Genomic DNA, 121,896 nt, shown 5'->3' with positions numbered 1-121,896 from the left:
TATGCCCACAAGTGGGCCCACAAATGTTGATTTTCAACCAAGGTAATTGAGGCTTTCACAAAACACTTTTATTAAGCTTGACTAAGTACTAGCCTTAATGTACCAGAATCACATTTATCATTTCCTGCTATCAGTCAGGGCCCTGTTCTTGTCAGTTTGGGCACACTTTATCCATGATGTCAAAAACACAAACAAAGCCTAAGCACTCCCATACTATTTGATGCAATCTAGAACCTCCAAACCAACTGCTTTGTAGATCAATGAATTATTGCCCATGTAAAACTAAGGGTAAATATGCAGCATACTGATACTATAGCTATTATATCTCTAAATATAATACTCTGATGAAAGGTAAAAAGTACGTGTAAATGAACACTATTTAGAACTGAAAGAAATTAAAAATGGAATTCTTAAGTGATCAGGCTCTTTCACATGTTACTTTCTCCCAAAGTGCCAAAATTCATCTTTTATTATTCAGTCATTAACCCCTAGAATTATTAATTTTAAATTTGTATCCCACTTTTCCTTTTAACAGTTCAATTGCCAATGACATTTTTGGGATCACAAAACTGCAGTATGCAACCCCATGGATTGCCCAAATAAACCAAACAGATAAAACAGGTCCTCCCCTCCCCCCCAACATAAAACACCTTTAATTTAAAAATGTATTGTGGACATGCAAGGACCTGAAATTGCTAACTCCTTGGAACAAATGAGGCTATGACTCCAGCTGATTAACTCTCGAGTGTCTTTTTCTCTACCTAAAGTTACAAAACAGCAGATCAATTTTGCCTGTTGTGCACTGTTGTGCAGGGCCGCTTGTTGACTTTCAACAAAACCATTTAAGAAAATTAGGCATGAGTCATCCATTATTGCCTTTTAAAAGTTAAAAGTCCAATTAGTCAGTACACTATAGAATTAAGCTTATTTTATCAACTCCCGAAGAAAACTCTGATTAATACAACTGGTTTTTATACTTTATTGGAAAAGATATAAAAACAGAAATCCATAAAAAATTTAAAACAGCAAAATTATGCCATGAAGCTCCCATTATGACAATTCATTCCTAGGGTGCAGCCTGAATAAACATTATTTGCTAAGTTTCTTTTTAAGCTTAAAGGAAAATGACTAGCAATTATTACAAGAACACAGTGATGGATTTGCATTTGAATGCTGAGGGAAAACAGGCAACATTTACAGCACCCACTGGTAACAAGAATTTTTTATTAGTCTTGTGGCAAAAAATATCAGTAATCTGTAACCAAGCATTGACATTGTCACATCCCAAAAATAAGTAATTTTTTTTGTGTTCTAATACATTGCACAATGAGCATCAAGTTGCTTTTATAATGACTTCTTCGGTTCCCAAGAGCCAAGGAAAACTACCTTGGAAATGCTGGTTTGGCTACAACTTGTCATTCACTATTATCTATATCCCTAATGTGTGTTCCCCTCAAGAATTACTTAGAATAAATGCATCAATGTGTTCAGGCTGGAAAAAAGTCAATACCTACTTAAATTAGAAAGAATGCTATAGTATATTACTTCTTCAATTTCCTTTTCTATTGTTGTCTTAGTGTTCTAAGTAGCAATTAGAGCTTCTACTTTCCCAATTATTAAGCATAGCAAAGTTTATCTTTATCCACCCAGCATATATATACTTAATAAAAAAACCACGTTTAATTCCCATTCACATTGAGAGGGCTCTATTTTCCCCCGATAGAATGACATGATCCAGCTATGCAAAGGATGATTGTTACTGTGAATTTATCTTTGGTTATAAAACAGATTTAAAGCAGGGCTTATTTTATGCAAAACAGGAGCTAGAAATATCATAGAAGCGTTTCTAGACAGCATTTTCATACTAACATTACCGTGCTTGCAGATTGAAAGTTGAACTGTCGTGCTTCCTAACTCTGTTGATTTCTTTTTAGTCTAAATGATTTTATCATAATATTAAGTAAATAAACTTTAACATAATCCAGAAGGCATAAATTCTGAAAGGAAGGAAGGAAGGAAGGAAGGAAAACTGAAATGACGAATTAAATGTTCTCCATGGCTTTGAATTCACTGAGTGCTTGCACTGGGTTGACATGTTTCTTCTGGGAAGCTCGCTTGATTTTGGTCTGGGTCTCGTCTTGTTTCTCTCGCTTGACTAGAGGCTTCTTCTCGGGAGCTTTCATTTTCCAAGACACAGCAGGAAGGTTCAGAGAAGCCATCCCTTGAGACTTCTGGTATTTAGTGGAGGCCACGTAGGAGGCCTTCACAGTTTGTACCACAGCATTCATCAGGTTCTTAGCAGCCTGGATCAGTGACATGGCACTATCCACCTTAACAAACAAATCCACAAAAGAGAATAGCTTTAGTTTGAGACAGTGCCTGAAACACAGTTTGCTATATGAAGTTTAAGGATAGGGTTCAAATATATCAGAGATGCAAGAATTCCAGGTTTATGAATCTCAGAATAAATCCCAAGAGGAATCTGAGGTTCAGGTTCCTTTACCAAGAAGATTCTTTTTGAATCCAAGGGTGCCTTTATCCTTGAGTACAAACTAGGAAGGGAATGGAGAAAAACATCCAGATACTTAGGAAAGAAAAAGAATTACCAGTGGCTAAGATTTAAATGATGGTAAAATTGGAATTTGTTATTGTTTGTTAGTCACAAATTGCATTTTGATGGGCCCTTGCTTTCAAAAGCTAAGCCATGGAAAAATACAATATATTTTATGGAATTGCTGGCACAAAAGGGAACAAGGGCATTATTATGTCAAATGGTTTAGCTTCAATAGCCATTATTATGTCTGCTGTGCTTATTTTAGACAAAGGCTTTCGGCATCAATATATAAATCCACAAAAACATCAACAAAGAAATTTTGCAACAGGTTCATCGTCAAAAACACACACAAATTCCTACAAATGTCAATTTATAGGTTGAACAATTAGTTGAGAATGTAAAAAGACTGAAACAATTAAAACATAATCCTATGGCAAAAAAATTACAGAAGTGCAATTGTCTATCAACTGTTGGGTCTTTTAACTGGCTTAAGGTTCTTTCAAAATGAACAATCTGGAAATTAACTGATTAAAAACTGCCCTTTATCTTTTGCAATATATATAACTAAAAACAGTAAATTATCTATTTTATAAAAAAGAATTTTTTCTTTTTATAAACCAGATGTTTGAATCCATTATGACTAATTGTTTTCAGCCAGCCCAGCCCAGCCCAATATTAGTTGTATTTTTATTTCTCAATTAAGAGAAGAATTTACTGAAATAAATTATATAATGTGTATGACTTCTTTTTGGTAAGATTTAATTCTTTTGGTTTTCTAAATAGTTTGAAAATGATTTAATGGGAAGGCAACAATAGCACATCCCATCACCGTTTAACTATCCACTGTGTGAAAGGGGGTACCTACATTGCTTTTTCAGTATTTAAAAAATTATATATTACTGGTTCTAGCTTCAAGAAAAATGTCTGCAGCAGAAGTGCTCAAAGTTAAACAGGCATTTTATAGTCATTATTAAACCTCAGACTTTTTGTAAAGCTTTTTTTCCTCCCCTTCTGTTCAATCGTGCCCCATTCTCAAGGACTGCTTAGACAAGTCCTTGCAGTTTTCTTGCCAAGTTTTGTTTTCCAGAATGGTTTGCCATTGCTTCTTTCCTAAAGTTGAAATAAAGTGAATGGCCCAAGGTCACCCAGCTGGCTTTGTGCTTAAGGCAGGACTAGAACTCACGGTCTCCTGGTTTCCGGCCTGAGGCCTTAACCATTACACCAAATTGGCTCTCTACTGTAAAGGTAGCAAGTCTCTATTCAGTGCCAATATTCTTGCCAAAGATGGCCCAGATCTTTGGTAGTATTAATTTGGTACACAGTATATTTGGTTGTATTGGCATTCTCCCATCCATCCATCCATCCATCATTTCAGTTTGCCATTATTCAACAAAGCCATTTTCACCATAATTAATTGTATGCACTGGATTGTTTAAACCACAGTTTGGACCATACAATCTTTCTGAAGAAAAAAGATAGTATAAATTATCCAATCCTGGGAGAAAAATCTTGAGGGGTCTTGAAGATGCTGAAAGAACAGTTTTACATTCTACATTTAGTGTTTCATAACTGAAGCAAAATAAAGTTTAAGAACTGACTCTAGAAAAGACACAAAGTGAACATTAGCACATGTACATACCCCAGACACCACAAGTTCTCCTCCAAGGTTCTGAACTTCTGCTTTCACTTTGCTACAAATGTTCAGCTGGTGACAGTATAAAGCAATACGCTGCAGATAGGCTAGCAGGTCTTGTTTGCAAGCAGAATCTGGGCACTGGGCACAGAAAAAGAATAGATACTTCATTCTTTGGAGAGTTTTCCACACTCCAAATGCATTGAAATACAAGTCACTATTTCGGTCATTGTTATTTATTGTTAAGCCTTGTTCTGAATAGAACTGCATTAGAGATATGGAGTAAGGGATGCTTACTACTATAAAATTCTAAATAAAATTCTGGAAGGGCTCAAGCTTGCCTGACCCCCTGGACGGGTTTTCAGTGATTTTTTAAAAACATCATTGGGGGAGCCATATGGATCTCTGTGGGGATGCTGATCCAGAGACAGGCATCACAACAGAGAAGACATAATCCCCAGGTCCCAACAGATGGCATGTTTGCTTGAGGGGACTGGAAGTATACCCTCTGTGCCCTATCTTACAGGAAAGACAGAAATTACTGGGGGATAGGCTGTCTCTAGATAACCAGCCCCTATGGCATGAACCTACAAACCAATTAGAAATAAATGAAGCGTGAAGAGGAGGAGTGATGTGTAAGTATATCAAGGCACACCCACTTTGCCCAATTGCATTTCATTTGCATTTCATTCTGGACCAGTTGTAGTTTCCAAGTAATCTTCAAAGGCAACCCCAAATAGGACATATTACAATAAATGGAATTTAATTTTCACCAATCTTTATCCTTAAAAGATTCAGGTAACAATAGTCCATTTTGTGTATCTAATGAAACTGTCAGATATTTAAGAAGAAATGTTCTAGAATGCAGGGAAAAATCCCAGATAAATATTGAAAAGCCAAGGCAAGGTTAATATCTTTTTATCTACTATATTGCCAAAAATGTAGACAACACCATGTTTGATCTCCTGGCAAAGACAATATACATGCATTATCTTTTTCCTACAGAGTGGTAGTTAAATGAAGTGGACTGAGAATCTCTGTCCTTTTCTCAGCATGAACACTAGATTTTTCTATAATAAAATAGTCTTGTGTTCTGAAATAAAAAATAAAATACCTGTTTTCAAAGGAAAACAAGATTAATTTTTTATCAGGTATATGCTAGTGCCTTGAATTAAGTGGGTATAAATGCAAAACTGTGTATATGACAGAGTATTCTTTTTTCCATTCATGCTTTTTGTATTCATTCCACACATCTGGAAGTTTTAAGTAAGTTTTTATTTGCAGTAATTATTTGAAAAATAAGGTATCAGAATGCAAGTTCATTAATATTGGGAGCAAGCAATGAAGAAAGCTTCTTAGTAGAGAAGGCTACAGAATTAAGATTCTTAGGAAGACTCCATAAAATAAAATAGTGACTCCTGAGTTCATAAATCTATTGTAAAATTAAAGGTGAGTAGAAGGCTCATAAAAAAAAAACAATTATGGCTTACATGATCAGCAATTGTCCGCCCTAGTTTATCCATTCTTGACCCAGCTTCTGCAATTTTCTTTGCTGCACTGATTACATCAGATGTATTTTTTAGAGGTCCTTTACCTCTGCAAAGGAGAACAGAATATTTGCACATATTTGCTTGCAAATTATTTCCCATGATATAGGGTTCACTACTAGACTTGTATGGTAGTCCTTGCTTAATGATTGTTTGAAGTTATGACCAACTCCCCCCATAAAGTGACTTACGACCCACCCACAAAGTTATGACTGCTGTATTCCCGGCTCACATGATTAAATTAGTAGACCAGCAAAATGCTGTGGACATAGTATATTTAGATTTCAGCAAGGCATTTGACAAAGTAGACCACAACCTACTTCTTGGTAAGCTAGAAAAATGTGGGATAGACAGCCTTACCACCAGATGGATTTGTAACTGGCTGACAAACCATACTCAGTGAGTAGTACTTAACATTTACATGTAGGGAAGAAAGAAGTGGGGTACCACAAGGGGAACTCGTCAAATTTGCAATGACTCTAAATTGGCAGGAATAGCCAACACCCCAGAAGACACACTCAGGATCCAAAAAAGATCTTGATAGACTTGAACAATGGGCCATAATGGGCTCAAGTAACTGTGAGAGCAACCTTGGAGTCCTAATGGATGATCACTTAAATATGAATCAGGAGTGTGTGGCAGCAGCCAAAAAAGCTAATATAATCCTTAGTTGTATAAATAGAGACACAAATCAAAATCGCGTGAAGCAGGGATGAAATGCTCCCGGTTCAGACCGGATCGCCTGATCCGGTAGCGATGGCAGCGGGTGTTTCGAGAACCAGTAGCAAAAATCCCCCCCCCACGCCCAGCTGAGCTGTGTGATCATCAAAGGCTTTTTTTTACTTTTAAAAGCATTTTTTCTACAATCTCTTCTGCCGAAAAAATGCTTTTAAAAGTTAAAAAAAAAGCCTCTGATGATCGCATGGCTCAGCTGGGATCACCAGAGGCTTTTAAAAGCATTTTTTTCTGCAACCTCTTCGGCCGAAAAGGTTGTAGAAAAAAAAATGCTTTTAAAAGCCTCTGACGATCCCAGCTGAGTTGCCTGATCGTCAGAGGCTTTTAAAAGTAAAAAAAAAAGAAAGAAAAAAAGTTGGCCACGCCCACCCAGTCACATTACCCACCCACCCCCAAGCCATGCCCACAGAACTGGTAATAACAAATTTTACATTTCACCACTGACGTGAAGTATTAGTACCACTTCATAAAACCTTAATAAGGCCACACCTGGAATACTGCATCCAGTTTTGGTCACATTATAAAAAAGATATTGAGACTTTGGAAAAAGTGCAAAGAAGAGCAACTAAGATGATTAAAGGCCCTGAGACTAAAACATATGAAGGACGGTTGCAGGATTTGGGTTTGGCTAGTCTAGAGAAAAGAAGGACTAGGGGGAACATGATAACAGTATTCCAATATTTGAGAGGCTGCCACAAAGAGGAGGGGGTCAATTTATTTTCCAAAGCACCAGAAGGCAAGACAAGAAACAATGGATGGAAACTAATCAAGGAAAGAAGCAACCTGGAATTAAAGAGAAACTTCCTAACAGTGACAGCAATCAACCAATGGAACAGCTTCCATTCAGATGTTGTGGGTGCTTCATCACTGGTGCTTCTTCTCTTTAAGAAGAGACTGGACAGCTACTTGTCTGAAAAAGTAGAGAGTCTCCTGCTTGAGCGGGGGCTGGACTAAAAGACCTCCAAGTCCCTTCCAGCTCTACTCTGATTGATTGATTGATTGATTGATTGCATTTTGGGCACTTACAACTGGTTGCTGTATCCTGTGGTCATGTAACCATGATTTGTGACTCCCACTCCCCCAATTTCTGGCAAAAAAAAATGTTCATTTGTGAGAATGGGTTTGCTTAATGACCACATAGTATGCTTAATGACATGGTGATTCATTTTACAACCATTGTAAAAGCAGTTGTAAAATTGAGTCTGTTCATGTGGTGACATGATTAAGAACTATAATGACTTATGACCAAATTCCCAGGCTCAATTATGGTCGTTAAGTGAGGATATCTTATGAAACAAATAATTAAACTTGGCCATTGTTTATTTGATCATGGGGCACTTAACAAGCCAAATTAGTATTACAGAGCAAAGTAATCATAGCTTGTTCTTGAGGTTTTTTTTTTTGAGATGCTCTTACGTTGCCCCTTGAGATTAGAGACTTGGATAGGACATCCTTTAGCATTGCCTCATCAAAATTTCTCTTATCAAAGCTTTCCTAAATTATTTGATTCTGTGGCAGGTTCTGTATGGAGTTCAGTCACAATCATAGGAAAGAGGACCAAATCCAAGGACATCCCTAGAATATACCTGAGGTCTATCCATTAATCTATAACAAAAGACAAAAGTTATATAAAAAAATACCATTAAATATAGGCAGTGCAGTCTTATTAAACAAACTTTACCACTCCTCCTTTAAGGGGAACCTACCCCACGGGTAGGTCAACTAACTCGATTGCATCACATGACGTATTGTGATGTATCACAATGTTTTTTTGCCCTTCTGGAGCCGGGGTGGGCATGGCCTACATGTGAAGCATCCAGCCCGTGGGCCGTCAGTTTGACAGACCTGAATTACCCAATCTTAGGGTCTCTACCTTGCCTAGATTGACTTGTAGCTTTAACTGGTGCTCCTTCAGTCTATGACCCAACACTAGAACAGTTAAGATTAAATGAAAAAGAGGAGGCTTGGTATCGTATTCATATTAATGACCCTGCTCTCATTTAGAAATCTCTTCAGAATGAGAGATAAGAGAGAATAAATAAGATCATTTCACAAGATGTCTGAGACTGTTTCAAGTATATGCCCAACTTTAGTGGATACTGTCAAAGCAAACTAGCTGAGATACAAGGAAAATGAAAGAAGGTTGCCCTTGAAAAGTCTACTTATACAGAATGCTTACCTGGTGAAGTCCGTCATCTCCATCATAATCATGCACATTTGTTTTGCCAGAACAATAATATCATTACTGCTGTCATCCCATTTGGATACTTCAGCATCCAATTTACTCTTTTCTTCTTGGAAGCTGGCAACTTGTTCAGCAATTTTGGCTTTTTGTTCTTGAGGGAGTTGAGCCATGATGGCCTGGAATGAAGAATTATTCTATATATAAAATGCTTTTTCAATAACTGGCTATTCAGATATTTTCACTAGCCAGCCTAATTAAGAGTTAAAGTACTATATATCCAAAGGATGGCCAGGAACATTATTTTTTAATCTCCACTATATGGAAAGATGTACTGGCGAAAGATGACTTTTTAAGCACCCCATAGAAAAAAATTGGTAACATAGGAAATTTATGTTTTCTTCTCCATTTTTACATTGTATGGATGCATAAAACAGGGGATGAAAAATAAAGAGTTTTCAGACAGAAAACTGACATATTTTTGAAAGCCAGATTGTAAATGCTGATCAAGGATAAAATCTTATTCAAATCTTCCAAATATATGCAGAATTGGAGGGAAAGACAAAAACCCAGGCTAAAGTATAATTATCAGATCATGATTATTTGATTCAGCTCTTTAAATTACCCGAGATATATTTGGAGGCAGCCAAGTTCATGTTGCCTACACACTAAATTGTAAGGCTATTGCAGTAAGTGAGAGCAAATTTATAACAGGAAAATTAAAAAAGCGTTTAGCTTTGTGAAATAACAAAGAGGACAGCCTTGGACACTTGCTTGGAAGACCATCTCGTCATAAATGTATCTGTTGGCAAGCAACCACACCAGCTGAACTTTCAAGTAGTGGGAACACTTGAAAAAGTGAACTACCGGTATTACTTTGAGGTTCCTTCTGAATTCTCTTTTCTATAGTATTTATCGATGCTTAACATAGCAAATGCAACACGAGTTTCTCTTTCACTGTTAAGCACACAAGAAACTTGATAGGATTCAGAAGGGTTTTTTTTTTAAAGAAAACATTCAAGAAATTCCACGCAATTTTATCTATTTGTAACTATAATATACAAGTGTAATATTGTAATATACTATACACTATATTACAATATTGTAATATAATATACACTTTCATGCAAGTGGAGAACAAAGCTGCTATCATAAGGACTAAAATAGCCATTTATGTGTGCATAGAAGATAGAAATATAATGGTATCGAATGGCCACGTTATATTGGAGATAATTTTTCCCAATAGAATTGTTTTAAATAAAAATAATTCCAGTTTGAAGGAACATTCCTTTTTCCATGGCTAGGCTTAAGTTTAAATCAAGGATTGGGAATGCAGAAATCAGATCAGATGATGCTGCAGTTATGTGTTTTTTATCTAGACCAAGGCAACACAAATAGAGAATAATCCCAAGCAATAAGATAAACAATCAAATAATGCTATACAGATAAACAGATATACTGGGAATGACAGAAATCATGGTATCTTGATTTTAATGTGGCCTGGTATTCAGACTATATCCAAAGAGTTTAAAGCAGATAATTAAATATGTGTCCCTTACTCTTGCACTATGACCGTGAATAAGTTGATCATCTTCAGTCTGAACACTTGTTCGGCTTCTGACATCAAAATCTTCTGTCTCAAAGTCAGAATCGTCCAGTTCTTCAGGTGTCTGCAAACACAGTTTAAGCCCAAATCAAACTTAAAGAGTAATTTAGGGGAGCAAATTTTTCCATGGTTTTGGAATACACTGAATTTAAAACCTGTCAAACTGCGTATTTTAAGACAGATGAATAATTAACAATACCCACAATCATGTACGTTTTACACATGTTTTTCTAGTACAACTGAGAGACAGTTTGATAAAAAAGTTAGATAAACACTTTAAAAAAGTAATTGTCATTTTATACTGCCTACTTACACATTTCCTATATTACAATTTTTCTTGAGCTTGAGCAAACAGACATAAAAATACTGTTAGTAGCTTCCTATATTGCTGTATTTGTAACATTTTATTTAATGCAATTTTTGTAGACACTCTGTAAAATAACTCGATCCTGTGCTAGATTAAATCACAACAATCCGTTTAAAAGGATATATTACTTTTTTGTAGCTTCAGAAATCTGCAATTTGTATTTCTTTTATAGTAGGTGTTTTTGCTGATTTCTTTCTCCTAGAAAATCTGTTTCCTGGTTTACCATAATTAGAATGTGTACTAGCTCCTGATAGTGGGAATGTTGATAGTATTACAGTGTAGAAACTATCTACAGATGGCAATGGGAAATAAGGTGGGGGAAATCAATTCTCTTTTAGCTTCACCTCATTTGAATAAATTGCTTTGTGCATATCTCTATTCTTTATTTTCAAAGTGACTAATCCCTAATGACATTATACAAGTATTTATGATACTTCATTTGGGGGCTTGCTTTGAAAATACATCCAATTTGTATTTTAGAAAAAATGCAGAGCTGCCACTAATTAGGTCTCTTAACAAACACCTAAGAAAAAAGGCATTTGCCTCTCATAATTTATTCATTTTTAAAATTTTTGCTGCCTCATCTCCATCAAAAGCAGATAATTTTGAATATGATTTCTGAATCATAAGAGAATCCTAGCCTTAGTCCTTATAAATTCTTCTTTGCTGAGATTTTTTTCCCAATGCAAGGGAGAAAACTTTGCAATGAATCTACTATCTCATCCTTTGACACTTCTAATTTGTTATGTCAGCCATTTATGCAGTCTTAAACCATCAAAAGAGCATTATAATAGCATTATAAAACAGAACCATTAAGATACAGACAAAGCTTCATAAATAGATGAAAATCTAAATGTAGTTAAATAGGTGCAACTTTTTCAAACATCACTGAACACTCAAAACAAGGGCAAGTACAATTTGGATTCATGAATCACATCATGTAACGTATAAAACATGTGTTACAAACCTGCAATAGCTTGGTTGATCAATCACATAAAAAGAAGTTTGTCTATGGTCTGGTATAATGCAGAAACATTGAACTTTTTCAGTCTGGGATATTCTTGGGCTTTGAGTGACATATTGCCTGCTACATTCTAAAAGTGGATAGACTCGGGAACCAAAGTAATCCCAATTTTGGGATACGGATAGAGTTTTTAAGAGATAAAATGGCAACTGTTTTGCTCTTTGAAATCCTCCCAAACTTCAAACAATGAAACACCTTTAGTTATTGGCTTTCCCAGTCTGAAATATGACATCTGCCTAACGTAAATACTACACAATGGAAGCCTTGTTCTAAATACAACCCAAATGCATGTTTTAAAATGTGTTGGTTTACATTGGAAAAGGGAACAGCTGAGATAGCAACAAATAAAAGATTTGGTCAGAACGTATGCCAAGCAGTAAATTAAACTAATAGGTCCAGAAAACTGAAGTAATTTAGCTTTATACCATCCTCCTCTTCTATGTGGGGGAGAGGTGCTTGGACCCATTTCCTGTCCAAGTGGGACACCAGGCACCAAAAGTCATTTGAAATATCCTGACTTTTGTAGTCTCCATCACTTCTCTCAACTGCATACAATTTAATTTGAAATTATTGTATTTATTACTGAGATTAGAAGAATGGAAAGTGATAAAAGTTATATAGGTAATGAGTAAAATACAGAGAGCAATTGTTCAAAATCTAAAATGTTTAGCTGCAGACACAGTAGTTTCTGGAGCTGCTCAAGTTATTAAGCTGCTATGATATGCACTATATGTGCACATGAATTTACAGAGAATTTAATGTATGTCTTAAATTATTAATAAAACTTATTTTGAAAAGTGAATGCTATTTCAAGAAAGCTGAAGTTCACTCACTCTGATCATCAGTACTGCTTTTCTGATGTCACGAATTCCATCATATACTAGTCGTGAAGCATCAATAAATTCATTTTCATCCATTGGCTGAGCAGGGTCAGAACTTAATGCTTCTACTGCAGCTTCGACTTGTTCTGTAAAACGTGGCATAACTACAGAACACATAGAAAAAATGAATTAGGGAGACAGAAAAATTATACAACACTATCGTTGTATAATTTTTAATTCAGTTTTAATTCATATTTAATTCATAATTCATTGGAAGAGTACTGTGAGCAGAGAAATATTTATGTTTATACTGGTAGTAAAAAATAAGACATATACATGAGAGTGTATACACACACACACACACACACACACACACTTTCAGAGTGTAGATGGCAGTCCGTTGTGCATTATATAAACATGGGAACTGCAAAAAGAATGGTCAAGAGCTGTATGATTCAAAATGATGCCTATTTCCTGCTTTACACTGTATAAGTAACTTTTTCATGGCTGACGCCCACATGTAACATTTAAGGGGCCAGGATGAAAATGCAAATACTAAAAGCCAATATTTTGGTAGGATTTTTCTTTTTCATTTTTAAGAGGGGCTTCTTTTAAAGTATGTACACCTATTTTAGGACATACACACTATCAAGTCTAGCTCTAAGGAATGTTTTTCAACCTCAGCAACTTTAAGCTATGTGGATTTCAGTTCCTAAGAATTCCCCAGCCAGCATGTAAGAACCATGCTTGAGAAACACCGCCCAATAGCAATAGCACTTATGACTTACATACCGCTCCATAGTGCTTTACAGCACACTTGGAGCAGTTTACAATGTCAGCATATTGTCCCCAACAATCTGGGTCCTCATTTTACCCACCTGGGAAGGATGGAAGGCTGAGTCAACCTTGAGTCGGTTAGGATCGAACTCCAGCCTGCAGTACTGCATTCTAACTACAGCAGCACCAGGGCTTCATGGCAGTAGTCTGCCTATTTCTGCCTCTATCTTAAAACAAGTGTTTGGTATTTTATAACTATCCTTAACTATTAGACAATACTTATACACCTACAAAAAAGCTGCAGAAAGAAGTGAGGAACATGTTGTCCTGGCTGACTGTTTCATCAAGACTATCAAATTAAAATCATGATTATGTTGTTTACTTTACCTGTGTTTGACAGCAGTTTTGTTGCATCTAAAACCTTTTCTGTATACACCCCGGGTTCATAATTATCCATTTCAGAAGTGACAACATGAATTACTCTTGCTGCACGACCACGGATTGCACCAGCAGTGCGATCTAAACCATCAACATCTTTTTCTTGAAGAGCAATGACACATTTATTTACATCTTCTAGAATATGATTTTCTGGTGGTTAAAAAAAAAGGAATGGGAAAATTGCATTTGCTACTGATAATGTGTAAATAAGCACCAGTAAGTTAAGAAGAAATTGCTATGTATATTTGAAATACAAAGTTAACATGAAGCACACAAGTTAAAATATTCCCTCTGATAAAAGAAATCTCTCTCATTTCTTTTATTGAAAATTAGCATAATGTAGATTTAGGATGGCATAAATATATTCCAATCTTAAAAAAAAAAATCCACAAGCTGAATCTAGTCTTATAATGCCACAGATTCCAGCTACTGACCAACAAGTAGAGGAAGCCATTAGATTACCTAATAGTGACCTCTCTCTGGTCCCTTAGAAGCTTGCAGAGTTACAAGGTGTAAATACCAGATCCAAAATTCAGCCCCATCTTTTTTCTTTGGGGAAGGGGAGGCTCATCTTCAAGAATCCTGATTCTTATAAAGCTTCTCTAATATCTTCGTAAAATAAAACTCTTTGCATATCAAGCTGCTTAAAAGGGAAGCTTTTTTTTAAACCTACACATGGCTAATGAAAGGCTAGATGATGACGTCAAATATAACACTGGGCAATGCAGGGGAAAAAAAAGGAAAATCAATACAGCAGGAACTACTACTAGCTCAGCTCCAGGTTGATCAATATGTAAAAATATTTATTATGGTAGAAGAGGAAAAGAGGAGAAAGGCTGGTGAATGAGTCAACAATTATAAACTAGCACAGGACATAAGCACAATATTTCTTTAGAGTACAAGATTTGGAAGATGTTTTTATTAGGATTATTGAGACTTTTCTCCCCATTCCTTCATCAGGATATCTTGCTTTAGATGACAAGAAAAAAGCAATCTGTTACTGTTATTTTAATGGCTACTTTCTGGCATGAATAGAGAAAAAGAATTGTAAGAATAGGCCATCATTTTATCAATATTCTATCCATATTCACTCTATCCCAAAGAAGAGCAGTTCCTAACAATATAGTTCCCTCCTCCTCTTTAAGGCTGAGAGCTTACCAAAGCTTTCAAGAAGTAATTTAAGATTCTGTACACTATTTCTCAGATGTAGGTGAAATTTGATGCTTAAATTTATGTGGTTAAAATTTTTTTTTGCATTTATTACTTTCATCTTTGAATAACAAAATAAAATAGCCCCTGCTACAGGCTATTTAACTAATGAAATAATAGGCAAGATATTCCCGAATGCTAAAAATGGGTTTTTTGATAGATTGTAAAAAAGCATTTCCATGGTAAAATAGTATCAATTCTAAACAAAATGGTAGTAGCAACCAACTATAACTATTTATGTTCAATATCTATGTGAATCTGTTAAGTGAGGTCACCCACAGGTTGTGGGGGTTGGTGACATCGGTATGCTCTATTTTGGGGCTGCCTGTGAAGACCACCTGGAAGCTTTAAATCTTTTGGAATGCCGCAACAAAGGCAGTGATAAGCACTTCCTGGTATGTCCTCCTTGCGCCTTCTGAGTGCAATTAAAGTGCTGGTTATAATTCACCAAGCCCTAATTGGTCTACAATCTGGCTAACTGAGGGATCGTCTATCTTCATGTCATTGCCTGGCCAGTAAGAGGAGACAGGGTCTCTTCAATTAAACAATGTCGACTACTGGGATTTAAGAAGTGTCCCACCACCTGCCTTCTTAAGTGAGATTCCCCCAGAGAGCTGTATGTTCCCTCCCTGATGGCATCCTGTAAAGCCTTAAAAACCTGGCTGTTTTCCCAGACCTGTTTGTTTTTATTGTCAACTACCCATAATAGTCTGTAGTTGGGCATGGCCTACATTGAAGCTCATTTATCAGAAGAGTTTATCGTAGTACTAGCATTGTGAAATTCTCTCTCTCCTTCCCCACTTACCCAATTCTAAAGCCTTTTATTACTACCCCCTTTCCTGGAGGAAGTACCCAGGCATTCCGGGTGTAAAAATTAGCTGAACAGTCGTACGTCTTCTTTTCCATCCTATCGTGTTAACCTCTCTATATTTTACAGTATTTTTATTTTAATAATTTGTATAGAAAACTACTGAAATTGCGCGGAAGCGGTATAGAAACATAGAATAGAAAGTAGTAATAATTATCATTATAAATAAAACATTTCACATTCAAAATGTTCTATGAGAAACAGTCCCTTCACATATGAACTGGACTGCTTAAATCATGTATTGTTAAGTTCTTAACTAATTAAAATAATAGCAGTAGAAATTAAATATATGCATAGGTCTAGAAACTATTTTACCCAGTTAAAAAATCCAAACAACTTTATGTAAATCATGCAATACAATGAACAAAATCTGTAAGGTGCCCAGCAGAATTACTAGAATTATAGAGATCAAGCAATTGAAAACAACTTAGTTGTGACATGGGCATAATGATATATCTGGCAGAATGCAAAGTTCCTATTCAGTCTTAAAGAACGTAGTGATGCTGTATTTATAAGCTTCTGGTATTTATCTATGCTGTGTATACAAAACACAGATGTAAAAACTTTGGCGTAATTTATGTACTAAATCACACTACAGAAGCTGCAGAACCTGCTTTTAGCAATACAATTTTGTAAAAACAAAGCTAACATAATAGATGTGAACCAAAACCTATGAAGGACACTGAGTGAAGAATACAAATTACAGTCCGTGTACGAAAGGACAGTTAATTAGAGCAACTCTTTCCTTTCTTTCGTAAGTCTGCTGAAAAGAACTTAAATTTTTTAACTTAATTATAGAAGGAATTATATGAAGGAAAATAAAATGATAATGCTGTAGCTGCTGGTCGATAAGGTCTAATGCTGTTGTTGCTTGCAAAGGGACAAGGGCAGATAAGTAACATACGAACTGTAAGCATATTCTTATTATATAAATGCATACTATACATGAGAGGCCCCAGTCAGATCAGGAAACAGGCATGCGCATGTTGAATTTGAACTACAGAAAAATCTTCAAATGTCTTTTATCAGTTGCTGTTCTTTATTCATTTAAGAGAGTGTCCTTGGAGCCAGTAGATTGTTGTGGGTCCTGCTGAATAGCAGATGAGATGTTTTATACTGGTTTTCTCCATGCTTCCAATTGAGGCGGTGTTATTTAGGTTGACATTTATGTTTTTCAGATTATCTTTAACTTGCTTTGCCCATATTATCTTTGGTGCTGATGCAAGCCACTTTCTGATGATATCATTCTTAAGATGCCTGTTCAAAAACATTCCCAGTATATACCATAGACACATTCAAAAACCTCCCACCTTATTTAATTTTGATTTTAATAGCGTCCATGGCCCAAATCTATATAGCAAGACTGGCAGGACTAGTGCCAAGAAGATTTGCATCCTGGTTTTCAGAGGAATGTTTCATTTCCTCTACAGGTACTACAATGCATTAACAATCTAAAGAGAGGTGTGGCTGACAATCTAAAGTGCTGTTTTCTGTTCTTCCCCCGGTGATTCACGATATTTCTAGTGGTTCTCTTACTCTATGTGGGCTTTACTGGGACAAACCAGTGACTGAGTGAAAAGATTGGACATGCGCAGAAGGTGTGGGCGTGACCAAGCTGTGGAGGAAGTTTGACTGGCACTCAGTCAATCCAATGAGAGTGAAGATTACCCAATCAGTGGAATGTCGGAGCAGCGAGGTAGGAAAATGAACAGTGCTTATAATGTCGTGCCAGATGTCAATGGCTTCTGTGTTGCTGCCTGCAAAGATGGCATTATGATCAGCAAATATGAAGTTGATAAAATACAGGAAGTCCTTGACAGACTTAGTGATCATCCGAAGTTATAACGGCAAAAAGTGACATTGTCATTTTTCACACTTATGACCGTTGCAGCATCCCCATGGTCACATGATTCGGATGCTTGACAAGTGGTTCATATTTATGACGGTTGCAGTGTCGGATTCGGATGCTTGACAAGTGGTTCATATTTATGACGGTTGCAGTGTCCCAAGATCACATGGTCCCCTTTGGCGACCTTCTGACAAGTAAAGTCAATGGGGAAGCCAGCTTTACTTAACAACCATGTTACTAACATAACAACTGCAGTGATTCACTTAACAAACACAACAAGAAAAATCATAAAACGGGGCAAAACTCACTTAACAAATTTCTCACTTAGCAACATAAATCTTGGGCTCAATTGTGGTTTAAGTCCAGGACTACCTGTAGTGGTTTAGCTATACTCTATAGTTGCCAATCAAAATCTTTCCTCATTACAGTATCAACTATGACGTTGAATGGCAGGGTTAATATCACAGAACTTTGCCTGATGCCAGTTAAATTAAGAATTCCACTGAAAGCTATACAGGTTGCTGGAACTACTATAAGTTTTCTTGTCCAGATTCCAGAAAAAATGTATCTGATCCAACCCCAAAATAAGCAGGTTTTGATCCCACTCACCAGTACTGGAAAACTCTGTTCAGGATTCGCACCTTGCATGGTATCTGTTAATCTTCTCTGTTTAAATGTGGCAGAGTTTCTTCCACTGAATGTGACTGTGGTGCTCCTCGTCAGATCATTTAGTGACTGGCTGCCATTTGAGAGCTTATACAGGAGGAAAAGCAGATTTTCTCCAACTAACAAACATTGCTCTTAATTAGATAAATGGTCTAGACCAGGTTCTCCAACCTGTGGACCACAGCCCACTACTGGGCTGTGGCCCACTGGCCATCAGGTTGCATGAATAGATGACTGGCGCATGTGTATGTGCGCATATAGCATCACTAGTGTGAGCGTTGTGGGTACTCGCTCACTTACAGCCCAATGGCGTGAGCGTAATGGATGCTCATGACCCCACTTGTGCGAGCTTTGTCACAGGTGCTTGTGGCCCCATTCGCACGACTGAGTGTTTGCGCATGTACATGAGTGTGTATGCTTGCCCCTTCCACAAACCATCCCTTCTTTCCCCACTCCAGGCTGCCAACTGGGAAAGGTTGGGGAACTCTGGTCTAGAGATTTAATATATAGAACACTTATTCCACTCTTATGAACCAATGTATTTCAAAATGTAATCTGTGATTTACATATAATTTTTTGAATTACTCATACTTTACAAACTTGACTACATATTTCCATCTTATGTGTACCATAGTATTGTGCTTCTTTTATATATTTTTTGCTATGTTATTCATGTACTCTGCCATATGCTAAATAAACAAACAAGCAAATAAAATAAATAAATATTGCAGCAGGCTTTTATGGACGTGTGTTTACTTTTCAAGGTTTTTCTTTAAAGTTGGCCAGTATACACTGCTGAAGGTTGCTTGAAAGTCAAGAAATGCAGTGACAGTTTGTCACATCAAATTCTCTCTTCCATTAGTTGTCTGATGATGAAAATTTGGTCACAGCATCCTTGGGTTGGGTGGAAATGGGGTGCTGTTCTTTAGTTATCTGTTGCTGCTGTTTCGGGAAGTAAATTGAATCATCCTCATGAAGACCTTTCCAATAATTGATAGAAGGCTTATATACCAGTAGCTTTGGTACTAGAGCTGTCATCTTTCTTCAAACTAGTGATGTACATGCTCCTTTCCATGCAGTGGAGAGTTTTTCTGAGTGCCAAATGAATTGTAACAGTCAATGCAGTCACTGAGTCAGATAGTTTCCACCAATTCTGAGTGCCTCAGTCATGACTTCATCCATTCCAACTGTTTTACCATTTCTCAGTAGTCTTATTGCTACTTTTATTTCATCTATTGTGGGCTCTGCATTCAAGGTCTAATTTTTCTGGTGTTGGAATGAGTACTAGATTTTACTGGTGGTCTCAGTAGTTCTTTACAATTGCAGAGTTATTGAAAAAAAAATCACATCTTGGAAATTAGTCATCTGAAGATCTTTTAATATCCCATCTGCCTAGTTGATTTAGTCTTTCCCTGTTGATATCTGAGAGGGGTAACAAACACATAGTACTTGTGTTTTTGTGAAGTCACTTCCAGTTCTAGGGTCATGGAGTTCCAGTCTGCTTTATGCCTTGCCATTAGCTGGTGGCAAATTTTACGTTTTTTATATTAAGCTCTTAAAAAATGTTTTATTGATGAATGTTTACAAAGTTAAAAATATAAACATCAAACAATATAAAGAGAAAAGATAAAGAAAAAAGTGTTAAAGGAATAAAGAGAAAAAAATAGACAACTGCTTTTAATAGATTTTTAGATAAAGATATAAAACAAAAGACTGAGAAAAAAAACAACTGTAAATAAAAACATTATATAAATATGTTTTAATGATGTTTTCTCCTTTCCTTTCCACTTGGAAATGTTTCTCCAACTGCTAACTAAAATATTAACATGGAGAGTTATTTGTTAATACCTGTTTTAAGTTATTTTGTCAGTTTTATTGATTTTGGTTTCTAATTCAGTGTAATTCAGATATTACCACATATTTTGAAACATATATCTCAAAATGTTGTAATGTGATGATCTCAAGCAATGAATTCCTTCTTGCCAACATGGTGTTCAGTGTGTCCATTCCAAGTGGCTGTGCAGATGTCCAATTTTGGTATAATAAAGTAATAGTTTGTTATGTAACCAGCTCGTTGGCCAGCTGCAAACTTTCACTAGCATTCTAGCTAAGTTATCTGCTAGGGTTGGCACTCCAAATTTGGCAGTATTTCTATGTATGATTAGTCTGCTGTCCATGGAATAATGTCTGCAGCTGGTATCAACTATGGAATGATGTATAACAAGGAAATCTTGTTAATGCAAAATACAGCTTCAATATTAAACGAAACAGATAATTTTGATAGTCTTAAAACTCTAATACTGTGATGGCGAACCTATGGCACAGGTGCCACAGGTGGCACGCGGAGCCATATCTGAGGGCACACGAGTTCAACTCCAGCACACATGTGCCCGCCGTCCAGCTGATTTTCGGGCCTTCCGGGCCCACCGGAAGTTGAGAAATGGGCTGTTTCCGGCCTCCGGAGGGCCTCCTGGGAGTGTTGAGGAAGGCTGTTTTTGCCCTCCCCAGGCTCCTAGAAAGCCTCTGGAGCCTGGGGAGAGTGAAAAATGGTCCCACTAAATGGGGCCATTGCATGCCAAAAATGGGGGGAGTGCAGGAGGAGCACGCACATGTGCGCAGGAGGGTGGGGCACGGGTGGGCATTGACTTATGGGTGTGGGCATGCACACGCACGATCCCCCCGCTCTCCCCCCGCTTTTGGCACGCGACGGCAGAAAGGTTAGCCATCACTGCTCTAATAGAATAATTTGGGATTTGAACACTAGGAACCACACAAAAATTCTTTGTGCCAGAGTTATCTTTAAATCTGTTTCAGCAATTCACCAAAAATTGATCATGAGATAATCCACAAGTGGCTCTACATTGCACTAAAATTATACCATATAAACAGTACCATTTGTAGATGATGTGGGTGGAACTGCCAGCAAATGGGTACATATCATTATGTTAGATGGCCATGCCTAATCTGTCAGTTCTTTTAGTTGAAATTTCTTATAAAACTGGGGAAAAACATCCCAAAATCCTTTTTAATGAATGCCGTTGTCAGTTTATCATCTATTTTCCTAACCACCTAAGGTTTGTTATTGTAAAATGCTCAAAAGTTGTTGTCACTGTCTCAGAAGTACTTAAAAATGTGGCATCTAACAAATACAAAAATGTGGTAATTTCACAAAAGGGAGTTTTTAAAAATTCTACAATACAGCACAAGTAATTGGTCATTGCTAATGCTTTATGCCTTAGAAGTCTCATTCTGGACAGAAATATTGAATATTTATTAAAACAAATTATATAGTCACCCATCTCACTATAGCAACTCTGGCCATCTAACAGTAATAATAAAAAAAAAATTTCAAACAATTACAATAACAATTAATATTCAATATGCCAGTTGTTAAAAAAATCCACATTAAACACTAACCAACAGGGCTCCCTTGACCCCAATACTTGAGGGAAAAGTTAGGCCTTTAATGTCTTACTAAAGGCCAACAAAGCCAGTACTATTAGAATCTTGGGGGGGGGAGTGGGGGGGAGATATGCTATTCCAAAGGGCAGGCCCCATAATAGAGAAGGCACGTCTTCTTGGTCTTGTGAGGGGCATTGTTTAATAAAAGAAACCAGGAGTATGGCTACCCTCTTAGATCTGGTGGTGAGAAGAAATAATTGGAGGCAAAGAGTCCTGAAAATAATTTGGCCCTGGATGAGAATGAAAGGTGTCCCGTTTGATCCAGCATTGATTTCTTCTGGACAGGACAGACTACTGCTAGTTTCAGAACAGATGAAAAAACCCCTCTCTGAAGAAAGTGTTAACTTTACTTAATTTTGCCTCATTTGAAAGACTCTTTTTTAATAGTCCCTTGTAAGAGGCTTTGTTTCAGTGGGATCAAGGTGGAGGTATCTATAGCTATTATTTATATTCAAGAAACTTCTAACCTTCTCTTTTATGTTTTTCATTTATATGAAACAATAGGCTCTTTCGCACAAAACATTAACCTGTCAAAAATATCTTTTCCAAGCAGATAAATCAACGAAACTTCCGGGATACACAATAAACACAATTACAAAGTAATTAACTAAAAACAATAACTTGAAACATACTATGCCTTAACTCTCCTTTTCTAAAGACAAAAAGAATAGAAACTACCCATAATTCCTGAAGGAATGCATTCCACAGTTTAAGAGTCACACAAAATAAATTTCTCCGATATTGTACCACAAGAATGATTCTGAAAATAAGGTGAATAGATTTGCTCATAAAAAAGAAGGATAAAGACAACACTTTTATGGCTTTAAAGTCCAAATACTACTAGCTTGAATTCTGCCCAGAAATCAACTGGGCATTGCTTCAAATATTTAAGTGCAGGCACAATGTAATACGAACACTGTATACCCATTAGCAGTCTCACATTCTGCACTATTTTCATTTTTGGGACTCCCTTCACAAGTACTATATTAATAGGAATATTTACAGGATTCTTTGAGGCAATCTTCAACATTCATAAAATTTAATCAACTTCAAAAAAATAAATTTAAGCTAATGTATAACTATTACCTGATACTGCCAAAAAATCATCAATGGAAGTGATGTCATCCACAGCATCTGTTAACACACGTACTTGCTTTTCCCACTGTTCTTTAAACAACTCCATGTTTTCTTGAGCCAGTTTACTTTGGGGCTTAGCAGCCAAAGCCAATGCTGCATTAATTACCTGCAAAGCAAAATGTCCACAGTTGTTGATTTACCAATTTTCACACTATGCCTAGTTTTCTATGAAACTGACAAGTCAACCAACAAAAGCCATTCTCCTGTGGTAGAGGTGTCAAACTGATGTTGTCATGGTGCTGTCATGTGACGTATTGGGACTTTCCCACCTTCGCTAAACTGGGCATGGGAATGGCCAGCGCATCACGCATCTGGCCACCGCCCCACGAATTTGACAGCCCTGTCCTTAGAGATGGGAGTGCTGAGAAAGCCAAGTGATTTTGTTAAGCTAACTAGAGGTAGATTTGGATTTGATTATTTCCCAATTGCTAACGCCTATCTTATGCTACCTTACACTTATTTTTTTTATTTTAAATCTATAGCCCACCTTTTCAACAGGGCAACTAACAAATCAAAGCTTTAGTTGCCTTATGTCAGGCGCAACCAGCAGAACCACTCACAAATAAGCCCAAGTAGGTATTTTATTGTTGATCCCTTATATTACATGACTCTCACCAGACTGACTGCCTTCCCCTTGGGGAGGGGCAGATGTAGATCTAAACAGTTTGTCCTCACAAATTTTCTCCCTGACTCTAAACTATTATGTCTCTTTATTCTCCCTGGAGGGCATTGATTCCACCATAATTTGTGTGCTGTGTTTGTAGTAATCTATTGGTTGTTTTTGAGATGTTTTTGATGTACAGTACGGTTATCTTTTTCACAGCTTGTGTTGGTAATGCTGTACTGGGTAGACTGGTGAAGATTTTTACCCACAGGTGTTAGGATTTGGTCCTTGAATAGAATGCAGTCAAGTGATAGAAGTTCAAGTTATAGAAGCTGTAACTGGCTATCAGTGTAAGTGATTTGTGCTTGGCAGGGAATGAAATTGGCTTGCCATGACTGTATATTTCCTACTATAAATCCCATTAATTGGGGAACTACAATACCTTAACTAGCTGAAGCTTCTGAAAGCCCTTCAAAGGCCACCTCAAGTAGTATACATTACATTATTGTTCAAAAATCATTCCTTCAAGTAAGACAGTGTTTTCTGCCATGGGCTTCATTTACATAGGGATGAACTCTTAGGAATAAAACAAGTTTTGGGCAGGGCCAAAACCAAAGACCTGTACACATTTGTTTTCCATGATACATTTCTTATTTTAATAATATCCTTTTCTCTTTCTTTAGTAGTAAGCTTCAAGAAAAGCAAAGATAGCTTTTATAAGTGATTTCATCTCTAATATTGGGGTCCTGAAATAGTGGGTTGTATAGTTAGCCTGAGAAGAGCTATAGGTAGATTTCTCTTATGTTGCAGTGTTCAAAACTATATCATTCCTGCTGGATCTAGCATGGTATTAAATTAAATGTTTTACACTTTTTAATAAATTACTTCTAGAAACATCCAGCTTCTTGAATACAGCCAATAAATGTATGTTTTTTTAATAGCTACTTGAATTAGCTTCTGTGTTCTATCTAAAAATCAACCTATCCGCAAAATTGTTCTTTCAGACAATAAATTAGATTTTGCTAAAGGTTCTTATATTCCACAGCTCTAATATAAAATTGGAACATGAAAATGATGTATCAAGCTTGCAATTTACCTGAGGACACAGTGCTTCAAGCTGACTTGCTGACATATGAACCAATTTCACACCTTCTTCATTATTTGAGATAGAACAGGCCAAGTTGGCAACCTGGTAAAAAGAACACATTGATTAAATTTATATCCCATCTTTTCACTAAAATGGTCTTCAGGACCATTTTAACAGGACCATAACATACAGGAAAATTTTAAAATGTAAGCATATATTCATAACATTGTAAGACTGGTGTCCTGTAATTTTTTCATAAGAATTTAATAAAATCTTTTACAACTATCCATGTAAATTTGGCACTGAGGACTAGTTTAACTGAACAGATTCAATGATCTTCTTAATTTTGCCTACTGTACATGTGAAAAACAACTTTTAAATATGTAAATCATCATCTAATTAAGGCACACTTAAAAGTTCTTTACAACATAACAAGAGTAACATTTACCATTTTATGTCCTATTTGCACTTTGTTTTTTTTGGCTGCTTGTGCAAGATCATAATCCAACTGTTGACTTCACCCCATTCCTAAGAGGTCTGTAAGGGGTGTGCATAAGTGCACCAGGGTGCCTACCATCCCTGTTGTAATATTTCTTTTTACTTACTCTTTTCATGTATTCAAATTATGTTTATACTTTTACCTGTTATCTTATATATGCTTGACAAATAAACTTATGATTGTGATTAACTTAGCACAGTACAGCACAGGTGAACTCAGTCATTTATTATGTTTAAAGACCTGCTCACCATTTACAGTGAACTACACAACTTGTGTTGCTACTTTTGTAGCAGCACACACTGCTGCCAACTGGTGCAGAAAAATACCACAACCAGCTGTTTCTAGAGAATTGCATGAAGACTTGTGCTGTTGTCTAGGGACAATTCTTTCCATTTGCTTTCTGGCATGGTTGTAAAAGGTCACACAAAGTTGTGTTATTTTTTTAAGTGAAAGTGTTTTATATTTTGGAGCATGCTCTCATAGGGCATTCTATAATGTTTATATATATTAACTGACAAGCATATGACAGTCTGCTACCGAAAGCCTTCATTTGTGCATCGAAATGCACAAAAGTGGTGCAAAAAGACAAGAACAATGTGTCTATTATTCTGGGAATTGGCAATCTTTTTCCTCCATTTTAGCAGTAATTCCCAAGAAGTTAAAGCTGACTAGCAAACCAGATGGATCTATCAGCAGAGGAAACAAGGGCAAATACAAGCCTATCTGAAAACAACTCATACTAACCATGTGCTCCGTTATTAAATTAACAACCCAACGTCCCACAAGAGGAGCTGTTTAAGAACATTATTCAGGAGTACAAATGCACTGCAGCAACGCAAAACACCAGAAAAAAAACACTGCCACACAATATATTCCAACAAAATGGAATACGAATGCAACTTATCAAAATGTTCCTGACTACTCAACTTCAGAACAACCAACACAATGAAAAGGATAACACTACCATACATCAAAACATCTCAGAAACAACCAAGATGCTATTACAGCCACATAGCATTACCATAGCACATAAACCAAATAAAGCCCTCAAAACATCTTAAGTAATCCAAAAGACCCAGTAGCCAGAGAAGAAAAAACAGAAGCCAGTTACAACATACAATGTAAGGACTGTAACAGCAACTATGTAGGATAGGCAGTATACTAGCAGAACATATATACCATGAGCACCAATTAGTAGGCAAAAAATACAATGAAAACTCTTTAAATTCACACTACATGGACACATTCAATCATAGTTTCAACTAGAAAACTGAGCATAGCATCCTAGACCAAATTTAAACCCAAAACACTAGGGAAGCTTGGCATCAGCTATCAATAGGCACATAGAAGTAAACCAGATTTACACACCATTCATAAGAGACAATAAAAATTAAAATGAAAACGTTCTTCTTCTTTGTCTGGCATTCATTCTTCTTAGACAGAACTGACAACTGACAATATCAGATAAGCAGGAACTAATGTCAGACAATCACACAGAGAACAATAACTTAATCAAGAAACTACCAAGTAGAAAACCATATCCCACCAATACTGGCAGGCCAAACTACTATACATAAACAAAGAGGAAACCCTATACTCATTCACACTAATGATGTAACTAGTTAGGTAATAAAACATGTGCAAGCAAACAACCAAAAGAAGAGAGCACCAAGGACTCCATAATTCAATCCTGAACTACATATATTCTCTTTTATTGGCAGATGGCCTTTACTGAAGATTATTCTCTCTCTCTCCTCCCCCTACCAGTAACAAGACAAACAATCAAAATGCATTTTAATATGTTTTAATTAGAGGGAATATTCAGTGTCATGGAAATAAAGTCATAATAGCCTTTCTACATTTTTGGTGGTATTTGTTGCAGTTTAACTATCCCTAGGGATAGGAAAAACACTTCAAACTGAGAGCAAAATCCCACAAAATTAATTGTTTTTAACATTTATTTACACTGCGCTTTTATCTTGTTTGTCACATTTTGAACTGTCCAGAGTCAGTTTGGAGTCAAGTGTTGCCAAAATCAAATAAGTTAATATTCTAAAACATAAAAAAGTGCTTGTACTCAAAATGCAGCAGTTTCACATTCAAATTGAGATATTTTATGAAGCTCCATGCTAAAAATTATTTGATAAAAATGCTTTACACACATCTGAATATAGTCATTTCTTGATATTTATATTTTTGCTATGATCCTCGGATATAGGTTTTTTTTTTCATGATTCCACAAGGATCATCCTACAGAGATAAGTTATGCCTCATGCTGACAGAACTGATTCAATTGGTTATTAATAAATTATCAGGCTTTCTTTAAAACAAGTGTGCTATGCAGCAATTACATATTTATATCAATTGAATTTTTATTTGCGCATAAGAACCCAACTATGAGATAAGGGTCATAGATTTGTTTGCTTGCTATATTATTTGTGTTTTCATAAATATGAATATGTAAACTTAACAGCTCTCAATAAAGGAGAATATTTGTAGCTCAGGATTGAAATGAAGGGTCCTTGGTGCTCTTTGAGCTTGCTTTTTTACTTGCAGACGTTTCATTACCCTAACTTGGTAAAATCATCAGTGCTGATGTTATCTAGGGTAATGAAACATCTGCAAGAAAACAAGCAAGCTCAGAGAGCACTAACCCTAACCCTTAACATCTCTCTAACAGAATGAGGAACCATTAACAAAAAATTAGAAAATGCTAGGAAGCTACTTATGGCTCAGTTCTGAAATTACGATAGCCACTCCTTCATGGTCATGTGACTGCACTGTGGGCACTCAGCAACCAGCCCACATTTACACTTTTTGTAGTGTTCTGCAGTCACATGACTAAGATTCATAATGTTTCCCCCCAGAAACAGGTATTTTTCTGGGGGAAAATGTCCATAACAAACAATGAGTTTGCTTAATGATCACTGCAAAAAAAGATCATAAAATTGGGTCCGGTCATAGGATGACCCACTTTTCAACCTTCATTGCCAGGCTCAATTATGGTTGCAAGCCGAGGATTACCTGCACTGTATTCCATTATTATTACCTATTACTCTATCATAAGACTCCATATTATTACTCGAATGATTCAACATTTGTTCCTTAAATTTATTTTGTCTTCAGTCTCCTCTCTCTGAGATTTTTTTCTTCTTCTGTTAACGGATAGCAAGTTTTTTCCATTGTGCTTTCTTTTATGTTGGGCCTTTATATTTCTTTTCCTCTCTTTTGAACTGTCCATTCCTTCTGAAGGAAAAACACCTTTGATTTGGATACTATTCTCAAGTTTGCTGGAGGCTGCACAGCTCCAAAACACCTGTTTCCTCCCACAAATCATGTCAAGGTTGCTGCTTCATTGGCAACTCTGCTGGGCTGATATGGGGGGGGGGAGAGGAAGGAAAGGCTCAACTGGGAGGGAAAGAAGGCAGTGCAGGTGTTTGCAATTTTTTTTAAACAGCTGGCTCTTCCACACAACCCACCCTAAAAAACCCACAACCCTGAAGAAATAGAAATCGCTAAAAGTTTCAGACGGCAAAATATTTATGCTAACCCTTGATTTCTCTTACATTTCCCCCTCTCACATTTCTTTTTCTGAAAATTATGGTGTTATATCTGTTTGATATTCTGGAATATAAAAACAAAAATAAATTTTCCATATTGTAATACAGCATTCGTATTTTCCTGTTTTATAGTTTTTGCCTACTTGTTTTTTTCTAAATGTAGAAAAACATGTTCTAGAGTACAACATGTACAAGTAGCCCTTGACTTATGACCATTTGTTCAGTGATCATTCTGAATTATGTCAGCACTCAACCAAGGGACCTATGACCGACCCCTCTCTGGAGTTACAGCCCCTGCGATCACAAGAACAAAATTCAGGTGCTTGGCAATCTCCCTGGGTTTAGAGAAACTGCAGTGGTCTTTGTCTATCTCCCACCCTCCTCTTCTAAGCTCATTGGGTTCCTGCAAGTTTGGGCCTGCTTCCCACCTCACTGGGTCTCTGCAAGCCTAAGACTGCTTCCTATCCTGCTGGTCCAACACTCTCTTCCCTCCTGTCAGGGCTTGGTCCCCTTACTTTTTCTGTAGATATCCTTTGGGAAGCCATTCATCCTTTAGTTGAAAGTTTTTCACCTTTCTAAGCATTACCATATTTTTCAGCGTATAAGAAGCACTCCTCCCCCCCTCCAAAAAAAAAAAAAAACTAGGTGGAAATGTCTGTGTGTCTTATAATCCAAATATTGTGGTGAGGGTGGAGGGTTGGTGTTCTAGAACGAGTGGTGGTGGCGAAGGGGTCGTGGTGGCGAAGGAGCTGCAGCAAATGGGCTGCAGCAAATGGGTCACGGCAAACAGGCCAGATGAATACCGGATGGATGCTGGGAGGCAGAGGCAGATCCCCCCCCCCCGTTTTCCTCCCCAAAAGCTTGGTGCATCTTACAGTCTGAAAAATATGGTATATATCGTTCAGTATTGGGTTGATAAATTTCATGAAGATCTGGCTGTCTTTATCCCTTGATACAAATATGCAAATAAGACAAAGAACCAAAGCATATACCCCATGTACCAAAGGAAGGCAGAGGTAGAACAGGATTTACTAAATCAAGAAGAATTTATTATTAATCTACTTATTTCCAATCTGTCATAAATTATATTGCTAAGATGAAGAAAACTGAGGTAGGGGATTAAGAAGAGATTTCTGTACATGAAAAGACTCTATTTCCTTAATCTCCGGTACTAAAAATAAGTTTCTGGGCTCAAATACTAAAGTCTAATTTTGTGTTTTCTGTCAAGCGCTGACTGATGGATTTTAAGGTTCTTGTAAAAGTAAATAAGAAAGTCATTTGCCATCAATCTGCATTCTGTCTATCCTGTCATGCACTGTTTTATGAACTAGAAAGGAACATTTATAGAAATCAACAACTAAAACATTTTTCATAGTAGGAAAGAGAGAGAGATATGTAATTTTATGAGAACTCGCCTAATCCAGAAATAATTAATAACTTGGAATAGGGAAATGCTTCTTATAGTGCAGACAAGGCAAATTAAATTTCAATATAGTTCTTTAATAATGCTTTTTGTCAAATTTGTAATTATCGTTTCAGAATCTGTCCATTACATTTTAAGAGGCATGGATGGCCTTGGGCTGACTATTGCTGCTACCAATAGTCTGATGAATAAATTTTCTATTTACTTTCATCTTCCCAGATATAATAGTAACAAATGGATAAGTACAAGTGTTTTTATCTAAAATATTTTGTGCCAATTTGAGCTAATGTGTTGGATAATCTAGAATGTGATCCAGTCCAAGTGTAGATCAAGTCTTTAAATTTTGCTCTGATTTTAATTAATAACTACAAAAGAATAAGGAATTAGGGTGAAGTGCAAAGATATCTTAAGTCTAAGAATTTATTTGCATAAAATGTATTATGCTTAACTATTTGAGTAAGCAAGTGGGTTTGGGGTTTTTGTTTGGGGGTGGTGGCGCTATTACATTTCCAAGGTATAATACATCCTATTCCCAATGGGCTGTAAAAATCAATTGTCAAAAAGGGCTACTAGAACATTAAGTACTCCAAACCCATCAAAGAAGGCATAATCTATTTCCCACAATGCTCATGTGGCATCCAGATTTAATTATCACAGTACCTCAATCAGCTTGTTGGCATGTTCACGGAAAACCTGTGCATATTCCTTAACTTCTTTCTCATTCCCATTTTTAGCAGCTTCAATCAAAACAAGGAGCGGCACATTTGTTTCCAGAAAAGAATCTGAAACATGGTCCATAACTGCTTTACGGAGCTAGGAAGAGAAATCAAAACAAAATTAAGTTGTTCAACAAGGCAAAATGCTATTTTCAATTTCTGCATTATTAAAATACACTTTACCTTCTATTTAAACATACGTGGCCTTTCATGGAGAATAATTATTTCAATGTAGGTGGGATTTTGTTTTTGAAATCTCAAAAAATTATTTGATTAATTACTTTCAGAATAGACCTAGATCAAAACACAGGTTCAGCTTCCATTTTGGTTGACCAAGGACAAAGATATAAAACTCCTTTAACTGATGACTCTAATGACTAAAAAAAAAACTAATGATATTATATTTTGTTGAAAAAGAGAGTTCATTGCAGGGGTGGGTGCTACTTAACTTTACTACCAGTTCGCATCGCGCAGAAGCTTCTCCGCATGCGCAGATCAACTTTGATGACATCCGGGTCAGTGGGCGGAGCCTCCCGCCGGTTTTACTACCGGTTCTTGCAAACAGGAGGCAACCCACCACTGGTTCATTGTTATAGTAGGGAATGGTAATCTATACTGATCCCTAAAGAATCTATCCAGGGCTGAACAAGTGATCAAGAATGTCTAGCCATTCACTGCCTAGTGCTCTATTTTATACACATCTGAAATCACTAAAGAGATTCTATTCTAGATGACCATTTCCTTTTGTTGGTTGTGCATTAATGTTTCCTGGGGTGAGGAAAGAAAGCGTCTAATCTTGACTTGACGGATGGTTGACTCAGTCTTCCATCCTTCCAAGGTGGGTAAAACGAGGAGCCAGATTGTTGGGGGTAATATGCTGACTCTGTAAACCGCTTAGAGAGGGCTGTAAAAGTACTGTGAAGTGGTATATAAGTCTAAGTGCTATTGCTATAATCTCATCTCCCAAGAATTCACATAAGGACTGCTGCTAACAGTTGTGGAGAAAAGTTTTAGGTTCTCCTGCCCAGGTTATGAATAATATAAAAGACTATGCTCTCTGGGGTGTAGCGGGAAGGTCAAGATTTATTGGCAGCATTGACTTTCTCAGTTTGGTCCTGTCACTGGGTTGAGAGGAAGAGAAAAAAATATTATACTTGTGAATGTGACAGAATAAAGAAATCATCATACTCTAGATCAGTGGTGGGTTTCAATTTTTTTTACTACTGGTTCTGTGGGCGTGGCTTGGTGGGCGTGGCATGGCTTGATGGGCGTGGCAGGGGAAGGATACTGTAAAATCTCCATTTCCACCCCACTCTGGGGGAGGGATACTGCAAAATCCCCATTTCCTCCCAATCAGCTAGGACTTGGGAGGCAGAGAATAGATGGGGGCGGGGCCAGCCAGAAGTTTTACTACCGGTTCTCCGAACTATTTAAAATTTCTGCTACCGGTTCTCCAGAACTAGTCAGAACTTGTTGAAACCCACCTCTGCTCTAGACTTAAGGTTAGCTTGCCCAGTTTTCATAAAATCCAAGCATTTAATTGTCTATAATTGACAGATCTGAAAAAAATTGCTAGAATAAATGGTATGCTTTGTAATAGCAGACTACATGAGCATTTAATACATATTTAATACTATACCTGTCTACGCAAATCTCTTGTCTTTTTTGTCATTTTGTCTATTGCCAAATTGAGGGCATCACTTCTTTCTTTGCGTCCAGCCTAGAAAATCAAATAAAGCAGCATTAGATTAAAGTACTATAATTATACAATAGCTCAAGTATAAATTCCATTGACTTTCCCACTCATTCAGTATCAATGCCAAAGTGAAATCAGCAGAGGTCTTGTATAACAAAACAGTAGTATTTTGAGTACAGTAGTTTGAGAAGTTTGATTGAACTCGCGAGAAGGTTTTCTTTTTCAACGGCAAGGAGCGCGACAGAGCTTGAAAGGTAAGACCTGCATTCTGCTTCTCGCTGATCCCACCTGCCACCCCCAAATTGCATCCCTAAAGGGGGTGGGTGGCTAAGCAAGGGCAGGAGCCCTGTCATGCCCAGCGAGGGGGGGAGAAGAGACAGCAAGGGGAGCTACGTCTCGTTCCACGTGTCTTGCTTCTCCCCCGCCCCACCACCCCTTTTGATAAAGAGACGGTGGGGAAGGGAAGCAGCCAGGCTGCTGTTGCCATTGGAGTGGGGTGGGACATGTTGGGCCACTCGGCCGGCATGAAGAACAGGGAGGGGAGGGCATGTCCCCACCTTCCCCCACTTCAGCCTCACCTCAACTCATTTTGGTTGCGCGGCAAGCAACCAAAGGAAATGGTGGGACCAGCTGCGCATACATGTAAGTAGTTGGTGGTGGGGGGCTTATTTTGCGGGGGTGGCTTGTATTATTGCATGCGTTGAAAAGCCCAATTGGGCTTATTATTCGGACATGTCTTATTTGGGGGGGGGGAACACAGTATATATAATTATGTTCAATAATTTTTGTTGAGTATGCTTAGAACTGCACGCTTAGTTCCTGTAAATTTCTAGATTTGCTAGGTGTAGTGGACTCACCAGTTACATTGAGGAAGATGTTAAGAAGAGGCTGAGCATAGATTTTTTGCATTGCAGAAAGCAGTGCAGGTCTGACCTCCCCCCCAAATCCCTGAAGCCTTTTGACCGATCCCAAGAGAAAATGCAATCAAGTCTGGCGAGATTCTTGTAACATAGGTGACTAACAATAAAACCTCTGCTTGAGATCTTCCACGAACAATTCTGGTTATTTGTGCCTGATACTAAAGGTGATTTGTACACTTCACTCTGACATAACATGGTTGTTTAATTTCAGCACAATTAACCATTATGGGCTATTCAATAAATCGTAGTTAAACAAAGCATAACTTAGAACAATATATGAATCCAGATGTGAAATTAGTTGAATTAAAAGAAACCTGAATAAAGATGAACCTCTTAATTACATGGACAGATTGTTCTAACTTCCAGGAAAACTAATAATCTTGTTTGATTAAATAGCCTTTAGGGATCTTTTTCTGATTAGTTCCACCTGTTTAGAAGTGGTCATCTCTTGCAGGAAATAAGTCATCGCTGCTTTTACTTAAGTTAGCAACTGTTTCTGTCCCCAGTTATTCCTTAAGCTCCTTGTGGCCAACAGCTCGTGTGTCAGATTTACAAGTTTGGCATCTGTCTATAACATGACAACCTTTGTTACATTATGACAGTGTAGAGAAGGAGATGCATGCGTCTAAGATTCTGAATCCACATACATGAGTGCAAAAAGTCAAGGGAAATGGAAGATATATTTCTCAAGAAAAACATTTAGTACTAGTAAAACACAAGGCCCCTTTTTGTACAGGTGGCAGTATTGTACTAGAAAAACATCTGTTGAATTTCACTAACTAAGCAAGCAGGCTATGCCTATGCTAGGATATAAGGCTAGTTATGTTTATTTAAAATATTTTGAAAAGAAAACATGACAAACATTAGTATCTTTGAGAGCTTTTAAGTAAAAAGGCAGGATAAAAATAAACTAACATGGATAATAACATTCTCCAGGAAATAAAACATTCAGATACAACAGAAGATGCAAAGAATAATATGTAAACCAACCTAGATTATGTTAAAACGAAAACTTGCATGTGGCAATACAAATTCTGTCTTTACATCCTTACATCCAATGCAAGTACATAGATGTAGGTTTGGCATCAATTCTGTTTTGTCATATCCTTTACAATATCTGCAATTCCTATGGATAATGGGATAAGGAAGCTGTAGCTATGGCGGGCAACAAGGAATATAATTATGCTGCCATGGTACATTGTGCAAACACTTTTTATGGGGATCCCCCTCAGAAATCCAAACTTAATCCTCATCAATCTGAATGCTAGATTGCCTTGATATCCTATGATAAGCAAGCTTGGTTTTTAATCTAAGGCAAACACATTACTGCATTTCTAACCCAGGGTTTCCGAAATAGGTATACTCTAGCTGACTCCATGTTTTTCTGCTTAAGAGTTATTGACTATGTGTCACAAACAATAAATTGTGCTTTGAAAGGATTGAATCTCATAAAATGAAGACAAATTCCAATAGCTGGATTCAAACCAATGATCTGCTTCCAAAATGTCTATACACCTATTTGCTGGAATAGAATAATTCATGTATTATAAGTGAAAGTTTAGACTAGTAGTATAAGTAGAAATATATTTAAGTTAGGATTTAAACTTGTATATCACTATATAGTAACATATTTTTATTGTATGACATTGACCTAATATATTTTAATGATGTGCAGTGTCTAAGGTAGTTGGTGGGTAGTCTAGAAATATAATAAATAAATGAACATCCAGATGGAGGAACCACTCTGGTTTTTATGCATGTTCCCTTTGAATATGTTACCAATGTATAATAATTCTTCCGGTCATACATATTATTTTACCTAAGATAAACTACAGCAGTATCCATCTTGGACAAAGTTTCTTGGAATTTAATGTCCATTGTTTAAAATTGGAAGCCAAATGATAAATGGCTCTTATCTTGCAAATCATTTATAATCTGAATTTCCAGCCCTACAAATGCTACCTATATGCAATATTAACCTCATTTTCTTTACTTATTCATTACTATCGTTTTGTTGATATATTTCTCTTTAAATTTCACTTTAAGATTTCCCCTTCTTCAGTTGCCTTTGTAAATATCTGGCATAGTTATTTCTACTTTTGTCTTCCTTTGGCTCTTCTAAGATCTGAACAGTTAACTAACAGCAGCCAAATGGTCTACTCCACTATCTTAAGGGCATCAGGCAATTACAAGAAAAAATTATGAGAGATTTCCACATCACAAACAATTATATCCAAATATACTCTCAATAATCTAAATTGTTCAATTCAATTACATAAAAAGACAGCAAAACCGGGAGAAAAATATATGACTTTCTATTACTATCTTTATTTAAAAATGATTCCCTTAATTAAAGCAGAGATGAGTTTTTCTTTCATAAATGGTACTGCAGATACTATTTAAATAGGACAGACACTTCTGTCCCATATTCATTCATTCATTCATTCATTCATTCATTCATTCATTCATTCATTCAATCATTCGCTCTCGCCTCTCACATGTACACTACAGTTCTGTGTGGCAGAAAGGATGATAGCTACTTATCCTCCTCTTCTTACTTGAAGGAGATACTCATCTTTTACAAATGAAGGGCCAATAGTTCCTTTTTTCAGTGATCTTGTCCCCTCTCCTCCAGTTTGGTCCACCTTTTCTTTTTTCATTCCAAATATGACTATCCCCTTTTCACTCCCTTTCACCATCCCATTTTTCTTTTCTTTTCTTTTCTTTTTACTGTTCAGCTGGAATGAAGATGTGTGCATGCACTTACATTTTTATGCAACAGGGAATAATTTTGTGTATGTGCATGCACACACAGAAAGAATTGATTAAAAAAATTGGAGTGCCTTATTTTACATACAACTAGGGATTAATTCAATTTCAGCTTTTATCCTTTTTAAGATTGTGGCTTCTGGCAAGTATCTGTAAACCAGACTAGATATATGTCATATGCACAGGTCCTTTGGAAGGGGAAAAACCTTCCAGGACTGGATTCAGCAGAGGATGGTATACTTAAGTCTGATATAGTAAAAATGTATGCATTAAATATAATAACTGAACATGCTCATAGCTTTTTCATCTCTTCATTTCTTGGACATTGTCTAAAATTTAGGGTCTCTTCCTTACGTCTACCTCAAATATTTGGAAACTATTATGCATTATTTAAAAATATGAGTTCCAAGATCTAAAATAAAAAGGACTCAGCTAAGATAGTGGCGAGTTTAGTACTTGCATAGTACTATAGCCATGCACAGCATGGAGCTGCCTTTCAGTAGGTATTTGGAAGTCTGGCATTTTCAGTTTCAAAACCATACCTCTATGAACACATTTTCCCTTCCCAATCAAAAAGTTCAGCAGAAGATTGGATCTGATTTGGAAGTTGCAAAGCGAAGGCACTTGGAAGTTTCTTTATGACTTAGAACCAGACATAAAAGTTCCACATCCCACTGTTTTTGATCTAGAACAGGAAAGGACCTCTTCAGCTAGAGACCAACTCAAACACCATCTTTTTTCAAGAAAGGAGGTACTTGTTCCTATTTTGTCAAGTCTGCTAACTACTAATCACTACGTCAAGTCAGAGCATCTTTGGACTTTGTGTGCTTCCTTGGTTGCTGTTGAACAGTTTCCATCATTCTAACTGTGGATGGACAAGTGCAGTTTTTGGCTTGGCTAATGAGATCTGGTAAAATCTGTAGCTAACCTCCCCCACCCCACCAGCCAAATGTAAAGATTCAGATTTGATGGTAATTTTTTTTTCTGAAAAGTAGTGCATATTCAAAATTCTAAAAACTGTAACTGAAAATTCTTGATATATTATCTGCCATAAATATGTGATCAAGAATTCTACAAGTGTCAGGTGAAAAGAAAGTAATTTCTCTGAGAAAAATAGGAATAGAAAAAACTAGCATAGTTACTTACACTGCTAAATCATAGTTTTAATATCATGCATGAATGCATATATGTATACACACACACACACACACACACACACACACACAAATTACAGGTTACTTTACCAGTTAAAAAATTATAGCAGTGACAGAATAATATTCAAAATATAGTGTGAGGTTACGTCCTATTAGCATTAATTCTTATTAACTGAGAATTATATTTCAATGTTGCCAAATTTGGATAAAACTATATTACCATTTCCAAATCAAATATTTACTAGGTTATTTACATTATTTGAACGGATAACTGCAAAGCCAAGGGTACAGTGAAATACTACTGCCTCTGGTTTACTCTTCAGTTCAATTTAAGAAGTAAAAGAGCTACATATTTAATAATTAAAGATGTCCTGTATATTTCCAGGGACATAGTCATTTAAAATGGAATCCACGTATGTATTGAGTATGTATACATGTTTCTAAATTCTGTCTGAACTACCCAGATGAAGAATCATCAAAGCCAGTGCAATTGATTTTCACACACAACTTTACAATTTTTAATATAAGCTATACATTTATAAATATAGTCCCTTTAAAAAAAACTTTATAAGTGCATGCTACTAATTTCTAAAGTGCTATATCATGTGCGAGTTTTTCTGTTAAATTGTATTTGGGGACAAAGTGTTTGTGTGTGTGTGCGTGTGCGTGCGCGTGCGTGCGGTGTAATGCTCTTGTGTACCACCTTTACAGTTTTCATACAGAATACCAACACAAATATAAATCACAAAAATCAAAATCTGTACAGCTTAAGATTGTAGTAATAAGCATGTAATCTACAAGACAGCCTCTTGCAAAATCATTCCTATCTTCTGGATATCAGCTGAAGAATTCTTACTTTTTTTCCTCTTAGTGGTAGTCTAATCTCACAATTGAGAGTTTGCACTATAGTGCCTTAAACTGCAAAAGCTTCTGGAAAACCCAAACAAAAAGGAACGTCACAGGGTGACGTCAGCCTATATACAGTTGTGTGGTAGCAGCACATAAGCAAATGCGTTCTGTACCTTAGCCCTGAAAGCTTTTCAGCAAATGCATTCAAGCGACTACAGAAGCTTCTCTCAGTGATAAGCTACCCATCTGCCATCAACAAGTTAAGAGTAAAAAAGCCATAGCTGTGGAAAGCGTTTGCAATTAAGCAGCTGTACAGTATAAGAAAATCTGCCAATCAACTCAGCACTGATTCAGGAATTAACAGATCTGCCACTGGAAATCAAGGTCATGAATTCAAAGGAATATATTGGAAATGGGATGTGAAGTCTTTTTATTTACTCCAGAATCAAAGGAGAGTAAAGAGAGTAAATGATTTAAAAGCTGACAACGTTAGAGCTTTTTAAAGACTCACTGTGTTGAGTCTAAAACTACGACTGAATGCAACCTCCAACGTACTCAAAAGAATGGGTAAGTTTGCATTATTTGACTTGTTTTACAATGTGCAGTTAATCTAGCTTTTGAAATGCACGTTTAGGAAGCAGTACTTTTTTTAAGACTGGGGAACTGTTTATCAGTAAATTCAGTAACTTAGATATCTCTACCAAGATTTTTTTATAATAAAAATTAAAGCTCCAAAACATTTTAATGCATGTCATTATTTGCAGCAATCTTTCTCTTCTTGTTCTAAGCATACCTCTGATACGAATATCCTATTTTGTTGTTTCCCTGAATTATATTCTGCAGGCTTACGTTTCAAGTGGCCATTAGGGGCTCCTATGCTGGCAGCAGTATATGCAATGAGTATTGTTTTTAAAATGCTGCCTGCCTTGGGCACGGCTTGTCCAGCAAAATGCCGTTGTGAGAAGCTGCTCTTTTACTGTGACTCTCAGGGGTTTCACTCAGTGCCAAACACCACTGACAAGGGCTGTCTAGGTTTGTCATTGAGGCACAATTTTATTATGGAACTTGAAGGGGATCAGTTTGCAAGCTTCAGTCAACTTACCTGGCTTCATTTAGACCATAATCAAATTGATACAGTAAGAGAAGATGCTTTTCAAGGACTATATAAACTCAAGGAATTAATTTTAAGTTCAAACAAAATATCTTATTTACCAAACACAACTTTCAGCCAGCTGCTTAACCTGCAACATTTGGATCTCTCTTTCAATCAATTATCTGCTTTGAATCCTGAATTGTTGTATGGCCTTCGTAAACTGCAAACCCTGAGTTTACGTTCCAATTCTCTGAGGACTATTCCAGTCCGCCTGTTCTCAGACTGTCGTAGTTTGGATTTTTTGGATTTGAGCACAAATCGCTTGCGAAGTTTGGCGCGCAATGGATTTGCAGGATTAACCAAACTAAGGGAGCTTCACCTAGAGCACAACCAGCTGACAAAGATTAACTTTGCTCACTTTCTTCGGCTAAGCAATCTGCACATGCTCTTCTTACAGGGGAATAAAATTAGCAACCTGACCTGTGGGATGGAATGGACCTGGAGCACTTTAGAAAAGCTAGATTTGTCTGGAAATGATATCAAAGCCATTGATACGACAGTTTTTGAAATAATGCCTAATCTTAAAATTCTCCTAATGGATAACAACAAGCTAACCACTCTGGAGTCCAAGGTTTTATATTCACTTAAATCCCTAACGACTGTGGGTCTCTCCAGCAACCCCTGGGAATGCAGCCCCAAAATATGTGCACTAGCCACATGGCTCAGTGGCTTCCAAGGTCGGTGGGAATATTCCATCCTTTGTCATACCCCAAACCATACCCAGGGAGAGGATATTCTAGATGCAGTTTATGGTTTTCAGCTTTGCTGGAATTTATCGACTGTTGTTACCCCCATTGCTACAACTCACAGAGCTCCAACAACTGAATATACAAGGCGAATAAGCTCCTCAAATTTCCATGTGGGAGATAAAGAAATTTCAACCACCACAGGCATACCCTTTACCACAGAAGAACAGATGCCTGAACCAAACAATGTCATCTTCACCCAGCAGGTAATTACAGGAACAATGGCTTTATTATTTTCTTTCTTTTTTATCATTTTTGTAGTGTTCATCTCCAGGAAGTGCTGTCCTCCCACATTAAGAAAAATTAGGCAGTGTTCAATGATTCAAAGCCACAGGCAACTACGATCTCAAACACGGCTGCATATGTCAAATATGTCAGACCAAGGACCATATAATGAATATGAACCTGCCCATGAAGGACCCTTCATCATCATTAATGGCTATGGACAATGCAAATGTCAGCAGTTACCCTATAAAGAATGTGAAGTGTAATATCTACAGGTAATCTAAGAACACAAAGGAGATAAACTTATTTTAAATTGCAGGGATCTGATACATTTTTAAAAAACTCAAATACTGAGAAAGCCTAGATTTTTCTAAGCAACTTGTTTTGAGTGATGCAGTAGTATTTCAGGGTGTTGGTTTTTTTTTTAAATAAACCCACAATATTTTCAGTGTTTAAATAACAGTGTTGGCATTACATTTGCATTCCTGATGTTTGGAATCTAAATATGCTCAGCCCAAAATATGTATATTGTTTCATGTTATGTAATTATATATGTAATTTTTTATTTTTTTACTCCCAAGCCTCCAGATATAATTTAGAAAAATAATTTGGATGAAAATATTGTTGGGTATCTATTTAATGGACTTAAGGGGGAATATTTTACCAAATGATGCATTGTAATTACTAAATTTTACCAACATTTCAGCCAGTTCAGTGTTTCACGAAGTACATACTAACCAAAAAACAAAAAGGTACTTTCCTTAAAAGATTGTTCTGTCTTGTGGTCTACAGTACAAAGGTGCAGAAAAGAGATTTTCCAGTCTACTACAGCATGGAATTTTAGTACTATTTTAACTCCATAGTAAGAATTCAGAATTCTAAATGTGTTGCAAATTCAGAATATAGCTACTGCCACTTCTGAATAAAGATCACATTCATTACTTCAAAATATTAACCTGCTCCAGCTATTCAGTAACATTTAGTGTGGTCTCCAAATATTACACGAGCTTCAACTTTTGTTAAATCTGTCCTGACTTTAATGGGCTACATTTCATACCAAGGAGCAACATATAAAGAAATGAACACTAAGGATTTTTTTAAAAGCAAAAAAGCCCTCTTTCTTTTCCTCAACAAGCGTAACTGACTACTTAATACCAGAAAACTATTTTCTATATTCATTACTATTCCTCTGGCACCAAATTATTCTCACAGAATGAACTCTCAATTACCACTGTAAATTCCAACACTGGATAATTTAAACACCAATCCAATATTCAAGGAGAGGGCTCTACTGATTGCAATATAATTAATTAATTTAATTACACTTGTGGAAAGAGTAAGAACTTTTAAAACTCAGATTGGTAATTTTTTTTTTGTGGAGAAAGATTATAATGTCATTTAAAATAGAACAAAATTTCTCTGAAAAGCAAATAATCAATTTTGGTTTAGTGTTTATGAAACTTACTATACTACACATTTGTGTAGTTTAAATGTAATACAATTAAGAAATTATTTAGTACAACTCTCAAATCATGAACACGTAATCAAAGGTATAATATTTTGAAGAAAATGTACATATGTAGATCTAACCATCATGCCAAGTTCAAGAATGATATTTGTTAGTGGGGAAAAGAAATATTGATGCTTGGATTCTTTAAATCAGTATATAACATTGTATATTGTACTATGCTGCAAGGTTTTCAAACAAATCATCATTTTTCTGATGCGTGTGCTATATAAATATCCTTGAATAAATATTGCAAAGGTTTGAACAGGGTGAAAAGGATGGAAATTTCAGACTTTAAAGCCAATGCATCAAATCCCAGTACTTGCAAGTTTTATAATTGGCATTACTTTAGCTCAATATCTTGGATTGTATTACTTAAAGCTCTATTAAACCAAACTATTAGTGAAAAGTAGATAAAATCTACAAATCCTCTACATGATAAGCCATTGTCTTTCAGCCATATACAGCTTATTCTATGCATCTGGTAACTAGATTTTATCTGCATTGAAACATAATATCTATTAAGAATCCACGTTCCACTTATCAAACCGAGAACTGCCTATGTTTTGGTCTCTATTTCCACCTACTAACTTAACAAGAACCCACTGTGTGTAAGGAAATTGGTTTGAAGGTGAAGAGAGATGTATAAACTGCAAAGATATGGAAGGCAACTGAGTAACAATTATGTTAACATTTACATTCTAACAGAACATTTTTCTCAGCATCTTAATGACATTTGTATCTCGTAAGATACTCCATTAGAATACAGCCCCACATTATTTCATCAGCATTACTTAACTACTATATGGAGTTGCAACAACTGGCTTACTAATTGGTCAAAACCTTTTATTATTACTATCCCTTCTCTTCAGAGCACTTCACCTAGGTTAGGAGATGCTGCAGGAAGTACTAGCAGCTAAGAGATTTATTTTCTCCTATGTTAATCTGTTCTCTTTTCTTTCTGAATTACCTGAAAACACCTATACAGTATAATATAATTTTCATAGTCATACAAGATTTGAGAATACAAATTTTAGCCCCTGAGTTACTATCTCATGTTATCATGCCTACGTATTTGACTGTTTAAAGAGAAAGTGCAGGACAATATTATGTGTTAATTCTATAACATCAGTCATATAGGCTGCATGGTATAGTTATATAATTACCAAAGTATATCAGCTGTAGACCAGTTTGGTTCTAGTTATGTTAATTGGATTTCTCTAATCTACTTTTCCTTAAGAGTCTAAAAGGAGGGCATTTTTTAAAGTGACAAAACTAACAGCTACTGATATCACATTCAGTAATGCAGCAAGTATTATTTAAGACTGACCAGTCCCAATATGTATTTTCACACTGACAGGATAATTAAATAAAGAGTCTGAATATATGCAAACGCCATAGGCAAAATATTAATATCACCCAAAAGCAATTTAAACACAATTTTCAGTGTCCCCCCTGCCCCGGATTATTATTTATTCATGGGAAGATGGGTAAGATATATCCTTGGCAAAGATCCAAATGCTGAATCATTAAATGAAATTTTAGGTGATATGTAAACCTATATGAATTAATTCTAAACTGGTGTTAAATTATGAGGCTATTGATCACACCCAGCCCAAAGCATCATATTTCTCCCAAATGCTCCAACCAAAGCTGAAATACAGATTTTGCCATTTTTATTAACAGTTCTTAACAGAATGCCATCTTGAATTAATTCATCTTCTATAGTTGATATTTCAAATGACGATTACAACAGTCCCAGAAGGAAAATAAATAATGGACCCATCACTTATTTTAGCACTATTCAATCAGTCCTTGAACATATAGATTATTTCCATTATTTCAGAAAGCAAAGGTTCCTGCAAGCAAGTCCCTGAATTAAATGTTCTCTGCTATTATAGGAAGAACAAGTTGTAATCGTTAATTATGTTCAATATCACCTTCCAGTCCAAGATCCAATACAAAGACTGAACTTTATAAGCTTTTACTGGCATAGTACTGTACTATAAATTCATATTAATTTAATATTGCAGGACATATTTAGTGGGGAATCTTATTGAGACATCATATAATATAATACAAATCATATCATCTAAATGAAAAACAAATAATGGTCATCATGTCTGCATCATCAATTTTAGAGATATATGCTATACTTCTATTTCAGTTATCATTCTATCTTCCCCCTCAAATTTTTAAATGTTGAAAATATTAATAGAAAATTCAAATGATTTCTACTAGCAATATTCCAAGTGCATTTTTGATGGTGGTGGTGGGAAGTTCATAATGCAGTAAGTGCAGTGTACAAAAACATTAAAAAAAATCTATACATTATAAAACTAGAAGCGGACTCTTTTTTGGTGCCCTTTCAAAATAAGAAACTGTGAATTTCATTTTCTTTCTTGGTTGTAAGTTTGCTTATATCTTTCCTTTATAATACAGGTTATAGGAAAATCTCTTTTTGGAATGAGCATACTGTTTTGCTTCCAAGATACAAATATGATGCCCTCGTGTTTTGGGTATTATCAATGTCACGGTATCATGATATCAATATCAAGTAGGCATTATTTTGTTACTTATATCGGGTAAATAGAAAATTTCCATATCACAATCCTCAAGATTTTTCATAAGGATGACAAATTGTAGAGGACTGCCTTTTTTAAATTCCAAGAACATAATATTAAATTTGAATTGGAAGTAGCTCAACATCATTAAATCAAATACTTCCACAAATTTTCATATTTTTCATGTTCTCATCTGCAAATTATTTATGAGGAACCCATGTTGGGCATAACGTCCAGTTTTATGTGCTAAGATTACTGTAATTTCTTAGGCTGTTTCATAAAATGAAGAAAAAATTATCAGCAGATTCTACCAAATCTTTTTTTTTTTTTTGGCACCTCTGAACTGGACTCTGCCAATAGACATAAGGGAATGTAAAGAGCTTAGTTTGATAATCCCATGTTATGAATTTTCTTATATTAATTAATCACCTGTTATTCAACATGATTTTATGACTCACTACATTGACAGAGTAGAATCCGAGAGATAACCTTCCAGAATACATGTGAAAAATCTTTTTTATATCAAACACCAGATTTTCCAACATAATCAAATTGATCACTTGTACAACAAAAAAAATCTTCAGTTCCTCTGCCAGTTTATGTGCAGTCAGCAAGGTAAGGCTCATAGCAAATTTAATTTCTAGTCCAAGTGCTTAAATAAGAAGATATAATATAAACCGTTCCATGTTTAAGTTTCTAAGTATGAGACTTAACAGTCCATGAAAGGAAAAACATCAGTCTCAAATTGCTCTGAGGCCATTCAAAGACTTCCACGGAAAGCACTGATAAAAAGTTCAAGAAAAAACATTTTGTAAAGGGATCAGAATGGTAAACAGATTACGAGGTCTCAGATTCTATCTTGTAAGAACAGGTTTTTGTATTTTAAATTATTTCATTCATTTAAGTAGACTTAAAAGATACTAAAACATGCAATATATGTAGTTCTTAAGCCCATTTCTACTCAAGGGTCTATGTCCCTAAGAGAAATGTGCAGTTTAACAGAAGACCACAATAAGCATTAAGAACTAATTACCGCATTTGAATTAAGAAGGAAATCACTTTTGTTAATATATGGTGAGCCTAATGTACATTAGAGATGCTTATCTGGGATTTTCAATCTAAAATTGAGAATAACTTCTGGACAGACATATATTCTAATATTTAGTCATCTCAACGCGTAAGTGGCTTTCAATTATCATAATTGCTGAAATTCAGACAACCTGACCTTAGAGGCTTTTGTTATAAAAGCACACCACATATCTTGCAACAAAAAATATCCAGTGTTTTCTAATAAGCATAGCTATTTGTTTAAAAGACAAGATTTAATTCTCCCTTTTCCTTGTACTGCTCTTCACTTTTCAAATTCCTAAAATCTGCAGTATATTTCAGAAGAGCAGTTTTTCATCCTTTTTAAGGCAGAAAAAATATCATTGGATTAAAAACACATTTAAATACTTCACTATTATTAATACTGCTCAGCATACACAGTGTAGTAGTAGTGATATTAATATCTCACATTAATAAGATCAGGATGTTACAGGAGAGGATGCCATTCCATCAGCAGAAAGTAAACATGAATTATTCCATATTATTTGAATGAAGCAATTCCTCTCCCCCCCATAACTAGATAGCCTTGTCTGATTACAAGAAGCAGAACTGCAATTTTCTAGGTGCTGTCTTAGCTTTTTTTTTTTGCTTAGAGGTTGAAAAATAACAATTTCTCCTTTCAGTAATATTAACTTCTATTCTGAGATGTCCTTCAATTATTTTGGTTATATGCTCTGGAAATAGGCTAAGAGGAATTAGGCAAAAGCAATGTGCATGTAATTTTCTTTTCAGAAAATGAGGACAATAATTTGCTTTTTAGATACATTTTGAAATGTAACGATATTTGAATGGCCTAATTTCCTGATAGACAAGCCCCATTATCAATTGAAGCTTAAAATGCCTTTGACCTTTCATTGTCTTCCCAATGTTTAAACTCTTATTAGTGCTGGAAATCATTTCTTAGTTTATCAGCCACTGCATATTCTTCTAACAGAAAAAAAAGCAGAAGAGACAGAGATGCCTTGTTAATCAGAAATAGTTCCTGGCATATGTGAATTTTTTAAAAAGTTTACATATTCATCCTTCACCTTTTCTGGAAGCTTGAAGCAGTATATAAATCCTTCCCCACCAACCTGTATCCCGTAATAACTTGTAATAAGAGAAAAAAAGATTGGTCCAGTTAATGACACAAGCTCTATGGTTAAGAGAAGAACCCTGGGATCTCCAGTGCAAGTTTAATGCACTGGCAGAAAAACTCAGCAGAGTAGTCTAGCTTGGAAACTAAAGATTGTTTTCCACTATGAAAAATTGCTACTGATCTATAGAACTGCAGATACTGGAAATTTTTGCTCCTTTTTTTTTTAATTAATCTTAATGATGTGTTATTAAATAAGCTAGGTTAAAATAATCTGTTGGTTTGTTTTCTTAAATAAAGATAAGCTTTTAATTAAATTAAAACCAAAACCAAAAGTATTACATCTTCTCACAGTACTGCCAGATGGCAAACACAAAATGGCTATGGTACTAAACCATAACTTTAGTATTTGATAGAGCTACACTCCTGTTAAAAGTTGCAATACTGCAATCAGTGTTCTACATATTGAGATCTTGCCACATAATTTTACATCTTATAACTAAGAGTAACCTATCAAATATGTATTAGGTTTTGAATAAATTCCAGAATCATAGAGCTGGAAGGGGCCTTGGACATCTACTAGTCCAAGGCAAGATCCTCATAACAACCCGGACAAATGGTTGTCCAATCTTTTCTTGAAAATCTCCAGTGATGATTTGAATTAATATCCATATAACAATGTTATTGCATAAATGGACCAAATATCTCAAAATAGGACTGGGAAAATGTCCGATTGCTGATACAGTCAATTTTCCTTTCTGCAAGGCATGGCATTTCACAACTATTTCTGAATTTAATTTTCTCAATAATGCAGAAAAGAAATTCATGAAACACTATAATTAACAAAGGTCAAATATTTTTAAAAATTAGTCATAATTGGTGAAGAGGGTTACGTGGCTTCCATTATTGAAGAGGATTGAATTAAATATATTACATACCAGTACCCACTAAATTAACCAAATTTTTAAGCTCATAGTTCATTCCAACACTACTCAAGTACAAACTTTCATGTCGTCAGCTTTACCAGGCGGACCAGACAGGAAACACAACCAGAAGCTAATTCCACTTTATTGTAAAGCTACATGAGCCATGGTGGCACAGTAGTTAAGAGTGCAGTACTGCAGGCTACTTCTGCCGACTGCCAGTTGCCTGCAATTTGGTAGTTTGAATCTCAGCAGACTCAAGGTTGACTCAGCCTTCCAATATGTTGACTTTGTAAACTGCTTAGAGAGCGCTGTAAAGCACTGTGAAGCGGTATATAAATCTAAGTGCTCTTGCTATTGTTAAATTAGCAGTGTCTTCTAAAAGGACCAATCTCCTGCCACCTCCTTTATAGACCAAGAAACTAAAGAGGGTCCCTCCTGAGCCTCTTACCCTGCCACTATCCAGCTGCAGGCTATGCTCTCTCTTATCTGACTATTCCTTAGGCACCATCTCTTCATCCTGTCTCCCAAGAACTTTCTCATATACATTATACATTAAGTCCTGTTCAACACTGTTTTTATTTAAATTTTAAGTCTCTAGATGTTTTCTATTTTCTGCGCAAAGTATGACAGTACTGAAACTGATTAACTGAAGCTACTGATTTCTGAATGGGGCAGATTCTGTTTCAGAAATTATGTCCTGTCTTACTAGACAGGCCAGTATATTGATAGTAAAATCCTTCCCCACCATCTTCTGGGCAACAAAGGACAAGGAGGGTGATTGGGGCTTTAATTTGCAGAAGGATGCAGTTTTGAAAATTGTGCAAAGCTACTTAGAACTCAAATATACTTCTTAAAGTTGGGCACACATGCATTAAAGGGCTATTTTTTCTTTAGTGTAGCATTGGTTTGAATCATCGTATGTACAGTATTTGTGGCTAAATCAAATTAATTTTATCATATAAAATTGTTATTTGGATTTCCAAATGTTCCAAAATATGCTTAAGTGCTATTTAATTAAAGTAACTATTTTTTCTAAGCACTTTAAGTACTTCAATTGCACATCTGACGACAAAATGAATGGATTTATAAATTACTATAGACTCATTGTCCAGGATCTTCTCAATCATCCTCTCCTTACTACCATATTGTAAGCTACTTTTGAAAGTTAAGTCCACAAGATAGTTTCACTGAAATATGAAAAAATATGGTTGAAATGAAAAGAAGTCAAACTGGACTCCTGAATCTTGAAGCATACCTTTAAGAGTTCTTCAGATCCCTGGCTACTATAAAATATTTGCTGACTGTACATTTTCAAAAGAATGTTATATTTTAAATATTTTATATTTAAAATACAAAATGAAGAGAGATGAATATACTTGGCTATCTTTTAGGATGTTTTCATATTTAGGCCATGTATTATCAAAGGAAATCAAGAAAACTAAACTCAATTTCTCACATTATTGGCTTCATTCATTTTCACAAAAGCTAGGGACAAAGCTAAAGTATCTGTTGTAAATGTGATAATTTCCACACTCTGTTGGAAGTCACGCCAGGAATGCTATCTGAAGATACCTCTAGGTGGTTTTTCAGGAGGCATCTAGAATATCAAAAAGTATATGAACATATCCAACAGCCGTAGGTAAAGTTTTAGGTGCCAGCTTTTCAAATTTATGGTATACTTATTTTTATAGAGGGAAACATGGATTCTAGTTGCAGTTTGGCAGTTCAAACCTCACCGGCTCAAGTTTGACACAGCCTTCCATCCTTCCAAGGTGGGTAAAATGAGGACCCAGATTGATGGGGGCAATATGCTGACTCTTTAAACCACTTAGAGAGGGCTGTAAAGGCACTATGAAGCGGTATATAAGTCTAAGTGCTATTGCTACGAACAAACAATTCAGTCTTTTCTTAAAGCCAAATGCCATGATTTTTTCTCTCTCCCAATACATAAAACATCTGATGATGTCAGCTGCTCTAATGTATGCATTCTGGTGCTCCCAGCAAGCAGGTGTAATTTACCAAACAATATGACTCCATCTGTAGTTTCAAGTCTGTTGTCCAAACCAGGGGCTTTGTCTTATTGTTCTTTGAATATGATAAAAAAAGAAGCCAAGAACAAGCCATTATTTTATTCAATTATCTGTTCTAAAAGCTCACTATTTTATCTGAGAAGGAAAAATAATGGAAAGGTTAGGAAAAAAGGGGGAATTGTAAAAAAAAATAAACTAGTTCAGTGGTTGTGAGTAAATTTAGATGTTTTTGCAACAAAAGAACTAAAGGAATGCATTATAATACTTGCTACAATCTTCTCTTGGGTTTTTTCCCTTTTACCAACCTCTTCACATTTTCTCAATTTTAAAAAAAAGCCTACATTTTTTCTTTGCAAGAAGCATAGATTTGCTATCTTTATCTCTTACTTTTCCAAAGCTTGTCTCCCTTTTCTGCCTTCCATTCAAATAGAAAGAGATCCTTCATAAAGACAGATTGGAAATTAGTTGATTGTATCACATTATAGTTAATTATAACACATCAATCTTGTCCTTTACAAACACAGCCATGCTAAGTCAGCTAGAGCAGGTGTACTTGTTCAGTCTACCTAAAGTAAGATTTTTTTAACTTAGTATCTGCCAATAGATATTACAATTCTGAATATACTCCAAATGTATTTCCACATATAATTCATTTAGAGAATTTTGATAAGCTCATCATAAATTATTTTGAGCACTCTGGCTGCTAAGAACATCCCTGAGAGCTTCTCCCAAGGGCTTCTTCCAAGACTTTTAGAGGCTGGATATAACTCAGGAATTTCACCTTGTAATCCCAAATCTACAGGGTGGGAGATGTTATTGTTTAGCCATTTTTACGTACGTGAAACATTTAAATAGTTAAACATTTAATTTCACTGAATTTCAGCTACTATTGGATGAAGGAGGTTGGGCAAACTACAAAGGGGTAAAGTTAACATTTTTATCCATTTTCTGGGTTATTTTAACATTTGATAGTGACGCTAAGAGTATTTGTAGTTTAATATATCTATTTTTTCATTGTTTGACAAAAATCAGCAGGAAGTAATAACATTATTCTTCAGCAATCTAATGCTAAAATGTAGTGTCATAATCTTCCACAGTTCCCCAAAAGGGGCTTTGGAGGCTGCATCCCTTCCCATAGGTTATCCAGCCTCTGTCTATTCAATACACTTGTAACTGTGCTAAGAAAGGGAGATGAGCACTGCCCCCTAGAGTTGGACACAACTGGACAAGGGAAACCTTTATCTTTACCTTTTCTACTCAAGCACAAAAAATATCCTATTAAAAATTAATATTACTGGCAGAGTTGAGTTGTAGACATGTAGATGTATTGTTTTAACTACTGTAACACGGTTTTCATACGCAAGACATTATTTCAATTTACACATCTTATGTATTTTTAACATTCCTCTGCCAGAATCCTGCCAAATTCAAAAACTATTTCTCTCTCTTTTAATACAGAATCAATTCTAAATGAGGGGAAAAATCCAAGCCTTTGAAACTCTCTATTATTTTAATTTATCAAGTCAATTTCAAAAATTAATAAAAAAAAAATACTCTGATTCAGAGGATTTTGAGAATTAATTTACAATTGAGGCCAGAGGTTTTTCTTTGGGGGGGATTGATAGACAAAGGGTTTGGAAAAAAGTTGTGGAACTTTGTTTTTGTTTACAATAACTGCAGTGAGATTATTACATGCACAAAGGAAAAAATTGGCATTACCCACAATGAGGAATGGTTGGTAAAGATGATGGAATGTGCTGAGATGGCCAAATTGACTCCCTTGATCAGACAAAAGTCAATTATCTATGTTTATAGCTGACCTGGAAACTCCTTATAGATTTTTTGCATGAAACAGAAAAAAATTAACTTATGATTTATGGGTTTGATGATTAGACAGGATAAATTACAGAAAGAAGAGAGTTATGTTGTAACCATAAAGTAAAAGGAAACTCTATAACTCTATTTATAACTGTTGGAAGGAAGATTGGAAGGTATTTCCTTGGTTTTTTTTTTTTGGTTTTTTTTTGTACTTTTAGCTTTCTTTTTGATTTAAACATCTATGGAGATTTTCAGTAATCCAGGTCATAGTTGTCTCAAAGGTGCTTTCTTTTCCTTTCAAAAGGCAAGTGGATTGTTTTTTATTTGAGGAGGAAGACTAAAATGTTTCACTTCTTATCCAAGAAGCTTCATCAGTTATAACATTCTCTTTGATTTCTTATTCCCCCCCTTACTTTGTTATTAGTTTATATTAGTTTTTAACCATTTTTTTTAAAAAAAATCTTTGAATAAAATTATGTAACATAGCAGAAGACCATCACAGGTCAATTACAATTTTAATGGCCTAATTTTACTTTTGAGAGAATCTATACACATTTTCTAATTCAAATCACATTGTTATTCTCCCAAATCCCAACGAAAAGGAAATGTTTGCAAGTATACTTGTTACTTACATTTCCCATGTATTCTGAAAGCAGATCTTGCAAGGCTTGTCGCACTGCATTACACTCGGCCACTATGCGTTCCCGTCGGTCATCACGTGTGCAGGATGAATCAGCCATTAGGGCTGCACCACTAATGATGCTCTCCAAGCGCTCTTCTAAGGATGGCCTAAAACGCTCTTCACTGAAGTTCAAGGGATCTACAATAATTTGTTTCTGTTAAGAAGAAATGGTTTATAACTTTTAATAAAGTGACATGCTGCTCTTTTGATGAAGACCTTTTAAAATTAATATATGTCTGTTTAACAAGGTCAACAGGTATTAATTTTTTAAAAAAACTATACGACAAAATATTTATATGAATTTAAGATTGCATTAGTGACCTCATTTATATTATCAGAGAATTGACTTCAATTTTGTGGTTTGTCAGTTTTCCAGTTTTCCAACTTATGCTGTATACTGTTATTTCTTAATGTTATTATTTTTAAAAAATCAGCAGTTTTTTATTTTTCTTAAAAATTCTCCTGGGTGCTAAGGTTGGTATCAGCAGCTCCAAATATTTTAATTACTCTAATTATGCCATTATCTTTTATCTGTTGATCTTTTTAATGGATCAACATCAGTTATGCCATTTTACTGCAAGAATGAAACACTGCTCAGTAAAATCTCATATGGCAATATTTTTTAATATTTTTTAATATTTTACAAATCTGAGTGAATTTATTGTCCACATTTTGGATAAATGTCCACACTTTGGACAATGTAGCTAGAAGTGACCTATTTGAAATATTAAAAGGGAATTTTAAGAGACTGTGTTAATTAATTTGTTGTACCAGCTGCAGCTCCTCAAATTCTATCTTCTATATAACTATCAAAAGGTACAGAAGCCTTGACCTCATTCCAAGTGGTCAATCTGAACTCAACTGCTCAGGGAAAAAAAAAGAAAGCTGGGAAAGCTGGATAATGGAAGATCAATTTAGCTGGGAAAAGTACCTTGCAGAGGCTGCAGAGAGCTGCATATGGTTGACTAGGAGAAGTGGTTCTCAACCAGATATAAGTATCAGATATGTCATTCAAAAACAGATCAAGTGGAACACAGAGTAAACTGAAACTGTCTTGAGAAAGCACAAACGGCTGTCTGGTTATTTGACAGCTTATCTGAATTCTAGAAAATCTGAAAGTCTAGCCCCCAAACTGGACGCCCATTACACTTTATGTCGACAAACTGGAAAATTGAAATTTTATGATTTTTCTATGAAAAGAACTTTTAGTGCTGTTATAAAATACAGTTACAAGCAATTTGCATTTCTAAATTGCTAGAGTTGGTTTGAGCTGGGTATTATTAAATTAAGTGTTGGTTATACCTAATTTAAACATTCCCAATTCACATTCCTGTAAATATGCTAGATCCTGCTGCATTTTGAAAGACACTACTTTTATTAGTTTTTACAGTCATGGAATAATAATCCCCCCTTATATCAAGGTTGCAAATCAGAAACTGTCAATCATACTGCTCCAGAAATATAGTGCCAAAACTTATTTATGGTACTAACTTAAAACTTACATCAAAGTTATTAAGTGCATAAGCCAACTCTCCACCACCACCCTGATGATGGACAGAATCTTCAGAAGCTGTCGCTTGGGCAGCATTAGAGATTCCTGTGACTGCCTGCTGCAATTGCTTGTAGATCAAGTCTCTATTGGCTTTATAGGCAGCTACATCCGGATGCTGGAGGCAAGCTTGAGAAGCGGTATAAAGAATAGGGATGTTTTTCTGAAGAATTCCTCTGGCTGCAGCCATCTGGTCACGATGACCAATGTCTTTCAGTTCCTGCAGAAACAGTAACATTTTATTTAGGGATAAAAGATTTTTTGGGGAATGTAGTTTTTCTATCAGCAGTGACAAGAAGTGAGATTCCAAGTATAAATCCCAATAGCCAATGGAGGGGGGCTGATGCAATCCCACAGTACTTGGAGAGGAACATATTGTCCATTTCTTATCTCAGTGGGCCCCAATCTTTTGGGCACCAAGGACTGGTTCCATGGAGAAAGATTCTTCCATGGACCAGAGGGGTCCATGGTTTTGCATGCTGCCTGCATCCTATGGCTGGGGTTTTGTTTGTTTGCGTGGCCCAGTTGTTGGCATGCCATGGCCCAGTGCCAGTCCATGGGCCAGGGATTGGAGAGCCCTGCCTTATCTGACCTATTTCAATTAAGAAATGTAGGGTAGCCCATATCAGGATGCATTAAGAAATTACATGATTTCTGGAACACAATAATGCTGGCAAATGAAGCCTCGAATGTCCATTTTGTAACTGAAGTTACTGTAAATTTTCCATCTGGATTGCAGAAAAAAAAAGTATAAGCCAAAGCTTAATACCGTTATCTATTAGTGTGTATTAAACAGGCAGCAGTGTCTCACAGCAAACATCATTCTCATCTCTTTATACCAGTTTACACATCAGCCTCTCCCATTCTAAGATACCTGCCCACATATTCACTTTTTGCTAAATGCTCTAACAAAAAATGTTCCTTTTGCTAATTGTTCCAACAACAATTGGAACAAGTTATTCAACTGAATTATATAATTAGTAACAGTTGCATAGATAGGACTCTTGTTCTGTAGCTTTTTAGAAAAATGGGCAGCTTGATTTTAACCTGTTCCATAGAGAAGGAATTGCAGATCAAGTAACAACTCTCTCTGTTCTGCTAATCTCTATGAGGGAGATATTTGGTTAAGAAGTTTGATATATAAATAAACAAACAACCCTGTTAAGGAGACTAGCAAATCTGAGGCAGCTGACTAAAGATCTTCTCCACATCCAGCTAGTTCGTTAGGACAGGAGTTAGAAACAGTTATACTGAAATATATTTTCTGAGAGTGTTTGTAGTATATTGGAGCCACTTTGAATTTTTCCTTCTGAAAAAAGGATCAAACTAAAGATAATGACACCTTATAGGTCTTAGATTACATGAGCAGCATAATACAGAAAAGAAAGAGCCAGGCAGCAATGTTGCAGGCAGGAGCCAACAAAATGCAGATTTCTATTGCAAAGAAATTCTTCTTTGGTAATAAAGTGGTCACATGAGTAGCTACTCACACAAAATTGAGTGGATTCATGCAACTTTTCCAAACTTATTATGACATGACTCTTTTCAGCAATATTACTTACAAGCTGTCAAAAGTATCTTTTGTCTCCTAGTTTTTACCCCTTTAATATGGCTAGTTTCCATCAAGGTGTAGATATAGCATTTCTCTACCCATGTGGCAGCTTTGGCTTTCTTTAAAAATAAAAGCTCCTGTAATTACATCACAATTTATACATCCTCTTTACACAATAGTCAACATTATCATTTTGACATTTCTATTATAACTGTTTCTGTACTGTAACAGTCAGATTTTATAGAAGTATAATCCTAAATTACTATACCTGTTGTCTCTTGCCTGCCATTATATTAAGCTTATCCACTTCTGGTTTAAGAGCTTTATATTGTATTCCTAAATCTTGTTCAGTTCCAGCATTTCTTAGTTTTAAAATGCCTTCTTCCACCTAGAAAATGAAATCAGTTTTAAATTATTCACAATATGTATAATTTAGTATAAATTCTACAAAAGCAGTTATTTATAATGTCACTATACTTAAGCAAGAGAAATATGGTCTAACCTCAACCCCAAACAAATCAATAAAATCAGACATGCTAGCAAAACAAGAAAAAAACTATTATGTCTGTGAATATCAGATTTCAATAATCTATTAATGTTTTATATTGAATTTAGCAATAGGAATTTATGTTAAAAGGCCATGAACACATCAGATCCAAATTAAAATAAAGAACTGCCTCGGGTAAAGAAGTAAAACAGAATTTGTTCAACTGATGGCAAATCTGTCAACCAACATGTAACAATATAGGAATAGATCTTTTATTTTACAGAAATGTTCCATTTAGACCAGAATATTGTTTCCATAATAATCCAACATTTCTTAAAAACTCCAAAGCAGGGTATAAAAGACATGCTCTTGCCCTATTAACCCACCTTCCTGCAAGTTAGAAACGATTATTCTGAATTCCTTTTATTATGATGCCATTAAAATAGTGAACAATATACTCAAGACTTACAACTTTAAGTTGTACAAGTAGTCTGTAGACATCCGCCATATCAGCCAAAATGAGCAGCCGGGTAACTGCTGACAAGAGGGCCCGAGCTGCTCTCACCATATTCCCTCGTTTCACAGAAGAACAGGGGTCATCAGCAAATTCTCCAGAAGCACTCTTCATCAAGTCTCCTATATATACAGAAAGTAGCTGTAAGGCTTCAGCTTTTATGACGATTAGGAAAGTATACCCAATTCAGCCAAAACAGCATGGATATTTCTCATTAAAACATCTATCACTATAATTTTCGTCACATTCTCTTCCAAAACAATTTACTTTTGGCACTTAGGCAAGTATTGCAATATTAAGGATTTGCTGCTTATATTCAATGGCCTTAAATAGAATGTGCAAATATTCAACCTGAAGCTGGAAAGAAGAGTAAACTGTGTTACTGGCTTTTAAAAAAAGCCAATCTTTGTCTGATTGTACTCAGCAATATCATGCAAGCCCAGGAAAAGGCATGGCTTCATTATGGAAGCACTGACCTTGGTCTCTATGCTGCATTTCAAATACTTTTCAAGTTCAAATACTGTACACCTTGAAGCCTAGTCAAGTTACAAAATGGGAATAATGTAAAATATTGACAGTTATTGCTAAATAATATTCAAATGTTGGCCTGTGCAAATCTTGAACAAGGTGACTTGGAATACATTTACACTGCTTTTTAAACTATTAAAACACACTATCTTTTTAGAAATGTAGTTGGAGACTGCTCCTGGTCTTGTTGACATACACGTGGATAAACAACTACTTTGCTTTGCTGGGAAAAATGAAGCAAAATTGCATGCACATTAATGTGAAGACACCTGGGAGATTTTTGAAGCAGCTGCACAAGCCTAGAAAATGATGTGCCTCTTTTAATTATGCAAAAAAGGTGCTCTGTATGTGCCACTGTGGGTTCTCAAACATCTTGTTTTAAATGGTTTTCATAGACCCATTAGAATTATAGCTTTTTGTCAGATGATAGCAGGCTCTATTAACATTTTAAAAATGGGGTGGGTGGGGAAAGAAAATATTGTTTTGGATTTTTTTCAGTAGCAGAAGATATCAATACAATCACTTAAGTTAAAGACAATTTAAGATCATCCAATTTTATGCCAAGCTTTTTTGAAGTAAAAAACAACAAAATCCTCTTGGGGTAATAACGCAACCATTTTCAATTTTACAAAAAAATGTTGTGAAGCTCTACTTTCACAGACATCAGTCAATAAAAACAAATTTTCATTCCACAAATTTAATGGCTGACTCAGGGTCATTCAATATTTCTCTGTCTAGCCCTTCCCACAGGACTATTGTGAGATTAAGCTAAGAGTGGAATAACTATATACATTTCTTTGAGGCCCTGTATATACATATAGTAAAATTACATAAAACATGCTGACATATATTAAAAGCTGAGCTTATCCCCAAACTGGTATTTAAATATATGCAAATACTGACAGGCAAACTTTCTTTTTTAAATTGGTAATTCCTGTGTGCTAATTTACAAATGTGGACAATCATAAGAGTTACAACTTCATCAAAGGTATACCTTGTTTGCGGACATCTTCCACAGCTGCTACCAGTTCTTCTTTAAGAAACTGGCTCTCCTTTGCAATTTTGTCCCCCTTTTCCAAAAAGTTCTCTGTTGCTTGCTCAACTGATGCAGCTAAAACATGTGCCTTTTTAGATCGGCCTCTCTTTTTGTTGGAAGGACCTTTGTTGCTAGTATTGACCAACGTTGTGACCTGAAAACAGCATAATATGATCCATTTTTCAGTTGAAAAGCTTTAACTATTTAATATGGCAGAAATTCCCCATGAATGCAATTCCAACTAAATTATTTCATTGCTTGAACAAGATAACTCAAGTAATACACTCTATATTTAAGTAAACAAAGCTTCAGCTAAAGGGTTTTTTTGGGGGGAACTCAAAAAATCTGGAAACATTCAAAACATTTATATATCCTAGTTGAGTTTCATATATCTATAAATCAGAAATGTGTGAAATTTTGTGGGGAATACTTGAAATCTTCAATCAAGGATTACCAGTAACTTATTAAGTGGAACCTATAGCATTCTAAAACATGAAATAAGAAATGGAAGCTATACAGAAATGTGGTTTAGAAGTAACTTTTATTTCTTGACTTTTATATCTTCATACCTATTCTTGTATTGTTTAATTCTCAATTATTCCTATTGTCTTACTATTCAGTTTAATTGTTAATGACATGTCAACGCCTATCTTTTAGCATTAAATCCATGATACATTATGTAACCTCTTGTCAGGGTCAAAAAATCAGGACCACTTGTAAAGTTGCATCATAGATTTATTCAAACCTATATAAAATTAATGGTCAGCACTAAATTGGTGCTAGGTAAGGGTTAACAGAATTCATGGGGAGTGGGCTGCACTTGGATCTCTGTGGCAATGCAAGGATTCTAAATGGATAACATTTTTGATTCTACACACACCCTTCCACCCCCATGCCTGCTCTTCTCCTACAGTTGTTGTGACATGTTTAGAAGGACTCCTGACATTATTTGGCCTGGGCTAATGAGTTAAATTTAAACACTGATTTCAAATTTTGTCTCTAAAAATATAATTTCAGACATTGTTAGTTCAGGCTCACATGCATTGTTCCACCTTTGTGGTATTTCTGGTTTTAAGTAAATTAAATTATTAGCTATTTCAAAATTTTCTGGTTCAGAAATTATAATTTGATTTAGGGTTAATACTAAGTGTAAAATTAGGTATGCTCATCTTTTGACACCTGGATTCTATTAGGAGTTACTCAGTTTGACAGACATATCAAAACAACTATAGCTACCATAAAATACCATAAGAGAAAGGGATGTTTTGAACAGAAAGGAGAATTGTGTGTATGTAGAACTTTGTAACATAAAACTTAAAAAATTATTTTAGGTCATATTTGATTGCAATCAAATATTACTGAAATCATTTGGGCTAGCTCTGGGCCATTTAACTTCCAATAATTTAAATGAGATTTAAGCATAGTTAATTTTCTATTAGATTAAGGACAAAAAGGCAATGATGTTTGGTCTCACTTTTTTTTTTAATAATATGCCAGTGATTCAGCTTTAAATGTTTTTGTTAAAATTTCTATTAATTCTGGGTGCTATTTTAATCTTAAATTCATTTTAAAAAGAAAACACAGTAGTGGGAGTGATGTTTTTTTTTTTACTCATCAGTCTACCAAACTTGTTTTAATATGTAGGGCTGTTAACATCATCTCCCCCTCTCCCCCATTTTGGGATTTTCTATATTTACTTCATAAAAGATGTGGTTATATTTCAGCTTTAAAAATTTTTAAGGAAAAAAAAAATCCTTTTCTACTTTGATATGGCTTTATAAAGGCAAAAAAGATAGCTATGACCAGAAAACATTCCAATTGCATCCTTAATGTAGACCTAGCAACACAGTGCAATTAATCTATCGGTTCTCCAGTGTAAAACTACAGATCCAGAACATTAATAAAAAGCAAAGGATATTACCTGGGTAACAAGAGGTTCAAGCAATCTTTCAACTGCCAATGTCCTTATTTCCAGGCTTTTGGGATCCCATTTGAAATTAACATTTCCTGTATTAATGGTAGTCATTTCTGGAAAAGAACGTATTAAATCATTTCAATTCTATACACAACACAAATGTCTATGCAGCAAATTCACTGTAATAAACGGAGGTTACTGAAAATTAAATTCAGACTAAACTCTGACTCAAAATAGAGCCATTTACATGTATCATTAGAGTTCTTCTGAACAGCCAATCAAATTGAGATTTAGATTAGTAGTTGGAATTTCTTTCTTGACCTTTTATCCCAGGAGGCAACCTTTTTAAGTAACACCATGCAATCTTGGACAATGCACCAAACATATAATTAACTGAAAATAGCTCAAGATCACATGGTTAAATTTGGTTATTTAAGAAAATTAATTTTGATGTTGATATACTTAGGATTTTGTATGCCATCCTGGAACCCTTGCTTTAGATTAAGCTTTAAAAAGGAACCTAGTTTTATCCCATATTTTTCTTATCTTTCCCTTCCTATAGTTTTCTTTTAAATCAATTACTCTTTAAAAAGAGAATACCCCACCAGTTAAATGACTTATATAAGGAATGATTCTAACTGTACAGCAGAAGGACTAGATACATTGTCCATTCCAACCATTTCATGACTTTGCAATACAAAAACAGAACAGTATTATTCTAGCTGCATCTTTATATTCTGCTGGCATAATGCTATATACAGTATACTGCATTACTACCCCCCGCCCCCCACACCTTATAGGGTTACTGTTTCAGGGGAAATAGGAAGTGGGAACATTATATACTCCATATTAAATTATACCAAACAAAGGCAAATGCTAATTTAGTTCTAACCAAAGACTCCCTTGGACCTTCATAAAAATGCTAAGGTTCAATTACTGTAGCTGTAGCCAATATAGGTCTATTCACTTTTTATAACAGCTGTTTCCATCTAACAAAACTACAAGAAGAGTACATGGTGAAGACAACTGTGCTTTTGCAAGTATTACTTCCCTCACAGGTCTGAAAATTTATTCAAATGTAAGGTATTTTGCATGCCTCAAGGAAGTTATCAATGTTGAGTCTTCTTACTAACATCCTCTTCTAAACATTTACTTTACTATCACAGAAAATGGGAACATGTTACCTATGTACATTCAGAATAATTTTTTTGGGGATCTAGAGGCAATTCTATAGAAAATGTCATCATTTAAGTATACCCTATTATTTTCTTCTATGCGTAGTCTGCAACCTATGATCTTAATTGAGTTCAGAATTTGTCATAAGTTGCTGCTGTTAAGCAAGGCACCCACATGATCACTTTGCTTAATGACTACAATCCCATCTCTCCTTTTGTGGTCATTAAGTGGAGCATGGGGTGCCTGAGAGGGTAGGGGAGGTCCTGGGAGGCCTGGTGCTGTCCTAGGTCTGCATTGGAACACCATCCCAGCTCATACATGGCCTGAGCTGGTCCTCCCACATCCCAAGGCACCCCTTGCATAGCTTCCCACTCTGCTGGGTCCCACAGCCTTGGGACTCCTCCCCACTGCATCATGCCTTCGTCCACTTTTCTCTTCCAAAGATCATCTTTCCAAAACCGCACCCAGACGATGCAATGCATGGCCTTCCTGCAGAGGCTGCCTTTCATCATTCTGGAAGATCACAAGAATGTTGCCCACTTCCACAATGGAAGGCTGTGCATCCCATTGTATGGATGCTCTTTTGGAAAGGTAATCTTTGGAAGAGGTAAGTGAAGCAAAGTGTGACTGGGAAGGGAGGAGGCCCAAGGTTGTGGGACCCAGTAGAGTGGGAAGCACACCCAAGGCCTGTGGGAAATAGGTCCAAGGAACCCACCTAGGGAGGATGAAGAGGGAAAGATAAGCAAGTGGGGCAGTTGCAATGTCCCTGAGGCCAGTCGTAAGAGCCTGAATTGTGATCACTTAATTATGAAGGTTTTCCAATAATTGCAACTTTGGAAACATGTTGTAATTTCAAATGGCTGCTGAATGAATGGTCATAAGTCAAGGACTACTTGTATAGAATTGTACAAAATCTAAATTTAAAATACTCTATTTGAAAACAAAATGCTGTATTTTGATGCAAAATAGCTTAGGTAAGTTTGAAATGGATTCTCAAGCATTCTAGAAATGTTTTGTTTGTGAAACAAGAGACATGCTTGAAACACAGCTTTTTGAAACTCAGAAAACACTTCCAGAATGCCCAAAACTGCATTTTGCTAAGAGCAGCAATTCATCCTTGAACTAGTTATTTTCAAATTCAGTATTTTTGCACATCTCTATTGCTTTCTACATAATGATCCGACTGTAGATCTCATTAGACCTTGCAATTAGAAACTTGCAAAGTAAAATCAGAAGTGAGACTTCTAAACAAAACTTGATTATTGCAATGTGTTAAAGTGTAAGGTGTATGGACAATCATAAAATAGCACAGTCATATCAATTTCATTCTAGAATGACATTATCTTAATAAGTAAAATCCACCAAGAATCTTGAAAACATAACATGGAGACAGGTAGGTATCCTTAGTATCTCCATGGGGTTTAAGTTGAAGAAATACTATGTTTTTAAAAAGTGCAATTTAAATAAATTAAATTTGAATATATGTAATTCAAAAATGAGAGCCAGTTTGGTGGTGTGGTTAAGCACCAGGCTAGAAATCAAGAGACACTGAGATTTAGTCCCATTTTAAATATCAGGCCAGTTGGGTGACCCTGGGCCAGTCACATACTCTCAGCCCTACAAAGAAGGCAATGGCAAACCAATCTTGCCAAGAAAATGGCAGGAACTTGTGCATGCAGACACCAGGAGTCAAAATTGATCCCACCCCCAAACGTAGCTGCAATTTAGAACCACAAAATGATACTGTCGACAAACTAACTAATTTGCAATAATTTTATTTCAATTATAATCAAAGTATAATTTAGTTGTTTTCAGCAAAGTTTCTAAATGGTAAAGACTTCCTCAATGCACAGCAAAGCCAAACCATTCAACTGGGGTGGGGGAATCAATTCTAAGTTTCCAGTCACACTATTTAATATATTTAGGATCAGGACAATTTTCCATGAAGATTGATGGATATGGGTGGAGGAGCTGCAATATGAAAATTGACCACATTCCCCAACCCAACAGGATGAATGAACTCTGCTTTGAAACTACTCAAGATACATGTTGCTGCTTTTTTTGTCAAGTCAATGTCATATTATAGTTATACATTCTCTTATACTATTCCATAATATAGGAACTTTAAACTATGGAAATAGTTTAAACTGGTCTCAAAAGTCAATTTCCTTTCTTTACATTTTGAAAGTATTACTTTTTATGTCTGCATCTTAAAGATGTTTATGGAAAATTGCAACAGCCAAACTCTAGTTGCTGAAAATTTTACAACTACCAGTATAGGAAATAAACTTATTTTAAGCACAACTGAATTTTTCTTTTGACTTTCTCACCATTCTTGAAAACTCAGTGATTCTGTATCACACTGAGCCTTCTAATACAACTGATTGATCTCATTCCTTGGAAACCTTTTAAAGTTCCCTATTTTCTTTTTGCATTGCTGTCCTCAATGGCTGTTTTGCTCTTTGTTTCCCTCACCTCTTCCAAACCATTCTTTCTCTTTCATTTCCTCAGTCTATATCTTCTCATTCAGCCCACCTTGCATCAGGCAGATTGTTCGTGGTGGATTTTGTAGTTTAATTTAAATACACAAAAACATACCAGCACACCTGCACTTCATAGATTTCAATGAAACATGTCTGTGACATCTAAAATGTATGCAATTGTTGAACAGAAATAGCAATACAGTGATGTCATTAGTCCATTCAAAAACTTTACCCTTGTTTTTTTTTTCCTGGCACTTCCACTCTAGATACAGCAAGAGATACTGTAGTAGTTTTGGCAAGCAGCCTAGATGACAATTAAATGACTGCATCATTAATGAAAGTACTATACTATACTTGTCTGGCAGATTATATAATGGCCATTAATCCTCCTATCCAGAGAACTTTTGATTACACAACACATACTCCACAGAGACTTAGTATGGGCCAAACAATAATCACAATAAATGGAACACGTTTTCTTTAATACGGTTTTATTTTGAGCCCTCACATTAAACTAACACTGGATGAACCAATTAGTGAATGGTTCCACAGTCACACGGTAATGGGAAAAGGATGTGTTATTCCTGCAAGAAAGTGTATCTGTAGGAACATCCTGTATCTAGACTTTATTTAATGATTTTTGTCTGATTATAATAGCACTTTCATTACTCGGTTTTCCCATTTGTTCTGTTGTAAATGTTGAAAATCTCAGATTACTTTTGAAAGAAAATAAATTACCAAGTTGGTGTTAGCTCTACTAACGTCCAAAGGAAGTTATCCTAAATACCATATGAAAACTTGGAAATATGTAAGAACAGGGTGGATAAAAATCAATGATTTTTTTTAAAAATAAAAAAAAATCTGATTTTTTTTATTTAAATCCGATTTTTTTGATTTTTATTGAATTTATTTTAATAAAAAACTTTTGGGGTAAAAATCTATCGTAAGATAGTTTTCTATTTAAGATACATAAATAATTTAGTTTATTCAGCATGAAATGGAGCTTAGTTATGTAGCATGAGGCTGTATATTCTGCAACACTGGAACTATCGGTGAGTCAACAGTGGGTCAAAGGAGTAGCAGAGATGACAGTTGCTCTTTAAAAATTATGATTTAAATTGAGTTGATTTAAATCAAGCCATTTTACTAGCGATTTAAATCATGATTTAAATTGTGATTTAAATCAACTCGATTTAAATCAAATCCACCCTGTGTAAGAATTTCAATGGCATTTAGTGATAATTTAATATTATGGACACATATCAAAACTAGCTACAGTATATTCAGAAAGTCTGTCTCAATGCTGAATAGAAAGTTAGTAAGAACCCATCCTCAATACAAGCCAGGAGAAATTGGTATGATATATTATGTTACTTTCTACTTGAAAAACACATTGCTGTAACTTATTTAGAATGGCACCTTCTGGTATAATTATTGCAGTAAGCATCTCTCTAGAATTCTGTGCCAAGTCTTTTATCTTACAATACCTAAGCATGCCCTTAAGAAAACCTCCTATGGAAATGCAGCATGAGTCCTTATCTCTGACAAAGAATATCCTACAACTTAAAGGGAGAATTGTTTCCATATCCAAAAGGAAATCAATCACAGAAGGGGGATATGTATGAAAAAGTGCTGTTTGCTCATAAATCAATCTTTATACATATATAAAAAATTTATGCACACACACAACTCAAAATGGTGCCCAAGGCAAATGATATATCTATGAACATTTCCTTTGGATCTTCTGGCTTCTACAACTTTAAAGCTCTTCAGATTTTTAATTTTAAATGGGGAGTTGGCATGTTACAAAGCAAAGTGACAACTTTAAACACTGTCATTATTTCACAAAAAATATTGTGTAGCCCACAAACAATATTGGAAAATAAAAATAGTGAACATCTACGGCTTAATGCTAAATGTACCCATTTCCCCACAACTGGGGAAAGGGTAAAGAGCATGCCAGAACACTATAATTATTTGCCCTTTATTAATTGGGATCTCAGTAACTGTTCATACCTTCATTGCAACCATTTTGTGAAGAAGTAAGCTTCTTATAGAAGACTTATATCACCCACACTATACTCCCAAATTTCAAAGCTCATAATTTGTTTAACAAATGGAAACAAAGCCCCAAAGAGATTTTAAAGCAGGGGGTTCAAGTTACTCTTGCTTTAGAGTCATGAAAGTAGTATATAGGTTAAAAAGAAGGCTTTTGCTATTTTCTTAACTAACCTTCTGAAGCAACTGCACAAATATGGATTGAAGAGATACTATCAAACTCTCTACACAACCCCTTTTTACAAGGCTAATCAAGAAGACATTCCCCAATGCTAGAAAAAATATGCCAGCCTTAAAATTTATCGATATTTATTAATACCTATAATTATCTTATATGATTTGGTATCCCCAATTCCTAACAATTCTGAATGTCTCACAATTATAAATAATGAAGTGACCTTGATTGAGATATTCAAGGTGTGTTGCCTATGAAAAAAGGGTCTGAAACATTTTTAGGTCCAGAACAAGTAGTTCAGGCACTTCCAGAATTCATTGACAAATAAGGGGAAGATAAACAATCAGACTTGCAAAATTCTGTTATTGTAATCAATCTCAAGATACTCCATAACAAACTACCAATATCCAATAACCAACAGAGTCCCCATTCCAAGGCCTGGGAGAATACCAAGATCTATTTGGGCCTCTGGTAAAGACAACAGAGTGGGAGCCATCTGGGTGTTATGGGGTAACCTCATTCCACAAGGCAGGCACATTGAGAGATATTGCTTAATCAAAGAAATCTGGAATCTGTCAGCTCAAATCAGCTAGGAACACAACAAGGGACATAAGAGATCCCTTAAATGACCATCTTGTGCAATGTAGGTCATAACCAGCACTTTGAATTTCATCTAGAACAATGACGGCGAACCTTTTTGGCACAGAGTGTCGAAAAGAAAGCATGCATCTGTGCGCGTGAGCACTTCACACGTGCACTCATCAGGGCTGCGACCAGGAAGAGGAGCTGCCCAGGGGGCATGCGTGCGCTGGATAGGGTACTTCTGGTTTCATGTGCACGTGCCGGCAAGCAAGTCTTCCAGTTACTGCTACACATGTGTACGTGCCGATCAGCTGGCTGGCGCTCATGCTCACGCCAGAAAATGGAAGACCAGTTCTTCCAGTTTCCGGCACTGCCGCACGCACAAATGCTAGCTGATCATCACATGCGCATGCACAGCAGAATCCCGGAAGAGGAATGGGCGACGCCACGCATGCCAGGCAATATGGCTCCATGCGCTACTTCGGGCACGCATGCCATAGGTTCGCCATCATGGACCTAGAAGCAACCTGGTAATCATTGCAGCTCACAGAAGTCACATGGACATATAAAGGGATTTATTCTGTACCAATCAAAACTTCTCAGTGGTCTTCAAGTGCAACCCCATGTAATGGGTAGGTTCCAATATACCCATATATTTGGCAATGTCATATCAGAATATGAATTTTCAGTTCAGGTGAATACCTAGTAAGATTTCTATTCTTGACACCACATTATCTCCTAAAACAAAACAGATTGGAAAAGCATTCCCTACCTCTAATCTATTATATTAAATCACAATCTAGAATACTTCATTTCAGATAAGTTTTCACTTTAAAATCTTGAACAATTTGCATGTCACATATTATTGATAAGAAACTTTATTATATTTTAATTGAAGAGTTCCCAACATTACTTTATAATTATCAATACAAACTAATGTAAGAATCTTAATGAATGTATTCATTGGGACTGTATAATTTTCAAAATTCATCTTTGCCTTATATATGAGACTGTATTCTGTTTCTTGCCTCACATAGCTTAGCATTTAGGTCCAAATTGTAGACTTAAACCATGCCTATTTTTCAGATGTATGCAGCAAAGGGCAGGTTGCTTATGCTCTAACCAAACATTCACATCCAAGATGGGTTCCAAAAGCAACTGTTCAAAGTTGGGCTTCTCTCTTTGCTAGTAACAAAAATAGACAGGGGCTTCTTAAAAAGAAGTATACTAAATATACACCATGTGGAAAAAGGGTCAGAGATGACCAAGGGAATGAAGAAATATTAGATTAGGACAAATAAGTAGTTAAAAAAGCAAAAATCTGATGCATTTCATCGAAATCTCTGTGTAAAACATACAGCTGGAAGAAATGAGTGCTATTTTACAGTTCTACAAAATAATAAAAGAACAGAAAAGCAACAGATGATGAAAAATGTTTGGACACCAAGTTACAGATATATTCCATAAGCACACACACACAAAGTAAATCCCTTAGTTTATTAACACATGGATAATCTTAATGGTATTGCAGAAACAATGCTAAATTGCTTTTGTGTGCTTCAAAGGTAAAATCATTTTTGAATCAAGCACAATTCCTGGTGTCTTCAGATACATCCTTACAGTTCCTGTGAGTGACATTGTGGAAACCTCTTGTACAATATCACCAATACAAACACATCCTGCTGCCTTTGAAAGTAATATTCCAGGGATACAGAAGCTGTGAAGTGGCAGGATTTCCTATCACACAGTACATGACTATTCCTGCATTCTTTAAATTTCAATTTACAGAGCTAACAGCCCCATGTAAAATATTTTATAAGATCCATATAAAATGTGCTTACTATATTCAGTAATGCACCAGAATTATTGAAATATTTTTAGTATTTGAACCATAATAAACATTGATACCATAATACAAACTATGAATGTTTCATGTCACCACTCAATGCCAGGTAGTTTAATACCAAGTCTGTAAAATCCTCTTTTTTATCAGAAAAGATACCCAACTTGTTCTCAGGGTCAGCAAAAAAATATTTGAAGATTATAGCTACTTTTCATAGAAAAAAATATTCATCTGTTTATGATTAATGCTACTTATAGGAAAGGAAGGTTATAGGAAAATAACAGAAACTATCCTGGCCATTCAAGAGGATTTGAATTAAAAAAAAAAACCCTGTCAGAACAGATTTATGAAACTTGGAATTTCTGAGTAATATATAACAGAAGCCCAACTTTAAAAAATATGGCAGGCTAATAGTTTAATGCAATAGCTAAAAAAAAAATAATACTATTTATCCCTGAAGATTTACAGCGATTGTTTCATAAGCTGTCTTCCGCAGGCCTTTATATATCAACACAGGATTTAGCCAGAAAGATTTAAGACAGCAGTTTTCTGAAACCTGCTTCTCTTTTGACAATCTTTATAAATCGCATACTGTAGTTAAAACCGGCTTAGATGACTGTGGATCTAATAACTGCTCAGCTAGCACTTTTGTTGAACACCAGTTTTCGAAAGTCCCACAACAGTGCTTTACATCCAATTTGGGGAACGAGGCAACCCAGGACTTCCCATCTCAGCTGCCAGCAAACTTCTCACGCCGAAGGATGACGGAAAAAAAAGGGAGCCTTTCTCCACCCTCTTCCTCCTCCCCATTTTTTTTTTTTAAAAAAACTCGCGTCCTGTTTCCTTATGGGAGAAAGGTCCATTGCACGTCACAGCAAAACACCCCAACAGGGCGGCTGGGGAGGGGGGTTTGCGAAAGGTACGACCCCCACTCACTCACTGGCAAGCATGAAACCCGCGAGAAACTTTTCTTATTTTACTCTCAAGTCACAAGAGTCTCCTGAACAAACTTGGGGGAAAAAAACAGAAAACCCGACTTCCTTGCTCCGCCTGCCTTTCCTCCCTTCGGAAGAGAACTGGAATGGGGACACCGCCCCGGGGGGGGGGAGGGATGAAGGGAATGGGGGGGGGGCAGGGAGGCCGTTGGTGCAGGAGAACTAGAAGCAAGAGTAGTCCCCCCTCCGGGCAGTTCCGGGTCTCTTTCTCTCTCTCTCTGCCTAGCTTTTATGGGGAAAGGAGGAGAGGAGTCAAAGAAGGGAGCCGAGGCCAATCTCGGTCCCGCCGCACCGCTGCCGTTTTGAAGGCAGCCACTTCTCAAACTTTCCAACTCGGCCAAGAGAAGAAGGCCCAAGCCGGACAAAGCGACGCGACGCCACATCTCCAACCGCCTCCACGACCTTCGAAAGTTTACCTGCGGCGGCTGTTTTTTTTCCCCCCCCTCCGCTGTGGCGACGGCGATTAAGCGCTGGCTTTCCAACACCCCCCCCTCCGCGCCTCCAACAGGCCCGCGCTTTGTCCCTCTCGCAGCGGTCGGTTAGGTGCGGCTGCCTCGCTTGAGCCCGGGCCTGGCTGCTGGTGGTGGTGGTGTTAGTGCTGCTGCTGCCGTCTCCGCCGCGCCCCGTCCCGTCCCAAACTCAGCCCCGAAAGTCCGCACGGGAGATGACGAGGAAACGAGGGACTCTTCCGGGCACCTCCCCCTGCCGCTTTAGCCCTGGCTCTTCTCGACACCGCCCTCTGCTCCTTGGCCGGCTCGTCCCAGCACCGCCCTCGGCTGCGTTGCTTCCCGGCTCCTTCCAACAGCGAACGGCTCTTCCGAGCACCGCCCGCCTCGGAACGGCAGCAGGCAGAGGCAAAGAGAGAGAGCGAGAGAGAGAGGGGGGGGGGAGAGAGGAGGGAGGCGTGGAGGAAGTGGGTGAATCAGAGCGAGAGAGTTTCAGGTGAGAGTTTTAAACCGAGCTCGCGCTCGGGAGCGGCCGGAGAGGGGAAACCCTCTTCCGAAGATTCCCGACGGGCGCGCGTACTTTTAACACACCTTTTTATGGACATGAGGGAAGGGAAGTGTGTGTTGTGTTCCTCCTTTTCCATATACGGACTGGGAGCGCCTGCTACACCTCTTTTGTGTGGCACGAAATCCGGCGCAAGCGACGTCACGACTACGGGAAAAGCATTTTGAGGAAAGAGTAGCCTTCCTTTCCGTGGAAGGCTGCCCAGACTTAGGAAGAGTTGATTTTTAAGCGCGCTCTTAGTAAAAAAAAAAAACCCAAACAAACCAAAAAGTCAAGTAGAGTTTCACAGAATGATATGGATCGCAACTGGTGAAGTGAAACTTAAGCAAAAGAGGGATGGTAAAAATGCCCTAATAAATTTGTTGGCCTTTAAGCTCTTTCTTTCTTTCTTTCTTTCTTTCTTTCTTTCTTTCTTTCTTTCTTTCTTTCTTTCTTTCTTTCTTTCTTTCTTTCTTTCTTTCTTTCTTTCTTTCTTTCTTTCCTTCCTTCCTTCCTTCCTTCCTTCCTTCCTTCCTTCCTTCCTTCCTCCTTCCTTCCTTCCTTCCTTCCTTCCTTCCTTCCTTTCCTACAACAGCACAGGGCTATTTTTCAAGAAACATCCTTGATTAAAAAAAAAAAAAATTATCGAGAATGCTTACACCTCACTGTTCTTTTTAAAGAAAGAACTTAAGACAGCACAAAGTTGGGCCAAAAAAAATCAACAGTAAAATACAACTTGAGTGCACTGGCTAAGCGTGATTGCCAGCGGAGCAGAAAACAATGCCAGCTCAGCCAGTTTTACTGTCAGATAAGCTTTATTTTGTTCGAAAGATGGGTTCTTTCTGCTCTTTAACAAACTTTCCAGATCCTTCTCGCACTCAATGCATTCTTCAGGTAGCACACATGGACCTGGATAAATGCTTGTAGGTGTTGATTGGTGCATTTTTGCAATCTAGACTTATTAACGCATACTCAAATGTCAATTTCCACATTTTCATTCCTTAAGAGTGGTTGGTGATACCAACCAGGAACATCTCTGGAGGGCTTTTGTATGGATTAGGTTGATTTTAATATTCAGATTGTTGTAAGTGTGTAGGGGAGGTACACTGAAGAAATGATTCTGACTTCCTTCTAATGTTAATTCTTGCAATAAAAGTGATTCTAGGAATGGCCAGCTTCACTCCCATCAGCTGGGCCAAGGCAGTTTAGACCAGTTACGTAAATGGTGGACTTGCTGGCTAAGGAATTCTGGGAGTTGAAGTTTTTCTCATTAGTTGTTGAGGTTGAGAAACATTAGATTTGAATGATGGGTTCACAAGATGCCCACAACAATTAGTTGATTAACTTCTCAGCTGAAAATCATTTGGCCCTATCATTGCTTTACACGTTTTCTTCATAAAAGTACAACTAATATAGTCCTAATGTGGTCTGTAAAGTTATTGGACTAGGAACAAGGATATCCCAGTTCTAGTACACCCTTACCTATGGAAGCTCGCCTAAAGCTAACTTTAGGCTAATCATGCACTCTCATCTCAACCCATCTCACAGGTTTGGTTGAAGGGAGTGTTAAGTACATTGCCATGAGTTACAGAATGAAAGGAAGGATATGCATCTAATTGAAAGAACTACCTAGCCACATTTTTTAATATCTCAGTATCAAAATATGATGCTTGAAATTACCTTATACAAGACCCGGATCTAGGAAAAGTTAGCCAAGAAAATTTTATAGGATACAAATTTTGAAAGGATTTATTCAACTAACTGTAGGGATGTATTTACCTTATGCTAAAGATATTTGAAAATATAGTCTTCATCCCATTCTGGGAAGCACTACAGGTAGTTCTTTATTTACAACTATTTATTTAGTGACTGTTCGAAGATGCGACGATACTAAAAAAGTGACCGATAACCAATTTTCACACTTAACAACTATTGCAGCATCCCCATGGTCACGTGATCAAAATTTGGGTGCTTGGTAACTGGCATATATTTATGACAGTTGCACTGTTCCTGGGTCATCTGATCACCATTTGTAATCTTCCTTGCCAGCTTCTGACAAGCAAAGTCAATGGGGGAAACTTAATGACAGCATGATTCACTTAACTACAGTGATCCACTTAACAACCCATGGCAAAAAATGTAAAATAGGGTAAAACACTTCACTTAACAACTGTTGCTTAGCAACAGGAATTTTGGGCATACTATGAAGACTACCTATATTCACTTTAATACATATAAATATGTTAATGGTTTTAGTGTTAAGGGAACTCCTGTATAAGATCAGGTAACTTGGTATTTCCAGATGTACTGGAGTTATTGGGAGGACTTTGGGGTGCTTGTACTGCTGTGCTAAGTAGTCTTATTTGTAGAAAGGAAGTTTTGTTTATTAAAATCTGATAACAGATATTTAAAATGTGACTACTAATATCAATGGAGCATAAGATATAGTATCCCCTCTTTTTTTTTTTTTTACAAAAACATGCATTATTTTCTTCCATATGTTATCTTTAATAATCAAGTACTATTTTAGAGATGGTATCAAATATTACCATATAAGAGCAGTCTCTGAATTTACTAGAATGGGTTTTCCACAACACTTAAAATCTTCCTTTAAAACAAATGGTCATTTTAGAATTTCTGGAAATGTAATGCACTTTTACTGTCTAACCTTCCAGTTTTGGAGGGGAAGGAAATTGATTCAGGGTTGGCTTCCTTTCCAGTAAATTCCCAATAAATTCATAATAACTTTCCTTACTAGTAAATATAATACATAGAAATAAGTCTAACTAAGGATACATTTTACTTATTTGTCATTTTTATGGCCAGGTGGGCACACTTCCAAAATGTTGAGTTGTAGCCAACCATCATTTTTATATTGTAAAATATAAATATAAAATACATGCGGTCTGTATCATCCCTAGAAGCATTAGTAGAGACAAAGTTAATGCTAGAGGGTGATGCTTTATTTGCATCATGTCACCCATACAATTATTCAATTGTTTAATTGAAATAATTGGAATTAGGTAGGAAAAAGAGCTCAGGTGCCAAGAAATGCCATCTGCCAGTGTATAGATACTCTGGTCCTGCTAATAGACTTCCTACTCAGTGGTGAAATCCAATTTTTTTTACTACCGGTTCTGTGGGCGTGGCTTTATGGGTGTGGTGTGGCTTTGTGGGTGTGGCTTTGTGGGTGTGGCAGGGGAAGGATACTGCAAAATCCCCATTCCCTCCCCACTCCAGGGGAAGGATATTGCAAAATCTCCATTCCCACCCCATTCCCATACCACAGCCAGAGGTGGTATTTGCCGGTTCTCCGAACTACTCAAACTTTCCGCTACCAGTTCTCCAGAACCTGTCAGAACGTGCTGGATTTCACCCTTGCTCCTGTTCTACCATAGCTCACACTGGCTTACCATCATAATTTGGTTATTGCTTCTGTAATACTTGACTTTGGGAGAACACTGCATTTGCAGTTTTTTTCCCCTTGAAACTTCATAAGAATGTCCTAGTGGCAAAATGGATTTGTTTGGTATAGCCGGCATGACTTTGATAGTGTTCAGCTTCTATTTACTATCATGTAATTTATGCTTCTTGCATTCTCCTATCCATGAACATAGTTCATGTTTGTCCAACCTTTGGCTTGCTTGGGCCAAAGGTTCAGTGAAGAGGAATTCCCTTGGGTTGCATATAAAATATATAACGCAGTTAATATATATAACAAACTTCCTTTTTAAATATTTTTTATTATCTTGTGGGACTATATTACCAGCTGTCTAGGGTTGCATGTGGCCCATGGGCTGCAAGTTGGACATGCCTGGTTTAGTTATTTGAAAGCTGGCTGCTGTACTTCTAATCTCATGTCACATTTACCCACCATTTTAGTGTGTGGAAGGCCTATGCAGTCCCCTAAGACCTTTCCACTGACAATACGTGTCTTACATAATTGATGAAGGGACCAAGGCACACAATATGCCTGCTGATGCTCCAGCTGCATTTATATAAAACACTTTCTGACTAGGAAAAACAAGTAGTGCTACACTCAAAGGCTGATGGTATGATAAGATTTTCCAATAGCTTCCAGCAGCCCTCTCTGATGTGGCTGGCTAATTTGTTGACTCAGAAGTCCCAGGCAATGCACATATTACTTCCTAGATGCCCTCACCCAAATATAGAATTCCAGTGACCTTGTAGTGCATTGGAACAGACATTGTTGATATTGTGGCTACTATTTTATGAGTCCATTTAAAAAAAAATCTCCTTCAGTATTTTTAATGTCATAATTTTTTGCATCCTCTTATCAGGCTGTATATTTTTTCTCTGCCTAAAACATTTAATCCCCTCTAGTGCCTAGTTTTTGAAATCATAATTATCTGTTTATGTCTTATAAAAATCAAAATAACATCTATTTCCTGTGGCAAGCTGTTTGTACTTCACAAATTCCAAAACCTTATTTAAAATATTCATTTTAAATATTCTAAAATATGAAATACTTATTTCAATGTTCCAATTTTATCTGGACCCTTAGTCTGTTCATAACTTTCTTAGACCACAATCTTTTTTAGCTTTTTTGCAGTTTATTTCAGTTTCTTTGAATTCTTAAACCTTATGATTATTATTTTCTTTCTTTCCAGATTGAAAGCAGGCTCATCTGGTGTTTTCAGACTTGTCATGTGAAAGGTCTCTAATAGGTTAGAAATAGTTTGGAAATGAGCAATTTTGAAAAGCAATCAGAAAGTGAGGTTTGCAAATTTAATACCCTTTAAAAGGCTCTGCCACAGTTGCAAATAAGATGATCGATCCTATTATCTCTCAGTGCATAATCCCACAGAAAAATGCTGTTCAGTCTCCTTGCAAGGAGCAGCCATCAGGAGCATATGTCGACTCCCATTCTCTCCTTATTCGGAGACGTTCCAAGGATTCAGTCTACTCACTGGTTCTTTGGTTTTGCAATGATTGTCTTTAGTTCATCATATCATACCTCCCCAGAAGTGTAGATCTACTAGCATTCCTATTTTCCTGCTCTCTGTCTTACATACAAAGATGTTTTAACTGTAATGAAATTTAATATCTTAGCCTTGAGAGTGTTAGAGGAGACCTTCCGTAACATCTTACAGTCAGCATTTGAATATCTTTTTAATATATTTGATTTTAACTTTATTGGCTATTTTGAATTACTAAGGTTTCATATTCCTTCTCCTTACAAAATATACAGGTTGGCTTGAAATAGTTGTCCAGTTTTTACTACTCAATCAGTTTGTCAAAATTTTTACAAAAATTGCTAAATCCTCAGTTGGCATTGATGTCATAAGGTGGTGGGTTATAATGATGTTCAGGCCTGGAGAATTTGGCTAAATCTTTTGGATATAGACAATTGGTAATTTTTAAACAACATCATTACCTTCCCTTGGTTCTGATGTGTTTTATTATATTTGTGTTTTTATTTCGTCCCTGACCATAAATTCAGTAAATCTTATAAAAAACACAGGACACAAATGCACTCCTCCTAGCAAGACAAAAACCTTAATTTGCTACTGTTAGTAACACTAGTTACTATTACAGATTTACCAGTTGGATGTTGGCATGGAGATTGGTCCAGTGGAGATGCCCAGGGTGGAAACAACATTGGTTGGGCTCCTCAATGATCTCTGGCAGGATCATTGAGCCCAAAATATATGTTGCTAAGTGAGAAATTTGTTAAGTGAGTTTTCCTTCATTTTAAGTGCATCATTTAAGTGCATCATTGCAGTTAAATTAATAACATGGTTGTTAAGTGAATCTGGCTTCCCCATTGACTTTGCTTGTCAGAAGGTCACAAAAGGGGATCACGTGACCCCGGGACACTGCAACTGTCATAAATATGAGTCAGTTGCCAAGCATCTGAATTTTGATCATGTGACCATAGGGATGTTGCAACGGTCATAAGTGTGAAAAATGGTCCTAAGTCACTTTTTCCAGTGCTGTTGTAACTTCAAACGGTCACTAAGCGAACAGTTGTAAGTCGAAGACTACCTGTAGTGCATCCGTCCTTGCTTTGTTTGCCTCTCAGTGGTTTTTGATACCATCGACCATAGTATCCTTCTAGAATGGCTGTGGGGGTTGGAGGTGAGAAGTACTAGGCTGTCCTTCCTCAGTCTTGTGATATTGATAGAATTATACCTGTCCCACAGAAATAGAAGCACAGGTTTAATTCAGATCAAACAACCTGTCGAAGAAGAAAAGCATGTATTGGCTGATTATGTAAAAGACAACCGAAACCAAACATTGAGAATTAATGATTAGGAATTGGAACTTATTAAAGGCACAGGATGAATATGGATGAAAAATGAATATCAAAAGAATGTAATAAAAATAAGAACAGAACGCTGTCATGAAAATATTACGTGTCAATTTCTGCTAAAGGTCAAGGGGAAAGTGTATAAAGATAAAACCTGGCAGTGGTTTACAATGGTAACATTAAAAAAAAGAAACTGAAGGGTTGAGTTTGATTGGGCAAGAGCAAGCTATTCAAACTAATGCAACAAGGCTAGAATGGAAAAATCCAACTGTTTCAAAGGGCAAATTGTGAAAAGAAGCAATAGAAACAGCAGATCATATATTCAGCTTGTGCAAGAAGATTGCACAAACTGATTATAAACTGTGACATAACACTAGAATATCTGTAAAAATTAGTACGTACTAGTAAAGGAAAATTGGTGGAACCATATAATTGAAAAGGTAGTTGAAAATGAGCAAGTAAAAATATAGTTAGATAATAATTGTGTCCTTATCTGGCAGATAGCTAGATAAATGTAGACTGAATGAAACATATTAATACAGTCAGAAGTCTCCAAAATCATTGGTATGCATTACACTTTGTAAATAACAGTCAGTGATATACTGGCATACTATTTGTTACTATACTGCATAAAATAGATAAACAAGATAAATGCAATGAGTTATTGTGCCAATCTAAACAATCTTTCAATGGATTACATTTGGGCAAACTTTTGCAACTAGAATTCATATGTGTGAGCAGGAAGACAACAATCTTTATCATTTAAATTACTGCAGTATTTAGATAAAAGTGGCTTAATTAAGTCCCTAGCCCAAGATAAATAAATAATACAACAGAAGTATATGGTCAACAGATTCAATTTTCACTATTGGACATAGATAAAGATAATCTGACAATGAGCTACTGCTGAATCTACCTTCTCATTGTGCTAATGACAGCATATTATCTAGGCAGGATGAAGGTTCCCCAGTATTTTAGGCATAAGATATTGGCAAGATAAGGAGCAACTGAGAAGGTTTTAGTGAGTAAGCTGAAGTGGTAAGATCATGGTTTAGGTCTTTCAGGATTTTTTTTTTTTTTTTAAAGGCTGTATCAGCTCCACACAAGGAACTGATCTTAGATAGAGACGCCACAGTCTTCTATCTAAATTTATTCCCTTTAATCATAAAGGTAACATAGAAAATCAGAGAGATAAAAAATGTCTCAAAATTTAACCCAGTATTTTAGATAACAATGCAACCTGTATATCTGAATTGAAATCCCTCTGGTCTCTAACATAGAAAAGCAGCAGGATACATCTTGCAAATTTCTTAGAAATTTTGATTCAACAGTTTCAAAGAGAGTGTTAGAGATTAGGTAGCTTAGAACCTTTGTCCTACATACCTTAATAGCTGGTGAAATGTCTTTATTGCCACAAAATGCAAGACAGCATTTGAAAGCCATTGAGTCTTTGTGAACACTGTCTTTATCTGTTATTTCCAGGATGTAGAGGCATAAAAAGAGACCCCAAGATATTTAAAGACTTTGACCTAGTTGTTGCTAATGCTACCTTTCATCTACAAATAATGATGATGATTCTTAGAAAGATGATATTTTTTTCTCTTGATTAAAGTCAGGCCCATTTTCCATACAGAAAGGGACAAGGCCCCTAAGGCATTTTTTGAGACCTAATAAAGACATAGAAAATATAATTTCACTATGCATAAAATAACACTGAAACAAGCCTATTGGATAATGAAGGAGAGGGAAACAGTCTGGAAGTGACTTGTCCCAATGGCTTTGTGCTGCAACCTTGGTTGCATTTATATAAACAGCCTCTGAATGTAGCATTACTTTTTTTCCCTAGCCATGAAGACTTATATAAAAGTCTTAATGGCTAGGGAAAAAAAGTAATGCTACATTCAGAGGCTTGGAATGATAAGATTTTCCAATAGCTCCCAGCAGTCTGATGTGACTGACTAATTTGTTGACTCAGAAATCCCAAGCAATGCATATGTTACTTCCTAGATGCCCTCATCCACACATAGAATTCCAATGACCTCATAATTCGTTGGAAAAGACGTTGATACTGTGGCTACTATTTTCTGATTCCATTTTTCAAAAATCTCCTTCAGTATTTTTATTGTCATAGCATCTTGCATCATCTTACCAGCCTGTGTATGCTTGGTAAATTTAAAACAACCTTTGCACCTGAAGAACCTCAAACATATAGAACTTAATTCCTATAATTCTCAGACAACATGATTGGAAATTACGGGATTTAAAGTCCAAGAAGGAGAACTGTTGGGGGGTTACAATTGGAGAGTTGCAGTTAAGGTTTGATAAAATAATTTTTGCCACTTCAAACTGAAGTGGATGGGGTTACCAAAGATGAAATCAGTCTATAGTTCATTTTATTTTAAAAAGTTTATAAAATAATCCAAGAAAGTCTTCTCCAATTAGTTTGCTAAGCATTATAAATACTTACATGTTAAACAACTTCATATTAAACTGATGTAGTTGAATGACAGAAGACAATGTTCTAGGGCCTGAACAAGCTAATTTCAGATAAATTAGATCAGATCGCTGTCTAGTTCTCTAGTGCCAAGCCAAGAAATATACTTTCCATCCAAAAGGAAAACCGTATGCTGCCCTCATAGTTTTGAAGGCCATTTTTACTTGATTCTCAAAAATGGTTTATGGGAAAAACTGACTACATCCTGTATCAACTAGTGTTTATTAACTTTAATAATGATACTTCATGAGAACAATGCCATGCATGTTTATATATTATGGCTTTCCGCCCCAAAACCAATCCAAAAAAGGTAAAACAAGGTTGCATCTTGGCGTCAATCTTTTTAATAATTACATGAATGACAATTAACTTTCCCATAGTAAATGTTCTGCAGGTGCTTATTTTAACAGGCACTTCAGTTAAGTATGTGCGTAGGATATATATTTGAATATATGTGTGAATGTATATACTGCTTAAGTGTGATTGTACAATGCACGTTGATTAATATCCCAACTTGAAGATATCACTTAATCAACTAGAAGATCATAGTATATAGAGTATAAAGTGGACTTCTTATATATAAAAATCCTAGTGTAATTCCTGGGTAATCACACAGTGTAAAATTATTCAGTTCTCTGTATAGATTGCCTCAGCAAGAAGCATCACTTAAAGAAATAAAATAGTGTCCAAAATTCACCCTGCTGATTACTAGTCTACAACTTAAGAAATGTTCTCGGAATCCATTATAATTTTCCATAAAAGAATTCTCATTCTAGGTACATTGCGTGACTATTATGCTCAGATGATGGGAGTCATACCTGATCATATTTCTAGCGAGTTAAATCTCGCATGATGTCTTTATTTCAGAAATGCTGAGAAATTCTTTAACATTTCACTCTCCTGGAATGGATTAGTTTTATTGCCAGTCATGGTTGATATGAGAGAGGCTTTGCTTAGACTACACAATGACAACAGTCTGCCATCAAAATCAACATTTCTGTTGTTCCTTCTTCCTTGAGCCCTGTAATCTTCAGGTGTTTAAGTATGTTATGTGTGATGTCATAATTGTGCTTTTGTTGCTGAGCCTGCCATAAGCAGCCACTGATGTAAATAACAGCTAGGAAAGCTCATTTCTTCACAGCATATGTTTAATGAATGTGTTCATACATTATAAGGGAAAGGAAAACCAATCAACACAGAATAATCCTTTTTAACTGAAGCACTGTATGCCTGCAGTAGATTGCAGTTTGGATCTCACCAAGGTGAACCTAGCAGTTTCAATCCAAGCTTTGGATGTATTCCAGAGTTCTACATAGCATAGCATCACATTCTGGCTTCTGATTCTTCTTTGCCATTTCTTAATCATCCATCTTTTAAATGCATTGATAAACATCATCCATTCAAGGAATGGGTAGAGGATTTTACAGATTTAAGAGACTAGATTACAGGTAGCCCTCGACTTACAACAGTTCATTTAGTGACCATTCATAGTTATAACAGCACTGAAAAAAGTGACTTATGACCATATTTCACAGTTACAACCTTTGCAGCATCCCCATGATCATGTGATCAACATTCAGATGCTTGGCAACTGGTTCATATGTCAGCCCTGGAGGCCATCTTTTTCTTTGGATCTTCAGGGCTGCCACACTTAGTGCTGTGGTAATGTGAGAGGGGGGTTGTATGGAACGGGTAGGGATATATAGCATAACATTCTTTTCTCTGGGAGTCAAGGACATTCAGCCTGCACCTGTAGAGGCGTGACTGGGGGGCATCTCCAGTTGGGACAGTGGATTGATTGGACCATGTGATGGACATGAGGGTGCAGGGGAAGGGACTTTGACTTTCCTTTGGGTGGGGAAAACCTGGGAGTTTTCAGATTTGGGTTTTCCCAGATGTGTCAATATGACATCTCTAATAAAATGGAACTTTGAGGAACTACCTGCCTCGGACTCTTACTTGGTTGGGGTGTTACTTGGAACCCTAACATCATATTTATGCTATGTCTCAAGGAGTCATAAATAAATAAATAGTCGGGAACAACTAGCACATATGTGCGAGGGGAACCTTTACCTTTAGGTCTCAAGGTCATGTGATCCCCTTTTACAAACTTCTGACAAGCAAAATCAATGGGGAAGCCAGATTCACTTAACAACCAGGTTACTAACTGCAGTGATTCAACTGCAGTGATTCACTTAACAACCGTGGCAAGAAATGTTGTAAAATGGGGCAAAACTCACTTAACAAATTCTCACTTAATATAAATTTTGGGTTCAATTGTGGTCGTAAGTCGAGGGCTACCTGTATTGATAGGAAATTATTTCTGTTGATTTGTAGAACGATCAGTCACAAGTATATTGATTTTGTTCCAATTGTATGGAATCATCTCCTTAGCAAAGAAGATCTTACCAATCAATCACATTCAGAATGTTTGAAGAATAGTGTACACCTATGTGATTTAAAATTAAAAAAACTACAGTTTTGGACAAAATTATGTTATTAAGTACAACTGGTTTTCTTGAAAGTGTTTAAAAATACAAGAAGAGTAATTCAATTTGAATTGGATGAGCATGGAATCTATTTTTGATATAAAATTCCTTTTCAATCTATTTTGGCAAATAATCAAGAATTGGCCAGAAAAATAGTAATAATTTCTATGAGGCCTATTTAAATGACATTATATTATTCATAACTTTTTCTAGATTGCATTAAGGGTTTCTAATCACTTTTGTGTATACTTTGGTTTCAGTATCCATTGAGTTAGTCAGCTCTTGAAAAAATTGAAAACACGAACCAACAGCTTTTACTAATTAATGTGGTGTAGCCCATTAGTTTGTTTTTTTATTAGCTGCTTGATTTATAGCAAAATTAAATTAATTAAATTATCATTGGTGTTTAAAATTGCAAGAACTACTACAGTATTGGCTGAAAAATTAGCACATTAGCAAGGAGTCTTGAGAAGTTTTTAAAGATAAAAATAAAATTCACACTTTATAATTACAATCTAATGATGATGATTTTTCAAAATCAATCTTTTAATTTACTCCAAACTTCAATGAAAGAAAAAAAAAGAAGGAAGGGGGAGGTATATAAGGCCAAGAAAATATACAAAAAGTGCCCGGAATGGTGCTAAAAATGTTCACAGTACCAGCTTACCCAGATGAAAACTCTCTTGATTTTTTTTTTTTTTTTTTGCAATTCTCTATATTATCACAATCAGAAAATATGATCATCCAGGTCATTCTAAAACTTCAACAACCAGTGGTGGAATTCAATTTTTTTACTACTGGTTCTGTGGGCGTGGCTTGGTGGGCATGGCAGGGGAAGGATACTGCAAAATCTCCATTCCCTCCCCACTCCTGGGGGAAGGATATTGCAAAATCTCCATTCCCATCCCACTCTGGGGCCAGCCAGAGGTGGTATTTGCTGGTTCTCCGAACTACTCAAATTTCCCGCTACCGGTTCTCCAGAACCTGCTGAATTTCACCCCTGTCAACAGCCATATTAAAATGTAAACTCTACATGTCTTCCTCCAAATATTAAGGAAAATGTTAACACTCTTAACAATAATTTCTCTTTGCTTCAACAAATTCTTTTGCGGTTTCAGAAAAAATCCAGTAAATCCTGCATCTCTCGTCTTCAGGCAAAAAAGCTAATACTGTATCCAGCAAGACTGCACTGACTGGACCCTTTAACTCTCTCGAAATGAATTTCTCCCCAAGGCTTTATAAATATTACACACGGGAAATGGTAAGGATAAATACATTATTGATTTCTCAGGCTCCCCGGACACGTAAACATCGCTGCGCTGGAATTTTCTAGGACTGCTGCTCAAGAACCGAGAGGGCATAATTGGGAACCTTGGTGCAAACAAAGGAATAAACAAGCAAACCATAAGCAACAAAATGGAGATTAAATTGTGAACATAGCTCTCCCGGGCATGATCATTCTTAATGAGGCAGAGATATGGCGAAAATAAGGAAGTCCAAATTGACTCCATGTCTTGATTAGAAAAGTAATCCCTCAGCCCCCTTTTTAATAATTCGTTCTTTGCTTGGTTTGCACTCCGGTGTCTTACATTTGGAAGATTGATATCAGATGCCTGTGTTTTAAGATCACACTGAGATGTCCAATTATTTTTAGAGCTAACTTTTTTTGTGTATGTGTTCCAGTTAACAGTTTACTGCCTGCGTACTATCACCCCCTCTGAAGGAGTTTACAGTACTATATAACAAATGACTGTTGAATACACACCTTTACAGGCATAAATCTCACTTTCCAGTAAAGTTTGCTGCTGGTATTACTTACCAAGCAAGGCAACGAAGCAAAAAAACGACAAAACCCCCAAAACTTCGTAATATATCAATGTCCATTATATAGTATGCTGTATGAAGATAAGGCAGCGTTTTCCCAATGGATGCATACATATACAGGTAGTCCTCGATTTACAATCTCAATTGAGCCCAACATTTCTGTTGCTAAGTGAAACATTTGTTAAGTAATTTTGCCCCATTTTATGACCATCCTTGACACGGTTGTTAAGTGAATCACTGGTTGTTAAGTTAGTAACAGAGTCGTTACGTGAATTTGGTTTCCCCATTGACTTTGCTTGTCAGAAGGTCACAAAAGGGGATCCCGTGATCCCAGCATACTGCAACCGTCATAAATATGAGTCCGTTGCCAAGCATCTGAATTTTGATCACATGGACATGGGGATGCTAAGGTTATAAGTGTTACAACCTTATGGTCTTATAGTCATAAGTCACTTTTTTCAGTGCCGTTATAACTTTGAACAGTCACTAAATTAACTGTTGTAAGTCGAGGACTACCTGTAATTGTGGATTTTTGCTTATTATTTGATAAATTTAAGTTTATTAAAATTTATATGCCATCCTTCTCCCGAGGGACTCGGGTCGGTTCACAGCAATAAAATCACAATAAAAACAACAATAATAAATACGATTAAAATTAACAATTAAAACTCAGTTTAAAACCCACAATTAAATTAAAACTCCCAGAACGGACTCAGCCAGTTTGCTTAAAGAGCCATGTCTTCATGTCCTTGCAGAAGGAACAGAAATCAGGGGCCATCCGGAGTTCGGTGGGTAACTCGTTCCAGAGGGTCAGTGCAGCCACAGAGAATGCCCTCATCCTGGGCACCGTCAGCCGACATTGGAATCATAGGTTGTTTTTTTACATAGCGCAGACCTTTGGACCACAGCTATAAATATCTACTATGATATCTGCTGTCTGTGGCATCAGAGCCTCCTTTTTCAAGCCCTTCCTCCACCCTCACCCCCTATAATTCTGATGCCACCAACGTGTGTGAAAGGGCTCCACCCATTTGGCATTGCTGCAGTTCCACTGCAACCTTCATTCAGCCAAAAACTAAGCCGTAACCCCGATTACTAAAAGATTTGAGGATCTATTTTTGTCAGCCCTGATATGCAAACAGTGTTGAGAGCAATAAAGGGTGGGTTATATACTTCATGGTCTAAAGGTTAACCTAAACATGTCAGTGGTGTAATGATATGTGGGAATGACCTTGGGATACAAAAGAAAGAGCAGTAGACTAGACACTGGTCAGATAAGAAGCAGCTGAACCTGTAGAAAGAATGGGGGTAGGGAAAGCATGTCAGAAGGAATACTACCTCCCATTTTCTTGGACTGTAAACACAAGAAGGGGAGAGATGTACTTTCAGTCTTGCAATTTTTTTAAAAATGTAACTGTACAATAAAAGATAGGGCTAGGCCCCCTGGGTGTGCTTCTTGTCTGGGCTACTTTGAGGTGCTGACAAGTGGTCAGGAGTTTCATTTCTCTGCAGGCATACTGTCCTCAAGCATTTATCTGGAGCAGCAATTGCCCATGCACCAGAGCATTTTAAAACTGGCTTAGAGCTTTCAGTTCACTATGAGAATGACTTTAAGGAGTGGCTCCTAGAGCACCTCTTTTCTATGAGCTGCACTGGCTTCCAATATATATATAGAATAGAATAGAGCTGGAAGGGACTTTGGAGGTCTTCTAGTCCAGCCCTCTGCTCAAGCAGGAGAACCTATATCCTTACAGACAAGTGACTGTCCAGTCTCTTCTTAAAAATCTCTAGTGATGGAGCGCCCATGATTTCTGGAGGCAAGCTGTTCTACTAGTTAATTGTCCTCACTGTTAGGAAGTTTTTCCTTAATTCCAGGTTGCTTCTCTCCTTGATTAGTTTCCAACCATTATTTCTTGTCCGGCCCTCTGGTGCTGTGGAGAATAATTTGACCCCTTCTTCTTTGTGGCAGCCTGTCAAATACTGGAATACTGCTATCATGTCACCCCTAATTCTTCTTTTCTTTAGACTAGCAGAATAAGTTTCCAGGTGTGATTCAAGGTGTTGCTTATCACCTTTAAGATCCTACATGCCATAGGTTTGGGTCACTGGAAGGATTGCCTTCTTCCAAGAACATCTGCCTGCCCCAGACACCCCCACATGGAGGCTGCTCCAGGTTCCTTCTTTTAAATCTTGTAATCTTCTGGAGCTAGGAGGCAGTGGTGAAATTCCCCCCCCCCCGGTTCTATCCGGCTCGCCGAACTGGTAGTGCCGGTGGCAGGAGGCTCTGTCCACCCACTGGGACATCATTACATCCCGGTTTTTTATCATCTGCACATGCGCAGAAGAGGCATAGCTCCTGCACACTCCCGTTCCCAAACTGATAGCAAAGGTAAGTGGATTTCACCGCTGCTAGGAGGTATGCTTTTTTTCTGGGGTTGCTCCTGTTTTCTGGAGCCATCTCCTCCCTGACACTCAACAGGCCCCAATTCTGCTCACTTTCAGGAAGACTACTAAGACTCGTGGTTATTCTGTTCTGTTGCTTGGTTACTATATTATATTCTGTATTTTGTATCTTTATATTGTTAATATTGAATGGTAACATGGGGAGTTGGTTTATTGTTTTCCTTTTCTGCTGCACACTGCCCAGAGCCATATTGTTGGATGCCCTTATATAGTTTATTAATAAATACAAGGTACTTAAAAAAAAATCTTAAGTACATGACCAAATTTAAGTCTGAGCTCCAAAATAATCCTTTTTCATTTCAGCTTTCTTTTCCAATAACCATTTCACAGGATGTAGGTTGATGAGTCACATTGCTTGACCAAAAACATTTTTGTTCACCCCTGTGTGGTTTTGATTTGCTCTTGTTTATTATCCAACATTTTATTGATGTGGGTTTTTTTCCTTTAAGACAAAGGGTATAAGGCCAATTCCCAGAAATCAAATCACAATTTGCTTCCGCAAAGCATAACAAATAGTTCTTTTATGGATGGCAGCCTGATGATGTTCAAAGAAACCTACCTACATAAGTAGTCTAAATAAACCCAATAAAAATGTCACATCCTGTATAGACAATTCTAGGGAAAACACACATATCACATAAAATCGACTTGCTGATATATACAATACCCAGTGCAATACAGAGATATAGAACACACAGGCAATGCAAGGTAAATGTCACCATCTAGTCTACCTCCTCTCCTTCCAATCCCCTCCTTATGCTAGGTAAACTTTGTCAATTCATCTCACCTTTTCTCTTTCTCTCTCTCTCTCTCTGGGCAATTGTCCATTGTTCAAAATAGAGCTAAACAGGAATCTTGTAATGTTTGTGGATTCTGTATGGAAATGAAAATGAGACTGCTGGCAGCTAGAATGTTTGTTTAAATGCATTTCTTAATTAAATAAAAAAATATATGACTAAACAAAATATCCAGAGAGTATGAAGAGAATTATATGCCGAGCTACTGCTACCCACAGATACTACCTGGGGGGCGGGGCAGGGGGGCTCAAAGTATGACTGAAAATGGCCTCTTATAACATTTAACTAAGATAACTAGTCTTTTGGAAGTGTCCTGTATAATAAAGTTAGTATTCACACCATCTTGCACATCTGTAGTGTCAATGAATCTGTTAATAAATCGTCAAGAGAGTGTCATATGTAAAGACTTCCTGACTTTCCGCATGATTTTTCACCAGATGGATTTTTGAAGTTAATCTCCAAAGCAGATGTGTGTAAACTTAAAGACTTTGACTTGGGATATGTACCATATTCATGAGTTCCAAATAAGACTACAGATAGCATTTCATTCTAAACTGGTATTCTAATAAAAATATATTAGTATAGTATATATGCCCTCAGCTTCATCAGATAGGGTTGAGTCCCATGTTGAAGCTTGGATCTTTAAAAACTGGCTGTCTAGAAGCCTCCCTTTTGCAAGCTGATTTATATCCACCTCCGTGGGATTTTGAGCGCCAGTTTCATTCAAGAGTCAAAAGAGCAATGAAGTCATTCTGTGCTTTCTCTACTTGGCTGAGAGGCAAGTTATTAAGATTGTGTAGACTGTTCATTTATCTCTTCACAATCAGAATTGTTTAACGGGAGTTATAGAGATGACAAATTTTAATAGCTTTGGCTTTTCAGCTTGCAATAAACCATTAATAACTTTAGCGTCAGCTGCATTCAGAAATATGGTCACTTTTATTTTTGATTAGTAACATATTCTCAATATCTCTCAGTAAATCTTGAACAGCTTTCATTAAATTATTTAGAGTGCAGCTGTATGGCTCAATTACGTGGCTTAAAGGATCTTGAATTTATTGGAACTGTTTTTGTGGTAGAGTGTCAGGTACAGCACCGTCGCTATCTTGTTCACCACAGAGGAGTTGGATACACTCAGCAGAATGGTGAATGCAGTATTGGTGATGGATCTGGTTGTGAATAGAAAGGTATTCCATTCTTCTCACCTAATTGAAACCCTACCTACACATGTTCACATAAGTATTTATCAATAAAAGCTGGTGAAAAAACATCAACTAACCATGTGTGTGAATGAAGGCGAATACACGTGTCCAAGGATAATGTTGCAGGATCCAATCTGGGTCAGTTACCGAAACCAGAGGTTTTGTCTTCCGATCTTTCAGACTCATGCTGGTCTCCAGCTCAGCTCGGAAGACAAAACCTCTGTTTCCAGTGACTGACCCAGATTGGACCCTAACCATATGTATTTCATTACTACAGGTAGTCCTCGACTTACGACCACAATTGAGCCCCACATTTATGTGTCTAAGTGAGACATTTGTTAAGTGAATTTTGCCCCATTTTACGACCTTTCTTGCCCCAGTTGTTGAGTGAATCGCTGCAGTTGTTAAGTTAGTAACACGGTTGTTAAATGAATCTGGCTTCCCCATTGACTTTGCTTGTCAGAAGGTTGCAAAAGTTGATCACATGACCTTGGGACACTGCAAACACCATAAATATGAACTAGTTGCCAAGTGTCCAAGTTTTGATAGGTGACCATGGGGATGCTAGAATGTTTGTAAGTGTGAAAAATGGTCATAGATCATTTTTTTCAGTGCCGTTGTAACTTCAAACACAAAATGAACTGTTGAAGGTTTTTTTTTTTTTTATTATTATTATTATTATTATTATTATTATTATTATTATTATTATTATTATTATATTATTATTATTTAATAATATGCTGTGTAAGCACCTTGTCCAGGTGGAAAGGGCAGAGGAATAAAGAACTTCAGTTATCTGTGAACTGTCATCATTCAAGGTGGACTACCTTATTATTCCAAAGGAAGTGAGTTTTAATTCCAGAAATATCGTTTCATCTGCTCCCTTTCCATGGGAGACAGGAAGGAAGAGAGTTTGCATTCAGCAATACAGTTGCCAAAAACAGGTTTGCCTTAGTATGAATTATCACTCACGATGAGATTGCTGATGGGTATTTCAGAAATGTCCCAATACTTCTGCTTCTAGTGTCAGATCAGATGTTGCCTAATTCAAGAAAAATGTAACACCCTGCTGTGCTATTACAAACAGCAGTGACCTAAAAATAAACATCAGAAGCAGTTCCTTATAGAGTAATGTTGGATTAATGACTTTAAGTAGAGTTGTGGAATTATGAACAGCCACGTTTTTGAATCCCTTATTTACTTTTCGTAAATCTGTAACAATAAAGGTAAGAGTGGAGTAATATGAAATGAGAGACTTTGGCATCCAGAATAGCATAGCATAGCATAGCATAGCATAGCATAGCATAGCATAGCATAGCATAGCATAGCATAGCATAGCATAGCATAGCGGGTTGCTACCGGTTTGCCCCAGTTCAGGCAAAATGTTGGTGGTGGGAGGCTCCGCCCACCAACCCAGATGTCATCAAAAACGCTCTGTGCATGCGTAGAACCTTCTGCGCATGCGCAGAAGTGCTGCGCGTTCGCAAAACAAACACATGCACCCACGCACTCCCGATAGCGAACCGGTGGCGCCGGGGTTTCAAATCCTGGCGCCACTAGTTCGCTATCGGGAGTGCATGGGTGCATGTGCTTGTTTTGCGAACGCGCAGCACTTCTGCGCAGCAGCACAGCACAGCACAGCACAGAATATAGAATAGTGCTGGAAGGGACCTTGGAGGTCTTCTAGTCCAGCCCCCTGCTCAAGCAGGAGAACCTATCATTTCAGACAAGTGACTGTCCAGTCTCTTCTTAAAAACTTCTAGTGATGGAGCACCCATGATTTCTGAAGGCAAACTATTCCACTGGTTAATTGTCCTCACTGTTAGGAAGTTTCTCTTTAATTCCAGATTGCTCTTTGATTAGTTTCCAACCATTGTTTCTTGTCCTGCTCTCCAGTGCTTTGGAGAATAATTTGACCCCCTCTTCTTTGTGGCAGCCCCTCAAATACTGGAATACTGCTGTCATGTCACCCCAATTCTTTTCTTTAGACTAGCCAAACCCCAAACTGCAGAAGTTCTTCATATGGTTAATTTCCAGGCCTTTGATCATCTTAGAGCATGTCCTTATGATAAGCTCAGTCATTCATAGGATTATCTATGAGTAAACTACTACCCACCAGTATGAGCCAGATGACAGAAGTGAGACAAGGAAACCCAGAATCCAATGCTCTTTTGTTATAATGGTGATTATGTCAGATTGAAAATACTCCATCATAGTGAATTTAATAAATTGGATGTGCCTGAGGTGGAATGGTATGCATGATTGAGAGTAACCTTATAAGGAATCAAATTATTTGTCCAGGAACCACATTTTTCCCTGATTTAAAATGATGGACAAAGAGTAGAACTCTGATAGATGTGAGAAAGAGAAGGAGTATTTTCCTTTACAGTTGGGACACTTTAGATGTGTTATTAAGCTGTGCTACCTGCACATTTGGGCCTCCTCCTCCATCAGTTAGGCCATCATTTCCCATGATGTTATGAATGGATGTTTTATGGAGCACTCCAAGTCACCTTGGAGTAATTTTTAAAAATAGCTATTTCTACTACAGCTGAAGTGGCCCATAGAGAGTGAGTTCAAGGTAGGTTTCAAGACCTTTAGGTCCCAGTGAGAGGAGAACAGCTGCCAAACATGAACAGATGTAATTGAATTCCAGATGAAACCTGCCTAGTCTGTATCCTCCAATATCTTGGAACTTCTGCTTGCTCACTGAAGGTAAGTGATCCTGCTTTTCAACTGTTTGAAGAGTTGAAAGTAGAGAATGAGGACAAAGTCTCTGCTACCAGATTTAATAACCTGATTTTAAGTCACAAGTCAGATTTTGGATGATCATGTGGAAAAAGAATCCCTTATGATGACAGCTTGCTTAAGAATGAAATTGGTTACCTCAAGAAGGAATCAGCTAAAAGCAGAAGTTGCAGAACTATCTGTAAAGGGAAAATCTTCATTTCCCAGGCTTAGTCTTGATGGTTTATTCAAAGGCCTTTGACAACTCAGTGACACATTGAGCAACAACATAGCCAATCATGTTGTAATCTGCTGAATTTTTTTCCCAGTGTGCTGTGTGAGCCCAGAAGTTAATTTAGCAGCCCCCAGGTAATTATGGATAAGCATCTTGATCCAATATAACCTTGTCTATGATAGTATGAGCTAAACCATGTGCTACTAATCTATACCTAAAGGATCTAATTTGCCTACCATGCATCTGTTGTTTGCATGGCTCAAAAACTCTCATTCTGTTTTTGTTTTCTATTGTTATGAGAATCATCTGATTCCTTGTTCTGTCAATTGACATTACTATAGATAGGATAAACAGCGTAATGCAGCTAGAGTCCTGAATACAGCAAACTTTTGCTCGTTAAGTCACTGAAGCAGAGCTGAAAATGGAGATCTGACTTTGTCAGGTCTGAACGTTAAAAAGAAGCCCATCATAAGATAGGATAGAAAATACACTAGGGAAAGGTTAAAGGATGCCCTGACAAGCTAGAGCAAGCAGCTTTAAAATTAACTGAGAATTGAGAGTATTTGGGCCAAGAAGTGGTTATTATCAAGCAAGACTTTATTTCCCTGATTTATATAGAGCCACAAGTCTGGGATATATCCTACTGCGGGCTTCAAATCTATATACAAGCTCTTTCTTCTTCACTTTGTGAAATGTTAGCATAGCTATGGGGTCTCCAACTTTTGCTGTTCCCACAGAACTCTTTCTTGGTAGTCATCATATTTGGGCTTGTATCACAGTAGTACATCCACAACATTGCTCACTGGCCCAAAGGTTGTCATCTGTAGTCTACACTACCACCACTTATTCACAAGGCCTGTTGGAACAAGAAGTTGTAGTTGTGTTTCTGTCTCCTGAAGTACAGTGGTTCAGCACTTGAGGCAGTTGCTTTCTTGTCCAGCCACTCCTTATAAAGAGCCAATCATATAATGAAAAAAATCCTAGCCAAAAAATTATGGCAGGAGCCATATTCCACTACTGCAATAGATTTAACACATCCGAATGGTGCTTGGAAATGTGGAGTACAGCTGTTCCCCAGTTAAAATCTGCACAATTTAAATCTTGGTTGGAATTGACAGGCTTATTTCCTGTGTGCTATCATATGTGGATCTTATTTTTACAAATGGCTTCCTAATTTTCCATAATAAAGCTGCTTAAGTAATCTCCTTGCATCTGCTCTGGGAAGTGAAGCTAAGAGAGTTGTGAGGATGTTTTCTAACCATGTTTGATATAAAGCCGGAAAGTAGGATAAGAAGTAGAGAGATTGCTGACTGAGGGTTAAGTATCCCCACTCACTTTTCTGTCCCATTCCCTTGTAAAAAGTTACTTTATATCCTGGATCAGGAAGTATGTCTTCCTCCATCTGCTTTTCACTGTTTGTATATCTCCATTGACTAGCAGCTTTCCCAGAAGTGCATAATCTTTCAAACAACGAGAACAGTGACTATGCCATAGCATTTTTGTGGTAAATTTGTGGACACCCTAGAGGGGACTGGGGTCTGTAAATGGTCCACAGATTAAGGGTTACTTACCTCTGTATTAACTGATCTCTCCAAGTGTCGCATCCCATAGCCTTCTGAGCCCTTTGTGTGTTAAAAACAGCAGTATTCTATTATGTATAGATATGAATCTCAACCCTTTGTCTTTTGGGGTGCTTGGAGATTCAATTTTTTTTACTACCGGTTCTGTGGGCGTGGCAGGGGAAGGATACTGTAAAATCTCTATTCCTACCCCATTCCAGGGGAAGGTTACTGCAAAATCCCCATTTCCATCCAATCAGCTGGGACTCGGGAGGCAGAGAATAGATGGGGTGGGGCCAGTCAGAGGTGGTATTTACCGGTTCTCCGAACTACTCAAAATTTCCACTCCCAGTTCTCCAGAACTGGTCAGAACCTGCTGAATACCACCTCTGCTTGCTGCCTTTTCCATTGGAGTTCATGATGTACTACGATGTGTTGTGGATTTTGTATAGCATACAATGGCTCCTTGGGTTATAGTTCCTTTCTATGTGGGTCCTTTCTACATTCACCCCCACAATCCCAGATGGTGATGTTCATAGAAATACAGACTTGGAGGGTACATTAGAGGTCATTTAGTCTAAACCCCTGCAAGTGATACAAACCTATATTCTCTTTGGCTTTTCTTAGCAAAGTTACTTTGTTTTCAGTAGTTTCTCCACCAGGTTGATACCTGATTTTCGGTTCCTTTTCTATAAGTCTTTTACAATACCAGGCTCAGACATGTTAGAATGGATCCAATATGCTACGGAATACATTTCTGTCCTTTATTTCCTTTTTCCTGGATCTTTATTATTGTTGTTGTTGTGCAGATGCTTTTGAAGAATACTCAGCAGGCGCTGGCAAAAAATCAGAAGGAATCTGGTAACACCTTTTCCAATTAACAAATGTTATTAAAAAGCACAAACATAAGGCATAAAATGATTTGCATAACACAAAGTGAGTGGCAGTTCACAAAAGCTTATGCCTTTTAATAAAACCTGTTAGTTGAAAAAGATGCTGCTAGTCTCCTGATTTTTTGCCACCATCAGCTCACACAGTGCTCCTCCTCTAATGTCAGCAGATGCTGAGAATTTAGGGTCAATTCAAAATTTATCTATTTAGGGTCAATTTACAATTTATCACAAAATTTATCTCCAAATACAGGTTGTCCTCAACTTATAACCATAATTGAGCCAAAACCTATGTTGCTAAGTGAGACATGAGTTTTCCCCATTTTACCACCTTTCTTGCCAAAGTTGTTAAGTGAATCACTGGAGTTGTTAAATTAGTAATATGTTTGTAAAGCGAATCTGGCTTCCCCATTGACTTTGCATGTCAGAAGGATCACAAAAGGGGATCTTATGATCCCGGGACACTGCGACCGTCATAAATATGAACCAGTTGCCAAGCAGCCAAACTTTGATCATGTGATTATGGGGATGCTACAGCAGTTGTACGTGTGAAAAATGGTCGTAAGTCACTTTTTTCAGTGCTGTTGTAATTCTGAACGGCCACTTAATGAACTGTTATAAGTTGAGGACTACCTGTACGGTAGTTCACAAATAAGAGAGAGGACACCCTGCAATAAAAATATAGAGCAAGTGGTGGTGGGTGTGATTAAAATTCCAAATAGCCATGCATTGAGCAACCCATCATTTTATCTACACAACCCCATGAAGTAGAACAAGAGACAGAATTATTAGACTACCTTTGGTTCACACAACAACACATTCATCTATGCTAAAAATAAGGCTGGCTAGTTCGTGGTTTAGCTTGTTCTGGCAATACAACCATTGAGCCTTACCACAGACTGAATTGACCGTGTCTCTGCTAATGTACAAATGCTTCTTGTCTATTGCTTGGCAGCAAAACCCCGATAAAGATCTTCTCATGTTCCCTATCTCCTTATCTTCTTATGTTAATAATTTCATTGCTTGTATACGATTTATATTGTTTACTTAGTATCCTAGTATGATTTACATTGATTGCTTATTTAGTATCTATGGCTATCACTAAGTGTATCTAATGTTTTATGATGAATGTATTTTTACAATGACTATGATAATGATCTATCACTATTGTTGTACATACACTGAAAGCGTCTGCACTGGAGACAAATTCTGTGTGTGTCTAATCACACTTGGCCAATAGAGAATTCTAATTCTAATTCTAATTCTAATTCTAATTCTAATTCTAATTCTAATTCTAATTCTAATTCTAATTCTAATTCTAATTCTAATTCTAATTCTAATTCTAATTCTAATTCTAATTCTAATTCTAATTCTAATTCTAATTCTATGTCAGCTTTGGAAGCCATATTAGGCCAGAAGTTTCAATGCTGCCACCTTCTCGTGTGGGAAAATAGGAGGGGGGATTAAGGAGAGGGGTTGTTAGTAGACATAATAGCATTCTTCCTGTCGGTCAAGGTCAGGGCGATCCAGCATCTGGAGAAGGAGTGGTCAGGGGGTTGGATCGAGATGGAACGGACGTTGATTGGAGCATGTGATCGACTGGGGAGAAAGGGGATGGTTTTGGGAGCTTTGACTTACTGAAGGAAAACACGGACTTTTCAGATTTGGGTTTTCCCAGATATGCCAGTTTGCCTATTCTAGTAAAGAGAACTTTGGAAAAATGTCTGCTTCCGCGTCTTTACTTGGAGTTGGGGTTTTTCTGGAACGCTGACATTCTAATTCGCTGCAAAGCCCTGGAAATTCAGCTTCCTCGCCACTCTGTGATCAATAATTTTTTCCTTCTTACACTTCAACTACCTAGAAGGCTCCAATGTGTGTGTGTGTGTGTGTGTGTGTGTGTGTGTGTGTGTGTGTTTTGCATTAGATAGACTATCCAGTGCTCACCTTGGCTTAGAGAAAAACCCTGTCAAAACACAGCTTTACTGACTTGCTATTGGGATTTGCTGGGGCAGCATGCCACACAGGTTTGCTAGAATAGCACACGGTGAACTGAAGGTTTCTTGCTGTCATCCTTCCTTTTATAGTTTGGAAGAGGTGGGAGTAAACTCGGGGGTCTGGCGAGTTTGAAACTGAAAGCCTGACAGCTTATTGGCTCACCTTCTCAGAGCACAGCTACTGGGTAGCTTTGACAGAGCAATAATTGGCTCTAAGTGCCCGCAGCAAGTTTCAGGCCCACATTAGTTTTTGATACCTGAAGACAAAGGAAGGGAATAACCTCCCAGCTGGAATTGGAAATTATTTGCAAAGGGGAGAGGTGGGGTGGCAGGCAATGCCAATGGCTCTGAAACATTTTTTTTAATCCCACCTTTTTTTACATATAACTTTTTAAATATACTTTTTAATATACTGTATATATTTTTCATACCTTTTTTATAGATAATTCAAGATGGCATACGTAACTTACACTCTTTTCTCCTTTTTTTTCCCCCACAGCAACCCTGTGAGGTGAATTGGGCTGAGAGCAAGAGGCTGGCCCAAAGTCACCAAGATGGCGTTCATGCCTAAGGCAGGACTAGAACTGACATCTGCCACAAGATCAAATTGGCTCTAAGTTTTTGATTCTGGGCCAGCCTAAAACAATGGACACATGTGTATGACTTCCCCATTAATAAAGCTGAGGATTTCATTGGCATCTGGATTGAGCAAATATAAATACACAACTTATTTTAATCTCTTTCTAATTTATATATCACAAAGATTCTCAAACTTAATTCAGCAACCGCCACTGGGGGCTTGCATAGGCAAACTGACAAAGCCCAGAACAAATTTTGACAGTGCCCCCCACCCCGGTTATCTGAGCAAGGCTGATTCATTCTGTCTGTCTGTCTTTCCTTCCTTCCTTCCTTCCTTCCTTCCTTCCTTCCTTCCTTCCTTCCTTCCTTCCTCCCTCCCTCCCTCCCTCCCTCCCTCCCTCCCTCCCATCCATCCATCCATCCATCCATCCATCCATCCATCTATCCATCCATCATCAATGTAATGATACTGGTGGTAACAAAAAATTATTAGGGCACTGGAGGCTAAAACATAAAGAACAGTTGCTGGAATTGGGTATATCTAGTTTAATGAAAAGAAGGACTAGGGTTGACATGCTAACAGGATTCCAATATCTCAGGGGCTGCCACAAAGAAGAGGGAGTCAAGCTATTCTCCAAAGCACCCGCAGGCAGAACAAGAAGCAATGAATGGAAACTAATCAAGGAGAGAAGCAACCTAGAACTAAGGAGAAATTTCCTGACAGAACAATTAATGGAACGACTTGCTTCCCGAAGTTGTGGGTGCTCCAACACTGGAGATTTTTTAGGAAGAGATCGGACAACAATTTGTCTGAAATGGCACAGGGTTTCCTGCTTGAGCAGGTGGTTAGACTAGAAGACTTCTCAGGCCCCTTCCAACTCTGTTATGTTGTCATCCATCCATCCATCCACATTGTATGTTATAGGAACACAGTAATTACGATTTGTTAATTAGAATTGAGGTGTTACCGTGTTGTGTGAGGTCAGTCAATGACTTTCATGGTTGGGTAGGTTTGGAATTCCATTTTTGCTACTGCTAATTTGGAACTCTAGCCCAGTGGTCCCCATCTTTTCTGGCTCTATGGATTGGCAGTGGTGGCGGGGGGAGGGGTTGGTTTCTTGTGTGCAATCTAATCCCGCTCTTGTGCAAATGAAGTTTCCCGCACTCACCCGCACTTGTGCAACCTGGTTCCCAACGAGCTGTGGAGTGATACTGGTCCATGGACTGGGGGTTGGGGACCCCTGCTCTAGCCGCTATGGGGAACTCATTCTAACAAAACATGAAGAATCACAATATTATTTTGGGAGGACTAGTATATTCTGATTAGAATGTATTTTCATTGAAAATCAGCAAGGTCCTGAGGAGGAAAAGGAGAGGACTACTAATATTTTGCAATGATGTGCATAGCAAACTTCAGCCAAACATGCATGAATTAAGCTAATGAGCTGTCTGGATTACTGTAGTTCAATGGGTTCATCCTAAAATAAACAGTGTAATGAACAGAGGTGAAGAGACACTCTCAAGCTAACCAAAAAAGGCCCAAGGGAGACCACAAAAGTTGTTAACTTTCACCTCTGATTTGCACTGTTTGTCTTATAATTAATTGTTATAACCTTAAGGGAGAAAGAAAATCCCCCAACAACCCCCACCGTTCTGCAAGCATATAGCTGAAGTATTTTTTTCTCTGTATGAGTCACTGACCCCAAACAGTGATATAACCTCAGCCTTTATTATTCGGTATGATTATGCATTTCAGAATTTACTTTCTGTCAGAGGTTCAGGCAGCCCTGCCTAGTCCAGAATCATGAAGGTGAAAGACAGGCTGGGAAAAATAATTTTTCACTGTGAATCACCAGCTTGGCATAACTTACTTTTCAGACTTTAAATATCCCATGATCTTCAGCCTTTCGGCATTTTCACAGTTCTTGAAACTGGGAAATAAAATCGCCCAGGCTGGTATTGCTTGTCTTGGAGGCACAAATCTAGGCAGTCAGTTCATTAGTGAAAGAAAGAAAGAAAGAAAAAAGATAATACAGTATCTTTAGCTCCAGGCTGGCTGGAGAGTTGGACTACAACTTCTTGTCTCCTGACTATTTAGATGGTCTGATTGGAGATGATAGAGGTTGAAAGAGGGCATCTGGTTGTAGACAATTGAATACTAGTTTTGGATTAAGTATGGCTGTCTAAACCTGGTGTGTACCTTTCAGATTATGATACAAAGCCTTGCAATAGATAAATGGAATAATATGAAGGGTAATGAAAAAATGGTTCATTCAACAGTTCCAAGTGCTGGAAGGACGGGAATATATAAACATATTTTTATGTAATAATTCAGACAACTCGTCACTTTTTATATGGGCACTGCAATCATGGATTTGGGATGCTTACAGTATCTAACCCATAACAGTTGGTTTGATGAAAGAAACTCACAAAGGCTATTAGCATCACTAGCTATAAAATATCTGGTACAAAATACAGAACTGTAAATTAGGATCCTCTCATTTGAAGAGCTTCTTGAAAGATGGAGTATATGGCAATCCTAGAGTGGTTGGTTATACTCTTCCAAAAAAGTGAGAACACATCATCATTCTTCCCCCCCCCCCAAAAAATGAGAGGGGATATGTGTATCCATACTTGAATTTATATGAATGGATATAATTGTCGTTTTATTCAAAGTACCATTCTGCCAGCTGACAAAGGAGGAGCAATAACGAAATGGGATCACCACCATGATTACTGAATTTTGTGAATACATTTATGAATTTTGAGTCCCCCTCATCTAGGGTAATATATGTCTTGCTGGGCCTAGTGATGCGCCTTTCCTAGCCTGTGAGAGGAGACCATGTGTCACATTCAGCACTTGCCATTTGAGATGGCTGCTCAACCTATCTAAGGATAAGGATGTTGGTTGCAAGAAAACTGAAGAGGCTTTAGATATTCATTAATCCAACAGAGTAGCTGTTCCTGGTAAGAATAGAATAGAAAGCTCAGAGGCAGACCTATGCTGCTGCGAAGAATCAGAAGTTCAAATATCTTGTTAATAATTGCTTTATAGATCAAGTTCCTTTCCTTATTCCCAGAAGCTGGGCATATTCCAGCCTCAGGAATTCATTTTTGGTTACTCTCCTTTCATTCCCCTTGGCGAATGATAGGTTTCTGTGTTTTAAAGGAGAACTTGAAACTTCACACAGATGTATATTTCTAAAGACACTCCTAATTTTGATGCAGGGAACATCTACCGTTCTGAGGAAAGGAGGAAAATATTTTCTGTTTTGCTGTGGCATGTACTTGTGGCTGATCTTATAATGCTAGAAGATATATAGAATTGGGGGCAGGGGGTTTCATTGTTTAGGTTGGTGCCCTTTTAGATTTGTTCTTAAATGCATCTGATGGCAGGTTTTTCACTTTGCAGTTATCCATGGCATTGGTGGATGTATGCTTGTTCATCCACATCAGTGGTGGGTTTCAAATTTTTTTACTACCGGTTCTGTGGGTGTGGCTTGGTGGACCCAGCATGACTTGGTGGGTGTGGCTTGGTGGGCGTGGAGGGAAGGATACTGTAAAATCTCCAATTCCTCCCCAATCCAGGGGAAGGTTATTGCAAAATCCTCATTTCCTCCTGATCAGCTGGGACTTGGGAGGCAGAGAATAGATGGGGGTGGGGCCAGTCAGAATTTTTATTACCGGTTCTCCGAACTACTCAAAATTTCCGCTACTGGTTCTCCAGAACTGGTCAGAACCTGCTGAAACCCACCTCTGATCCACATATTGAAAACAGGACAACACTGCTTGGTTTTCAGTTTGATTTGCCATTTTGAACAGGTAAGGGATGGCCATTTACATTTTACAGAGGACATTTCTGTTTGGAGGATTGTTATGCTCTAATCTGATTAAAGATATAGCACTCTAAAAAGATGAAGAAGGCAGACCAGGCTCCTGAAGTGCCTATGATGCATGACGGTCGACTGGTTATAGTATGGTGACCTCTGTCATTACTTAAATTATAGTTATTATTTCTACATGTGCAGCTGTGCATTTAAATTATCCTGTCTCATGTAATATATTTTCCTGAGTGATACCATCCAACACCCGTGTGAGGTCAGGAGAGAAACAAAACATATTCTGCTACAATTTTACCATTTTGTTCCTAGTGAATCTTGTGTGTATTCTTAGTTTGAAAGTTGTCCACTTTGGGAATAAGGCCAATCTGCTCATGTCAAGTTCTCCTACTATTTTTAATAGTTTAAAAAGGAGGCAAGGAAAGGCAGCCCTTCTCAGGTGAGCCTTCAAGTAAGCCTGCCAAACAATTCTTATCTAGCACATCTTTAGATACTAAGATAAATTTAGTTAGGGGCCAGTGTGCCTACCGCTTTAATTTTTCTTGCGCTGATTCAATTTCCTTTGATGTTGATGATACTGTCCCTATGCTCACTAGTTACAGGTTAAGGAAATCCTATTCAGTCTGTGAAGTTTTAAAATGGAAAGCAATTTTGTAAGGCTGCAATTGGAACTAAACAATTAATGAACGGAGCATCTCCTCACCTGATGTTTGTTAAATAACAACCATCCAGAGTTATTTCTTGTCCCAGCACTGAAAGTAAAATGAAATAGCTAGTTCGTTTCCCGGTAGACATTGATTTTCTCTTAAAAGTGGAAGTGAGGATGAGCATCATTTTAGGGTAAGGAAGGCAACAGAAGGCCAGGGATGGTAGCAAGCAGGAATGAAAGCACTAGCAGTTGCTGTGAAACTAGTGGGAGAAGTCAGGGTAAGGTGGTATAGTGGGAGAAGTCAGGGTAAGGTTGTATAGTGGAGGGATGGAGTGGGACGAGATCAGCAGGTGACATGCTACTAATGACTCCTGGTTCTATAATACAGATGAAGAAATCATTAGCCATGCTCCTTACATGCAAGTACAGGTAGTCCTCAACTTACGACCACAACTGAGTCCAAAATTTATGTTGCTAAATGAGAAATTTGTTAAATGACCGTTGCCCCATTTTATCACTTTTCTTGCCACGTTTGTTAAGTGAATCACTCCAATTCTTAAATTAGTAACACGATTGTTAAATGTATCTGGCTTCCCCATTGACTTTGCTCGTCAGAAGTTTGCAAAAGGGGATCACATGATCCTGAGACACTGCAAACTGTCATAAATATGAACCAGTTGTCAAGCATCCAAATGTAAATCACGTGCCCATGGGGATGCTACAATGGTCATAAGTGTGAAAAATGGTCATAAGTGTGAAAAACGGTCATAAGTGACTTTTTTTTCAATTGTAACTTCTAACGGTCACTAAACAAGGACTACCTGTATACACAAGAAAGCCCGAGCATGGCCAAAGCAACAGCTACAGTATTGTAAAAGAGTTCTGGATGTATATGGCATACCAAGTAGGTATGAGAAAAAAGCTTCAAGCCTCCATCTCAGCATGTGAATTGGGGTCTATCAACAGACCGACTAATCTGGCTTAAAGCAATTTTTTTTGGTGAGATTCTGCTAGGCAGTTTAGAGGTTTTATTACACCTAAACTAGAGGAAATTGAGAGATTGATTTACTCCCCTCCCCCAAGGATTTAACATCAACCCAATGAAGTATATGCTCTCTAATGCTTGCTGCCTGATAAGTTTTATTTGTGCCAAAAGCAGCACACACACAGAGACCGACTGTTGAATATTTGTTGAGCCTGGATGATATTTAGTTCATATTTTTCCTTTGGGTAGAAAATAAATATGTGGCACATGTATGAGTGAGTTAGCTCAAACACATCAAGGGAACTCATTGCCTTCTGCACTTAATCCCATTTCAGCCTAAGAAGACAAAGCCTCTTTAGCATCGGCACTGAGATTTACATGTTTTTTTTTATTGGTATTTCCCATGGATGATTGTAAATCTTTAAGTGCAAATTGTTTTGTTTATAACATCATTATCCCAATGGGCTATAAATCTCACCTCCGAAGGAAGATGAAATCTAACAAGACTTCTTGTATCCCCTTTTTCTTATATTTTGGATAATAATCATTAAAGGATCTTAGAGTATCATGGGGAGGGTGCAATTCTTTCAGCTTGACCCCTAGCAATGGTTGTAGATATTTTGAGAACAGAGATCAAGATTCTGACTCTGAATGTCAATTTCAATCATTGTCACATATAATTCTGCCTTGTTCTGCCAGGGTTGATGAGGAAATGCATTTTTTATATGTTGGGGGCATGGTCGCTCATAGAAACAGAAATTTAATTTTGGACAAATGCAGTACTCCTGCTAAAACCTCTTACGTCAAAATATTCCATGAATGCCATAGTAGCAATAGTAGAATATTTTTTTTCAGAACCATCATAAGTACAGGAATATATAGGATAGCAGAGAAAGAAATATTCCTCTTTTCTGAAGTAAAAAAGCTCTAAATTATATAGAATGAAGGGGAAAACTATTCTTCTTGCTAAGACTGAAACTGAGAAGACCAGTATTCTAATAATTACTATTAAAATACTGATTTTATTAGAACAATTCCCATTTTCTGTAATGAGAAGAAACAAAATTCTCATTATGCCTGGTAAACCTTTAGTTACAAAAAAACCCTCCCCCCCAACCGACTAATCTATTGTTTCCCAATCTTGGCGATTTCCAGATGTGTAGACTTCAAACCCCAGATCTCCATAGTCAACATGACTATTGATAAGAATTCTGGGAATTGAGGTGCATACCAGGGGTGGGTTCTAACCGGCTTTACTACCGGTTCTCTTTGGTCGCGCGCTTTGTGCGCGATCGCCTCTTTGGTCGCGCGCTTTGCACATGATCGCCATGCGTATGCGAGCAAAGTGAGCATGTGTGCCAAACTTACGCTTTGTGCAAGCGCGTTGCGAATCTGCCCAGCTGATGTGCGGCAATCCGCTCTGCCAACCTCTCAGCTGGGCGAAAAAAGAAGAAATATAAGGTCGGAATAACGCGGGGGCGGGCAGGAGGGCAGAAAGAGAACCGGTTCGGTGATGTAATAGCGTCACCGCTACCGGCTCGCCCGAACTGGGCCGTACCGGAAGCAACCCACCACTGGTGCATACATCTGGAAGTTACCAAGGTTGCTAATCAGCTTTATGATAGTTCTGGATTGGACCAGCTCTTTGGATTACTCAGATTGACGCATAGTTCTGATGAGAAAATATAGGATTGGTTCAATCAGTGGGATTTTGATAATGTTCAGATAGGCTGATGCAGAGTCTTAGATGGTGAGCAAGACTTAGCAGAGAAATTAGTACATCAGATGTACCAGAGAAATGGGACAATGAAGCATGGGCACCTGAGGCCAGTGGTAGGTTTCAAAATTTTTTACTACCGGTTCTATGGGTGTAGCTTGGTGGGTATGGCATGGCTTGGTGGGCATGGCTTGGTGGGCATGGCAGGGGAAGGATACTGTAAAATCTCCATTCCTACCCCACTCCAGGGGAAGGATACTGTAAAATCTCCATTCCCTCCCCACTCCAGGGGAAGGTTATTACAAAATCCCTATTTCCTCCTGATCAGTTGGGACTCAGGAGGCAGAGAATAGATGGGGGCGGGGCCAGTCAGAGGTGGTATTTACTGGTTCTTCGAACTACTCAAAATTTCCGCTACCGGTTCTCCAGAACTGGTCAGAACCTGCTGAAACCCACCTCTACTTGAGACCCTATTTCAAAATCCCCTTCAGATCTGTATATCCTCATTGCCCTGATTAGAAGATATATGTGTAGAAATAAAAAAGTAAAATCTTTAGATCAGACCTGGTGAGGTCATAGAATTTGTATAGTTTTTTTGGCAACAGTACAAAGGGGTTTTGCCATTTTCTTCCATATATATATATATATATATATATATAACTATTCAGTCTAGCCTGTAACCCTGATATCTTCTGATAGTCTGTCAAACAGACCTGATTCTACTTAACTTTCAAACTCAAGGATGACCAGGTGCTGCCACCTGCTGAGGATGTGTGGACATATTGGGGAATAGGCACCAACATTTGCAACCGGAGGAAATCCTTAGGGATGGGGCAGAATTTCTATAGAGCACTTAAAAATGTGGTTCCATCTCCCAGCCTTCAGTACTATTACGAATAAGAACTGTGCATATGAACAGCTTTTTTTTTAAAAAAAGATTTTCTTTGGTAGCATAAAGAAAACAAGCTATTGTGAATATACCACCCAGAGGGTTAGTTGGATCTTTAGACGAAGAATCAAATCAGGGAGAAAATATTATAATAATGGATGGGTTCAATTAGCCTCCTGTACAGCAGCTAAATTTGCATATCATGATGAAGAGTTAAATTTCTGTATATCATAAATGACCACAGGGGATGTGATTCTGGATTAATCCTAAATGAAAACAAAGATCTAGCATGAGAGGTGTTATTAAATCAGAAAGAAACAATGGCTATAATGCTATCAGCTTTAATTTATATATAAGAGGAAAATTGCCTACAAAGGCCAACAGAGTCAGATATTATTTAGAAAGAGGAAATTCTTTAAAAAGTGGCAGAACAGAAAATGGAAAATTGGAAAGTCAAGAGGATCACATCTCCAGAATGTTTTTTAAAGCTACAGTAAAAAAAAAACCTCAAATAAAATATAGATTGTGTATCTGAAAAGTCCAAGAGGTCACCAGTATTGTTAACAAATACGGTGAAAGAATCTAATAGAGGTGGAAAAAACAAAGTTTCCTTGAAGAAATTGTTTCTAAATGAGAAGAAAACATCAAAGAACACACATTTAAGGATTATAAAAGGCGCACACTTTTAAGGAAGAAAAAAAAAAGAAGGAATATAGTAAAGGGTGCCAGAAATGATTTTGAGGAGTATGTTATTAACAATAGTGGCTAATAATGAAATATTGTATACATATTAGAAGCAAGAAAATGGCTAGAAAGGGGTGCATTGTTGGCAACGATCTGAGGCCTAAATGAAATTTTAGAAACTGCAGAGAAGATGAATGACTTCTTTACATTCCCCTGCACTATGTAACATATGCATATCTTACTCTGTACTAGTATTTGCAAAAGCTGAACCCAAGGATCTGAAGCAAATATTAGTAAGCAGGAGATAAAGCCCCAGGCTTTATTAACATAGTTTTAGTTTAAATTTGTCTGTAATCTCTACTTCTTCCATATAAACTTTTTTTCCTCTTGCATAATATTCTAATAGGGACTTCTTTAACTACAATCATATCTGTATTAGCAATCCTCAATTTAGTATTAAACTGCTGCTGTAAGAATTGGTCTCTGGTTTTCTTTCTGACAAAGTGCCCAAGGACATCCCTTGGAACATTTTTTAATTTTGCAAATCATGTATTGATACTATATAAACCAGTGGTGAAATGTAAAATTTGTTTCGGGGGCATGGCTTGGTGGGGGAGGGGGTAATATGACTGGGTGGGTGTGGCCAACTTTTTAAGAAAAACTTTTAAAAGCATTTTTTCTACAACCTCTTCGGCCGAAGAGGTTGTAGAAAAAATGCTTTTAAAAGCCTCTGACGATCCCAGCTGAGCCGCACGATCATCAGAGGCTTTTTTTTTTTACTTTTAAAAGCATTTTTTGAGCTGAAGAGGTTGTAGTAGAGGTTGTAGAGGTTGCTCAGATGGGCAAGGGGGAGGGTGGGGCATAGGGATTTTTGCTACCGGTTATCCGAACCATCCACTGCCATCGCTACCAGATCGGACAATCCAATCCGAACTCGGAGCATTTCACTCTTGATATAAACCTTATCATTCTCTGTCTCAATGTCAGGTTCATCCCAATCCAAGACCTTAGGTTAGGGATGTAAAACTCATTTCTCCGGTATCTGTCCCATGGTTTTTTGGAATTGCTCTAAATCAGGGGTGTCAAACTGAAATCAGGGGTGTCAAACTGTGGGCCAGATCTGGCCCAAGGGGTGCTTAGATGTGGCCTGCGGGGCTGCCCTGGAAACAGCAAAGGACTGGCCCATGGTGCCTCTGCCAGCTGAAAACAGAGCTCATGAGCCCATTTTCGCTGGCAGAGTGCTTGGGCCATCACAGATGCCCCTCTGACACGAGTGACATCAAGCTGGCCACGCCCACCCTGCCCACACACCCCCAAGGTTAAACACAACCCTGATGCGGCCCTCAATGAAATCAAGTTTGACACCCCTGCTCTAATCTTTTTCCATCTCTCTATTTATAGTTTCTTTGTTTCCAAACTTTTCACTTTGTCGTTAATTTGTGTTACATCTTCATCCAATTGTCCTAAAGTTTCTTCAATCTTCTTAACTACTTCTTTCATACCCTTTTTATCCTTGTAAATCTTTCTTCCATTTCCTGTTTAAAAGCATTCAAATTATTGGCAACTGTTGCCATCATCTTCGTTCCAAATTCCTCGAACATTTTCTGCACTAAATCTGATGTAAAGTCATGTGGGTTTTAATGAACCTTTTCTTCCTTCTTCTATTTTGGTTGCCAATATGGTAAAGTGAAAGTATGTCAAATACTGCTAGAGTGAAAGTACAAAGCAAACTTCTCATTTTTTTCTGTTTTGCTTTTCTCTATCTTTAGTCCCAAATGGGTCTCTGTAGTCTTCTGCCAACCTAGCAGTTTGAAAGCCCATAAAAAATACAAATTGAAAAATAGGGACCACCTTTGGTGGGAAGGTAACAGCGTTCCGTGCACCTTTGGCGTTTAGTCATGCCAGCCACATGACCATGGAGACGTCTTCGGACAGTGCTGGCTCTTCAGCTTTGAAACGGAGATGAGCACTGTCCCCCTAGAGTTGGGAACGACTAGCACATATGTGCGAGGGGAACCTTTACCTTTACCTTTACCTTTAGCCACAATCACACAGTCTAGCTCATATTGCCCTTATCTTTTTATTTTATAAAATCCATCTCTGATCTAGTTTCCTTAATAATAAACAATCAGCATTCCCACAAAGATCCAGTCTGTCTAATTAATGTTACTATTTTCACAAGCCATTTTTGCCAGAATTTTTTTTCTGCTTTCAAAAATTACAGTCCCCCTTATCCATTTAAAACTTTATTGAATCATAATATTAGTTATTCACAAGAGGAGAGTAGAAAAAGAGAGCATTTTGAAATGTACAATACTTATATTTTCTGCAAAAAGTTTGGAAACCTGGGTTTTCTTCTGGATTCTTTTTTTCTTAACTTTTGCCTCACTCCCCCCCTCTTCCTTCCTTCCTTCCTTCCTTCCTTCCTTCCTTCCTTCCTTCCTTCCTTCCTTTCTTCCTTCCTTCCTCCTTCCCTCCCACCCTCCCTGTTATTTCTTTATGTTTTGTAAAACTTTAGTACAAAATTTACAAAAAAAACCTTTCTTGAATCATAATCATGTTAAGTTTTTTGTTTTTAAATTAAAATCCTTTAATATTTTTTTCTTTTGTTAATTTTGTTTTTCTCGTTAATCCCAAAAAGAAGGCAACACACTGAGTATTTTTCTTCTTCCTTCCAATTGTCAATTAATTATATCCAAAGGTATTTAAGAAAGTGAGATTTTTGCCACCCATGGATCCGTACAGGCTACACAATAGTTTTGGGCAGGTTGATTACCCCTTGGTCCCCAAGCAGAATCAACTCACAATTCACCATAAAAAAAATTCAGTTCCTGTGGTCTCCTCGTGAGGAGCAGCTACCCAGACTGCAAGTAGGTCATCCTCTATTTCTGCTTGCTCTAGAGCAATTTTTATCAGCCAGAATCTGTATCCTGGCCACTGATTTCACCATGATGTTACCCTGTTCACGGAGCTGCCCTCAGGGATGTCTAACTCACTATAGATCCTCTCCGGAAGCCTAGTTTTTTGAGGGTTGCCATGGATGCTTGTTTGATCATTGTTGAAATAGAATGTAGCAATAGCTAAGCCTTTGGTTTCATTCTAATATGTTATCTATCATATTTGTATTTGACAATTTATTGCAAATAAAGGCTGAGTATTTATTCACCAGCAGGACACGGTGGCTCAGTGGCTAAGATGCTGAGCTTGTCGATCGAAAGTTGAGCAGTTCGAATCCCTAGTGCCGCGTAACGGGGTTCGCTCCCATTACTTGTCCCAGCTTCTGCCAACCTAGTAGTTTGAAAGCCCATAAAAAATGCAAGTAGAAAAATAGGGACCACCTTTGGTGGGAAGGTAACAGCGTTCCATGCACCTTTAGTGTTTAGTCATGCCGGCCACATGACCACGGAGACGTCTTCGGACAGCGCTGGCTCTTCGGCTTTGAAATGGAGATGAGCACCGCCCCCCTAGAGTTGGGAACGACTAGCACATATGTGCGAGGGGAACCTTTACCTTTACCTTTTTATTTATTCATCCCACTTTCTGGAATTTGTGGGTTTTCTGAAGAGTTTTTCCTGTGGCATAATTTCCCTAGCTATAGAAAGTATCTAGATGCAGAGTTCATTTGAACTGCACGCAATGGGCTGATTCTTGATGATTTATTCAAAAAGGGGTGGGAGATAGTGAATAAACATGAAATAAAAGAAGTTGGTTCTGAAGTGTCAGTATAATAAAATGTCCTTTAGGGAGTTCTAATGAGCCTAGCCAAGCACAGCTGGAGGGGAGTGTTAAATAAGGAGAGATCTACATGCAACCAAAGGAATCTGACATGAAACAGAACTATGCTAGCTTTCATGCTGACACAAATGCTGCCAAGCCATACTGTGCTGCATCTTTTGGCTAGGCTGCTAATTATATTTAGCAATATTTTTAAAGGTTGCTGCTGAAATTGCAGCTTTAGTTGGAGAGAGCCTGCAAAACTATATGTGGTTTAAAGGATTCCTCTCACCTCAACTTTGGATGAATTCAGAAATACATGTTGTCTTTCTGAGAAGGAGCTTTTTGATTTATGTGTCACATAAATTAACGTGCCAAGGCTTTTATCCACTGGATCCCAGTTGGTTAGCAGCATTTGCACTTCTAACTCTAAGACTATAACAATTCTTCAACATTTTTAGTATACTTCATTTTTTGTGTCCTCCTGATTCAGGTTTCATTCCCCCAAACCTATTAGGACAGGGATTCCTTGTAAGATAGAAGAGGAAAAAGGCTTCAAAAACCGATTAGCTCTTCTTGGTATTGGCTTCCTTTCTCCCTTATGAAGGGAACACATTTGATTATTTAAAACAAACATTTGGGCAGTAAGTGAGAAAGTATTTGTCATTTTTTGATCAAATTTAGGAGGACTGTAACAAAAATATTGGGATTCCCCACATTGGGTTGGCTTACTATAAATCAGACTCCTTGAGATAATTGGATCTCAAGCTAAATATACTCAGATGTATATATACTATATGCAATATACAATATACTAAACCATTTTTTCCAGCCTTTAGGTCAGTGCTGTCTCCTGGCAATAGCCTGGGCAAGTCCCTGCAGTTTTCTTGACAAGAGTTTGGAAGTGGTTTGCCATTACCTCCTTCCTAGGACTGAGAGAAAGTGACTGGCCTCACCCAGCTGGCTTTGTGTCCTAGGTGGGACTAGAATGCATAGTTTCTCCAAACTTCTCCAAATTTCAACCTATTCTCTAAAGCCCCTGAGGGCAGGACAAGAAGCAATGGGTGGAAACTAATCAAGGAGAGAAGCAACCTAGAACTAAAGAGAAATTTCCTGTCAGAACAATTAATCAGTGGAACAACTTGCCTCCAGAAGTTGTAAATGCTCCAGTACTGGAAGTTTTTAAGAAGAGATTGGACAACTATTTGTCTGAAATGGTATAGGGCAGTGATGGCTAATCTTTTTGCCATCGCGTGCCAGGAAAGGTTTAGTGGGGGAGATTCGCACGTGAGCGTGCCCACACCCATAATTCTATGCACCCCACCCTGCGCATGCATGCACGATCCCCCTCCCCCTGCTCCTGACACACGATGTCCCGGTAGGCCCGTTTTTCTGTCTCACCTGGCTCCAGATCCTCTCTATGCATCTGGGGAGGGCCAAAACAGCCTTCCCCACCCCACCCACAGGCCCTCCGGGGCAGGGAACAGCCTGTTTCCCTACTTTTGGTGGGCCCAGAAGGCCCAAAAATTAGCTGGCTGGCACGTGCATGCGCGCCCTAGCTGAGCTGGCGTGCCACCTGTGGCACGCGTACCATAGGTTTGCCATCACGGGTATAGGGTTTCCTGCCAGAGCAGGGGGTGGACTAGAAGATCTCCAAGGTCCCTTCTAACTGTTGTCCGGTTATTCTGTTTTCTGGTTTTTAGCTTGATGCCTTAATTATTGCACCAAACTGGCTTTAGACTAGTTTAGAAATGGTAAACTTTCTTGGTGAAGTCTATGTTAGATTGCTCAAAATGTGACAGAGTACACATTCCAGCAGTGATTTTGGCAAGTTCAGGATTAGGCCTATTGAGGTAAGTGTGGGTAAAGAGAATGTCTGGATACATGCATGCAAAGAGAGAAAAGTATGGAGAGCAAGACAAACAAAACATTAATACAATTGAACGTGTCCAGAAATATTTCACAAGAAGAGTCCTCCACTCCTCTGCTCGCAACAAAATACCTTATGCCACCAGACTTGAAATTCTGGACTTAGAAAACTACTCCGCCTTTGGCATGACCTAAGTGTAGCTCATAAAATTATCTGCTACAATGTCCTACCTGTCAATGACTACTTCAGCTTCAACCGCAACAATACACAAACACACAATAGATACAAACTTAAAGTGAACCGCTCCAAACTCGATTGCAGAAAATGTGACTTCAGCAACAGAGTGGTCAATGCCTGGAATGCACTACCAGACTCTGTGGTTTCTTCCCAAACCCTCCAAAATTTTAACCTAAGACTGTCTACTGTTGTCCTCACCTCATTCCTAAGAGGTCTGTAAGGGGCGTGCATAAGAGCACCAGCATGCCTACCGTCCCTGTCCTAATGTTTCCTCTGTTTGTATCTATTTTATGTATCCAATCCATGTTTATACTTATTACCTACGTTCTTTACAAATAAATAAAAATAAATAAAATAAAAATAAGCACAGTTTTGAAAATGGTTATGGTACTGTGATTTTAATGCTGCGTGTGTCAAATGTCCTTGGTTCCTCCTTATCTGGATTTTGCTGCTCAACTCCTGATTGCCTTCCGTTATCTCAGCAGTCTTGTCCCCGATCTGGCCCTGTCTCACCAGCAGTCCACACATGCTGATCTCAACAGGATCTTTTCATAGATTAAAGACGGAAAGAAGCCCAAGCAAAAACACTGTAGTCATAGGTCAAACTTGTGCTGTTAGAACTGATGTACTCTGGGCAGAATGACAATCTTTTGCTAAAGTCAGTGGCATTGGCCATTCGGGCATCAATTTGGAGCTTGAAGTCTGAAAACTTCTGTGGATTTGCCAGAATGATCAGGAACTGCCTGAGGTCCAAACACTCTCTGCTCACCCGTGCTGTGTTAACATTCCCCTGCTCGAATCTAACACTTTGAGCCCCATGGCTCTGGCTCATTCTGTCAGGTGTAACCATAAAAGTCCTCTGGGCTGTGCTGGAATTGCCCAAGCATTTCTGTGCCCTTTCTTCTACGACAGACCTTGTTAGTAGAGAGCCTGCCTGAGCTCCCAGCAAAGCTGCCTTGTCAGCTTTCTTGCGTATAAAAGAAGTATTTGTAGATTCATGCTGGAAAAACTATACATAGTAAATATATGTTTTTGACAGTTCATGGGTTTAAAGAAAGAGGTAGAGATAAACTTGTCTCAGATTCAAACAAAGCATCGTCTGCATAATCTTAGCCTTCAGCGATCATCCTATAATATCGCAAGATAAAACCGACTCCTTGTATTGGGGTTTTGTCAACAATATGCAAGATCTCGGATTCCTCTGATGATAAAGCGAATACCGTATGATGAGCCTGTAGCATTGATGCTTTCTAAGGTCAGATCTAGAAAAAACATCGAAGTTACAATTCTGGCAGAGATTAATAAAAACATATCGGTACAGGTAATCCTCAATTAACGACCAAAATGTATGTTATGAGGCATTTATTGAGTGAATTTTGCCCCATTTTACAATCTTTATTGCCACATTTGTTAAGTGAATCACGGCAATTGTTAAATTAGGAACATGATTGTTAAGTGAATCTGGCTTCCCCATTGAGTTTGCTTGTCTGAAGGTCGCAAAATGGGATCACATGATCCCAGGACACTGTAACCGTCATAAATATGTTTGGCCAAACATCCAAGTTTTGTTCACATGACTCCAGGAATGCTGCAATGGTCTCAAGTTTGAAAACTGGTCATAACTCACTTTTTTCAATGCCGTTGTAACTTTGAACAGTCACTGAACGAACTGTTATAAGTCAGGGACAACCTGTACTTTAGGATAGTGTATCAAGCATTTTCTGCCACATCAAAATATCTGTGGGATGATGGCATTTTGCAGATGCCTATAGGCAGTGATGTGTTGGTAAATGTTTAGCAACCAGCTCTCTGGGGAAAAAAATCCCCAATGCCTCTAGTCTTCGTTAACACAGCTGGCTCCATTGCTGCTACATGCTGTGGTGCTAGCCACCAAGCAACTGATTGGTGTACCAGGTTTCATGGTTCCAGGTCAACTATAAACTGGCTTGCAAAATCCCAGGAAATTTAACCATCACCTCTCATAAACCAATATGAGCTATGATCAGTGGTGGGATTCAAAATTTTTTACTACTGGTTCTGTGGGTGTGGCTTGGTGGGCATGGCAGGGGAAGGATACTGTAAAATCTCCATTCCCACCCCACTCCAGGGGAAAGTTACTGCAAAATCCCCATTTCCTCCCGATCAGCTGGGACTCGGGAGGCAGAGAATAGATGGAGGCGGGGCCAGTCAGAGGTGGTATTTACCGGTTCTCTGAACTACTCAAAATTTCCGCTACCGGTTCTCCAGAACTGGTCAGAACCTGCTGAATACCACCTCTGGCCATGATGTGCTGCTGATGTGATAATAGTTCCAGCCCTGCAATGGTACTTGGGGCCACCCCAGCCCTGCAATGGTACGTGTGGGGATCGCCATTCTGCTGCTGCACACTTTCGCTGATGACCTTTCCTGTGTGCCTGCTCTGCTGGGTCGTCAGCCCCGAGGCATGCCTCTCACTTCGACTCCCCAGCTGCATGCTAGATGGCTTCACTGCACTGAAGCAGTTTCTCACCATCCATCACATTAAGGAGAGACGGAGCAGCGCGTTAGTACCGATATCACCGATATCAGGATAAACAAACTTGGTTACTGCTTTTGCATGCTGAGTTTTTTTCCCAGACTTTACGGAACCTGACAGATAAGTTATGAAGGCAAGTGTTACCTTCAAATGTTGGTGACAATACAAACCAGTGAGACAAGATAAGCCATACTAATTAGCCTCCCAGAAAGATTGTGTTTGACCATTTGCTATTGTAGGATCTGAAGCTTCCAGATTCCCATAAGACTGGTTCTCATTATTTGAGAATCTGCAGACAATTTTTGTGCAGAAGAGATAAAGTTGCATTATAAAATGTTTCTGGGCTTAGCATGTACTGCCAGACTAAATCAAGGCAATCTTCTGAACGTGTGCTTTAAAAAAATGTGTTTGTTTAATTTATATCCACTTTTCCATGTGAGGAAATACTAGTCAACAAAATTAAGAAAAAGAAGAAAAAAAGAAAGCTTCCTGCTTATTGTTACATTTCAAGACAGGAAGAACAAATGTATTGTCAGTTGTACAAACGTATTGGCTATTTTTCTGACAATATTACCTTTTCATAATATGGCTGATTCCCTATCACTTGTAAAGAAAAGAATCCTGATGTTCTAGAATGAGAACCTAGAACAGGGGTGTCAAACTCACATCATCATGGTGGCATCACGTGACGTATCGGGACTTCCCCCCCCCTTCACTAAACCGGGAGTGGGTGTGACCAGCACATGATGCATCTGGCCCGCGGGTCGGGAGTTTGACAGCCCTGATCTAGAAAATTGCTTTGTAATGAATCAGATCCATAGCCCACTTAGCCCAATATTGTTTTTGCTGAAGGGCAGGAAGTCTTCAGGCTAGAGTTTTTCCCAGGACTACTTGGAAGAATGCAACCCAGAACTTTCTGTGTGCAAAACAGATGGACTCTTATTAAGCTACAGCACAGCTGTAGATCGTTTTTAACTTAAAATTTTGGTCAAAACTTCAATGGAGATTAGCATTGGATTCTGAGAGCACATCTGGCCAGCTGTTTTCCTTCAATCTGTGAGGAGGTGCAACTCTGTGCCTGCCTAACATGCTCTATTTCAGCAGCTGACCTCTGCTTTAGTAACAAGGCATCCCAGTGGTGGCAGTCAGAAAGCTTTATTGTGAAATGCGTTATGAAAAGTAATTGGTGGATTTTCTGTTGGCAGGGCCAATATTTACTTCTTCTCTCCCTAATACAACATATGGCTAAGGCTGAAGGTGGAGAAGTGAGTGATAGAACTTCATCAGTGGGGCGAAGGGGAAGGGGTTCTGCTCCTGTTATACTGAGAAGCACCCCAGGGATTAAGCATGGCTACCTCACTCACCATGTCAATGATCTGTCGATTATCTCACCCTCTTGCTCTATCCCTTGCTCTTTTATCCCCTCTGCCAGTCCCTTTCTCACTGGGATGTCTCCTATACTTACTCTCCATCCCTTTCTCCCTCACTCATCCTTCTCTCTTGCCCTCTGTCGCTCCATCATCTACTATTTTTCTGCTCTGTCATCTGCTCGCTTCATTGCCGGCTTGCTCCATTGTCTGCTCCATCATGTGTTCCATTATGCATTCAATCATTCTCATTGTGGCCTCTCTTGCACTTGTTCCTCTGCTGCTCATTGCCTCGTTCTCTTTGTTGCATGCTCCATTAGCCACCTGTTTTTCTTATTCATTCATTTCTCCTTTTCTCTATCACTTACTCTTTTCACCTGCTTTTATTGTCCTGTATTGTTCTGTTGCTTTCACTCTCTCTTGACTTTGCTCATCTCTGCTCCGCTTTCTCCTGTTTGCTCATTGCTCTTATTGTTGCTTGTCTGCCTCTAGCACCCACTCTTTCACTCAACTACCTCCCTTGTTCTTCTGTTGTTCTCACGGATCTCACTGCCCTTTTCTCTCTTGCTGTCAAAGAAACAGGATTGGGGGCTACTGACACGTGCTGGCAGGGGGATTCCCTGGCTTCAGCCAGTGCTGCTCTGCTCTGCAAGCTGTGCAGTTGGGGCATTGATCTGTCCATACAGTTAATAAGTCCATATAAGTGCCTAAGCAGCACTTCACATCAGGTGTCTGCCAGTGGTGGGATTCAATTTTTTAAATTACAGGTTCTGTGGGCGTGGCTTGGCTTGGTGGGCGTGGCTTGGTGGGTGGCAGGGGAAGGATACTCTAAAATCTCCATTCCCTCCCCACTCCAGGGGAAGGTTACTGCAAAATCCCCATTTCCTTCTGATCAGCTGGGACTCGGGAGGCAGAGAATAGATGGGGGCGGGGCCAGTCAGAGGTGGTATTTACCAGTTCTCCAAACTACTCAAAATTTCCGCTACCGGTTCTCCAGAACTGGTCAAAACCTGCTGGATACCACCTCTGGTGTCTGCTCTCTCCCACTGTCATGACAGCCCAACCTTGCCACATCATCACACAAATGCTGCCATTGCACCAAAAATCATGCACAGAACAAAGCTGGTGTTGAGACAAGATGGAAGACGCTATTTTAAACATCAGATTAGATGAATATGAAGTTACTGATAGAAGAGAATACTTGTAGCTCAGGGCTGAACTACGGGTTCCTTGGTGCTCTCTGAGCTTGGTGGTTTTCTTGCAGACATTTCATTACCAAATTAGGTAAAATCATCAGTGCTAAACATCTGCAAGAAAATCACCAAGCTCAGAGAGCACCAAGGACCCCACAATGTGAAGTTAGGCAGGCTCACCTATGGTCTGGGGATAAGAGAAAGGATGTAGCATGAAGACCTGTCCTTAAAGAATGGTTAACCATTAGGCAAGTGTTTTCAAGCCCAGGATGGGCGAAAGCAGTTTGAAATAATGTCTTGCAATGAACATAGGGAATAGTGGATGTTTTGATTAGATCTAGAGATTAGTTTTATGTGGTTAATTAGGCATTGTTGTGCTTGCTAATGCAATACAACTTTTGCATTGCTTACAGTTTCAACTGTACAAATGTCTCCAAATGTTCCCAGAAGTGCAGATTCTGTAGGATGTAAAATATCACCTGTGATCGATCTACTGATAGATGTGTGCAGGATAGTTATGCCTGACATTGAAAAATGTGTACAGTATACTAAATGTATCTCTCTCCTTTTCAGTTGATAAACGAGGAACCAGAAATGGCCAGATGGAGGGAAACAAGCTTAATTTGGACTTGCTATTAGTTAGATAGCCGACTGAATAATAGGAAATGAGCCTGTGTTGGACTGTAGCTTGGGCCCTGCTCTAGAATCTTTCCTTAGTTTTACTCATTAAGAATCAAATTGCAGAGGAGTAATATACTGTAAATTATCAATGTATCTCTCCATCCATTCATCTGTTCTGAGCGCAAACTACTCTGTCATCTGCTCTTTCAAAAATGATAGACTGACTGGACTTCTGAATGGCAAACAGGTTTGCTAACAGAAACACATTCCTTGGCAATAGCAATAGCACTTAGACTTACATATTGCTTCATAGTACTATTACAGCCCTCTCTAAGCAGTTTACAGAGTCAGCATATTGTCCCAAACAATCTGGATCCTCATTTTACCTACCTCAGAAGGATGGAAGGCTGAATTAACTTTGAGTCAGTGAGAATCGAACTGCTGGCAGTCGGCAGAATTACCTTGCAATACTGCATTCTAACCAGTGGTGGGTTGCCCCCGGTTCAGACCGGTTCTATAGAACCGGTAGTAAAACCAGCAGGAGGGCCGCCCACCAACCCTGACATCATCAGAAGCGATCTGCGCATGCGATCCCGTTGCGAACCGGTAGTAAAGTTAAGTAGAACCCACCCCTGATTCTAACCACTGCACCACTACAACATTCCTTAGTTGCATCCTTTTCAGACCACTTTCATGGACTTATGCAAGCATGACTTGTGCCTCGAGTATTGGAAAGTATTCAGCTTTTCTAGAATATTGGTTTGGAACTGCAGTTCTCCCCAATCCTTGTTTCCTCCTGATTATTCATACAATCCTTTTTCTTTCAGCATGCCAAGCGAGGGATGAAATCTCCCTGTTGTCACACTGACAAGGGCTGCCATAAAAGTAGGAGGAAACTTTAAACATGCTCACAACCTTACTCAGAAAATTGGCAATCCCTCCCTTAATTAACACTGGCAGTAAACTTTCATGGCTTAAGTGAATTAAAATGTTATTATAGCTAGATTGTACGTGGGTCTATGTGCTACAAAAAAAAAGAAAAAAAGTGGAGAGCGATCCAATCTGATAAAATATCAAATTATGCTTAATTTGAATCGTGGCTTCTCTACAATCATAAATTAGGGAGAGCCAGCCAATTTACTAATCATGGAGTGTTTTCAATGTCCCTTCTCTTCTCTTCTCCCCATGCAGCATTTATGGGAGAGAAATCCAAAACATAGCTAGAATAAAATAGTACAGAATCATATTATAAATTTCCCACTGACAAGAATTCTGTTGAATTTATTAATTTGCTCAGCATTCTGTAACATTTAAGTTAGCCTAAAGGAACACTTTAAACATTTTTGGATAATCTTAGATAGGAAAAGTTCCCCTTTTCTAACTGATTCCCACAATCGTATAATCATGCTGTTCTTTAAAATGGTGCCTGAACAACCTTTTCACAATCTGAGATTCTTCCTTGCCCTTTTCCAGTCAAAAATGGTGAGAGAAAGAAAAATGGATTAAGAGATTGATTTATGGGTCTGAAGAGGATATTTACAAGAAAGTTCAACTTTTTACAGAGTTTAGAATGTTCCAGGCAGCAGAGTTGCTAATACGATGTGCAAATTAGGGGGAAAAAAAAGGATTGGGATTGAAGACGAGGATCAGAGATAAGAACAAAAATAAAAAGAGAGGCAAGAATTTGTTGAAAAAATTGGGCAAGATTATGCCCGGATATAATCTGGAACTGTATGTTTTGAATGGGAAGCCTACAGTATGCAGAAAAGTAGGAAAACATCAGGGCTGGGCTCAGTCATTCTACAAGAGACAGATGATGTCTGTTCTCCCTTCTGAATACGGGGAAGAACCCGCATGATACTTGACTCTTACTTTAATATTGCTTTGGACAGCATCCTCAGCTGTATTTAAGAGGAATTGCAAGGCAGGAGATACGTACTAGTTTCCGCCTCCCAAATTTGCTGCCTGAGTAGCTGCTTCATCTCACCTAAGGGCGGGATGGTGCTTGAAAATTTGTTTATTTATTTAAGAAACTTTATATGGCTGCCCTGACAGACTGTCACTGTCAGTGACTCTGGGTGGCTTACAAAAATAAAAATACAATACACAAACAATAAAAATAATAACTTCCCAACCCTCTGGTGACAACAATCAATCAGGTAAGCCCTTTGATGGGCTCCACCTCATTCTGGGTTTCCCAGATCTCTTGGTAAAACCAAATCATCCAAGCATTGCAAAAGCATGTCAAAGTGAGAGCCTATCTAATCTCCGCAGGGATGGTGTTCCAAAGGGAGGGAGCCACCATGGAGAAGGCCCTTCTTCTGGGTCCTGCAGGATGTACTTCTTTGGGAGAGGGGACCCCGCAACACTCTCTGTCTCCCTTTTCTGCTGGGTTGGGTGGATGTGACCAGGAAAAGATGGTCCTTCAAATAACCTGGTCCCAAGCCATGTAGGGCTTCAAAGGTGAAAACCAGCATCTTGAATTCTACCTGGAAGCAAATAGGCAGCTATCATAATCGTCCCAAAGATGCTTTTTTCAAGAGGCAACTGGACTTTCTGGTTTTTCTTTGAAGACGCTGAAGAGACTTCTTGGAGCTGAAGAAGCTTCTTGGATGAGAAGTGAAATGTCTTCAAAGAAAAACCAGAAAGTCCAGTTGCCTCTTGAAAAAAGCATCTTTGGGACAACCATGACCTGGATGACTGAGACTCTCCATAGAAATTCAGCTATCATAATGTCATGAAAATTGAATTCAGGTAAGGAATAATAGAATCACAAGAATGTAATAACTGTTGGGGTTGATTTTGGGGGTTAGGGTTAGGCTACATGACAATTCTTGAGACTCACTGCAGATTTGTTTATAATAGCTTTCTAGGCGAAGCTGAGCCATAGTAGGATGTGAAAATATTCCTGCTATATAAAGCTGTAATGGCTCTCTCTCTTCTTATGACCCTAGATGCCTGGAATAGAAACTGGAATATAGACTTTAAACACACACATATACAGTACGTGAGCACACCAAATATGGTTGAGTAGCTGTTATCATATTTCAGATATTTTTTGAGAAAAGGTGTCTTTAGTTCAGATGCATAAAAAGGATGTGAAACATAGATTCCAGCAAAGTCCGTAGTTCAAGTATTTGATTTCAGCCTTCGCTCAAGCTAAAAACAAGACGTGCTTAAACTCTCAATAACAAAGCCTCAAACAATACCCAGCTCAATGTAGAGGTGCTGGTGGATACGCAACACCTGTTCTTACCTCCAGCCCCAATTCCAAAGCCATCCTTCCTGTTTTTATGAGTCATACTGCGGCAGTCTGCTCTGCCCAGCTTCTGTGAACTGCTGGGTTCCTCACAGACTTCACTGTTATCATGAGACTTTCCCCAGAACAGTTAAGCCAGTTTCTTAACCCCATTTACAACAGAGTTAGTCCCACTGAACACAGCAGGATGGAATGACATGGACAGAATTTCAGGGTTAATCTCAGAAAAGTCTTGTATGGAAGAGCTGTGTCTCTGAAGGCAAGGAAACAGGTTTTACATTCAGATAAACAGCTGAAAAGGGAACAGCAAAGTATAAGTTTCTTTCCATTCTCCTTTGCCCTTTAGGGCACTGATGGTGAATCTATGACATGCATGTCAAAGGTTTTGGGTGAACATGCCAGTCTTCCAACAATTATTCTCAAAAGCACATCCCGTTCTCGCATGATTTTCAGAGGGCTGAGTGAGAATGGACTACAAGAAGGGGGTTTGGTTTTGTGTGGCTTTTGGAGGCTGCAGAAAAGTGTTCTCTAAAGCTGCTTTAAGAACAAAGGCCTTGTGTAACCCGAAGGAGTCTTGAGTAGGCCACAGGGGCCTGTCAACAGAAAGAGAATGCCGCCTGAAGATATGTGGTGTGTAGCAGATCCCGAGTCCGCAAAGCAACCTTTTTGAGTGGCAGTGATGGTGCTAGGGCTGAATTTAGGGCTGGGCATGTCTACTTCAGGCCCAGCCTGGGTGCTGCTATTCAGGGTGGGCTAGATGTGGTGGTGATGGAGATACAGAATTATTTCTCTTTTGTTTGGTGTGTGTGTGTGTGTGTGTGTGTATGTGTGTGTGTGTGTGTATGTGAGAGAGAGAGAGAGAGAGAGAGAGAGAGAGACAGACAGACAGACAGACAGACAGACATGCCAGCAGAAGTCAAGTTAGACATTTTCCAAATTTTTGACACACCAAGCCCAAAATGTTAACCATCACTGCTCTAGGGTATATCCAGACATCTTGAATTCAGTGCCATTTAATCCCAAAGGAGTAAGTATATGGTTGTTGCCTAAATACACACACCTGTATTAATATCGACACAAGAAAAGATCAATAAATTTATGGATTTGCCCTGCTTTTTTAATACAGGTAGTCCTCAACTTATGATCACAATTGAGACCTAATTTTCTGTTGTTAAGTGAGACATTTTTTAACTGAGTTTTGCTCCATTTTATGACTTTTCTTGCCACAGTTATTAAGTGAATCACTACAATTGATAAGGTAGTAACCCTTTGTCAGTGGTGAAATTCAATTTTTTTTACTACCGGTTCTGTGGGCGTGGCTTGGTGGGCGTGGCTTGGTGGATGTGACAGGGGAAGGATACTGCAAAATCTCCATTTTCACCCCACTCCAGGGGAAAGATACTGCAAAATCCCCATTCCCACCTCACTCTGGGACCAGCCAGAGGTGGTATTTGCCGGTTCTCCGAACTACTCGAAATTTCCGCTATCGGTTCTCCAGAACCTGTCAGAACCTGCTGGATTTCACCCCTGCCCTTTGTTGTTAAGTGAATCTGGCTTCCCCATTGACTTTGCTTGTCTGAATGTTGCAAAAGGTGATTGCATGACCTTGGGATACAGCAAGGGTCATAAGTATGAATAAATTGCCAAGCATCTGAATGTTGATCACATGATCATGGGGATGCTAACAAAGGTTGTAACTGTGAAAAAAGGTCATAAGTCACTTTTTTCAGTGTCGTTATAACTTTGAACAGTCACTAAATTAAGGGTTGTAAGTCGAGGACTACCTGTAGTGGATAGCTGTAAAAAATATTTCAAGTACCTCTCACTCTCAAGATTTTTTCTGGAGTTGCCTGTCTCAGAATGCACACAGATGCAAACAGGAATAAGGAGTGAACATGATTTCATTCTAGAATTTGGAGTCTTTTTAGAAGATGATTGCACTACCTTTTGAACCTTCCTCTCACCTTTTCATCTACAAGGCACACAAAGGTGTGTGCCCAAATTATTTTGGATAGCTTCTAAAACTTTATAATTTGGGAAGGTGGGGGTGGGGTTTAAATGTGCTGTAACTTCAATGTTAGCATTTTATTGGACCAAAAAATGTTATCTCACTTGCTGCCGTTAAGCTACTAACTACTGAAGAGGTCTTGAGATGGTATGAAGACTCAGTGTCCCAAGGGGCATTCCTAAAGCAGAAAAAAACTCTAATTAAAAAGCTTCCTTGCAGCTTCAGCTTTTCTTTTTTGAGTTGGGGGGGAAAGAAAGAGAGCACATCAAATTGGAAAATGGCCTCAACTCATGTTATTTTATTGCAGCCAAACCATTCTTGCTGTGCTCTTGGTTTAGTGTGAGATAGGAAAGATAATTTGTGGCTGTCAATATTTTGATGGCCTATGAGAAGTTATGTCTTCTCTGCCAGCCTGGATTTTTCTAAAGTCCTTGGGATCAAATTATTCTCACATTGGGAGGCATATTTATTCTGCATTTGCTCAGTGGTAGTTCTCTTTGTAGACACCAGCATTAAGGGCTGTCTTTTCCCATTAGCACAAACAAAATCCAGATAAAGCCCCAATTCCCTTCTTTTTCTGATTTAAGTTGAGTATAGAACGTGAAAGAATGTGTGAGGTGGCTTAGTTTTACTTATTTATCTTTCCTTATGCCACCGACTTTTCATCAGAAATGCTGTTTGCATGAAGAGTCTTCTTCCTTTTTGCATGAAATTCATCCTGGCGGATTTTCATCCTGGGATAAAAAAAAGAGAGCGAGAGTAATACACTTGTGTGGCAAAGATCCAAACCATAACATAAAACGGATGCACCCAATGAACTGGGAGCACACAAGAAAGTGAAGATGAGAAGAAATCTCTCCTCTGAAGAGTACCAACACCTTTCTGCTATTGACCTCATCTACGTTCTGCCAGAGAAAGTAGTGGCACATGAAAAATATTGGAGATCTTGTAAAT

General features: G+C 37.8%; 2 protein-coding genes across 2 annotated transcripts; one reads left to right on the top strand and one right to left on the bottom strand.

Annotated features, from left to right (window-relative positions):
• Positions 1-965: 965 nt before the first annotated feature.
• On the bottom strand, positions 966-69,923 carry CTNNA1 (catenin alpha 1). The gene is made up of 18 exons (XM_034432294.3): positions 69,295-69,923; positions 59,573-59,679; positions 57,610-57,805; positions 56,043-56,209; positions 55,355-55,474; positions 53,488-53,754; positions 51,936-52,139; positions 32,404-32,484; positions 30,709-30,861; positions 24,576-24,668; positions 22,825-22,981; positions 13,634-13,834; positions 12,482-12,633; positions 10,211-10,321; positions 8,649-8,830; positions 5,678-5,783; positions 4,194-4,328; positions 966-2,330 (listed from the first exon to the last, which is right to left on the bottom strand). The coding sequence occupies exons 2-18, from the start codon at positions 59,675-59,677 to the stop codon at positions 2,043-2,045; spliced, it is 2,718 nt and encodes a 905-aa protein (XP_034288185.1). The 5' UTR covers positions 59,678-59,679; positions 69,295-69,923; the 3' UTR covers positions 966-2,042.
• LRRTM2 (leucine rich repeat transmembrane neuronal 2) lies at positions 38,596-41,227 on the top strand. The gene is made up of 2 exons (XM_034432295.3): positions 38,596-38,719; positions 38,996-41,227. The coding sequence occupies exons 1-2, from the start codon at positions 38,716-38,718 to the stop codon at positions 40,540-40,542; spliced, it is 1,551 nt and encodes a 516-aa protein (XP_034288186.1). The 5' UTR covers positions 38,596-38,715; the 3' UTR covers positions 40,543-41,227.
• Positions 69,924-121,896: the final 51,973 nt, after the last annotated feature.

The sequence above is a fragment of the Pantherophis guttatus genome, chromosome 1 (genome assembly GCF_059756535.1).
Source record: "Pantherophis guttatus breed Tessera chromosome 1, ASM5975653v1, whole genome shotgun sequence".
Lineage (NCBI taxonomy): Eukaryota > Metazoa > Chordata > Lepidosauria > Squamata > Colubridae > Pantherophis > Pantherophis guttatus.
The sequence above is the reverse complement of the archived record's forward strand: the minus strand, read 5'-3'. Positions and strand labels throughout refer to the sequence as shown.

What these genes read in the sequence shown, in the direction of transcription:
- CTNNA1 (XM_034432294.3), bottom strand. Translation starts at nt 59,677, where the DNA reads ATGACTACCATTAATACAGGAAATGTTAATTTCAAATGGGATCCCAAA. An exon ending in AAAACTGCTGTCAAACACAG is followed by an intron (nt 12,634 to 13,633) that starts GTAAAGTAAACA and finishes TGTGTTCTGTAG; the next exon opens with TTATGCCACGTTTTACAGAA. An exon ending in GGCGGACAATTGCTGATCAT is followed by an intron (nt 4,329 to 5,677) that starts GTAAGCCATAAT and finishes TTCTGTGCCCAG; the next exon opens with TGCCCAGATTCTGCTTGCAA.